General features: G+C 41.5%; 2 protein-coding genes and 1 long non-coding RNA gene across 5 annotated transcripts; 1 reads left to right on the top strand and 2 right to left on the bottom strand.

Moving 5' to 3' along the window:
• Positions 1-3,249: 3,249 nt before the first annotated feature.
• efna1b (ephrin-A1b) lies at positions 3,250-13,416 on the bottom strand. Its single transcript, XM_003450973.5, has 4 exons — positions 13,118-13,416; positions 4,496-4,791; positions 4,237-4,398; positions 3,250-4,094 (listed from the first exon to the last, which is right to left on the bottom strand). Exons 1-4 carry the CDS (start codon positions 13,213-13,215, stop codon positions 3,973-3,975), a joined length of 678 nt encoding a protein of 225 aa, XP_003451021.1. The 5' UTR covers positions 13,216-13,416; the 3' UTR covers positions 3,250-3,972.
• Positions 13,417-24,008: 10,592 nt separating this feature from the next.
• LOC102077064 (uncharacterized) lies at positions 24,009-55,027 on the top strand. Of its 2 annotated transcripts, XR_001224930.3 has the most exons (3): positions 24,009-24,130; positions 52,755-52,980; positions 53,833-55,027. It is a non-coding gene; the product is annotated as an uncharacterized LOC102077064 (long non-coding RNA). The 2 variants fall into 2 exon arrangements; XR_003222252.1 differs by lacking the exon at positions 24,009-24,130 and having other exon boundaries at positions 52,193-52,980.
• efna3b (ephrin-A3b) lies at positions 50,401-134,567 on the bottom strand. Of its 2 annotated transcripts, XM_005472658.4 has the most exons (7): positions 118,676-119,089; positions 118,458-118,576; positions 117,955-118,167; positions 63,695-63,987; positions 62,827-62,892; positions 61,790-61,867; positions 50,401-54,008 (listed from the first exon to the last, which is right to left on the bottom strand). In XM_005472658.4, exons 3-7 carry the CDS (start codon positions 118,062-118,064, stop codon positions 53,890-53,892), a joined length of 666 nt encoding a protein of 221 aa, XP_005472715.1. In that variant the 5' UTR covers positions 118,065-118,167; positions 118,458-118,576; positions 118,676-119,089; the 3' UTR covers positions 50,401-53,889. The 2 variants fall into 2 exon arrangements, with proteins under 2 accessions (XP_005472715.1, XP_025767451.1); XM_025911666.1 differs by lacking the exons at positions 118,458-118,576; positions 118,676-119,089 and adding an exon at positions 134,416-134,567.
• Positions 134,568-136,545: the final 1,978 nt, after the last annotated feature.

Raw genomic sequence — 136,545 nt, 5'->3', positions numbered from 1 at the left:
TTGTAGCTGGATATCACACAGAACAGTCAGTGTCTGGATCCAGGCAAATACGCTGGATTTTATACTTTCAAAATTAGATGATTTCACTGTTTAAACTGAAAAATTAATTATGCACTCCACTGGGGTGCACCAGTGTTATTTGATTAATTTTATCTCATATGCATCATTTTTCAACTAGTCAGCGTGCTGGGTGTCATTTCATGGATATTACATCCAAGAATTAAGATTCATATTTAAAAGTTGTGCATTAAAACTTATACTTATTGTTCGTCTCTCGGGGTAAATTTAATACGAATCATCTAAAGTTTGCTCATTAACTTTTCTTTGACCCTTCTTGCCCAACCACCCCGCTTCGCCCACTCCCCCATCGTCACCTGACTGCTCCCTCCTGTGTACAGCTGTCAGAGCCAAGCTGCTTTGTCACTCTAGACATTTCAAAACTTGACCTTTCTCAGCAGTCTCTGATGTATAATTTTCACCCTTCTTCTTTAGTTTTTAGCTTTTAGTTTTTAGCTTTGCATCTGTTTGACATTTAGTCTTTTCACACGTTTTTCTTTACTTGAAGGTCATTGCTATATTGATTTAGAACAATTTATTTTTCTGATTTATGGTTGATCTTTTTGTTATTAAATTGCAGTCCCTTTTCTTTTTGTGACAGCGTTTTTTATCTGAGCTGCTCAGACTCCTTCAAGTGTTGTGCCAGTGAAGCTGTTTACGTGTCTGCCTTTATTAAGTGAAAGTTGATTACCTTTTGCATTAATTAAAGCATAAAATAAGAGCTAAAGTTTTAGATAAGAAAGATGGTAAAATACACTCACTGGCCACTTAGATAAAAATTGGCTCTTTTGTATTCAGAGCTGCAAAATTCTTCATGGCATAGATTCAACAAGATGCTGGAAATTTGCTCCACTTTGGCATGATAGCATCACACAATGCTGCAGATTTGTTGGCAGCACATCCATGATGTGAATGCCCCGTTCCACCACATCCCAGAGGTCGTCTATTGGATTACCTGTGGAGGCCATTTGAATGCAGTGAGCTCACTGTCATGGTCAAGAAACCAGTGTTAGATCATTTCAGCTTTCTGACATGGTGCATTGTTCTGCTGGAAGCAGCCATCAGGAGATGGGTACACTGTGCAGCAGTGAGACTCTGGTAAGATCTAGGGAGCCCAAAATGTGCCAAGAAAATACCCCTCGCATCATTACACCTCCACCAGCACCCTGAATAAGTGATACGAGGTGGGATTAATCCATGCTTCGTCTTGTTTATGTCATATTCTGACTCTACTACCCAAATGTTGTAGCAGAAATTGAGACACATCAGCCCAGGCAATATTTTTCCAGTCTGTTGTCGTCCTATTCTGGTGAGAATGTGCAAAGTTTAGCCTCAGTTTCCTGTTCTTAGCTGACATGAGTGGCACCCTGTGCGGTCTTCTGCTGCTGTAGCCCATCTGCTTCAAGACGTGATGTGTTGTGCAATTAGAGATGCTCTTCTGCATATATTGGGTGTAACAAGTGATTATTTGTGTTACTGTTGCCTTCCTGTCTGTCCATTCTTCTCTGACCTCTTGTGCTGCTGTTCAATGTTTTTTTGTTTTTTTTTGTTTTTTTAATTTTTGGGCCTTTTGTTTGTTAACCTTATGTGGGAAAATCCCAGTAGATCAGCAGTTTGTGAAATACTCAGACCAGCCTGTTTGGCACCAGCAACAATGTCACATTCAAAGTGACTTAAATGATGTTTCTTCCTTATTCTGATGCTCAGTTTGAACTTTAGCATGTCACCTTGCCTAAATGTGTTAATGAGTAGTTGTACATGTAAATGTAATTAAGTGCCCAAACAATTTATATTTCAAATAGATATTGTCATGTGTAGTAAATCCCAATTTTAAACTTCAAGTATTGTATTTTAGTAGAATTTTCATTGACTTCATTGTGATACTGAGATTTACTTCACAGGAAAAAAAAAACCTTAAAATGATGTTTCTGCAGTTTTATGCCGTGTTTGTAAAAGCTTGTCCTCAAACTAATCTGAAAACTCACTTTTGGTTTATGGTATTTGCACAGCTAAAGGAACATTTTTTGTATTATAAAGCATACATTTACTTTTTCACATAATGCCTGACATAATGTTGAACCGAGACATCAAAGCGGTGGAGACTACCATATTTAATCCATCCCATCAGGCACAGTTGAATGATGTCCTGCTTTATCCTACTGTACACATGTGTGGGTGCAGCATTGCACAAGATACCTGAGACTCTGTGATCATCTGCATTGAATTTAAGCTATGACGTTATCACGGAAAAGCAAACAGCTCAGTTCTAATGTTCTGATTTTGAGTGTGTATGTTGTGTGGTTTTACAAGGAACGGTGAGTTTTGACAGTTTTCAGTCAGCTCTGAGGTTTGTTTTGTCCTCATTCCAACATACAGCTGTGTGAACGGATGTTCAGCTTTTCCTCAAAAGGCGATGTTCAGAGAAGAAAAAGAAAGGGCAGAAAGGGGGCAAAAAAAAAAAGAGCGAAAGAGTATGAGCAAGGAGGTGAGAGTGACACTTTCACACCCAGCTGTCAGTTCGCTTGTGGGCCTCCCTCTCTCTGGGTTCTTGGGTGGTTTTTTTGTCCCTCTCTTAGTCCTTGTTTGGTCTGAAATCTAAGCCCGGGTATGTTGTATCACAGGAGATGAAAGCAGGAGAGGGCAGAGACGAGAGGTTGGGAAAGACATGGGGGTGGAAATGTGGAGACGGACAGAGGATAGATGGCTCTGCCAAAATATTGTGTCATCCATCCAAATCTCGATGATCTCAGCGGGTTATCAAGATCCAAAATAAGTTATGATAAAAAACAGACAGATTTGGGGGTTTTTTTTGGATTACATCACATTTTTATTTCACTAAAGATTTTTCACATCTTAAAACAGTTTCATATAGTTTTCTCTATGTACAAATGTACATATAAACATTTACAAAATGACACAAGCAAAAAAAAAGACAAAAAAATGTATTCTGGGAGATACCTTCAGTTTGAGGTTTCAGGAAGTGCAAGTGGGACGACATCTGCAAACATCAGCCAGTGTACCATGATACAGTCGAAACAGTAGAAATGAGTGAATAAGTGCCGAAGATGCTGAGTTTGTAATCTTTGCTTTGTTCAGTGGCTCACAACATCGCATGAAACTGTGTAATTGACAGATGAGGACTTAACAAAAACATAAATATCACTGCATCTTTTTTTTTAATATATGCATATCTTTAAGTTCTTGGAATACATTTTTAATCGTGGTTACATGAAAAGATTTCATCAGCATGAGCACCAATAGACATCACTAAAAGCCAGAAATCGGGGCGAGAACCACTGCTGCACTGTTAGAGCATTTGTTTTCTCAGGTTGCGTTACAACTGATAACATGTCAGATAACTTTAGAAATGTGGAGCATTATAACGAGGAGTTGAGTGCAACACAACATGACAAATATCCTACATTATCCTACATATTGTGGCAGCTGCCGACAACAATACACAATATCAATAGTTTCTCTACATGTAGAGGAAGAAGAAGAGAGTTCACTAATGAAACGCACAGCTGTACCAGTGCTATGAAAATGTGATGACACGTGACAGTGAGGATAATGTAATCTTGCTGCCGTCGATTTATAACAAAGCGTTTGGACTGTTTGTCTGTTTGCGACTTTGTTAATAATGAAAAAAGAAAAATATTCAGCTTAAATGGTCATAAATGAGAATTTCAATCCTCAAAATAAAGTAAAAAAAAGTCTCTGAGGTCCTCTTTTTTATTTTGGAGCGATCCACGCTCCACATTCACACACACAAAAACCACATCAAGCGCACGCTGAACAACACACACTGTCCATGCTCGTATAAAAAAAGTCTGTATAAAAAGAATCTCTGATCGTTCACGTCCCGATGACCAGCATCGGGTTAGTATTGTCTCTGTTGTGGAGTCTTCACTGCCTTTAGTGTAGCATCAGGGCTAATAAGACTGGGGTCAGGGCAAAAAGAAGTGAACGAGAGACCAGCTGTGCTGCAGAGTTGCCGATACTCCTCTGGACATTTGGCTCCATCGCAGCAGGGTCATCTGAGAGAAGAGATGGGAGGGACCGTTAGGACAGGATTTCATCAATCAGGAATGGTAAACACACCCAGCTGAGCTGGTCTTAGTCACAGCACCGCTGTGATTATTTTCTATGTCTGGAATCTATTTTTTAAAGAATGCTCACCTGCTGGGAGATGGTTAGAGGGGTTGTGAACTCCTCCTTCCAAGATTTTTTCTGTTTCATGTGCTTTGGATTTGTCATAGTGATTCTTTCCAGAGCCTTTATGTCCAACTACATCCACTCTCAGACGCAGACAGTCCTTCCCATGGTGATGCATTGGCTTTGCTGAAAAAGTGAGACAGAGGGAAATGTTTAACACAAGGAACCTTCCTCTAACCACAGAAGACTGAGCAGAAATATCATTCTCACTAAAGATACTTACAGATATAATAATAGCTCTCTCCCTGCCGGAACTCCTTTCCCAGGGTGAAGGGGGTGAAGCGTTGAAACTTCTCCGAGAATTTTTCAGGAGCATGAGGAGCGAAGGGCCGCGAGCACTCCCAGCGGAGCTGATCGAAGGAGTGAGGCTTGCACACCTCGTAGTCCTCTCTCTCCACCATGTACAGCACGTAACGCTCAGCCGCATGCGACGGCACCTCGCCGTGGGTGTAGTGAGGGCAGATGATGTCCAGATAGTCATTGATGCGCACTTCCACCGTATACTCATCCCACTGAAAGCTGCAGGGGAGACAGAAAGAGACACGAGGTTACTGACAAATGTCGTCACCCAGTTTTCCAAAATGAGTAACAGAGGCGGATCTCATCTGTTGTTTTCGACACACACCCAGCAGAGCAGATAATGAGCTGGATGTGTTCAGGATATTGATGAGGACTAGTTAAACACAGACACGTGCGCCAACTGAAAAGAGTCTTAGAGACATGAATAACACAAATAAACAGACAGGTAAAGCTGGGTGATGCCGTGTGAGGATGTGTTTTTCTGCGTGCTTGTGCAAACCTGTCTGAGCAACAGAATTAGAAAGAGGCTGATCAGGCTGGACTTGTTCAATTTGTTTTGGGGCGAGAAAACACACCCAGAATCGTACACAGCCCATCCCGCCATCCCACACACTCGCACACCTTTCCCTTTCTCTTCCCTTTGGGTGAGATGTACTTCTCATCTGCTTGAAACTAAATTACAAATGACAGCTCAGCCCCAACAATCTTTTTGGGGGGTTTTTTTCTTCCCACTTTCTCTTTCGGTCCACTTTCCTCTTGGTACAGCTCACTGAGTCTTTCTGTCAAGTGTTTTTAAGCTCTTCTCTGGTTTCTGTCTCATTAATTTCTTCACCTGAATGTTTGTCCATCTGTGGCGGAGCTCCTGTTGTGACTTTTCTGGCTAATTTGCTGCCTCTATCTCTATCTCCTTTTTCTCTGATTTCCTCAAAGACACACAGAGACTAGGTGGAGAGCCAGACTATCTCACTCTCTTTTTCTTTCCCTTTTCATCTTTACCCTTCATTTAGTTTTATGGCTTCTTTTAAGCCTCCCCGGCTCCTTTTTGTGCTCACTTCCTATGCTTGTTTCGCCCCGGGTGTCCTAATGAAGTATGGAGAGGAGGTAGAAAAATAAGTATATTTCCTGTAAAGTCTCACTGCACATTAAGTGATGACAATGTTCAGCGAGGATATAGAAAAAAAAGCTTCACTGTAGTAAAACTCTTACGATTTGTTACAAAAATAAGCTACTAATCCATTAGGACCAGATTTATCGGCGCAAAGGGGAAAGAGATTTTAATGAAGCCCAACCTTTCAGTTTCATCATGCGTGCGAAGTGCAGCTGGCCTGTGCGCTAATCTCGCTATCAACCAGGAGGTGAAGAAAGACTGATATTTGCGCATTACTTCCATGACATCCTCAGGGATAAAAGCTCTAATCCGCAAATTCAATCTGTGCTTAAATTGAGCAACTGCTTGTGGACGCTTGTGTCTCACATGTTGCACGGAGTGAGAGTGACAAGAAAACAACCCCTGTTTATGTGCGTGTCCTGTCATCAAAGCGAGACGCCGTGCCTCTGAGACCCTCCCCCTTCTTCCCCTCCCGTTGTTGTGGCTCCCGTCAGGACACCCCTGGCCAAGTCACAGACACCCTGGCTCCAAAATGAGGGCCTCTAACCCCTTCTTCCTGCTTCTGTGTGTGCGTAGCTGTTTGTGTGCATTTTGTGCGTGTGTGTAAGGGTTAGTGCTAACCTACCTGTCAAAACATGCTTTGTTAGCTGAGCACAGCTCTATACTTGTTTTCCAGGGCTAATAAGCTGATCACTGCCCTGAGCTTTCTCTCTGAAAAGGCCCTTTGTAAGTGTGTACACTTCTGTGCAGGTGTGTACGCCTTTATTTGCGTGTTTATCTGTGACTGTGTGTGTGTCTTGGGTCTACAAGGGCAAGTGCTTTACTGAAATGAAAAGACACATCTGTAGCAGCCTAATTAGCCAAATAAGCCGTGCCTCTCATGTTGCTCCTCTCTACTGTTTTCTTCAGTCAAACCAGTAATAACAGGGTTGGGTAGAACAAGATGTTTGGAGGTCTCTAGTGGTTCCCTCTGAAGTAACGAGTAGTTTTAAATTGTATAGGATACACCTTTTTCCCACAGTGTGTCCTTGTTAGCGGTCTGGCCGACCTCCACGTGAAAACGGGTTTGTCAAAAGCCAACAAAACAGATAGATTTTGTTGCTAATTTCATTCACGGCTCATGCTTTTAAGAAAACTCTTCTTTTATTCTTCTCTTCACCTCCTCATTTCCCCTCCTCCTCGCCACCATTGGTCTGGCTAATTAAAAGCTGTTAGGGGTCTGGGGCCAATGTGTTCTCCTGAAAAGGAGGGGAGGAGGAATGAATGGGATGTAATTATACCCTTTCCCTCCCCAAAGACAGAATGCCACAAGGCTACAGGGCCCCTTCAACCCCTTCTACCTTAACCCCTATGGAGCTTTCACTACCCTGGCTGCTGTTTACGTGTCTAATGTGTGTCCCAGTGGCTGATTTTGATGGTTTAATAAAACCTTCCAACACTTCCATATTATTTTAATTTCAATTAATGTTTTTTTTTCTTTATATCTCCACCTATTCATGCCCACTGAATTCGCTCTGTCTTCAACTCCTCCATCCTCTTTACGTCTTCATTCATCAAAGCTCTGCACTCTAGCATCTCCCTGCGTCTACACTAGCCTCTGACTGGCAGTTCTCGGGAGAGTGAGAGTTGCGTTAATGTGATAACTATGTCCTCTATGAGACGGAGAGCCAGGTGTGTGAGCTGTCGCAAACCTACTTTCCACATTGCATCTTCTTCTTCTTGCGTATTGCTTTGTGTGTCTGTGTTTTCAAGGGAGAGGGATTCTCTGAAGACCCCTTATCCAGGGCGTCTCATGCCCCGGGCTTATGAGCACATCTGTTTATCAAGGTCTGTTGGAGCCTCTTGCGTGTGTGTGTGTGTGTGTGTGTGTGTGTGTGTGTGTGTGTGTTTTCTTGCATGAGACTGAGGTATGTGTAAACAGCAAAGGTTGAAGGTGGCTCTAGTCTCCCTTTTCTGGAGGTCATTCCTCAATTCAAAGCTACTCAGATTGCGGTGCATGTGTCGTGAAGGTACAAAACAGAATAGTTATTACTGCTCATTACTGCAGGTGACTTTTGCAACACTTCTACTCACTAAAGCTTTGAAGTTTTGCAATTGTCTTTGCTCTGCTGTTGGCTCTTTTTCCCCCCTCCTCGCCACCCCCCCCTTTCCTGTCTCCCTTCCACAGCCCTTCCCACCATTTGTCCCCCTGAGCTCGCTCTGGGCTCGCTCAAACTACTGACACAAGGAGTCTGTCTTTCACTGTCCGTCTGGGGAAAGTCACGAACTGGCAGCCAGGTCAAAGGGTTACAGTTCAGGGTCGCCACTTCTCACCCGCACTAGCATCCGAGTCAGCACCGAAGATATATGTTTCACACACACAAAAACAGAGTCACGGAGAGAGTCAGCACGTCTGAAACATCAAACACACGCACCACTCCCCCCTCTTCTTCCATTTGCTCCTCAGGTAATCAGTAGTAAGCATACACACACACAGGAATGTCACAGCAGAGGGGGCGAGGGGGGTGGGGGCTGCAGTTCGGATGGTTTACGGTGTTCTCACAAGGCGCGCTCATCAAATTTCCAGCCCCACTCTTACACACTTTTACTTTGAGGTGTACACTTAATACCCGATTAATTTGCTGTGGTATGACAGATTCACACCTCCTTTCACACGGGTGTGAGGAGCTGTCAGTGGTTCTAATGGGTTTAGCTGCTCACTAGTGGGCTGCTCCATTAGAGCCAATCTAATATAAAATGAAAAGTCTTCCTATATTACTGCGGCTTCCCGTGTAATCTACTCCCTTCTTTCTATATCTCGTTGTATTGCAATAAAAACAAAAAACATGGGGGATTTCTTTCTCCGCTATGTGCAAATACAACCTGATGTCCATAAAATGATTAAATTTTAAGCAGTTTCAAGAAACGTGTGTTCATATATGAAGCAATCCCTTTGCAGGATGAGAGCCTTTAAAACTGTCAACAATGGCCTTTCTCACTTATTCACTTCTAAACTTCTTCCCTCCCTTCATCCATCACTGTCCGGCCTCTCCTCCCTCCGTCTGCCTCTCTTTTATTCTTGCAAATTTAGCCCCCACACCCCACCCTCCATCGTCTATTTGTCGTGTCTCTTAATGCTGACATAATATACCAGAGCTCTTCATCCAGGCTAATTTCTCAACACAAATCCCTTTCACCCTTCTCTCACCCTGCGCCCAGGCCTCTACCCCGCCTCCTTTTTTTCTTTTCACCGGTCCCCTCCTTTTTGGTAGCCTCCTATTCTGTCTGTGATGAATAGAAAGAGGCCAAATGGTATCATGCTTGGTTTAATATGCTGGAGGTCATGTAGAGTTAATCTGTTGGCCCGTTTAGCTGAGGGAGAGAGGGCACAAGTTCACTAACTTCTAAGAATTTACATCAAACATTTAACTTTTTTTAATTTAAAAAAAAATGAAATAAGTTTTGAATTAACTGATGCAAAATAAACTATCTGCAAGAACATGAGCTGAAGTATATCTGCTGGTAAGTCAGCCTTGGGGGGGGGCGCTAGTGAGCTTCAAGTGGGCAGCACTGGTCACGGTATGCCTGAAATTCTATGAATGAGCAGTGTACACATACGCATGCTTGCTCATGCTTAGGACGATAACACCGGGCGAAAACAGGCCTCTCTAATGTTAGCAGAACGGGAGCTGATAGGTGCTTCGTTCTCCTCTGATGGAAAACTACTGGGGCAAAAACAGAGGAAGGTCTGTGAGAATGAGGGGGGACTGGTAGAGAAAGGGGAGGGGGGGAAGGAAATCTGGACTACAGATAAGGAGCAGAGAGGAAGAGCAGAGAGTAAAACAGATGAGTCTGCAGACGTGATGCAAAAAAACCCCAAAAACAAACCTAAAAAACAATATACACTGTTGTTGTAAACTATGGCAACTAAATAACCCCAGGTGCTTCAGTGCTATCATGTGTGAAGATATGCGAGAACATTTATAAGCACGTTAGGTAAGAGGACAGTTATATCAGCAGGGAATAGGCACAAAGCCTCCTGATAATGATGGGGCAAGAATCATATAAAGCTAAACTGAGATACTGCTGGAAATTGATTGTTCTGATGGATCCCATCTGGGAGATTATTGTGGGAATGATGCAATGTGACAAATAAAGGTTTTAAGTAATTTACATACATTCTAACAATTACCCAGTAATCCACACACAAACACAAACACAGAAAAACAGAGAAGAGTTACATCACAGGATCCCAGGGGCATATACATGGAATGAATATTCCAGGATGATGGTTTTGTGTCGGGTGTTTTGGGTCAGATGGTCAGATTACAAGCTGTCTGTACTCGATGTTAGTGTGTGTGCGTATGTGTGTGTTCCCATTCTGGTGAGATTACAGTCCAACAACCAGACACGATATGGGCTGTGAAGGGATGAATAATGAGTAAAAATAGAAACACAGAGAGAGAAAGAGAGGGAGGAGGGTGATGAGAGGAGGGGGGGGCGAAGTGTGTAATAGTTGGGATTTAAAAGGAGGTGGGAGTACATTGACCCCGTTCACCTAAAACTGCAGGGAACATGTACATGTACAGGCAGGCCTGGCTGCATCAATAACAGTGAAGGCAGGCTGAGCCAGACACAGGCTGAGATAAACAGAATATTACATTACACCAAACTCCTGATAAAGATATTTGCGCAGATAGCAGAGGCATGGGACGCAAACCCAGGCCACTGGAGATGGATGAAGGCAGCCAAACAACTCAGATATGAAAGATTAAAAGGATGCAGTGGAGTAGTGTGTCGGTATCATCCATATTTGGATTTAAAAACCAGGCGATCTTGAATGTGCTTGAATCAGTAAGTAGAGAGAAAAGGAGGGCTTGAGGCTAGCGGCCAGTCTGGGAGAAGACCCAACTGTTAAAAGAGAGGAGTAGGAGTGGAAAGATGGAGAAGGGGAACAGACAGGTACAAGGCAGAGAAACACACACACACACACACACACACACTCATGCACAGCTGACAGAGTTGAGTATAGTAACAGCGGGGTGGAATGCTGGCTGTGGCTAATATTAACAGCGAAGTCGTCCCCCTTATGCCCCCCAGTGTGTGGAAGTGTGAGTCACACATTCATCACGTCTCGGTGAGGCTGCTTACGGTAACCGGTAACTCCCTGTTTTGCTCTGACGCCGAGACACATGAACTCCGAAGATCCAAAAACAATCCGTGAACTCTCAGTTCACAACAAAAATATAATTGCTTCCTGTTAAAAGCCAGGAAGTTAAATCTCTCCCTCTCACACACACACACTAATAAAGCTGACACAGGTAGAGACACGTAGCGTAAAAACAAGACCAGACCAGACTGTGACAAACATGCCTCGCCACCTGTCGTGTAAGAAAACGATACACAAACAAAAACACTGGATCAAGTCCCTAAAAAGACTTGAAGTGAAGGATTAAGCAATAATCATTAAGTCACGCTTACACATGAGTACACATACAGATTGTATTAAGAGGCAAACACGCACACCTAAGCTGTTACCGGTTTCTTCGTATCTCTACAGGAGTGGGCAGGCTACTGCCATCTGGTCACTGTCCTCCACCTAAGACAGATCACTGCTGCTCACAATCCTACCAAGAATCAATTAGCATCAATTATCCACGGCCCACTTCCACCAAAGGTTGCTGATGGATCTACTTAATCCTCTGAACAGGTGACTGATAGATCACTGGGGACAGTTGTAGGCAGGTGGGCTTTTAGTCGGGCAGGAAATCACAGGACTGCGAGACGATGGAAGAGCGAAGAGAAGGAGGAGGAGTGAGAGTGAACTGGGGGATGGTGATGTAGAGTCGGGGGGGTGATGGACTGAGGGGCTAATAGAGATCAGACTGTAAAATGTGAGAAAAATAAAAATAAGTGGGATGGGAGTTTAGTTCCTCTCCCTGTGAAAATGTGTTTTAGAGACAGACAATAAGCAAGCGAAAGTGTGCCAGAGTAGAAGCAGAATATATCCACAAGTGTCTCTGATCCATTAACTGTTCTATGAAGCTTATCTCTGCCCGTTTGTCTGTCTTTGTCAGAGTCTATGTTTAGCAATGTGGCACATTTGGGATTAGTGTTATATTGTGATTTTTCTTCTAGTTATGCAACTCCCGTTCTGGAGCAAAAATAGTGCAGAGTTGGATTAAAAACAGCAGACATAAGATCTGACTTTGTATTAGACCACCCTAATCTCTCTTGCTCTCTCTCTCTCCGTGCCTCCTTTCCCCCTCCAGCCTTTCTTATTTGAAGTAAGCCTCCGAGATCCAGTTTCTGTCCTTTATGTGGAACTGACTGGAAGACTCTGGTTACAAGTTTCCTTCTGTGAAGTTACCTTTACCTCCTGTCCCACCTGAACCAGACTCCCTCCCTGGTTTGTAGTGACTCAGGTGTATAACTCAGGTGGGTCAAACCTGGTCTGTTGACTCACGCACGGACTAACTCATGACGACAGGACTTTTCCATTAGACTTCTTATCCAATTATCAGGACAATTGTTTTCCATGCTGCAGGGCTCTTTTTAGCCCCGTGTCTATTAACAATGTTAAAGGGCAATTAGAAATGTAAGCTAATCAGACTAAAAAGCCATAATGGCTTTTGCCCTTGTTTCTTCTCTGTGGTGGATTTTAATCGACCTATCTCGGCAGCAGAACCTCGCAGAGCGTCCTTCTGTTTCAGCTCGGTTTTAAAATAATACCGTCTTTCAAACGTCGGGATCACCCGCTCCACGCTAAAAGCTCAATAAATCGCGCTGCGATATGTCAGGCCCGATCGATCCCGCTGAGTGGTCGGATAGCATTACATTTCTGACCTCAAAACAAACTAATCAGCAATATGCGCCCCTCTCTGTGTGACTCACTATCTCTCCTCTCCAGTGAAAAACCTCTTTAAATTGCCTGATGCCGTATCTTTGTAAATATATTAGGGAATTAACTCGTTTTTATTGCTTAATAGAGTCATCTTTCCATGACACGCACAGTGCACACAGGTGCAAACCCCGCAGACAGCACTGGCCAAGTTCATACTTGTCGGTCTATTTTTTACTATTAGAGTATGTCTGTGTCTATGTGTTGCGGTTAAATATAGTGACGAATCTGTCCAGGCACTTGCTCACAATCTTCTGCTTTTACATCCATCTGCTGCTGGGTGATATAGCACTCTAAAGACACTGCTATAAAGTCACAGAGATCTTTAATTGGCATATGAAGAAAGCAAGAAGCTTGAGCAGTCCGCGGATGCGCGTATGTAGGATAAGACTTTACATGTGTCAAACTTAAGAAAGTAGGATGTTACCGTTATTCCCCTCTGGACAAACTGGGAAACACCAGACAGTATGATTGACCCAGTACACCACTCACTCGGCTTGTCATGCTGCACTGAACATCCCCTATAACACCACACCAAAGCACAGATCAGCACTTACTTTGCGTTCGAGCTGTTCCAGTAGACGCTGTGTCTTTCGGCGGAGGCAAACCAAGAACCGATGGTCAGCACCAAACACAGCAGACACACCACATCCATAGCTTCTCTTCTCCGAAAGGAACAATGAACACCTTTAAAGCGGTAACTGACGTTTACAGGGCTTCACTTATGGAAGATGTTAATGCGCGTAAATGCGCGCACGGAAACCAATTGAGGATTTTACGCGCTGTGTGTAGTAAGTAGTGCAAAGTAACGCTTCTCACTACACGCTGTTGTAAGTCTTGACTGTATCACAGGAGCGCAACTTGTCTGTTTTGTATTGCAGAAGCTCCACCCCATCTAGATGTCACCAGTGAAGTCCCCGCCCCACTGGAGACGTGCCCTCCAGCTGCTCACAAAACAACAGCCCGGCTCTACTCGTAGTAAACTGATAACTTTATAGAAACGAAAGTAAATATAAAAATTGTTTTTGCTTTGTTTAAGAAAATATGGTAGATGTTTGAAGTGTTGGCAGATCATAATTACCTCTACATTATCATGTAAGCAATATTTTATCTTAGCACTCGTTTTAATTTGTTTTAAGTAATTTGTTTTAAAAAACACATGGATTTGGATTAACGCATAATCATGCCTAAACTTAACATTTGTCCTGTATATGAAACAGTAATCTGAGAAATAACTAGTAACCAGCTCTACGGAAACTTTAGTGGTAAAAGTGGACAGAATTTCCTTCTTACAAGTAGTTGTAGAAATAATCAATAAGTACCACTAGATCACAAGTACTATACTTTTTTTTTATTTCCTATCACTTAAAATTAATCTAAGACTTGAAGGAGATTCATACAGATTTCAGCAACTGTTGTTTTGTTTTTTTTAAGTTGTTGTTCTTTTGTAACACTGCTATGTGTCACTCTTCGGCAGTGTTGCTTCACTTTGTGACGTCTGTAGTTGCTGGTTTGTTATTATGCACTGTAAACCAGCTTGTTCACTGAGCTGTAAGCATGCAGATGCACAAAGGTTGCTTCAACACAAAAGAACTAAATATTGTGTATTAAACATCATTTGGATCTGATTGTTTTACTACTTGTCCTTTGATCGCTCGAGAATGTTCTGCAGAAAGATGCACGGGGTCTTTAAGGGTATTGCTGTCTAGGCACGTTTTGTCAGATAGTAAAGAATTACTACAATCTTATCAGTAAGTCTAATCTTGTGGTGTCTGCTTATAGCTGTGGTCCTAGACAGGTAACTTTAGAAAACAAGCTCACAGATGGAATGGATAAAGTCCAGATCGTGGGGTGTCGACGGGATTGGGGCCTCAGCAGGAGAGGGCTTCCCTCGAGCAGGCATGGAGCGCAGCCTGGGTTAGCTGCTTCAGAGGCCCAAGACTTCAGGGAAAAGGCAGGAGGCAGTGTGTGTGTGTGTGTGTGTGTGTGTGTGTGTGTGTGTTTTATATGCCTGACTGTCCCTAGGCTTAGCTGGGCAGGCATACACACGTCCTGGATCACAAACACAGACACACACTGTATATCCTGCAGGCGGTGGGGGTTAATCATAGCTCACGGTGCTTTTCCATAATGCCTCCCCCCAAAATAAGGGTAAAGAGAGTAAGCGATGAAGAATTAAAAAAAAACTGGGTCAGTTTTAACAAAAATCAAACTTTTTGGTAATTTGTTCTAATGCAAACAGAGACATTTCTGCAGTCTTTTGTGTATATTTTTCTTCTGTGGGATGATAAATATTGCTCCAGCTCCATAAATGTCTATGGTCTATCAGACTACCAACAACACTCTCCAGTTCTCTCTCATGCACAGCACCAGGAGTGACTGTTGAACTGTCCTTCACTTCCAGCACACTTCCGGCGCTCATGCTCGGGATCTCCCGATGATCTGTTCATCTAACACACAACCAACCTCGCAATAAAACGGAAACCCACATTCAGAATTTCACAACCCCCACATACACCTCCTCTGTGCTGCTGCAGCCAACAGTCAGATGGCTGGGATCTCCCATCGTGCCTGTGCACGTGCATCATATATACAGGTGTACAAGCACACACAAAGATGTGAGCATTCTCTACGGCCGGTTTGACAGCGTTGTTACCACTAGAAACGATACAGGATTCTCAGAGTGAGACTTAATCCTCCCATAGTGCACACTCACACACACAGACACACACACACACACACACACACACACACACACACACACACACACACACACACACACACACACACAGAAAGGGAATACCGGGGTTCCTGTGAATGACAGAAAGGCAGAGAATAAGAAGATGTCTGAAAAGGAGAGAAAAAAGCAGCTCACTGAAAAAGTGTTTCAGAAGATGGAAAATTTGACAGTTCTAAAAGTGGATTAAAGGAAGTTGGGGAAGACCTGACAGCCATACAAGCCTTTCAGGGAGCATAAACCAGCTTGTTTATATTCCAAGGACTTGTCTCCAGGCCTCAAAGTATCTGTCACATGTTGTTCAGCACGCTGTGGAAATCCTACAATTGCATAACCTGTTTAATTAAGACAGGAAGCTAGTGGCGCTACCTGTACCTGGCAATGCCTGTTTTTTCAGTTTTGCTCTCTTTCAACCACATCAAAAATATGATCATCATTTTTACAGAAGATAAACACACAGCAGAGTGCTGTGTAAGGGAACAAATCTATAAAACAAAAACATATGCTGTCAGAGCTACAAGAGAAGTTTCGGTCCAGACAGAATAAATGTTTTGATTGGAGGGGTGAAGAATATGTGGAAGACAGCTATTTTTAAAAAAGGAAAAAAATCTGATTCCTATCAGTCTATTAAATTTTCAGTCTTGCTTCTTTCTTCTACCTCTTCCTCTCTGCTCTCATCCTGTCAGCCCCCAGGTGGGGATCAGAGCTGGCCAGGGATCTGTGTTTAAAGATTTGGAGAGGTTTCTTTAGAGACACATACACACATATACACACAAATGTGAAGAAGGAGTGTTTAACAAGGAGGCAAGGATAAATTGGAATGAGGTGGAGTGAAACTTTGAAAGAACAACAAAGAGGTGTTACAGTTTAAAAGAGGCATGGAAACACTGGGCGTGAGCCGCAGTGGAATACAACAAAAACCAAAACAGGGATGGTGGAGACCAATCGTAGCAGCTGTTGTTTAATAGAGTATCAACACATCTGTCCAAACACAATCGCACAGGTTTTTATTGTGGAGTTTAAAGATGTGTAGGAGTTCTCTGATCCCTGGTTTTATCTCTCTTGTTGGTTCATTAGGAGAAGCGAGATGTTATCCTTTTGATCACATGTCCTTCGTCTTTTTTGTCCCGATGTTATCACACCATCGCTCGTCGCGCCCTCGAGCCTCTGCTGCTAGTGTACCATTAGTGTTGCTTAACCTTCCTCACAAAATAGAGCCTTAGCTAGCACTGGAAAAAAGGTCACATGGAAGATTAAGATTATGCTATAATGAAAGGGGTATAAAGGGGCTTAAAGGAGCCAAATCAGTGTAATTTGTGTATTGACTCTAGCTGATCACAGATTGTATTTCAAAGAGCTGCCTTTTGTTCACCCAACCTCTGTCATTACCGTTAGCTTAGGCTTGTTAACACTTGGCATTGTTTCATCTACACATGGACAGCTCGTCACCCTGCTGCCCTCTGTCCCTTTATCCCCGGCCTCCTGCGGACCCTTGGCCCTCTGGCTCATAGCGGCACACTTCGACAAGCTGCTCCTTCTCTGGCACCACAAAGGCACGTCTCCTGGCGCTCATTCAAACCCATTCATCTGCATACAGGTGGTCCTCTATTCACCCACTGAGAAGCACGCTTCTGCTTCGCAGATCTCCATGTGTCTAGATTTAGCCCGGGAGCGGGGAAGGGGGGGGGAACTAATTCTTGTGGTATCACACACCGAGACATTAGCAGCAGAAACAACTCGGATTTGCAACACGTTTTTGCTCGGACCACTCTGGAAAACAGCCACGGAGGCTGAGCTGTTTCAAACGTGCTGCACATAAGCTGACAGGGTATCAAAACAAGCCATGGACACACACACACTGAAACAATGTTATATGTGTGTTTCTGTGTGTCAGTAGGGGGTAAATGAGCCTCCTCCCTCCCTCCTGGACTAACACTGTCTCACTATTCAGACCACAGGAATCATTAACTCGCCCAGTCAACAGGCACACTTCCCTCGTTCGCTCTCTCACTGCCTCTCTGTCCTCCTTTCTGTCTCCCAGGGACTCTCACACACATGCCCACGCACACACAAACACAGCAGCACACAAAAGCACAAACAAGCCCCAGTGAAATATTTAACCACGCTACTCAGCTCACATTGCCTCTGCCATCATTTGTTATACTGTATCTCCTTGTCTGTCTCGCTGCCTGTTCTCTCGGCTCATCTGTTGTCTCTGCTGTCTTTCCTTCCTTTCCTTTCTTCTGTTCATCTGTTCGGTTATTTCCACGGAGCCCTCATCAGCCCTTGGCCACAACGTACCCAACTCTGCTTGATACTTTGCCTTGTCTTGTCTTTCACACTGCGTGGCTTTTAAACATCACCCTTTTCCCTTCCCATCTTTTATGCACTTTTCTCCCTTTTTCAGTTCTTTCTCCCTGCCTGTCTTGATGTTGTCCAGTTTTCTTCATGCTCGTTGCCTCCTTGAATAATTTTCTTTTCCTATCTCCTTGTGTGTGTGTGTGCTTTTTTTTCCAATTTCAACTACCTCAAGCAGTGCATTGGTTTGGAGCGAATCTATTATCCTCATTCATCCTCCCACCCTCTGTCCTCTTTATCTCTCTGTGTCTCTTTCTGTCTGTTTCTGTATCTTTTCCTCTCTCCTCTCCTCACTTGCTTCTGGCCCCAGCCCTATATTCATTAACATAGTGTTAATGATCCCAGATGGACTGACATGTACTCTATGGGGGCGAAGTGTGAATGGCTTCTTCCAAGGGTGTGTGTGGGTGGTTGTGTGCCGGTGTGTGCATGTTTGTGTGGGCATGTACGGCTGTTGGGTACACATGTGCATAATTGTGTGTACATACGTGCATGCCCGTGTCTACGTACATGTGTGCATGTGTGTGGGCACATGTGCTCGTATCAGGATTTTTTTCTTCTGGCAGTAGATTGCTCTGTTGTTGATGATAAGCATCTTTCATGACCTGCTTTTAGAAAGACAACAATGGAGCTGATCACACCACAGCCAAGCGCGTTCACGGGGAATTTTTTCTGCATTTCAGTATCAAGTGAGTGCAAACGGTTGGGGATAGTAACAGTTCTGTACTTCACCGAGGTATTAAAGTCCTTTTTTAAAAAATTTTTGACAAACTTGAATAGGCTTTGAAAAAAATGTCTCAATGCTAAACTGCTTTGATAGATGTCAGTGGCTCTGCATGCAAGTCGCACATTTAAGTTTCACATTTGTGGAAACGAAACTAGACTTTACCAGTGCTTCTACAATGCTACACACCCAGCAGCTTATTGTTTCTTAGACTGCCCCATTAACTTGTCTGCAAATTCTATACAAGATTTCAAAAACCTATGTCCAACAGATTTTTGTGATTTTGTATACAATCCAATTCACAAAAAGTCGCCTAAAGGCACTTTGCATTGTAAGGTAAAGACCATAAAATATTAGAAAGAAAGAAGCCAATCACACGGCAGTGAAAACAGCTGAGTGAAGAAGAAACACTCAGTGCATCATGGGAAACCCCCCAGCAGCTTAAGCCTATTGCAGCAGAACTAAGGGTTGGTTCAGGGTTGCCCGATCAAACCATAATTATAATCAATCAATCAATTACCAAAATCAAAGTTTCAAGCCCAATCTTAAAAGTAGGAGTGTCTGTCTCCTAAATGCACTGGGAACTGGGAACTGCTTTCTCAGAAGAGACTTTGGAAAACTATAGGTACCAAAAGTAGGTCTCCAGTCTGAAAGCACGGAGCTCTGTTATAATAATGAGGTATTATGAAGTAATTAAGATAAGGCCTGACTATTCAAGATTTTGTATATGAGAAGAAGGGTTTCAAATTTAATTCTAGATTTAACAGGGAGCTAATGAAGAGAAACCAACATTGGAGAAACATGCTCTGTCCTTAGTCCCTGTCAGCACTCTCATTCTGGATCTGGTTTCAGAGACACCTAATAATAATGAGGTTGGAATATTGTCCAGAGCTGCCTTTTTCTTGCATGGAACACACAGCTTCAGACATGTTCTCAGTACTGGAAATATTAGTTTGGACAGGGGTGCTATTTGGACAGAGTGTGCTGTAGGAGGGGCACCGGACACTCATTCGCCCACTGCAGTATTTGCGCAATCAAACTTCACACTGACTTTGTACTTGGAAGCTGGACAGCTAAAGACTACAAGCTCTAGTAAAATACTGAGCTATTGCTGAAATGGTTTCAGGTCATCCAGTGTCGCTCCTATTAACAAAACTCTAAATCCTGTAGAATGCAATTACATTTTAGATGAGAAAGTTTTTGAATTTATGAGTATTTTGCAAAAGGCACCACACGTGTCAATGTTCTTATGCACAATGCAAAGTGAGAAAGATCAAGGTCCATCAAGAAGTGTTTTAATAAATTTGGTGTATAAAAACTTGACCTGTTTGCACAGAGCCTTGAGCTTGAGCTCAGCCAACACCAGTGTGATGGATTGAATGCTGACTGTGAGCCAGGCCTTATCAGCACCAGTGCAGGATTTCACTAATGTCCATGTGGCATAACCTGAGCAAATTCCTGCAAGCTAAGTTTCCAAAATCTTTTAGATATCTATAATTCCAAAAGACCCCGTTTTACTTTGCTCCTGCATCAACATTGCTTTCGACCATGCGAGTTGTTCATAAAGTAGTATCGCTGCTTAATGATTAAACAATATATTATTTTTTGGGGAGCACAGACATGCATGCTATGTTAAATGCGTCTATGGATAGGTCCAAAGGATCATCAAGTTAGTGAAGGCAATAAGTTAAAACCCTGCTCAAGTTTAGATCCAACTGGTGCACATGCACACACACAAACACACGTGTGCACACAGTCTGCTAAGGTTACAATGTTACAGATGCAAGGGCAGAGTGCATGTATATGTGTGTCACAGATACCTTAGCATTCCTAAAATATATACACACACTTTGCCTGACCCACCCGCCAAATATAGTTTATTGCACTAGTAGGATAAATCTCAGTATGCATGCACCATAAACACCCACTGCCATCCAACTTCAGCCAAACAACAAAACGTACCAACCGACAACTTAACTTTATCTTTTAATACTTCTGAGCGGCGCATCTATTTTTTTTCTATCTCTCTGCGGTGCTTCTTTCCTTTTCTCAGTAAGTTGTTCAGCCCTGTCACGCTGTTCCCTCTGCCTCCTGTTCTGTCTCTCTGTTCTTTCTTTGTCTATCACTGGCATGGTCACGCTCGTTGCATAATTGCACAGTTGCTTAACTATCGAGAACACGCAGTCTAGCACTTGCCATGTCAGGGGCCGGTCCCTTTTCCCTTCTAAATGTAAGCACACTCGACACAGACTCTGGTGCACACAGATGCACGAAATCGATTGCTGTCGCTACCTAAACCATTATCTCTGCATCTTTTGTTTTTTTTGTTCCTATTCAGAAGAAGCACGGCATAAAGCTAATGTGCTACTACAAAGACACCTGTGGATGCAATTACAGAAAGCAACTTCCACCCACACTCATCCGTTCAGCCACACACCTAGAATTATTACGCTCTTCTTTTTGTATGCATTTTCTTCTGCACTTTCTGTAATTGTATAGCTTATAAATCCCCACAATCATATTTTACAAATACACATAATTACAGAGAGTTCAAAGAGGAAACGCTCAGAATTAGAGCGCAGATGTGATTCTTGAAGAGATTGTCTAATGAGGGACTGAAAATCAATTTAGTGAGCACAGTTCATTAATAATTGATGTTCTCTAGTCAAACAGGAGATGTGCCTTTTTGTGTGTGCGTGTATTTGTGTGTGCAGCTGTGGGCAAAGAGTGGTCACCATGGTGATCTCCTTAACCAGGGTCTTCTAAATGACACAAGTGGGCGGCAGAAAAGTCACACAAATACACACACTGGCTTTACTATTTTAGTGAGGACTTGGTATTGCCAGTGTATTACTGCAGTAATCCGCTGCAAACCTACAGCTGCAGCAGGGCCACAAGTGATCAAACGGGGACAGCTTGTATAGCCTCTTAACTTTTAGATGGGGTGAACTGTGACAGGGTGAAGCAGGGTCGACAGTTACCCTCGCACAAGGCTTATTCTGATTGCGTGTCAGAAGAAGGAGGATTTATCAAATTGTCCTTATAAAGAAAAATGCCCTCATTAGATCAGTGAACAGTCCCCACAACTGTGCAGGAACTTAACCAGAGCACATGCAAACACACACAGACAGATATGCTTGGAGGTTTTGATGGTTTATCCTTGGCAGATGGATACATGCACAACATGTTCCTGAGGGATTTTCTATATTGCTGCCAAACCTGATCAGTACAGGGTCATCCATACACACAGATAGGCATGTTGGCGATTTATGGATTTGCAGGGACTGAAATGATCCAAATTACATAAGCATGGACAGGTTGTGCATCCAATTTTCTGATCAGAGTGCGTGATGGGCTGAGGGAAGATCGGGTCATATCTTGGAGGTTACAGACAGAGTTAAAAACAGACACAGAGGAAGGATCAGTAGTGGTGGTGGTCTCCTCCCAAGCTCCTAACTGCTAACAGATGGTCTCCTCTACCAAGATGGACTAATAGAATAAAATACCATGATGCAGTTAGACACACGCACAGACACATTGATCCTGCAGGGGAAGAGGCTCATGGGGATCGTAGGGATGTTTTTGAGATTATTCATTTTAAGCAAAAAGGAGGTTCTTTTGGAGGAGTCTTTTCAACAGGGACTTTACTCAACCAACTAAAATGTTCCTCTGATGTGGGCTTTTAGAGGACTGCCGGGAAGGAATAAGCTCAGAACCGAGACATCTTAGTCACTGGATGGTGCGCAGTCGGTACAGCCTCAAAAATTAATGAGAAGCATAGCTATACAGTTTGCAGAAAACATATCATTTGCTCATATGATTCTGAAAAAGACTTTCGAAGCTGAAACTCAACAACAAACAAATTCAAAATTTAGATTTTTTTGTTAAAGCAAGAAGAATACATTGAGATCATATCTGGTTTTGATCTCTGCCGTCTGGATCAGCTGGCTTGCTGAACCTTTCGAAATGCTGCAGTGGATTCAACACATTTGACTCAGAGACTCCTACATTTGGGTGTAGATTTAGCCCCATATTTAAGATATTGAGGATTATTAGAAATGATTTAGAGGGACACTTTGAACACACACCTTTCATATTTAGATCTTAAAAGTTTAGGTTTTGAAAGAATGAAACACTTGAAATCTGCTTTCTCCTCCTTAACTAATGATCAACAGTGGAGGCTTTTTCAATTACTCATCAGCCAGAAGTCACATTAGCTGGGATGCACTCAAAGGGCAGGTGAGGGAGTTATCCAAAGGACAGTCAAAGAACAGTACCGGATGGGATTACTTGGATGTGAGACTGTATTGTTACTCTTACACGATTAAAACCAATCACATTACTGCGCCCACGTCTGAAGGGAGGATAATGTATACTAAGGAGGCACACTAAGTCTGGTTATAACAGGCTTAAGAGTTATTAAAGGCTATGAACTCAGAAGCACTATGGATCAATGCTCTGACCTCCCATTAGTTATCCTGCAAACTGTGTAGTGCCTCACTAAAATCTTACATGTTGTGGGTTTGACTTCAACTGGAGACAGAACTGATGGAAAACTGGAGGATGATTCCTGAAAACTGATTTTAAGGTCATCTGAGTACAAATGCGACCCCACCTTTCTCTGCTCCTCTGCTCTCCCTTACTAGAATAAATCTCTAATCCCATTATTGGATATTATATGTAAGTGGGTTAACATCAGTGGCTATGCCTATTACAGGGATGTGTGTATGCCTGTGTGTGTATTTGTGCATTATGAATGTGACTGCAGCTAACTCTTCAGTGTGTTTTAATAGGAAAACATTGTGGAAGATGTCAGTGCATTGTCCCAAATCAGTCAAAGAAACATGTCAGATTTGGAAATGATTATGGTTGAGAAAAAATGTAGCTTATCACTTATCAACATCAATGCAGAGTGGATGTCTGGAGGCTTGTGCCTGCTAGTATGCTGTCATTTAGATCATGTGTATTTCATTAGAGCAGTTATCCCCATTTACTGTTTCATTTACTGTTTTTAATTCTTTTAGCTATTGTACAAAGATGGAACCTAAAAAGTAAGAACTGTGCTGTCCTGCACTGGTGCTTTACTCACGCATGTTAAAGTTATGTTACTTTCTATATCTGCATTACATGAGGAAATACACTCAGTGGTCGCTTCATTAGGTACATCTTCCTAGTTTCAGGGGTGGACTTTTTTCCTTCAGGATCATCTATTTCGTGGCATAGATTCAACAAAGTGCTGGAAGAAAGAGTGACTGCAGATTTGTCAGCTCCACATCCATGATGTGACTCTCTTGTTCCACCACATCTCAAAGCTGCTTTATTGAATTGATATCTGATGCCTGTGGAGGGCATGTGAGTATGGTGAGCTCATTGACACGTCAAGAAACACATTTGAGAAGATTTAAGCTTTGTGACAAGGTGCTTTATACTGCTGGAAACAGCCATGAGAAGATGAGGACTCTGAGCACATAGCCCATAAAGGAGGGGCCTCCAAGTCTAGTCTTCGAGAGCTACTGTCCTGCAGCTTTTAGATGCATCCTTGTTCCGACACACCTGAATCAAATGAATGGCTTGTTTCCAGGTCTTTACCAAACTTGATGAAATGCTGAAGAGGTAATCCAACCATTTGATTCAGCTGTGTTGGAGTAGGGAAGCATCTAAAAGCTACAGGACAGTAGCTCTCGAGGACTGGAGTTGGAGACCCCTGCCATAAAGGATACCCATCCCCTGATGGTCAGCAACAATGCTCAGGTAGGATCTGGCATTTAAACAATGCCTAGTTGGTACAACTGGACAACTCTTTGCTAAGAGAAAAGAGAATTTCCCTCCAACCATTAGCAGCAGTCTGAGCCACTGACAGATGGCAGGATGATCCACGCTTTCATGGTGTTGATGCCAAATTCTGACCCCACCATCAGAATGTCACAGCAGAAATAGAGAGGCAACATTTTGGTGGCCCAGTGTGAACCATATCCTCAGTTTCCTGTTCTGAACTGACAAGAGTTGCACCCGGTGTGGTCTCCTGCTGTTGTAATCCATCTGCTTCAAGATTTGAGATGTTACGTGTTCACAGATCCTCTTCTACATACCTTGGTTGTAAAAAGTGGTTATTTGAGTTACTCTTGCCTTCCTATTGGCTCAAAATATCTGGCCATTGTCCTCTGACCTATGACATCATGTCGGTCTTTGTAAACCCTACAGATGGTTGTGCAAGAAAACTAGATCTAGATCAGCAGTTTCTGAAATACTCAGAGTAGTCCATCTGGCACCAACAACCATGGCTTGTTCAAAGTCGTGTAAATCCCTTTTCTTCATCATTCTAATGCTCGGTTTGAAGATGTAGACAGGCTGTTTCAGCCATGTCTACATCCTTAAATGCATTGAGTTGATGCCGTGTGAAAGGCTGATTTATAGGTGAATAGGTGCACCTAATGTAAAATTATTAGTTTGAATGCACAAACTTTTCCTATATTCTCATGTGATGAAATAGTCGTGATCTGAAAGACAATGCTGCCAGATATTTCAATGAAATGTCAACTTTCTCAATCGATTTGTGCTGCTGGCTTCAGCCCTGCACCTTGTATTATAGAGGCTTGAAAACAGACAGAAGTAAAATATAGCAAACTTTAAATTTTAATAAAATAAGTTTGCTGAATGATATAATTTTCCAATTAATCAGCATACCCCTCTGGCTCAAAAAAAGCTTTCAAGTCAGTTTCTCTCAGGGTTGTCATCTTCTGCAAGGTGTGTCTGTTAGCTGATAAGCAAGCAAATGGCAAATTGCCTTTGGAATTTTAGATGTTTGATGTTTGATGACGTTTTTTTATTATATTTCAAAACAGAGAACTGGAGTATTTAGCAAGTCCATCACACAATGATGGCTTTTTACAAGCTATATGGTCAGTATAGGTGATGACTGTTTACTTTGCTGTTTTTCTCACTGTTCTCAGTAAAAAAATTTAATTGCAGTCCTCCATTGTGGTTTGCTCAGTGTGGTTCAGGGCTGCACTCATGTGCTCGCACAACTCTCACAAACACACGGTCATGCAACCAATCCCTGTAGTTTTGCACCACCTTTTTGCTGGCCTCCACTCCATCATGAATGCCCTGGAAATAATTCCCTGACTACAAATGGCTGCCAGCAGGGTTGCCAGTTCAATTCCCACCAGCTGTTTGTCTTGTATGTCTCAGCAGAAGCATGACAGAGAAATGGGGAAGATATACAATAGGCCAGCTCTGGCACTTCTAATTACAGAGCAGGACGCAGCAGAGAGAGGGCTGTTAATGTTCAGACTGACTGCTATAATTACAATCAGCCTGGATTCAGCCTGGTACAGCCAGGCCCCATCTATAGGGCCGAGGTGTTAAACCACCCATGGCTCTCATTAGAGGACATGGGCTAATGAGTGCTCTCCACACACATACGCCAGCAACACACAAAACACATACACAGTGTCCAGAGTTCACTGCGCTTTTACTGCATTCTGGCAAGCTTAATTTCACACTTTTGCCTCCAGTGACACACACACACACACACACACACACACACACACACACACAGTCGCCCGCACCCTGTGAAGGGACTGATTTTAAATAGAGGTATTATGACTAGAGCTGGGAAAAAGCCAATTAAGAGTGTGTGATTTTAATTATTCCATCAATTTTACTATGCACCACTCAACGAGGGACCCAGAGAGCACAGGAAATGAGCATGAGGGAGACATTTAAAGAAGAAATAAAACGGTTGAACTAGGTAAGAGGGGAAGTGTTTTCAGAGATACAAGGAAACTGGGATATTAAAAAGAGACACGCAAAGCGAGACGAGGAAGGAGGGAAAAAAACACGGAGCAGGAAAGTGGGAAAGGGCGAGGGAGGTAACCTGATCCCTGTCCTGATAAAGCCAAATTTATTTTGGAGTGCAACAGAAACAGCTCCGTGTCACTACGCAGATCTGCACACCATGGAAGAAGAGGAATAACCAAGTCCGCTACGAAGTTAGAGACATGTCGACTGGGCTCAAGAGAAACAGCAAAACAGAAATGACAGATTAGACATGGGCAATGACAAGCGCAGACAATTTCAGCAGTAAATAGAGCCCGAAAGAAAGAAGCGAGAGAACTGAAAGAATGGACTAAAAAGCTTTCTCAGCTGTCTGAAGGGGCCAGATAAAGCCAATTACTTCACAGCATTTATGTCTCTGCTGCACGAACCAGAGTGTCAGACCCAGGGTTGACAGTGAGAGCAATGAAAGTGCACATGGGCAGAGCGAACATATATCGCACAAGTGCTAATCAGAAATGACAGAAACAGAAGAAACTTCATGATGTCACTTTGAAATGTACATAACGTCAATGAAATCACAGTTTCTTAAGGGATACACCCAGTGCAACCTCACTGGAGTTACTGGTCTCTGAGGCCTGGGTGGTGTTTTTCAAACTGTTTGGGTGGGGCGCAAGTGTTTTGGGATTGAGCCACAGGGTGTTTCTTGATCACGTCAGTGTGCTTGTTGGCACTGTCAGGGCTGTTGACTTTTCTGTGGTGAATGACTAAATGCGTGGACATAAAGCAGTCTAAATAAGACCAGCATCACTCAGGTTGTCTGTCTGACTCAATTAGGAACAGACGGAGGAAAAACAAACAAACAAACAACACATGCACGTGTATACACATGCAATTTGTCTCCAACTTGTCAGTGTTCATGCAGAATGCTTGGCCTGACCTACATCTTATCGCCCATAGCTTCAGACAGCAAACAGTAGGCTAAGCCTTACTTATGAACAACATTACGGACACCTACTGCAGCTTAAAGGCTCCTGGTCCCGTGCCATCAGTGCCGTGTTAATACAGCTGTCGGAGAAAATGACGGCTGTGCATTTGCAAGCTGTCGGAGAATTAAGCAGAAAGACAATCAGTGGACAATCTGTATTTAGGGCAGTTTTTTTTTTTTTTAAACATTCAGCCCTGATCCTTGTCCTTAATGCATTGTCCAGTCTACTAGAGTCTCCACAAATTAAGGACGAGTCATTACAGTGAAACCCGGACCGGACTGCATCAGGAGGATCAGACAGATTCAGACAGGCTAGATTTAATTGACAGAATCCCGGGAGACAGACAGTAAGCTCTGTCTCACACATTTCCTTGTTTTTGTCAAGCTGAGTTGCGAAGAAATGAAAGGATTGGAGAAGTTTATCGGACATAGACGGGCAAAGGAATGGAAACGAGGGCAAGTGAAGGGCCACAGATTGTAATTTGGACCTGCTTCCTACTGGTCAATCAGTCTAGGTTACCTTGGCAACAGCAGACACAGCTGGGTTTTATTATGGGGTATATAGGATATGCCAACGCAAACTGCCAACACAACCCACAAGTCTGGGTTATTAATAGAAAGGAGCATGTACGTGAAGAAACACGCGTTGGATGCTAACGCTAACCTGCTATATCTACCTTTGCCCTGCTGAGTCACATGTTTTGAGCGTACGTGCTTTGGGTCACAGCAAGCCTAATATTATACAGGTACTATTATCCAGTTGTGCGTGCACCTTGTTCAAGAGCAGATAAGAAAGTCATATAAAGAAGAGAGAGTGAGCCTGTGCACCTGTACAATTGTTATCACGACTCAGTAAAACTTTTATCTTACAACTGTATGCGCAAAGTTCACCTGTGTTTCTCAAGAACTGACTTTGAAAGTTTTACTGTTTTGGCCTGAACAATGTAAAGTGTAATCCCAGCTCTGGAAGCTTTCTTGTTGTGTGTCTGCAAACTCCCACAGAGACAGGCACGGCAATGCTCTCAAGGTTTACACAGACACTATTGTCCCTTCATCAGACTACCATTGTCTCTGTTTGTGCATCGGGTTGCACTTTTGCAGCAGTGTGTGGAGGCATCCATTAGTACATAAAAAAAGGGGCATGTACGAGCATGATGGCAAGCAAGAAAAGAAAAAAAGGAAAGAAACACCCATTGGACCCTTGTCTTATCAAACCTTATAAAAGGTGACATCATGCCTGCTGGTAAGGCCGGCCACTGATACTATACTATTTACATCACCAGAAACACTTCTCTTGTTTACCTCACCACATGCTCTGTGCTTTCTCATCCGAGTCAACCATTAATGCGATACAGTGTCCACTTCTCTGTGATGCCGTGGTGCGGTCAGCATTATTCCAGGCATTGAAATTTGAAGCCTCCTGCTAAGTGTTACAGTCTATGTTACTAGTTTAGTATTCCCACTCAAGTATACCTGATAATTGTAGCTTTTGTGTTCCTGTTTGCATAGCCTTTGTAAATGGAGGTTTGATGTGGTTTCAGGAGACAGCAGACTGAGCAGAATAAACAGTGGAGTGCAGTAAATCTATGAAGCAACAGCTGCTGAGAGTCCTGCAGAGAAGTGTGAATTTCCCTTACTTTATTGTACCTTTCTTTTATAATGCCCAAGGCCAAAGTGAATGATGTGGTGTTTCGCAGAAATGCTCTTCTTTATCATATAAAAAATAATGACTGTGATTTAAGGAGAAAGTCAAGGTTTTGTAATTTTCACATGCAGTTCTCAGTTCTGTGCTTGGCACGTCAAAACCAGCAATTAAGTCATCATCTAAACCATTGAAGAAATGAAAATATTTGTTTCTTACAGACATGTCCTGCTCCCATTTTCAGTCCATGTAATGTCTATTTGAGCACATGTGAGAATAGAGCAGGCCTATAATGTATAATTCTCTAACCAGACGCCACCCTGACCTAAACCAATGTAATATTTCCAGTAGTGAACACATGTTATGTGGACAACCTCCTTCTGTGTGCTACATGGGACGCTGTCCTGGCAATGTCCTGACCTGATTCTCCCGACAGTGTCCGGACTTGATTTGTAGAAACAGCTTAAGTCTGCCATTGCAGGACCTAGTGTAGCCCAGCTTTGCATTCTAGGTCAAGGGAGCTCAAAGGCTATGCTCTTCCCTTTATCCCAATCGTTTTATGCGCCCAACAATAACTGGGTCTCTGTTTGGTGCTGCTGTATTTTGCTCGTATCACAGAGCCCACTGTGGCTGTCAAAAATGTGTTTGTTTCAAAAGCGATGGATTTGAGCAGAATTCTGCTTTTGTCCGAAGACAAACAATTAGATTAGTGTGTGCAGGGGATGTGGGTGTGGGTAACAGAGTGAGGAGAGCCGGCATTCAAGGCTGTAACTGAACAAACTCATTTACTGGCCGTTTGTTAGGCCTGAGACAGGACCAAACAAGATACAGAGAGAAGCAGGATAACAGATTTGAGAAAGAGAGCAGGCTTCAAAATAGTTTTTTTTTTTATTTGACCTTAACTCAATTCATGGTCAGGTTACAAATCTGCAGTCACAGTAGATGCTAGCAAACACATATACAGGGAGGCCTAATTTTACTGAAGATACGTACACTAACTAGACACTTTGCTGGGTGACGCTGTGACATCTGATGAACATTTTTCATTCTCCTTTTATGTGATAATTCTCTCAGGTGTTTGTTTTTGAGGCTACAGTGGGTGCTGCTGGTGTAACACACTCCATAAAATTCAAACATGTTCCTAAAATTTTGTCCACACATTAAGATACATGCATTAGGCAGGCATACCTAATAAAGTGGTCTGTGAATGTGTACGTATTGTTACACACGAATAAGTCTGTCATCCAAACAGTATTACACATTCTTGTCAAATAAACTTCAACACTCTGACAACAGCCACTTATGCTTCATGTGATTTCTAATTCATACGGGAAAAAAAGAAAAACATAAATTGTATAGTATAGGTTTAATTTTTTATAGGTTGTATGTCCTAAAATGATAGAGTAGAATTAGGTGTGGAGTTATTTCAACATCACTTTTAAAAATGATCTTGTGTTAGCACAGAAATTGTCCTCTTTATCATTATAAAACTAAGGACTGTGTTATGAAGAAAATGGAAATGGGGGCACTTTCATGAGTACAGCTAATATGCGTCAAGTCTTTTAAAACTTATATATATGTTTTCTATTTCGTTTCCATATGGGAAACACAATTCAGCTTGACATTAACGATGAAAGTTAAGTGGCGAGAAAAAGCAATAAAGAAAAACTGAAGTTTGTCGTTCAGCTTCTGCGCCATATATTTTAAATAATGCATGGATGGCACATTTTAATAATACTGTCCTCTTGCATTTGGAAAACCATGAAAAACGGGCTCTACTTGATGCAGCTAAACTGCAAAACCAGTCAATCAGTCATATGTTTCTATCTATTTTTGACCCTGTCTCATCAACAGGTTTGTTTGCTAATTCAACTAGCCTACTGAAGTGGACACGATCTGCACATCATTGTAGGACGCATGAGTGACTGTGAATCAGTTCCACCTGCTTTGGTGCAAATAAAAGTGACAACAGGTGCACTGGAGAGGCAACAAGACCACCAACAACATGGGAATGGTTTTGCAAGCGGTGCCGACAGACCATTCCTCTCTCCTTATCTCTGCAGACAGCACGGTGTTTGCTATCGTGTCTCCAGACGCGTCTGTCACATGTTCAGCGCAAACCTGCTCTCATGTGTGAAGAGAACTGGGCGTCAGTGGTGGCCCGCCAGTTCTGTTGTTCTTGGTAAATTGCCTGAAAACAATCACATGGTGCTGGGGTGTGAGCACAGGTTCCTCTAAAGACCCTTATGCCAAACCCATGGAGTCTGATACGTTAGTCAGTAACATGCACATGATCACTGGAGGTCATCTGTAGGGATCTGGCAGCGATCCTCCTGTTCCTCCTTGCACAAAGATGGAGATACTACTGCTGTGTTCAGTTGGTTTTTCACAGTTTTGAGACTGTGCAGGAGGCACATATCCAAATGGCGTAATGATACATGTGAAGACATTTATGGATTTAATATCCTGCAGGAGCTGGATACCCTGTGCAACCTGAATGAGCTGCAGGTACCACCTCAAACTACCAGCACTGATGAGGAAACTTTGTATTCTAGGCCAAGGGAGATCAGAGGCTATACTCTTCCCTTTATTCCAATAATTGTATGCTCCCAACAATCAGTGAGTCTCTGTTTGGTTTTGCTGTAGTTTCTTTGGAAAAGCAAAACTGGAGAAAAATCAGCCAGGCGGGATAAGGAGAGGGCAATGATCTGTGGCAACCACCTGCAAACCATTGCTTTCTGGGAGGTTGTCTTGTAGCTGCCTCTCCGCTGCACCTGTTGTCACTTTCATTTGGACCAAAGTGGATGAAACTGACTCACATTTGTTTCTACTTGCAAAGTGGACAGATTGATGTCCCTGAAGTTTTACTGACTTTGTGCAGTGTAGTTATTTAAGATGACACAGTTTGTCATTCAAAATTCCTTTTTGTGTTTGGACATTTGTTATACTTTGAGTTTAAAAGCACAACTACAAAGCACAACTGCTAATAGTAATTTCAATAGGAGATTTTTCATATTATATCTATTTCAACAGAAAAAGGAAAATCAAATTAATGATGGCCCTGTTTCATTGAGTCATAGTTCCTTTTCAGGGTGCTCCTATTTATGCATGCTGGCTCCCTGAATGGACTGAATAGAAGTTGTATTTGTTGGTTTTTGCATTAACAGCTGTGCTTCTCTTACAAAGCTGCAAAAAAGGATAAGAGAAACAACACAGATCCCACAGTTAACAGCTGTATCCGTAGGTCAGTAACTTTGTTATTCCAACAAAAACACCAAAATGAGAGAGGCAAATTACAAGTATAATAATAATAATAATAATAATAATAATAATGATACGTAAAGCTGCAATGCAGATTTGCGTAGAAAAAAACAAGACACAGTAACATAAGGCAGCTTTATTACTAATTTACGTCAGATCTGAAGATCAAGGCCACTCACCATCTTGCACTGACTTTCAACGCTGCCAAAAGGGAGAAATCCTCTGTAGAGCTGGAAAGGCAAAATATCAAATTCTTCACTGACAGTGGCCTCAGCAGAGCGCGTGCAACACAGCCAAAAGGCATGTCGTGTTCTGAGTAATGGACACAAAAACTCTGGCTTTCACCCACCGGGGACCTCCTGCTGCGACTACCATTAACACCTTAACTATCACTGCTGAGGTCTGCACCAGGATATAAACAATGGCAGGATATGTCCAGGCATGTTTGGTGAAAGTGGTTCTGGGAAATGTAGTAAAACACTTAGCGCAGTGAAATAGTGAGGTAGGTTGTCTAAGGAGCTTGGAAAGAAAAGCGTCTGGACTTCTTTGAGTTGCTTGAAGACGTTTCACCTCTAAGCTTCTCGGATGAGAGGTGAAACGTCTTTTCTTTCCAAGCTCCTTAGACTACGATGACCTGGATGACTGAGAACCTTCACAGACGTGAGGTAGGTTGTGAGGCAAATCATACAGAAGGAAAAACGTTCTACATAAAGCAGCAGGCAAATAGACGGTCGTCTTGGACGGAGAAGGGAGGCCAACCAAAAACAGATCTCTTCTTTGGGTCATGTAGTAGAAATTATTTATTATCTCTATGTTGTGCATATGAGCGAGCATTTGTCAGTATAAGACATCACCCCCGAGACAGCATGTCCAGATGTTCCCAGATTATTTTTCATCATCCTCTATCATCCTTCCCCTTCTGTCCTGCCCCACTGACTTACTGCTGTTGATATGTGTAATCCCACCTTTTATCCCCCCCTCTCCCATGGCTGTGTCTTCATTATGTATTTTTCTGTCCATCACTCTTCCCCATTTAATCTCTTCTCCGCTACAAGAGGTATTTTTGGACTTGTTTTGTATAACACGTCTTTAGAGGGCGTGGGTGTATTTATAGCTTCTAAACTATGGTACGACCCTTCAGTAGACACGTGTTAATATGCTGATGATGCCGAAAAGATGCAAGGACAGCCCGCAGAATTGGTGTTAATGAGGTGTTTGGATTCATTGTAATGTAGTATACTATATGTGTGTGTGTGTGTGTGTGTGTGTGTGTGTGTGTGTGTGTGTGTGTTTTCTACCAGTTTCATGGGAGTTGCACAAACATGCTCAGCCTTAGCGAAAACAGGAAGCGCGCAGGCTCAAATCCCCCTCGTTCTTAAAACCAGAGCAAGATTTTCTATATTAATAACTTGTTTTTTTTTATGTAATAGTCCAAAATAGATGTTATCAAACGGTCATGTAGGATGACATTTTGATTGCAAAATAGTAAGCTGAAGTGAGGAGAAGGGTTAGGCCGCAAATAGTTTTAAAATCTTTATTTTTGAAGATACCAGATAGCCCTTCCTGATGTACAACAAAAAAGGGAGATTTTTTTTTAATCAATTCATAAATATCTCACCTTAAAAATTAATTAAATGGTTGTAACAAAAACATTTTATACAGTAAAATACAGACGATTTTGAGCCATGGATATGCACTGATACATTAACTGTACCTCAAATAATTTAATACAATAAACGTAATATAAATGAAAGTTTAGGTGCTATTTTTCATTAACCAATGGATGAGGAGATAACGCAATGCCCCTTCCTCTTGTGTTAGTTTACTTTTTACATTTTCTGAAATAAATGACTAAAGTTTGTGATGCTAGTTTTAATCAGAATAAAGAGGAAATTGATGCCTCTGAGTTTGTATAAACTAGTATCTCTTCAAAGGCAATGCAGTCTTTCTCAAGTAGCAATGTATAATCCATGTTAAACTAGTTAGAGACCAATGCAAATATCAGAGAAACCTGAGAACTTACACTGCCTAAGAGGTGTCAATTCAACTTCTAATTAGTGTGTACCATTTGTGTAGGCCTCCATTCTTTGTCCACAACATCGATACACACAAGTGCAAAAGTATTATGATATATTATAGTATTATGATACAACCACTGGATGCTGGAGTATTTCTCCAGTTAGCACTGGTTCCTGGTAGTTTCTGGCAGTAACTCCATCAAAAAAGTTGCAAGGAAGGTGCTCCACCAAAAACCTTCTAGTGATTAGTGGTTGCTAGCACATTGTAACAGTTCCCTGTAGTTCTGTCTGGAAATAATGCTTAGTTAGCAAGTTCAATAAGAAAGGTTTGTGTTTGGCTGCCAGTCTGTTCTTTCGCATCACTTCCACTTTCCCACGCTCTAAAACTCAATGTCAACATCATTGCTGTAGTCCAGACATCTTTCTGCCCACCTTGTTTAAGTCAATCAGCCTACACGCTTGCACTTTAAATTGCACTGCTCATCTTTCATCCTCCCTTGCAGACTCCTTAATGCAACCCACCTCCTCCACATCTCCACCTCACACAAGTCCCTCCATACAAGCCTCAATCTTATCTTTGTCACCACCAACATTTATACTCTGAGAGGTCCTGTCCTATTTCCCATCTCTGTGTTAATTCCATTCAAATTGTCAAATAGCATGGCTGATTTTGTATATCAATAAATCCTATTCAGTTTCTTCCAATGATCTCTCCTAATTGAATTACTTGTTCACTAAATTGCTTGTTTGCCTTACACTTTTCACCATGTTGCTACAGCTCAGAGAGCAGAAGGCGAGTATTTGAAGAGAAATCTGTCACTTCCATTAAAACTACAACTGCAGCAATGTATTAGTAACCAGATCATTCACAACTGGTTGGACAATACACATTTTTACCTAGTGACAGGTTGTTGCCAGGTGGGTCACTGACCTGCCTGTAGGATAGTGTGAATGGAGCTTTAGCAGAGATTTTCCTGGCAACTGTCATCAGCTTCCAGCAACCTACAACTTGTTGGGGAATATGCATTTTTCCCTCAAGACCAGTGTTTGCTAGATCTTTGCAGACTGATCTCTAGGCCATGTGTCTGGGTCCATAATCTCTTTATCCTACATGGTCGTCATGTCAAACAGACCATTTCTCTCTCTTTATGTCATTGTCAAATGGCCAAAATGAACATAACATGGTTAGAAGTCACATGTTTGTAAAACCTAATGTTATAGGATCCTTTACAGAATAAAGTATACATAGTATATAGTAAAGAGGTTTTTGGTTACTATATTCATATAGTGTCTTTTTATGCTTTAATGATTCATAGGTCAGTGGATGGATTGAAAAAGCAATAAAAGATCAAAGAAATGAGTGGTGCCTCAAGACTTTTACAAACTACTGTAGCTTATAAAAACAATACTAGTCTCGGTGCAGTGCTTTAGAGCAAGTCAAGAGATCGTGAAAATCTGTACAACTGTATAAAAAAAAAAAAAAAAAAAAGTGAGACAATCCATCCTATTGGAGGGGAAATATTACACTCCAGACTAAAGTGGTGTATACATTAACAGAGAAACATTTCTCCTGCTAGAGTTGCACAGCTTGAATGGCTAAAAATAACAATAGAGCTGAATCAACACCACTCTGACACCACATCAACAAAAGATGCTTCATCAACACATGATCTGCTACATTCGATTGTATAAAGTAGTCCTGCAGTGGCTAAACGAACAACAGTGGATACAGAACAAAAAAACAGAACTATACACCCTCGCTCAGATCCAATCCCAGGGGGGGCTGGAAACACGGAAAATATATCACCGGGTTTTTGGGTGCGTAATGTCAGAAATAATCAGGCTTTTAGTTTCAGCTTTGGTTGATGACTGACATATTACCCTGATACATTCAGTTAATGCATTTGTGTTTACATGAATGTGCGGAGTAATGACTGCTAATTAAAGGTAAGGTTAAAAACAGGTAAATTAGCAATGCTGCAGAGTAACTTTCTTTCAGTGAATTTTCTGTGTATACATTGACTATCTGCAGAGGCTCAATCACATTAATTATGGTTGGGTCTTCACTTTGGGTGATTTGCTATTAAATTTGGTCTCGACAGTGTTTAAGATTTAAATGATTTCTCATTTCTGGACTTTTCTTCTAGACAACCAAAGATCTTACCATCCAAAGCTTGTACTTTCTGAAAGTGAAATAAAAACTTTGTGCAACTAGAGAAGGCTGGGATGAACAAAAACAGGAACTTTTTGTGTATTTTGTACAGTTTACAAGGCTGCACTGTATGAGGCAAGTATAACTGTACATTACAAATCAGAAGTAACATAAAAAGTGAATACCTGCCTTCCAGCTGTTACCTTCTGGAAAGATATGGAAGCGATTTTCCTCAGATATCTTGTCCACAGTTGTAAATATTGGTAAGAATTACCTCATACTTTAGTGCAGTCCACATCATCAGATGGTGAAAGAATTTCTATGGGAGCAGAGGTTAAGATGCATTGGACTTTCTTTTTCAACTCATTTGTGCCGTCCATACATTCATATTGTTCATTTAACCATCATTCTAAGTTCTCTCTTCAAATGGATGAATAATATATTACAGGCAAACCATATCATTTTATATTAAGAGTTATTGTACCTTGTATTTTATATTTCATAGTGTTCTCTATGTTAAAGCACGACGTCTTGTTTTTATTTGTAGGCTGTGTACACTGTGGATCCCTCTCTGTACTAATACGAGATGACAATAAAGTTCACTTTGACTTTGACGTAGGCGTTTAAGCTGCCATTCTTCTCTGTGGCATATCTGGACCAAATCTGAGGAAGAGAAATAGGCATTATTTAGGATTTGTCATGGTGAAAGTGCAGTCAGTGAGCACTGATTCTATGGTGTGTGCGCAAGCAGGAAAAATATTGGCTTTTGCCTCACAGATTTCCCTACTTGGATGCTGTAAAAGAAACAAAAAAAAACAACCCAGTAGCATTTAATAAAGAGGACTGCGCTCTTTATTCTAATCCTAGCAGGAAAAATGACAATTGCACTTACAGATGGAAAGCTGAATGTATGTGTTTAATACTGGCGAAAGCAAACAGCATTACAGTGAGGCTGAGTAGTTAGATTTAATGGGAAACCATTGTGGTGAAATGAAATAGACACAAATGGCTGTGCATCAAGGGACGACCTTTTTCAGATTCAAAAAAACAAAATGGGGGTTAAGGTTAGAAGACTACATTAGATAACAGCCATGCATTAGATAATGCATGAATGTCATATGAAGTTTGTTTTGTGCAAACATTTGTTAATAATAATGTCTCTAATGCGTTTCACCACAGTAGCACACATTTGAAATAAGGCTAACAATATAGGACCTGGCTCAGTCTATATTATGAAATGCTGTGACCTGAACACACCCGTTATGTCAGTCGCATATAAGATTTATCACAGTAATAACAATAACTGTGTTATACAATTGTCATCATAATATCCCGATTCTCATAGTCATTATCAAAACAGTTGGTGTATTTCTGGCATCTGATTTATGTAAAGGTCAGAGGGGATCAGGACAGCAAAAAAGCCCACAGTTATGAAATCCCATCACGAAAAACTACTCGCACAAACATCGCCAGATTTATGGAGATCATTAAAGAAAGTGTATTTCAATGTCTGTGAATCTTTTAAAAACAATCAAAAAGATTAAACCGTCATTTTGTAAATTCTTGCTTTTTCATCTGGCATTTATCCTCAAAAATCTTGACCCCGATCACACAAAGGGCACAGAGTATGAGTGATGCAGTTCAAGATGAATCCCAATCAAAAGGACGTTCTATAATTAGAATCAGAGGGGTTCATCTGCGTCTAACATACCCCCATATAATGAAAGGGCATTCTGGGACACAAGAAGAACAGCTTTTAGAAACTCGACATGAAGCTCCTGCAACATTAAGCCAATGTTGATTTGTAATTACATGAGATAAGAAGATGAGTGGAGGTTTAGTGCATGTCTTGACTAAACGAGAGAGGTTATTTGTGTTCCAGGGGGCCACGGGATGATACACTCATTTTACAAGCTTAGGCCACTGCACTGCCTGCTCAGAGCATCAAGGCCACGAGAGGATCTTTGCCTCGTTCTCTTTTGTGCTTCCATGTGCTAACAAATCCACGTGTAATTAAACGCAGAAGCAGAAGCGCACGTGTTCGTGTGTAATGACAGTCTGGAAGATTGTTATTCCCGCTCTTTATTTCCCGCTTGTTACTAAATGAACATAACCTACATTGCCAGGATGGAGGTTACAGCCTCGGAGATGTTTACTAATCAGCATCTGTGAGTGTGTATTTGTTTTTTCGCCGTCAGCTAGAAGAGTCAGTTTAGAATTGGATTATGAGTATTAATGCAGCTAGGACATTTGGTGATGTCAAGGATGTCCCCCTCAAGAAAGAAAAGAAACATAAGCATCTCCATTATGCTCTTTGTTTGGAATTAGAATGAGTGGAAAGCGGTGATGGTGTCGTCAGTGTGCAGGTAAAAACAGAGCACAGCTTCTGCACTGGCTTTTTAATCAACACCTACTGTATGGCCTTGGGTTTGTTTAAAGACAAGAATTATTCTGCCATGTCACTTTGTTCCAGCAAATCAGAGCCAAAATTCACATCGAAAGCTGAACGCAGTAAAAACAAACCAAAAAAGTTCTTATACGCTGCATGTAGCGAGGCTACACAGCCATTTGAGATCTGATTGTTTTATACACACATGCACACACATGTGCACACTGTCAGTGTCCCACTAGTTGTTATTTTTCCCCCCATTAATTCCTCTATTTGGGCCAAGCATTACTTTGCAAGTTGCAGCATGCTCACAGCTTCAGTCGTGCTCATCAGCGTGTGTGTGTGTGTGTGTGTGTGTGTGTGTGTGCGCCATGACGGCTCAGCTGTTTGCTTCAAAGTTGTTGGGCATTTGAGGGACTTGTGGATAATAGTGGCGATGGCAGTCTTAAAAAAAAGAAAAAAAGAATGTCTGCTTTTTATGCAGGACAACAAAAAAAAAGCAGCTAGAGTCAAAATGAGGCACGCAAGAGATTAAGTGGAAATCTAGGGACAAAACAGCAGCTAGACGACACACCATATGCCTCATGGTCCATTAAGCAGCACTTCAGTCTAGCTGAATGCCATGAATTTTCAAAGACCAACTTAGCCAACCAACAAATAATAGCAGAGCTTTCCATTTTGTTCCTCATTTCCACATAAATTACTTGCACACAAGAGAATCCTTTTTTCTGTTCATTCATAAATTAAAGAAATAATTTAACTCCCAATTGAGCGTTTGAGTATTAAACAGTAACCCACACACTCAAAAAGACATAGTGGAAAATGCACTAGAGTTGGCTCTTAGCTTAACTTAGCATGAAGACTGACAGTGAATAACTACAGTCACGTGAGACACCCAAGTTACAAGTAGTCCTGTAAAAAACTTCATCCTTACTGCTTCTGAAGGAATTTAAGAGGGTAAGAATGATCCGTTATATTATACTTGGTTAATTGATCATCAGAAATTTCAGCCTCATGTTATATGTTTAAATTTAAAATTCACGACAGTACAATTAGGAAAAGGTTTGAACTAAAAGACTGAAGTATGTTTATTGGAAAGGGCCGTTGGGAGAAAGCCACTCCTCTCTAAAAATAACAACATAGGTTTGCAAGGTTGCATCTGAACAAACCTCAAGATTTCTGAAACAAGGTCCTTCAAACAGAAGAGACCAAAGTGGAGATGTCTGGCCATAATGCACAAGACCATGTCTGTTCAAAACCAAATACAACTACTATACAACTATTAACACGAACACCTCATAGCAGTGCCGAGCACGGTGGTGGAGGTGTGATGATTTGTGCTTGTCTGAGCTTTGCATAAATGAATGCAACAAACTGAAGCAAAGGTGTAAAGAAGAGCGGTCCAAAATTCCTCCACGACAATGTGAGGCTGATAAAGTTATGCAGAAACTGATTACTTCAAGTTATTGCTGCTGAAGGTATGTGTATGGAGTTCGACTCAGGGCAACATATAAAAACAAATCTCCCAGGATCTCTACAGCTCGGTGTTAACATGCTCACAGCTTCATACCAAAAGGTTTAATTCACCTGCTGTATTTCTGTTTGTGAAGTTTTAATTTATTTTGTATGTTTAGGTTGATTTTTAAATTATGAATTATTGTTTTTCAACAGTGTCGGTCTTTAAACTAAACCATCAGACTACATATAACATTCACACTGAGTAACTGACACATGGAGCCTTTATATTGGATTATATATAATTTTGTGGCTTTACATTACTGGCTGAATAATTTAAGAAAGTCTGAACATGCAGAACCTAAACAATCGATATGAATCCTCTTAAATGTATTCCATTAAACCCGAATGACCCCAAGCTGAACACAGGCGTTCTTTTTGAAGGGGGAAATTAAAACTTTTTAAAAAACACATTTCTATGTATCTGTGACTCTACAGAAGTAGAGGGTGTGACATTTAAAAGGTGCATTTAAGGTTTATGGCAACGTTTAATCTGTGACACTGCATGAGATGAGAAAGTATAATTGAGCAATATTTTTTAATTTAATGCAATTTAAGAAAAATCTAAATGGAAATTGCCACATTTAACCAAACAGCTTCGTGTTTGTTATAGTCCTATTCTGATGAGCATCAGAGAATCATTTTCACCATCCCGATCTGACGTTTGGGCTGTGAAGTAAACATATTTCTCTTTTCACATGACATTGATAAATGGATGAATAATGGAACGGCAACCGTACCCTCTTCTACAGGTGGTATGATGCCACGTGTGTCACCATGTGTGATAAATCCATTTCGGTCTGAAGACCTCACATGACAACACAATATGTCCAACATGATGGCAGCCTCAGGTTTGTGTTTATGTGTTGTACGTATGCACAGTATTAGGTTATAGTACGCTCCGTACATTATATGCTCTCTAGACTTTGGCTAAAAATCAATCAAATGGCAGAAAAGAGACAAGATATGTATCATTTCAGAGATATTGACCAGGGGTACAACAGTTTGTTCATGTTCACTCATGTGTGACATTTTGACATGAATCAGACAATGACAATGATTCGTCCTGGCTTGCCACATATGTCACAGACCACACGTCTCTATGTCACGTGTTCTTTGTTATACATGTGTATTGTTAGTGTCTCATAGTTGAATTCTGTATAGTGTTTCTTCTATTTTGAAAAGCTGGAGGTGTGTGTTCATGAGTGACATGCTTTTTGAAACCATAGTAGCATGTTTCTGTTAAAAAGTAACTGTTACTACTACACAAGCAGTCCCCGCGGAAGGAGATACATGAAGAGGATGTGGGACCTATGGACTATTCAACACGCAGTATCTACACTGACGAGGAAACAGAAGATGTGGAGGGTAAAGGCAGCAGTGGTTCCTGTGATAAATGGAGCAATTAGGACAGTGACCACCAAACTGGGCGAGTGGCTCCAGCGTCCGGCAGATTCCAGGAACGACATCCGAGAAGAGTGCAGTCCTTGGAAGATCCTTCGCAGGACCCTCAAGCTCCAAGGTCTCTGGTAGAGGACAAGTGCTTTCTAATTAGCACACACCCACTCACATGCTGATGAATGCATCTGGGGTAATTTGGGATTCGGTATCTTGCCCAGGAATGCTTTGACACGAGGACTGAAGGAGCCAAGAGTCAAATCACTCACCTTCTACTACCTCAGCTACTGTTATTGGTGTGGCTTTTTAGTTGGTGCCTTTTTCTCTCATCAAAAATGTTGCTGTATATCTACCAGGGTAAATCCTTAGAGTATAAGCAAATTTGGTGAAGGAGTGACAGTACTTGCACTGGATCACTGGCTTCAAAATAATAAAATTTAAAAAAAAAAAAAAACAACAGAAGAAAAAACAATGCATAGGTAACACGTCTACAGTAAGCCACTATTATGTGACTTCCTGCCTGCACACGTCATATAAACAGGTAGAACAATTGGTTGTCGTCATTAGCATTTCACACACTCCAAAATAAAGACTAAAGACTATCACTCCGGAAATCCTGGGTCAGATAATCTGGTGCTTACAGGATAAGAAAAGAGGACTTGGCGATTAAAGCGCACAACTCCATTTCTCTGATTAATCAATTAGACCTAACTCCATTAAGTCTATCTGAGACACGGGCTCACAGTAAAACCTGTTCTAAGATGTGAAACGTAGAAGTTCAAACACTACGTTGCACCGTTGCTATCTCTCATAATGGTGCACTGACCTTGGAAACATTTCAAATACTTCATATACGCAATATGCTTTTCCAGTATCTTGATCTGACAAATCACAGCAGGATGTTTTCACTCTCCGGTCTCAGTGAGTCTTTCATCTCAAGTGTGCATTTAAATGTTTGCACAGTGTTAAAGTACATGTGTACTGATGTGTGTGCCAGACAGAGAGACAGAGTAAATATAACCATCCCATCTGTCGGGGCTGTGCAGGTGCTGTCTTAGAAGCGGAAGATTAGTGCTAAACTTGGAGAAGAGGGGGACTTGTGAGGAGGGGACGAGGGGCAAGCTAGGCGGTGACTAACGCCAAAGGCATAAATCTGGGGGAGACTGACAGCATCAGAGCAGCCGCTCGGAGGGAGGATGAGTAAAACGGAGAGACAGCAGAGCAGGCAGTGCGATGTGACGGGAGGGCCGCGCATGTTGCGCCCACACGAAGGATGAGGAACCGGGAGAAAGGAAAATGTACAGATAAGGAAGACAGGATGATAAAGAGAACTCGCACAATTCCTTATCTCATTAAGTCATTAAGTATGGTTGGCCACATATATCTATACCCTAGTCAGGGTGATTAAGCAGTTGAAGCAAGAAAAAGCATATCTCTTTGAGCATGAAAGCAAAATTACTTTTAGTGTATGTGAGTGTGTGAGTTTGTCTCCAGAGACTGGATTACTCCATGATTCACATCAAAACTGCTAGGTATTTCAGAGAAAAAAAGATTTTTGCTTCATGAGAAATCCATGGAAACGTCCACAGCGATGAACAAAGTAAGGTCGTCTTTTCACCTCTGAGCTAAAATTCTGGGTATGCTGCTGAGTTTTCTAAGAAAAACTTAATGTTGCATTCATCTAAATGTCCCTATTTTAGAACAGAACTTAGAAGGAAAATCCACAAATCATGTCCTCTGGTTATTCCTTTTGCGTCATGTTTTGTGAGATCAGATGATTATCTTAGTGCAGAACAGAGAATTGGGCAGCTTTTGTTGCAAGAGATTCAAAGAGACACAAAAGTTAACATGAAAAGTTTTACAGTTTTTACAGAAACATGCTGTTCACCAAATCTTCACAACAGACAGAAAGAAAAGAGTTTTTCTATAAGGTTGGCAAAAAATAAGCTGTTTACAGAGGTGCTAATGAGCTGCTCCAAGTTGGCCTTTCCAGTGTTTGTACAGCAGGGGTTACACTCATTATAATATGAGTTTTTCTTCTGTTTACTCAGAACTCATTGTTGTTTCTCCAATGAGCAAATAGCACTTGGCTACCTGTTAACGAGTGTCATGTTCCCACGTCTGTTTGTGGTTTCTGCTTCTTTTTTTTAGGTTGTTTGGGATTCATAGTTTTATTTATTGGTCTGTGTATATAGATATATTTGAATCTTCAGTCTTACAAGCCTTTAGTGGAATCTTTAGTTCTTGTGTCAGCTGCCCAGTTAACTTTATTCATGTGTCTTTTTCCCCATTTAATCATGGTTCTCACTTCCTGTTTTATTTTGATAGTTTTGTCTCTGGTGCCTTGTGTCTAATTTTACTTCCTCCCTCCTGTCTCATTGTCTGTGAGTATTGTCACTTGCGTGTCCTGCTCTGTTCACTTCTCCTAACTGGCCTCATGTGTATAAATGGTGCTATCTCCATCTCAGTCTTGGTCTCAGCATCTGTTAATGTCTTCTGCATGTCTCACTCAGTTTTGATTTTTTTATTCTTTCAGTGGACTTTATATCTTAGACCTTTCATCATCTGAAATAAAGGCTCGTCTTTTGTTCATTTAGGTTTGGCAGGTTAAATGATCAGCATCAGTAATCAGGGATAAAACTGCATCTCTCAGATGGGTCTAAGAGTTGCTTTACATTAGAATCAAAACTATAACATTCAGAATGGAAACTGTGTAAGAAGGTTTGAGACCTTAAATACATGTCATTATCCTGAAATTTAAAACAAACAACAACAAAAAACCGAGAACAAACTTTTTGAATTTTTGTTAATATGTAGGAGAATTTACCTGAGGTGCGTCGCTTGATCAACCACACCCAAGTTTAAACACCATGTAGGCGTTATGATTAAAAAGGTGGGTGAGACGGCTTTGTGAATTTGGCTGCAGGTTCCACCGCATTCGGTGACTCAGCTAGCTTTCACCTTCTGGGCTGGTTCTGGAAAGATGCTGCATCACTAAGCGCGCGCACACACACACACACACACACACACACACACACACACACACACACACACACACACACAGACACATCACATCCAACAGCACCAAACAACATGTAATCCAGTACATCTTGACGCAATCACCCTTATGTTCAGTCAGAGCCCTGACAGAAACACATTAAATACTGAATTAACATGCAGGCAGAAAGGCCTGTTCATGTGGCGAGGGTCAGGTTATTCAAACAGGAACCATAAGGCAGAGTAGGAGGGCTTCCCTTGTGGCTGCATCAGTCACAGGACTCATCAGCACACAGACGTGCCTTAGGGGACATGGAAAGTTGGTGTGTCTCAACGGGGGGATCGTCTGTTTCATATATGCTCTAGTCATTTCTGTGGGTTGAAGGAAGGTCTGGCTAAAACCACGTCTTAAAGTAAAAGTACAAATTCCAGCACCTTGGCCAACAGTTCTGATAACAGTGTAATGACCAAAGTTATTTTTAAGCTCAGAAAGTCACAAAGAATAAACTGAGTGAGTAAACATGACTGGACCGTGAATTTTCTGATTGACTACTCGACGTCCTGTTCCAACACTGGTTCAAACACTGCACTGCTCAATGTAATTGTGAAGCTTTAATACTCGATTGGCATTTTTCCATTTTTAGCTTGAAATACTGTCTGGTCAATTCATTAGGTACACTTTGCCAGTACCACTATGGACCCATTCTTGCCTTCAGAACTCCCTTAAGTCTTAATGGCACTGATTCAACAAGGTGCTGGAAACATTGTTCTGAGATTTTGATCCATATTAACATGAAAGCATCACACAGTTGCTGCACATTTGTCAGCTGCACATTCATGATATGAATTTGCTGTTCCAGTGCATCTAAAGGTGCTCTATGGGACTGACTTCTAGTGACTGTGAAGATCATTTGAATACAGTGAACTTACTGTTATGTTCAAGAGACACGTCTGAGATGCTTCTGGAAGTATTCATCAGAAGATTGGCACACTCTGTCCATAAAGGGATGGGCATGGTAAGTAGCAGTAGCAATACACAGTTAGGCTGAGTGTCATCCACTCTATTAGACTATTAGACCACCAGCATCTGCCCAAACGGTTGATATAGGGCAGGATGGATCCAATAATAAAAAGAATATTACAATAAAACAGTTTTTTAAAAGCATCATGGAAGCATCTAAATTTTTGGCAAACTAAAAAATACTAAAATTAATTATTTCCTCTTTATTTTTGTTATTTTTTTTTTATTTTAGTAACTAAATTGTTGTGAGATGGTTATGTGGGAAAATCCCAGTAGATCACCAGTTTCTGAAAAACAGACCAGCTCATCAGGCGCGAACAACCATGCCACGTTCAAAGTCACTTAAATCACTTTTCTTCCTCATCCTGAACTTCAGCAGGTCTTCTCGGTCTTGTCTACATGCCTAAATGCACTTAGTTGCTGCCATGAGACTGGCTGATTAGATATTTGCGTTAATGAGCAGATGAACAGGTTTAACTAATGAGGCGAGTGTGTAGTGGTTGCTTACCCCCTCATAGCTTTTGGTGTTGTGCTTGTTAAGAATACATTAGCTAAGATAAGGATAAGAGTTTTAAAAACAGGAGCCCGTGTTTTGTATTTGCATTAAAATTCAAAACAGCTTTAATGTAAGACAAGACCTAAGGTTAGCCATGCAGCGCAGACTTTTCAGCTTAATTGTAATGTCAGAGGTTTTCACTGCAGAGCAAAAAAACATGGGTAGAACAAGCCTATCGTAAACAGCTTCATATTTACAAGCCTGGCCATGCATAACGTTGGTTTCTCTATAAAACAAACCCAATCAGAGAAAGTCGGGATTATTTTCTCTCGCTCTCTTCAGCCTGACTCATTGTGATAAATGAATGCAGAAAGAAAAGCTGCTTTCAAGTCTGTGGCTGGAAGACCTTGAGTTTACACAGTCATTTGCTGAATCCTTGGATGAGCAGTCCTTGAATAATTTTTCACTGCTCAGTATGTTATAGTACGAGTACTAAGACGCAGTCACATTGATTTCAACCTTTACAAAGCCACAGCAAAGCCTTCTCCATGAACTCACCTATTGCGACGTGTGCAAAACTAAACGGTTATATCATAACAGTGACATAAATTTGTGCGATTAATCCCGCAGCTCTAGTTACACAATGTCAGTTGTGGTTGTAATAGATTTATGTATTGAGATAAAGGATTACAAGTCAGCAGCGCCTGTGCTCGCCAAAGCTGTGACTGAACAGCATCATCAAGTGGTCAGTACTCGGTGCTGCAGCATGGATGTGTAAGCGCTCCCTTTGTTATGACAAGCATGAAGTACGAGAAGAGAGACAGTTGTGTTTGTGTGAGGAGTGGCTGTTTAATTCAATATATTTTTCTGTTTTTAATACTTGGAAGTTTGGAGCATTTGCTTTTTTGTGCAAAACTGAGATATGGCTGTGTCAGCTTTAAAATGAAGATATGTGAACAGAAAGACTTGACATCCGTGAGCATGATGAAGAACAATAGCCTGATGTGAATAAGGACTGGGGTTAAAGGACCATCACATACTCTGAACTGTGTGCTCCTTGAAAAAGCAGACTTCATTCTGGCAGAAAATGATTTTTTGAATGGTGTCAGTCATAGTAGTCATCCCTCAAGCCTACTTCTCAAATGCTACTGGAAGTCTGAATCATTGACTGCATCCTTTCCCAGAAGGCTGATGATGTGTCTGCTTCCAGATGGAAATGATGAGCACATTAGATCAGGAGGATGGACAGCTGCTCGTTTTCTTGTGATTTCAATCATAATAAAGAAAGCAATCAAACCGCTTCTTCTTATCGTGGTTACAGATCTGCCGGAGGTAGTATAGGAGTTTCTGATTGTAATTCCTTTCAGATAATTATTTTTATACTAAGCATTGTTGAGCCCCTCTGCAGCTCCTACTGATCTTGCAGTGGAAGTGCAGAAGTCTTTGAGTGCCGCCTGAGCTATATTACCTAAATGTCCACACATGTGAAGGTGTGGGTAAAGTGCCTGTGGTGGCCTGGAATATCCAACACGCTACATCATCATACTAGCCTGTTTTTCTTTTTAAAATGCATTTTTTTGTTTGTTTGTTTTGGGATTTTTAAAACTTTTTGTTGACTGGAATTATGTGAGAGAAAGCAGGCAGACTGGATTACATATAACCGTAGAGTATTCACAGCACCTGAAGTATTTGAAATAAAACCCTGTTCTTGTAGACACAGTTGCTCTCTATTTTGTGTTGCACAGTGGATCTTGGCCAGCAATAGTGGCCAAGCTAAAAGGTATCTGGTACCAAGATGTTAACACAGATCTTTTAAGTCCTGTAAGTTGTGAGGTAGGACCCCCATGGGACATTTGGAGGCCAAGTCAACACCTTAAACTTGTTGTTGTGCTCCTCAAATCATTCCTGAACTATTTTTGCTTTGTGGCAGGCCTGCTGAAAGAGGCCACATCCATCAGGCAATACTGTTTCCAAGAATGAGTGTACGTGGTCTGCAACAATGTAGGTGATATGTGTCAAAGTAACATCCACATGGATGGCAGAAACCAAGGTTTCCTAGATCACTGGGCAAAGCATCACACTGCCTCCCCTGCCTTGCCTTTTTCCCATATTACATTGTGGTGCCAGGTGTTCCCCAGGTAAGCGATGCACACGTACCCATATAAAAGACAATGTGATTCATCAGACCAGCCCACCTTCTTCCATTGCTCCATGGTCCAGTCGTGATGCTCACATGTCCATTGTTGGTGCTTTCAGAGGTGGACGGGGGTTAGCATGGCTGCCCTCACTGCTCTGCAGCTATGCAGCCCCATAAGCAACAAACTGTGATGCACTGTATATTCTAACACCTTTCTATGAGAACCAGCATGAACATTTCTGGCAGTTTTAACTACAGTAGCTCACCTGTTGGATCAGACCGCATAGGCTGGCCTTTACCCCCTTGCTTCAATGAGTCGGACGCCCATGACACTGTCGCTGTTTCACCATTGTTCACTTATGATAGATACTGACCGCAGCAGGCCAGGAACAGCTAACAAGAGCTGCAGTTTTTGAGATGCTTTGACTCAGTTGTCTAGCCATTAAATTTTGGCGCTTGTCAAACTCAAATCTTTACAATTTTTCCTGCTTCAAACACATCAACTTTAAGGACAAAATATTCACTTGCTCCATGATGTATCCCACCCACCAACACGTGCCATGATGAAAAGATAATTAGTGTTGTTTACTTTACCTGTCAGTGGTCACAATGTCATACCGGATTGGTGTACAGTCATTAGAAAATTTCCACAGGTTTCTGAAGTCCTGTGGAAAACTAAGAACACCCTATGATTCAATAGCTTGTAGAACCACCTTTACCAGCAGTGACTTGAAGTACTTGTTTTCTGTATGAGTTTATCGCTCTCTCACATGGCGTAGGAATTTTGTCCATCTTTTCTTTACATTGTTGCTTCAGTTATTTGCACGCACGCCGCACACCTCTCTTTGAGTCCTGCCACAGCATTTCAATCAGGTTGAAGTCTGGACTTTGACTAGGCCATTGCACCACCTTGATTCTTTTCTTTTTCAGCCATTCTGTTGTGAATTTGCTGCTGTGCTTGGAGTCATTGTCCTAATGAATTTCAGCCAAGCCCTAGCTGTTGGACAGATGGCCTCACATTTGACTCTAGAATACTTTGGCATACAGTAGGGTTCATGGTCGACTTAATGACTGTAAGTTGCACAGGTCCTGTGGCTACAAGACAAGCCCTCCACCACCAATCCCGTGCTTAACAGTTAGTATGATGTGTTTGTGCTGATATGTGTTTGGATTTCTCTAAACAGTGCTAGTCATTATGGCGAAACATCTTAGAAGGCCTGTGGTTTGTTCAGATACGGCTTTCAAAACCTAAGCCGTGCTGACATCTTCTTTTAGAAAGAAGAGGCTTTCTCACAGCAAAACTTCCAAATAAGCCACACCTGTTCGGTTCTTTTCTAGCTGTACTGTCATGAACTTCATCAGGTAACATGCTGTCTGAGCCTTGTTGTGTCTGAGATGTAGCTCTTGAATTTAAACAAAAAATCTCTGAACATTGCACAGTCTGACCTTGTGGTACATTTGATAGGACATCCACTGTTGGGAAGATGGTGGCATTATGTTAAGAACCACCTGAATGCTGCAGCCCAGCAAATTGCCAAAACTTGCTAATCATCACTTAAGTGCATTTGATTGTACTTAGTGTTAGGACTGCATATAGTTCTTTGAGCAGTGTCCTTTTCACATGACTGTAAACTTTGACTTCCTGTATAATCTCCTCTTTCTAAATGTCTAACTCTACACTTCACATCTCCATCTCCTTCTATACCCCAACTCTATCTGTTTATCTCCATCCTTGTGCTGTCCTGTCACTCAGTGGTGAATATGTTAACTCTACCTATATGACAGAAACCTGTTGCATAACATCACAGCCTTTAAGCTTGGCTGCACTCTGACATCAGCAGCAGCATTATCCCTCCATCAGCCAGTCCAGACGTACAGGTACACACTGCTGCCCTGTCCCATTGTCATTCAAATGTTGGGTTGGTGATTGAAGTGCTTATCTCTCCTAATCGGAGTGTGTAAAGGTATTACTGCCGAGGGAGAGCCTTGCCACACCAACTTTGATATGGAAAATCACATCTGTGAGCTCCCAAACAACATTATCTACAGAGAACTGAGTATACCAGGTAAAACCTTTTTTCTGCAACCCCTCCATCTGTTGTCTTGGATTAGCTCCATGCTTATTTTGTTTTTTTGTTTTTTTTAGATCCTCAAAGCCTTAGAGAGCAGGGAGGGTGAGGGAGGAGATTAACAGGGGGAAGCAAATAAAGAGGCGAACACACGTCTTGTTAAAAGTAACATTTGTAAGCTTATTATTTTGTTATCATGATCATTGTTATAACCTCTGTTATGGTTCGTTCAGTTTACAGTTTATTTTCAAGTTCATTTAAAGTCATTCCAGTCGAAGGTAAACATGATTGTAATTGTTGTTTCCAACACTAGTAAATGCTTTTATTGTTTTGCCAGACAACAATCGGTCACATTTTCTCATTCATACGCACACATGGAAAGATCAGAAACAAAGAGTCTGTCGCTCACTCACTCGCTCTCAATAATTTGCACACACGAACGCACCCATAAACACACATACATGTTTTCTCGCCCGCGTGTCTGAGTTCTTAAGTGCAACTTCTTGAAGAGTGATTTAACCTTTCAAACTCTTCAATCCTCCCACTCGACACCCGAACCCAAACCTTTCCTCCTTCACCCTCCCACCATGAGCTATATGTACACCTGGGGCTGGATCACACATGGTCTTTTAATTGGTTGTTTATTTCCACAGGCACAATCTCTTGTCAGGGTGACATTTCATTAGACTTTCTTGCATTCTTTTCAGTTTTTCTTACTAGACATGTTGATCATTTTAGCCTATTTAGGTCTCCAAAAAGGCCAAAATAGGTAAAAATTAGACCTTTAAAAAGGTTCAAAATATATCTCTGCCTCAGTGAAACATATGCTATCTATATACAATTAATAGCAAACAGACATAGTTTATTTTAAAAGGTTATCACTTTAGTACTTCCCTTCTATAAATCTGGGAATTCTTTAAGATAAAAGCACGTGGCCAAAATGAAAACGAGAACAGATAAAACAGATAACAAATACCAACTTTCTGTCCACACTATAAAATCCTCAACTCAAAAATACTTGATCTTACAATTCCCATGATGCAACTCTGTAACTCCTCTCAGAAGTCATGTCTTGTACAAGCCTATATTTTTCAAATGCCATGGCCCTTACTGATTAAACAAGACATCTATTTAAAATTTCAAGGCTAAAGTTCAGCATAGTTTACTTATCCGTTTAACTTTTCTAAAGGTTAAAGTTATCATAATTAGGCATGTGGACTGACAGGAAGCTGTAGCCAGTAGTTTTCTGTTAGGCCACTGAACTGTACCTCTTTCCTGTGCTTGCAGTGTTGGCAAAAGGCTAAAATAATGGCTTCAAAACTGGACTTCACAAACCAATATGTGATGTCACTGTGGCTGTGCCCATCTTTTATTTACAGTCTATACCCCAGAGCCAGAGATTACATTAAAAAAAAAGTTCTCACGAGCTCACTAATGCTCCTAATTATCTCCTAACTCATGTATATAGTCACCGGAGCGTCTTTTAAAGGAAATAAAGCGACGCACCAGTGTTGTTGTTAAAAACATAGTATGCAGCATAACTTTACCTTAAAGTTGAACGAGTTGAAGAGAATCACAGAGTGCAGCCCAGGTTTACATAAAGCTTAACCCAACCCAATTTTCAAACTTTTAAAACCCGTCTTCCCATCTCAACATAAGCAGTTATGTACCACAGCAAACTCAACAAAACTGAAAAGAAAAGAAAAGAAAGGAAAACAACCGCAAAGAAAACTGAGCTTCAAGTTTGTAAAAATGCTTACATCACATTTCACCTCGTCAGATTTCAATACATTAGAATTCCATTCTGTTCTGTTGTGACATTTACACGAGTACTTGAACGCCTCACGTACCAGTGGGCGAGCCGCGTGGCGTCAGTCCTGATCGACTAACGGCCAGCTCACAGTCCATCGTCATCATCCTCTTTATTATCATTATAATCAACATCACCTTCATCATTGTTATCAGCTACTATGGTAAGCCATGCCCTACTAGAGTCCATCCATTGGCAGGGTAGGGTAACCATGGTGAATAAGGTGCTAGTTGCTATGGAAACGCTATTCTGAAGCAACCAACTGGTACATTTGTTTGAGTTTTGGATTGCTGTACCTCCCCACCAAAGCACTTGGTTTGTATGTATAACTTGCTGCTTTAGTCATGTTTTGATTTTTTTTTATTTTGCATTTTCATACTTATAAGATGTACAGTATGTGGATGTATGTATTTTTTCAGGCTGTTAGTACCTTTTAAAATAGTCTCTCTCTCACTCTCAAACACAGACAAACAGCACACTCGGGATGGTTTTGTTTTTTCCCACTCGGGCACGCATAAAACACACTCAAACAGAAACGCAAAAATGTGGCAACTGACATATGGGCGTACAGAGAACAGGGTTGGTAGAGCAGGCCGCTGAACCAACATGGCTTGGACAGGACCTATTTATTGATGCTCGTGTGAGTGACTGCTCCTCCTCTCTCGTCCCCTCCTCCGGGCTCCTCTTTCTCTCCTCTAAACAGCTTGCAGTCGTTTGTGAGGAGGGTAGTATTGCTGAGTGTATCCATGGCTGCTCGATGGCCATCGTGTGCTTCATTAACCTCGGAGCTGGCAGAGGACGAACTGAGTACTTCAAGGAAAAGACAGAAAAGTACCACAGCAACTTCTAACGTCCACACACCTTTGCACTGTCTGTCAATGCCACATGTTCGGGTTCCTTTCCCCCTCTTCTATCTTTTCCTAGAAATGGTGAGTCGACATTTAAATGCTTTGTATTTTCCCATGACCCCTTTCTGTCCTTTTGCCTTCTGAGCGCTGATGGTGAACACAGAATGACACAGCATAGTGGAAATGGCAACTGAAACACTGGTGGTCTGGAGTCCCAGGGTGTGTCTGTGTATGAACTACCGACTACTTTGACTACACGGGGCCAACATAGTTCATCAGCTGGCTCCATTTTTTTTTTCCTCTGTGTACTGGGAAAAGCTCCCAGCATCAAGATAAACAACAACAAGAACAACAAAAAGGCAATTTCAGTTCAGTACCGCTGAAATCTATATGAATCAGTTCATTTCAGTTCTCTTTGTTGCAAGAAACTATGGCAACTAGACTTAAGGATTCTTACAGCCAATCAGATCCAAGGGAAAGTCTTCAAATAGGTTTCAGTTTGGTGGTTGGATTTCATCTTTTTATTAGGATTTTAGCTCCACCTCACCTGTGGAATAAATGCTTTGTGTGGTGTGCAGGATTCAACAAGCTCAACATTTGGCCTGCTCATACACACACACACATTCACGCACACAGAAACAGAAAAACACACACAGTCTACCCTCACCTGCACCTGTGGGCACAGGCTGACTTTAATGCCAGATATGGTTCAGTCTGTGTCACCAAGTGCCTGAAGGTGCCTGTACTCTGCCAAAACCACACTCCCTCAAACACACAGCTGTACACACACAGACACACACATGCACGCACGCACACAAAGACACACGCACTCCCCCCCACACACACATTGTGATTCTTCCAAACTCTAATTTCAAAGTCTTGCTCCTCTTGCTTTCTGCTCTATTTGCCTCTCCTCTCCTATCCTCTCCTCAGATATTGTACACCTTCCCAAGGCTAGTTGGCATGGTGACGCTGATGGGATGGCCGTTGCTAGGAGATGCACAGAGCGGCCAAAAAGAGCATCGTCACGGTGAGAAGAAGGCGATCCCTGGATGGGCTGCTTCCACTGACGCTCTTCTCCAGCTTGGGAATAACAGGATTAAATTCAGCTGGAAAAATAAAAGAGAATGAGAAACTATTAGAATGTAACAACAACAGGAGAGATACAGAGAGAGATCTCATTTATAATCATGTCAGATGAGAATTTTTCTGTACTTTTAATCCCAGATTTTATTATTTGGTCATTCAGACGCCGTCTTTAACATCGGCAGCGCTCCTTACATTAGCTGCAAAATTTCTATGTCTGATCTTAGTCCAACCCAGTACTACCAAGTGCCTGGAGTACACAGTAATACACTAAAATTATAGATAATATAAAATATCAGCAAGAGCCTCTACTAAATGAGACTTCAGCTAAACCTCAGGGTACAAAATTTAGGCACTTTTTTTTTTCTCAGTCGACGTGGCTGGGATGTGTTATTCTGTATGGCAAAGTATCACAGGGTACAGTACCCAAACACACTGAGCCTTACAGGACTTGTTAGTGTGTTTTTAGTTTTAAACAAGCACATTTTTTTCAGCTAACTTCTATCTCTTGTTACCTGCCCTCTGTACCAGGACTACAGTTGGCTTCAAATGGAGCGCTTTGTTTTGCAGTACACTCCACTGACATAAAACAGTCACATTTCCTAAAGAAATATCTTGGTTTTTGAAACAAGAATAGCATGTTTACGCAATCCACAAAGCTAAGCATAAGTCTGCATCATGTTTGAATTCAGTTGTTCAAAGTCTGGCTCTTTGTCTCAGACGGCATGTTGCCCATCCCTGACTTAGATCATCTGACCAGATGCTCCAGGTGGTTTTAAGTCCAAGTTACAAACAAAGAGGTATTGTACTTTTTCAGCTGGCACCTCTAAGCTTCGGAACAGACTGCCCGTTCATATCAGACCTGTCCTACATTTTTCCCCTCTAAATCCTCACTTAAGACCTACCTGTCTGATGGAATTGAGACCCGTATGTATTTGGGTAGGCAATGTAATAAAGCGATCACTGTTTAGATTATCTATTGCCCAGTTGTCTTTTTTCCCTGTGTTTTGCTGGCATAGTTGTACAACACTTTTTTGCTGCTTTGAAGTCTTCTCTATAAATAAAACTCAGCTCAGCCCTCAGTGGAACATTTAAAAGCGTTTATCTGGCTTCCTAAATGTGCTATAATCTGGTTTCACAGCACAACTTTTTCTAAAATGTGACCAAAAAAAAATGATGACAGCCTGAGAGAACAAAAGGCAGCTTTCAGTCTTACTCCCACTGAAATATGGTCAGTCGGCACTAAAAACAACACAAAGACTGCAGCTGTTACCAGACAGCATTCATTGTTCTAATAAGGTGACACATTGCCCATCATACCTGAGATGTAAATCTACTGTATGTACTGTAATCGCCCCAATACCTCTGCACTTACTTACACCTGGAAACAGGCTAAAAATAGGTTTCTTGAGGGCTACACACCAAACTTTGATGTCTAGTCAAAGTGAGAAACGCATGACCCAGCAGACAGTTTGCTACAAGCCTGCACCTATGAGACACACGCAGGGGCAGACACTCCCTCTGTAGTCATTTGATTAATAAGACTGGAGACCAGACAGAAGCACAATTTTCTGTCTGTACCGAAGGTCCCTGATGCTGATTAGCAACTATTGTGTTTACGGTCTGATGGCATTGAAATAAAGCAGGGCTGCTCTCAGTGTTTCCACTCGTCGCTGTATCTATCTCCAGAATATTTCCAGCTGCTCCGTGGGTCAGACAGGAGAGTAATGACTCTCTGACACCTGGTTTTAGAGATGGGCTCGTCTGGTATGCTTTGCCAGCCAGTCTAATGAGGTCCATGCAGCAGCGGAGCTCAGGTTAAATGCTTTGACCGTGCTGTAACTGAGTATGCAGCTGAGGGGTCAGGACACTGCGCGGCTTCACGCTGTTGTTTTGGTGCTGACTGACAGAGGAATGTGGTTTTGTAGACACCAACAGCAGACGGCAGAGCATCTCGTACGACTGGTTCCAAAGTGTGGCTCTGCTAATCGCCCCATTACACAGAGACACACAGACACTCATCGTCTGCCACTGCTGTTAATAAACGTATAATTATTGGCGTACAACTTGTTTGTACAGAGGTCATGTAAGGTGCATTGTGACCTTCTGACACGCTGGGCTGAGCTAAACATACAAACGTCTGCATGTACATATTACAGTGAAAAAAAGCAAGTAGCATCTACCTAATAATTAAGAAGCTCAGACAGCTGTAAGTGTCTATGAATCTGGAAGTCACGAAATACAGTGTTGTGCAAAAGTCTTGAGCCACCCATCATATTTCCTGGGAAACTTACCAAGAAATTTTTGAAACATGTGTAAACGTAAATGGAAATATAGTATATAAGGCAAAAACAAAGTTTTTACAGTTCTAATGAGCTTGAAAATCACCACCTTTATACTTCTACACAGCCTGAATTCTCTAGACAAGCTTTCCTGTCATTTCTTCAGGAATAGTTTTCCAGGCTTCTTGAAGGACATTCAAAACTCTTCCTTGGATGTTGGCTGCCCTTTCTTCTGTTCTGTCAAGATGATCCCACACTGCTTCAATAATGTTGAGGGCCGGGCTCTGGTGAGGCCGATCCATGATTGATGGTGTTCCACTGTGTGTTTTTCTATTTAGGTGTGTGTTTGCAGCACAGGCAGTGTGTTTGGGATCATTCTCATGCCAATCAGATGCTTTGCAGATGGCATTTAAATTAAATCAAATCAGAATCAGAAATTTCTCATTTGGATTCATCACACCATCAGACCTGTTGCTACTGATTTTCAGTCCCATTCTTGTGTAATTTGGCCTTTTCTCCCTGTGTCCCTTCCATAAGCTTCTTTAAGAGTGGCTTCATTACAGCCACTCTTCCACTGAGACCATTTCTGATGAAGCTTCAGTACAGTAGATGGAACAGTTGAATATCTAGATGCATCTTTCCTGTGTCAGGTCTTTGCATGAAAGCACTACACACCAGGAAGAGAGAATTTATTCTGTCAAACTATATTATCTTTGACATTTTCATAGACTCAGATAAAGAAATGAAAGGACATAGTGTGTTTTTGTTACAGGCTGCTAATAATAAAGTGCCTAAAGATGTGGCAACACACAACACTGGTTCATCCCTTGAGTTAAATAAATAGAGTTTTATGCTTGAATGAATAATAGCTCAGTGATAAAGGACTTAACAAAAAAAATCATCTGACATTTCCCTCAGACAGAAAGACTGGACTTAAAATTAGTGAAAAATCAGCCAATGCCCAAAGAAAACTTTGAAAGACTTTCAGGAAGCCTGGAGAACAATCGCTCACGACCACTTTTTAAAAACTGCAAGAAAGTCTCCTTGGAAGCCAAATATAGAGTTGATCGTCAGCTTTAGGAGACATGAAGAGGAACCTGCTCTGCTTTACATATTGGAAACATTGTGGAGAGAGTGCCCAGCTTTAAATTCCTCGGCACACTCATCTCACACGGACTCTAAACACAACCTCTCGCGTGAAGAAGACACAGAAGCCACTTGACTTCTTAGAAACACTGCAAAGAGCAAACCTGCCCAAACAGCTGCTTGTGTCCTTCTACCGTAGCTCGGTGGAGTATACTTAGCCTGGCATCTTGGCGTGGTATGCCAGCTGCACTGAGGCTGACAAGAAAGCTGTTCAGAGAGTCATTAAATCAACATAGAGGACAAGCAGCTACCTTCACTCGAGCAGGTCTACAGACAATCAAGGTCCACCCGGCAATCTATCTGTAGCACTCAGAGACATGCTTCAAATTTCATTGTACTCCCATATAATCAAAAATAAAGGCATTCTATTCTAAAATATAAGAAAATAAGAGTAGCTCAAGACTTTTGCACAGTACTGTATCTTAGACTGGATTACGTCTGGCTAATCTGTGTTTGTGCAGGAGTGTGTGCGCTAAATCCCCTTTGATACACATTTTACACTACATTATGTTACTGTGGGAGTATAAATCTGACCTTATTCTGTATTTTATGAATACTGAGTAATTTAAAAAGAACTTTTACAGCATTATGCAATTCAGTAGAAACGTCCTGGCATAAATAATTTAAGAGTGACTTTGTTGACACTGAGATGCGTTGATGTCTTCTCAGAGCTTATAATTTGTGGCGCTCTTGCATCAGAAAGCCCTCATTAAAGGGGCACTGCAGTGATTTACTACTGCATTTTTACATAGTACTGAGGCTTCGGAGACGCAGGTTAGAAAAAAACAAACAAACAAAAAACGGTGACCGAGACTGTTACAAGAGCGCCTTTCATCAGATCCCGCCTGACTGGTTCATACACACGTCTTTCAACATAGTCTTTATGTCAACATAGCCTCGCAGAGCCTCCGGAGACAATAGTCAACTGTCTGTAAAAGCCGCGCAGCTCTCGCCGCGACTAGTAAATAGTTTGACATGCTAAATCACAGGCAGGTCACTGACAAATAAAGAGCGAACATTAGCTAAGCAAACACTGGCTGTCCAAACAAACACCACCAACAAACAGGTGTTAGATTGCTGAGGAAATTCAAAAGAAACTGACAGCAGACCGCATGCATGTATGCAAATAATTACGCTTTCCAGGAGTTTAACTGCAAGTAAACAGAATCATTAGCTGTGACATTTGGAAGGGATAAACGGCAAGCTCGAGTTAATCGTGTTATTAGGCAAATAATAAATAAAACGCATTTTAAATATTTACTTATTTGTTACACATTGCTCCAGAAACCAAACCAAATATTTAAGGCGTGTTTAGAGGTTACAATTGTATTATTCAGCTCTCTCATACACCACAAAAATGCCCAAATCGGTTTGCACGTTACACCAGACGTGTAAGTTTGCCAAGTAGAGATCGTTTAAACTGGTTGAGTTCAAACTGTCTCACAACTCTTTCTACAAATTGACCTAAAACAGCTGTTTTTCACTTTTGGGGCAGTTCGATTGGAGAGGTGTGATCACTCACGTACAGATAGCCGCCGCCCCCCCCCCCTTTTTTTTTTTTTTTTTTAGAAAAAAGATTCTCATATAATCCGAAATAAGTTTATTTGTGATGAGAACGGGCTCTTGACCTCGATGCAACTACCGAGTGACTTGGAGTTTGAGCTCCTGTAGCCAGGTGTGCTGTAATGCGGCAGAGTTACAAACTGCAGTCCTGAACACCTGACTTTCCTCTCACCTCTGTTCTGCCAGCTACATCTTAACACCCAGTGGGCTGAACTTTCACACATCCCTTGCAGTGGCACATCATGATTACCTGGATTTTTTTCCTCAAAAAGAAACCAAAGCATAGGGAAAATTTACAAAATTTACAAACTGCAGGTATGAAAATGTTGATCTGTAATTGTTTGTGCCGTCTTCTGCTGCCAACATCCAGCCTTATTCTGCTGGCAAGTACCTTAAACACACTGTGCTCATAGGAATAGTAATTGCTACAACGAGCCCCATTAACAAGAACACGCTACAGATTTTTCTACTAATGGCCAGAGCTGATCATCGGATGCAGTAATCTGAGCCAACAGGGTGGGAAAATGAGTGTCCTCCCACTGAAAGCCTTCAGTAATCGCACGGTTGCACGGGGAGCAGCTAGCGCCATTCCATCTGCGTTGTAAATGAGATCTAAATGAAATCTAATGCTAGTGGCCGTATTCAGGAGGGAACCACATTGATTGAAAGGGGAAGGTGCCCAGGAAATAAACTGTGAGGAGAGAAGGGGGGAGAAAGACACGGGTGGGTTCCAATACGCAACATTTGAGCTATTTCAACATTTTTACCCACAATAATCAGGCAGATTTGAACTGCGCAGTCTGTGTGAAACTTCAGTAAGAGTAATTAAAACTACAATGTGAGGAGTCTAATCGGCAGCCAGGATGACTGAGAGTGAAGGAGGCGAACAGGAAACTGTACCACTTCTTTGTGTTCAGCTCGTTTCGCAGCTCCCTGCTGATCTTCTCACTTCCTCTCACACCACTTGGGTTATCGTATTAATTTAATTGGCAACACAGCACTACAGGTGAAAAAGACCCATAGGAGCTGGGGTAATTTCTTTTCAGCTATCAACAGTACAGCTAGAGTACCATGTCCTCGAGCTGTCTCTATCAGTTTAGCACATTAAATGTAGATATTCTTATGTTGAAATGATCTTTAATGTCCTTTATGTTCTCATAAAAACTCTGCACATGTGTAGCGAACAGATTTTCTTTTGCAGTGATCGTGTTTTGCATTTACTGTATTAGAAAAGAAAGCAAGGAAGGAACAAGTACTGAGGAAATGTGATTAGAATATATCGTACATATTGTAACATATTGTTGCTCAGTAGCAAATGGGAATTTTTAGCTCTAAAAATTATTTTGGCATAAAAATATTTCAAACTTTTTTTTAAAATCACTGTGATAGTGTTAATGAATACCATAAAACCTAAGATAAATATCGCTTCGGGGGGGAAAAAAGTATTAAATGAGGGAAAAACTCAATTTCACACATCAAAAGGTGAATAAACTGAGTTTAGGTGGCTTTCCCCTCGACTGCATTGCTACTTGTGCTCTCGGAGGAAAAACGGAAGATGGGAATTAAAAGGCAGAGGCATGAGGAGGGCATGGAAAAAGGAGATGGAGTGAGAGTGAAATAAGATGAAAGAATGATGGGAGGAAAAAGAAGCGAGGGAGCGGTATCTCACAGAAACTCGCATGACCTGCAGCTATTTGCTGCAGCCAGTCATGAGTTTTCTTACGACAATTATTAGAACAAACTGATTTACACGCGTGTGCGCATGCGAGCGTGCGCACACACAAGCACTCAGGCACACGGGGAGATTAACAACAACACAACGCCATATTTTACAAGATACCTCGGAGGAGAGCGTGTGATAGCTAGACAGGATTATGATTGATACCAGCATGCCTGGTTGTGTAACGGCTGCTGGATAGGTAGGCCAAGCTACCTGCATGTTGTTACCGTGTTGCTATGCTGTTGCCACAACACTGAAAATCAACAATATGAACAGGTGATCCCAAAGTCTGTCATTTTTTGATTTACTCCTCAGCTTCTCCCTTAAATCGCTGCCAACAGATTTCACATTATACACACGATCCCTTTTTAATCATATAACTCCAAATCGGAGCAACACAAAGACAAACAGGAAGCACTTCCAAACAGGCAGGGGTTAACTGAATACGGGAGATCTAAACAGGCCCCGCTTTTCTGAATGAATTTTTATACTTTTTATTGTAAATTTTCAAGAAACTCTGTGTTCTCTGCTCATCTGGGTGAAAACGGCATGAAATGTGTGAAATGAATATTCATGTCGTTGTTTAGCAGGATCAGCAGCTTGCCAAGCCAGCTGGCGCTGTGAAGTTAACTGCGCTGAATATCATTTCACTTGGTTAGCCACTTTTGATGCTGCACAGTCGCACTGCCATCTATATCAATATCATTGGTCAGCCAGCTGACGCGCTCAAAGAATAATGCTGCTGATCTTCTACCGTATGCGTTTTTTTAATTGCAAGCAAATCCAATGCAAGCGTGTCGTATCCATGTTTGCAATAATCCGCTACTGAAAATACAGCGAGCAGCAGTAATAGGACGTTGCTATTCCATATTTTCAGCTACTTAATATTTCAGAGTAATACATTGTTGGTTGTTTATGAATTTACGAACTCTGCTTTAACTTCAATGAGACACTTTGTAAAAGGCAAATAATCTGATTTCCTTGATTTGGTACTAAAGTGATCAAAATCAGAGTCTAACGCTGTTTTTGTCAATCGAGCTGCAACAGACAGATGTGTCTTACACTTACTGAACTTCCTGTGTGTATTACTCACCAAGCTCATCAATTTTTAGGCCTGGTCTAAGCGTGTAGACTCCATCTGTAGGCCCTGGCTCATCGTCCACATCAGAAGCTGTGTGTGAGAGAGAGAGAGTGAAAAGTAATTGAGCTGGGTAGAGAGAGAGAAAGGGAGCAGGGGTTAAACTATTGCTCCAACCAAGAGGACTTTAATTACTTCCAACATGACATCCAATAGAGTGGCATGACAAGGGTGCAGGGTTGAAAAACCCCACAGCACGCCGACTGACAAGCCACGATATCACAAGAAGCCCTGACAAAAAGATAGAGAGAGACGGGGAAAAGAGGGAATGTGAGGAGAGGCAGATCAAACTGAAGAGAGTCAGTGTGTGAAAAGGGATGGAGAGTGATGGAGTTGTGGGGGTGAAAGGGGGAGGAGAGGTTAATACTACAAAGGACCGGACAGGCCAGGGATCAAAGTCTGTGTGTGTATGTGTGAGCGTGTGTGTGTGTGTGTGTGTGTGTGTGTGTGAGTGTGTGTGAGTGAGTGAGAGTGGGTCGAGAGATTGAAGGGTGGCAGGAGAGCGAGAGAGGATAACACTACATATACATAGCCACCCACTGACCGCACACGGCAATAAATGGATTCTGACAGGGAGCGAGGGAGGAGGGGTGGAAGAGAGAGGGAGAGGAGTGGAGAGGAAGCAGGAGGGGGTTGAGGGCCTTCAAAGCTGAAGCTGCTCCTTTTTTTTGCTGCTGTAAAGAGAGGGAGAGAGAGAAAGTGAAAGAAGAGTGAGACGGGGAAGAAGAGAAAAAAGAGGAGCTGGGACGTGGGGGGCTATGCTGTGAGTGAAAATGCTGCAGGAGACTCAGCAGCAGTATTAATAGCTCTGCCTGTTTTAGGCTGTATTTAGATTGTGTGTGCATCTGTATGCAGGGAGTGTGTGAGTTCGTTGGGAGCCTGGTGCTTTCCAGATGGGCAGAGTGGCCAGATGGGTCCAGGTAAAGCCTGCGAACAAGTCCAAGCATTATAGGTCAAACATCACCCACCCAAACACAAAGCAGGAGACTTACCCGTGGAGCAGCAGACGTACACTCGTAGTCTCAGACAGGCGCGTCCGTGGTGATGAGTGGGCGTGGCTGCACAACAAAATAATACACGATAAATTAAATACAATGCTGTGTGCACTTTTGTTACAGAGCTTGTACTTAAATATAGCCAGAATTAACCCTTTGGATCACTATTAGCATGCATTTGTTAAACAGAAAAACAATCAGCCAGATGTTATGTTACTACTACTTGACTAATCAATCAGCTGGCAATCAGCTACACAAAACAATGACACAAGAAGGTGGGTTGAATGGTTTATTGCAAGCGACTCACTGGGGTGCATAGTTTAGCGTTAGACTGTGAAGCAGTGAGAGCAGTGGTCTGAAAATGTTAGGATGGCACGTGATTCTTGTAGAATTTGCTCACTTACCTACCAGAGTCCTACATTAATATTACCAAACCCACAAATACACACAAATACGTGCAGGAGTAAATACACAGATTATACAGTCATTGCCTCGTAATATCTGTTTTTGCACAGTTTTATGACAGGCTAAAAGTTCATTATTTATACAGTGGCTTGTTGGCACAAGGTGCTGCAAGTTAATTTGATTAGCAATCAACAAAATGGATGAGCCTGCACGGCTGCAGGGCGATATGATTAAATGTGAGGCTGCAATTTGTCATCCCCAAATTACTCGAGGACATGACTTGGATAATCGAGCCGAATATTCAAAGATAAAAGTAATATGTGTAATATTATAACGAGCAGGTTTTTTTAGCCTGCTGCTCTGACCTCATTAACATAGTTCTTTAATACTTATATTTAGACATTTACGACATTAGTGAAATTTATCTTATAAGATATACAGCAGGTTTGATTCCACTCACAGATGTAGTAATACTCCTGGCCGACGTGGAACTCGTAGCCCAGCGAGAAGGCGCTGTAGCGCTGGAACTTCTCGGAGAACTTGATGGGCGCGTGGGGGGCGTGAGGCCGGTTACACTCCCACCGCTTGAAGCCCATCTGGGGATCACAGCTCCTGTAACCGCGATAGCTGACCATGTAGAGGACGTACTGCTCTCCGGTGCCCACCATGCGCTGGCTGTCGTTGTAATGAGGGCAGTAGATGTCCAGGTAGTCGTTGACGTTCACCTGCATTGTGTAGCCCTCCCTACGCAGACTGGACAAGCAGAGAAGCAGCAGATATTAGAATAGAAAACACTCAAAACAGCTATATATAAGTATTACTTGATTATTTTTAATGCAAGCGGTATTTAGCATTTAAAAAGTGTTTTCTTTTTCTTTTTTAATACAGCGTTTGATATACATACAGCATTTATCACAGATCACACAGTAAAGGCTGCATCAGGCCAATTTGAGGTTTATTGTCTTGCCAAAACCACTTGGAAAGGTGCACGCATAAAAAGTTGTATTATGTGTCCAACTTCTGGCACTTTCTGTCATCATTTACATCATTTTTTTGAAATCAGTGCCATCGCAAAGCTGAACAGAGGTGTGGATAAACACACATTTTACACTCTTTATATTATGAGCGCTAATTTTTGAGTATGTTCGTACACAGATGACACACACAAACATAAACATGCTTTGGGCATTTCCTCAACACTCAGTGTCACATACATCACTGCACAGCAGCAGCAGCGACGTAACATCTCAGATCACTGCACGGGATTTTGTCTTTCGGATGCTTTCTGCTTGAACAATCACCGGGCGTCACACAAATCGTTGTTTCAGAGGTATCGAGTTATTAATAACAGTAAGCGGGTGTGTGCTTAAGGGGGCGAGGGTGTGTATTCGTGGCTGCGGGGCTGCTGCATGCAAAGAATGCGGAGCTGGCTCTTCAGAATGGACTCAAGGCCCCAGGGCCACAGCTCCTTCTCCTGGTGTCAGCGCAGCGTTGTCCCCTAACCCCACTGCTCGTACATCAACCTGAGCGCAACGTTGCACTCACGTCAGCCGTCAACGTCCCGGCAACGTTTCTTCCCCCCCAAAGCTCATATATCAGCGTCAACCCTAAAAAAGATTCGGCTTGACAGGAAGATAAGGTCTGATTCTGTGTCTGGGAGCTTGTGTGCGCGCGTATGTGTGTGCGTAGTTTCTGTGACAAAGTGAAATAGGTTCTTTCCTGACATCCAAAAGCCCCTTTTTTTCTCCCCCTCACAGACACGGGCCCATATCTGTGAGACTGAGACAGGCTGCAGTTGTAAATCATGCACACGCCGATGAGCATGTGCGTACACGCATCCGCTCTCGTTCACTCAGACGGTCTAGTGGTGACACCATAAAATCACAAGGGGGCAGCAGTGTGTCATCCTCAGCCCGACTCTGCCTCGCTCCCTCTTTGCCAGTTCTAGGTCATGTCTCCAGGGAGATTATTATTCAATTATTAAATGAAGATCGAAACACTGTTCTCAATGTCTCCTTCTCTCCATCACTTCTTACTGCTCTCTTTAAATCAATCCTGAATTTCTTTTCTTCATTTTTCTCTCATCTCTTTCTTTCTGAGTAACCTAAGACTAATTGTTCGACATTCATCCTTTACTCCCTTCGCCTCGTCTCCTATCTACCCTTCTCACTTTCACTCATTACATCACTTAATAGCCTGCAGAGGAGATTTACTTTTTGTGGTATTAGTGGTAGAAAAATGCAGAAAATGCTTTAAGGGAACTATATTTATAGTGAATGCAAAAGAGAGAGACATGGAAAGCAAGCGAGAAAAGACTCGAGTGAGCGATGAGTTTGGTTCCACTAGGGAGGTGTGAATGCAAATTGAGTAGAAGAGGAGTGAAAGCCAGAATAGAGCAGACAAAAAGCGAAAAAAGAAGCAATTGGCGAGTTTTATGATACCAAAGAAAAGCAAGTTTTGAAAGATGAAGGGATAATGGCAGAAAAGAAAGTGAGAGAAAATGAGGGGGAGGGCATCTCAGGGCATCTTGAATAATCTGAAAGCAAATCACTCCTCCAAGATAAAAGATGCCACAGGATTCCCACTGTGTATGTCCTGGTTTGGTTTGTAGTAGGTGTGAATGAGCATTTCTCCGAGCGTACAGCGCTGCGATTTGCCAGCCATTTATTTGATATCTTGACATCTTTAGGAGCCCTGTCTCTGACACGCACACATGTACGCACATAAAATCCAACATAAGTGACTTAACGGCAAAACCAATCTTATATAAAAGTGGCATCAGCTCATATAATACGCCTTTGTTTCACGCCGTGGTTAATCAGAAAATCAGACCAATTTCAGAGTGAGATTAAAGAGCAGATAGAGCGTTGAGGGGGCTTGCATGATATATCATGTCTGCAGCCTTATTCATATATCACAATAATTATACCGCTCTTGCATAAGCAGAAAGACTGATTGCATTAAACAAAAATGATCGCAAAACTATACACATGGAATCTTTTTTTTATTATTACTCAATTAATGACCAACTACGTGACACAGAAGACACGAAAAGCTGGGAAAAAAATACAAAAACCATGCACAATAAATACAATGTGGCACTTTGAACAATTTTAACAACACAATGTAAACTTCAAGAACGATCAGATTTCATTATATGTTGCTCATATAATAAAAATACAGCGTTTTTGTGAACTGAGACTCTCACATTAGAAGAATGACCCCAATCAATTTGACAAGTTGAGATAAATTTTAATCAGAAAAATATGCAGGTGATGAAATTTAGCTAATAAAGCATGTTTTGGTTTTACTCGAGTGCGTTATGCAGTAAGGCATTTTTACATTTTAGTCGATGCATATCTCAGTAAATATAGAAAAGAAAGCAGTTCAGTTTAACTACGGCTCAAAAGATGTGCAATAATGTGGCCAACAAATAAACAAAAAGCTTTTAAGGTATAATTTACTGCATGGGTGCGACACTGCATTAGAATCCTGGGTCAGCATTTCCAGTATATGCAAGACGCTGTTAACATGTTTTGCTCACTATATTTTTAACTATAATGGTACACACTAATGTACTCATGTTTTTAGAGAAATGTGTTAATTCTTCTATAAAACACTTTTTTTATCCATTTTTATTTACCAACAAAAAGTCAACTCACAGTTACTGAAATATTGACGACTATCATTGACGTACAGAAACATCCTTTTGAGCAAAGAAGCTGCGACAGTCACGTACCAGCCTTATCGTTCCTGCCGTCTGTTTCAAGTCCAAAGAAAATGCAATAAATATTTTAATTTTAAAAACGGATTTCCCTGAGAGTCGTGAGCGAAAGTCGCTCTGGCTGAGAAGACTATCACAAAATGTTCAGCCTCATTTTGGAATTTTCTTTTATTCCCCTCTATGTTACTGGAGTTTATTAGATCGTAACACTTCCTGAAATTCCAAACAAAGAGAGACGCAGCGATACAGCCCAGCAGGTTATTAAAAGTCAGAACGAGCTGCTTGCAGATGCTGCCTCCTGATGCCTCAGTTTCCTTTTGTGTTGAGGCACCATTAATTTCCTCTCTTACAAGTGATACCTGGCTAGGTGACGCTGATAACAGCCAGAGACCTGATGGGACATTTCATCGGCCCGAGCAAAGGTTTCCAAGAGCAAAAGATCACTTGTATACAGATCCGCCAGAGAGATGGAGCGATGGAAAGATGGAGAGAAAGATGAGAGGATTTATAGGATGAGACGAGGGGTAGTTGGGGTTAAAAACAGCAGACTCTAGCAACCAGAGAGCCAAGGGTGATAGCTGGAGGGAGTGAGAGCGAGCAACAGCTAAGAGCAAGATCAAAGTGGGCCTGGATCAATGTCACTACTGTAAAATCACATCAGAGAGTGTGAGGGAGATACAGAGAGAGAGAGAGAGAGTATGTTGCCTATATAAATCAGTCATAGGCAACATAATGCCACAGAGTTACCCTCTATCTACTTATTATCTGTGTGGCCTGTTGGCGCATCATATATCAATAAAGCACTTGACAGTAAGCGCCATCATTCCTTTTTGTAACAAGAGCTAGTGGGACTGGCTTACTCTGCTCTTCTGTTGGTTACATGGAAGATTTTGTGGACAGCGGGAGACAATAAGGATAGGTAGAAGCTCAAATATTTAAGTAAGTGAGAGGATCTCCCCCTTAGGACCAGGTTTTTTGTGAGAACAGCACATTGGTCAATATGCTGCATAGTGTAGGCACATCTCTGTGATTCCCATAACGTAGGAAATTTGTCCAGGTATAGTTCCACTATTTCACCGCACCAGCAGTCTGTGATTAACTGCTGAAAATGCTCTCATTTTTAACAATTATTCTAATGCAGGGTATTTTAAACAAGGGATGGCGTGAAAGCTCGCTGATGCCTCGGCTAAGGTGGAAAATGTTACTTATTAAAGCATATTTTTCTTATGGCTTATTAAACCTTGCCATGACAGGTCAGCAAATGTGGGAGAACATTACTTTGTAGCAAATTTTAAAATAGCAGCTCAATTTCAGCAGCGGGCTTGAAAATCGCCATGGAAACAAAAGGAAAGACATTAAAAGACACAATGTAACAGTTAGCAAACATTGTTTCTGGGAATAAACGGTCCTTTTTACTGCAGACACTTTGCCACATTACAATTAGTTGTACATAGATGTATAAAAACAAAGAATAAAAAAATAATAAATCAAAAATATAAAAGTAATGCTGCTTTAGTTTAGTGTTCTTAGGCTGTGGATCGCCTGGTTTACCATCACGCTATTACAGAAGTTTGTGGCGCTGTCATTATAGTTCTTCTATTAGTCACACCAGTGTTTTTTCCTACATGATTTTATACACCAAGTCAAAATGTTTGCTGCGAGAAAGGCCATCTGATTGATTTTTCCTTATTAGGGGAATCAGATTTATTTTTAGAGATATTTCTGAAAATGCAACCATGACAGACGCACAGTAATTTGGAGAAGTTACATTCTGCCCCTATCAAAACTATGATAGTGTCAAGATAGTTAAAGAAAGGCAGAGTGTGGCTGTGACACTCTTTCCCTCAGTAACTCTGACTCACTTAGTTTCTGAACTGAGCATTTAAACTTTAATACAAGATGCTCATTTTGTTTGCTATAAATGACACAAGATTTAACATTGTGGGTTCGTGTCAAATACATCACACTCGTTTGAATATCCGTCGATGTCTACTCACGGTAGAAAAATGTTCCGAATAAAAGTTGAGCCAACTTCGCGGATATTACCTCAACTTTGTGAATGTTGTCTGAATGTCCTTGTTAAACTTCCTGGAAAGAAAGAGTTTGTTTTCTACTACTCTATATCGATTAGATCAAATTTCACTGGGGTGGGGGGATAACCTCATGGCTTGCTTGGATTCAACAAACTTGATAATACATGCTGGGGATTAGCTGAAGCCACAGTAAATGCTTCAAATATAGCTTTACAGTTTTTTAAATTGTTTGGCAACTCTTACTCTTACAATTTACTCTGGGCTCCACTGGCTAAGCTCTCATTTGTTAACCTTGGGTGGACAATATCTTTATCTAATATTTAATTGATAATATATTAATAAGCGTGGGTGAAGGAGGACAGGCGGGTGGATGACAGATGTAAATGGGGGAAGATAACTTAACACATATACTATATGTATTAATAGGGTTACAGTTAACCCTAACTCTAACTCGTGGTTCGCGAGCCCCTGGTTACCATCATCTGTCCCAGAACATCGGGAGTTCAGCACCGAAACTTGGCAAAGATGTACATCTTAAGTTTCCTGATGGTTATCAATGTAAAACATTTTAATGTCATCATGTTGCCAACAACCACCTAGCAATGGATGAGTTAAATGACCTGTCTTTTTAAGCTTTTATGCACCTTTTATGCACCTATAATGCCTCGAACAAAAGAATTATATAACTTAAATAATAATAATATGTAAGTTAAATTATACCTTATATATTATGCCATAAAGCTCCCTTGCAACCACCTAGTAGCAGATGAAAATGACCAGTGTTTACCTTTTAAGTACCTGCGACACTATTGGTTTATTTCATCACAATAACATCTCATTTATATCCACAAAACCTGAATAATACATGCCAGCAACCACCTAGCAATGAGCTAAAATGACCCATTTTTAAGCAACATGTACCATTGCTATTTTGTTGCCAGCAGCACATAAGTCAAACAATATTGTCACACAGTTCCATTTTTAATAATATAACTACTCCATAAAATATAGTATTACCTAAGTGGGTGTTTATACCTTTGGAAAATACAACATGAAGTGAGGAGACAGACAAAAATTTCTCATTTGTCCCTGATTGATGGAAATTAACGTGTTGCAACTCTCTCCAAGTTGTAACCATGCACAGCTGCCTACTCTCCCACTCTCCAGTTGTTTAAAATATTATTTTGAACTAAAAAAATTTTTAACTTCAGGTGCATCAGAAAGCATCACAGCTGTACCGTCCCATGATAAAGACAACACCATCTCCCCCGCACCCTGGAGAGGTGGTGTTATTTTATTACTTATTAAAGTATGTTTATGTTTTTAAATGCTGACAACAAGGCAAAAATAAATCATTTATGCTTTTTTCCCCTTTGTAGTAATACATTTTTTTAAAAGGATGTCAGACGCTGTATTTTATTAAGCTTTTTAACAACTTTTTTCTTTTTCCATCAACCTTCTCTGAAGACTAACCATTATGAAGCCTATAAGTTAGGCTTCAGCAACACAGCTTTCTATAGTAACTCAGCACAGTGAATGCTAACTTAATTTTGGATTTAAGGATGAAGCATTTAATTTAATTTTTCTAATCATTTGCTGATCAAAAGTGGAAAACCACAGGTGGCTGATTGGGTTGTAAGACTTTAAGTGTGCGTTACTGTTTGGGGGGGAAAAAAGCAACCTGTATGCCAAGATAAATCAAGGTTAAAGAAATCAAAAGAGACACCGCTGATGGGCACAAGGTAGGGCTGGATTAAAACTTGTCCAGCAGTGTTACAAATGATTGCCAATCAGGACTTAAAAGCCACTTTGCCTCCAGAGGCCAGACTTCTTAATCCCATCTCGGCTCGCTACAGAGATGCTAACATTGTTGCGGGAGGACTCCAATCAGCCAGCGGAGTGGTCGGTGTAATTGAACGGCTCCCCCGGTGAATGGAGACTCCCAGAGATCTGTAGCATCAATGAGGCCCTCATCAAAGGCAGACACGAGTCTTTCCCACTGTATCCTCCTCTACCTCGTCATTCTACTCTGCCTTTCCTTCTTTTCTCATCACCTTCATCTTCAATCTGTTTCTGTCTACGTTTAACACCGCAAGAGAAGAAGCGCGCAGACAAATTTTGATTAAAAACTTTAATCAAAATGATGTTGTCTCATTAAATACTGGTTGACAATGAATTTGTCCCTTAATTTAAGTCCAGCTGGATTAGTTGAAGAACATGTACAGTATGTGTGTGTGTGTGCCTGAATGTGTGTGTAAAGCGGTGTTTGATAGGGTGTAAGGGTTGAAATGGTTCTAAATTCTCCCCGTTAAAATCAATAGCTGTCTTGAGTGTGTCCAACAGCCTGGAATATGCTCCCTTTTCTCAAGGCCACTGCACACACTTCCTCTCTCACACACATACAGCCCAGGCCTGCTGAGCGATGTTTCATCATTGGTAATTGATCAAAATATTACAGGTAACAGGATTTATTCCCAGGTGGCCTCACACACACACACACACACACAGCACTGATATGATCACACAAGTAGCATTGTCCAAATCTCTTTCACTCCCTCTTTTGCTTAATTTCTCAGCTGTCATTTGACTTTTTCGCTGTCCTGTCCTCTCTCCTCTCGGTGTTTGTGGACATTGACTGTACGGTGAGAGAGAGAGAGACTGTCCCAGCAGCACAAAACCTAATGGCAGGCGTTATTAGCCCTTTGAACCGAGCCGTCTCGCTCTCACACAGAGCCACATTCGGCGAACACACTCCCACACCATTATGTATAATAATAAGCATGTTCTCTTCCACACGTGTGTTTCTGCAATCAATCATACATGCGCTTTTTGTGGCTTTTGTTCAAACACTCGTGACACAGATGGATGAATGTGAGGAAATTAAAATGAACAAACGCACATGGAACACCAGATGGCAAAAGCCGAGGCCGGAAAAAAAAACAAAAAGAAAAAGAAAAAAAAACACATGCTGAATAAGAGAAAAGGCAAAAAAACCAAAAAAACAGAGGAGATCAGAGACGAAGGCGGATAAAAGCATGAACGACAAGACCAGGAAGGAGGAAAGACAGAATACTTCAATTAAGAAAAATGTTGTTTAACCTGTGAGTAAGACCGGGACTTGTGGTCTTTACCTTAATTTGCGTGTTTATTGATTTTGTTTTCAGCTTTAATTTATTGTCCATTTCACCACCATCCCACCCACACAGCCTATTTTACGCTCCAAAGACTTTCTTCACTTTAAGGCTTCTTTTATCTCCCAAACCCCAAGTGTCACCCTCCATGTGTCTGCCAATACAAACCCATCTTTCCTTCTTATTCTGTCACTTTGTTGCCATCAATCCACCCTGCGTTGCTCTATCCCTCTGTTTCCCCACATCTCCCTCTGTCTCTGTTCCTAAAGCCCTTACATGAGCAATAGTGATCCCATCAGACACTGGGCCAGCAGAGGCAAAGAGACGCACTGAGAGCAGAGAGTGTATGTTCCCTAAGCTCTCCCATGATTGATAGTGATCCTGTCTGATGGCTGTGTATAGACTCAGCACTCAGTGAGACATTACCCTCTGACCCAGCTATTGATTCTTGCGTTCACCGCCCCAAACACACAACTCTAGCCTTGACCCCCAAACACTCACGCTGTGTGTACAGTCCTACAGATTGATAGTTTCGCGGTGTCCTGTGAAACCTGATCAATCTGCTGCATAACAATCGCTCTCCCTGCCTGCCTCAGCCCACTTCCTGGCCGAGTCACACGGCACCAATGTCCTGTTGACTGATGTGTTTGGGTCAGGGAGGCTTGAATATCAGGGCTGTGGGGAAAAGAGCTCCAGCGCTGGGATAAACGGTTCTCAACAACAACAAAAACATTACTCAGATCCCTCTCTTGAGCCACTTTAATAAGGGATCCAGGGCAAGAAACGCTGCTTGCCAGGCGTAGGGACAATGTAGAATGAGAAGAAACGCCATCCATCAAGCAGAGCAGGGTCAGGCAGATAATTCTTTATCTGCTTGAACTTGTTTTAACCTACTCGAACTGCAAGGTGGGTGGGGTCTACCATATAGAAGCTGGAGCTACTTAACCAAACTGTTTAAAACTCAGTGAGTTGATTTTCTGTGCCATACCCAGCTGTGCCGCTCTGTGAGACCAACTTGGGTGATGTAAGAAAAAGTATCCCTCAACGAGCACTTCAAACAAGGTGAAACAAAAGCTCAGAAGAATTTAAAACCCTTATATGACCCTCAGCCAATATCGCAAACTTAAGTTAAATCCAGAGAGACTATATTTCACCATTGTAAGTCAAAGGAGGCAAAGCCACAAAGAAAAAAAACGAAACAGAGAGAAGTGCCAACCGAGCTCCAGCCTAATGGGCTGCCAAGACAAAACCACAGCTGGCTTTCAACATTAGTCTCCATGACGACTGAAGAAGCCCTTGCTATGGTGCTATTGTAGCAAAAAAAAAGAAGAAGAAAAAAATAGGAGAGGGGGCGGACTACAGGGGTTCATTGCTTTGTGCAAAAAACCCATCCCCTCTTTATCCACCATCTCCCCTCTGTGTCTCTAATGGCTAATTAAGTACCACTTATTACTCTTTGCCATTATCACAAATCATCAGCTATTACTGTGGCAAATTTGGTTTCACACTGTTTTTAGGTGGAGAGTTTCTTTTGTTACGTCTCAGTCCGGCTGCAAAATGAACATAAAAATAAAGGCTAAAAGCAGTGGGAGGGAGCAGGGGGGGTGTTTTTAACGGCTACAGGCAAAACTCGAGTCGGTCACGTCCTTTACGACCAGTCAGACATACAGTGCTTCACTTGTACATAACGGGGGGAGGGGATTGCCCCAAAGAGAAGCACTTTTTCCCAAAAATGTACAATTAACTTACCAAGACATGGCAATATATTTTAATTTTTTACGGACAAACCGGATTAAATATTGATACTTTTATTAAACACAAAGTCGAGCTAAATGGATTCAGCTGACGGGGTTGACTTACCAGATTTACTCCTTTATGACTCATCATGGTGGGCGCTTATAAAAAATATATGAGGGAAAAGTTGAGAAAAGTTTACCAACACGAGATGGAAAAGAAACTGATTGGGGGGGGAGGGACAGGCAGAGCAGACAGCGAGAGAGAGCTAATTATGTGAAATGGCACAAGAATGATGATGATATACCCACACAATGATAACACGATACAGTAAATAAACACATAACTCATCCTATTTGCCTTTTAGGGGTATTTTTCCACTTCTATTCCACAGATATTGTCATATGCTCATGATTGCTGCCTTGAATTGTGCTGGGCATCGCTGTGCTGTGATACGAGGTTTAGATGGCACTATTGCAGTTAGTATATAATGTGTTTCTCTGGGATTTCCCACGTCTTCTGAGTACTATGTCATTATAACAAAAAGCCCCCTGTGACCTTTCAATGTTCTCAGTAAAAGAGAAAATAACAACAGAACAAGCACATTTTAAAGGCAATTATAAGCTTTGTTACACTCAGGGTAAGATACATCAAAGTGGCAAGACACATAGTGGACTTGGTTGGACAAGCAGGCGCCAGCATGAAGTATTTAAGTGTTTAAAAGCGTCTGGGTATTCTTGTCAGATAGGAGATGACATTGAGCTCTAACATTTCTATTAATGCATTGTGACGGGGCGAATTAATTACATATATTCGTATATACTAGCTCAAAAAGGCCTGAAATTAAAGAATGCAGACTGAAGCGCGGCGCTAATCGAAACAGCAAGCGTTCAATTAGCCGTTTAGGAAAGATGGAATCAATGGAGTAAAACAATGAAAGGAGAGGGAAAAAAACCTGCACTCGGAAAAAAACAATGTTCTGCCTCACTTGATCTTGAGAGTTTTCTATTTTTATTCTTTATCAAAGCTGAACATAAAAGACAAGCGGAGCACAGATGTTTCAGCGTTAAGACCTTCTCCAGTGTGCGGGCCAAAGTGATAACAGAAACAAAAGGATTTTGTTGGGTGATAAATGAGCTAAAAATCTCTCAATGCCAGTTTTTTAACTCAACTCGGTGACTGGTGCGGAAACAGAAACTTTGACTTTGGGGAGTATACTTAATCACTCAGCGACTGTGTGTGCAAGGAAGTGGGGGTGGTCTCTGTTACTCATCGCAACTGTATATGCTTTGCTTCACTATATGCTCAATCATTCCCCCTAATCAGGCCTGAGAAATGCTAACATTGAAAGCCAATGGTCAGCTCTGAATGGGACCTGCTGCACAAAACCTCCTCACACTCGGGTATAGTGCTTTTCAGAGGAACGCCATTTTAATTTGGAGGACAATAAACCAGTAAAGTGGACTATTTGCACAGTATCACTGCAGTGTTTAGATAATCAAAGGGACACGGGCTAGCCTCGTTTGCATTGTAATGTAAATGCACTGAAGTACAGTGAGTGAAACTGATAGTGTAGGATTATGAGCTCGAAGCCTTAGATCATGTGGATTTTATAAGCTTATCATGCATCTCTGTGCGCACGTTTGCGGGTGTCGTTGTCGTTGTCTGATGATGTGGCTGACTCTCTCCGCTGAACATGAGCAGACTCTGTCAGACTCGACAGTCTATCAGTGCAACATCCGTCTCACATCCCCTCCTACATCCCCCCAAAAGCACACACACACTATCACTCGTTCTGCCCTACTCTCCCTCCTCTGTCTGTCCATCCTTATCAGCGTCCTTCCATCCGTCTCCTGTTCAATTTTTCATTTCAGGTTCAATCTTTCTGACGTCTGCTTACTCCTCCTCTGACGACACCTCTTCCTCCCCTTCTGTCTTCTTCTGTCAATCTGACGCCCCCCCCCCCCCCAACACACACACACACACACACACACACACACACACACGCTCTCTCATGAAGTCGATACACCTCTCGATGTGGCAGCGACCTGCCAATCATCATGTGACAGTCTGTAAAATGTGCTTTCATCTGGACTCTGTGTTTGTGTGCCTCCCAGGGGTTTACTGAATGCACACATAAAAATCACAAAGTGCTTCACAACAAAACACAAGAAATAAAAGTGTAACATATAACAACATAAAGCAATAGACTTCAACATAAAACAACAAGTTAATTAAGGGCTTGTCTGTATAAAAATGTCTTCAACTGCTTTTTAAAAGAGTCGGCGGCGTCTATACAGTGTAATAACAGTGGAAGACAACCTTGGTGCCACTGCCTGAAAAGCCTGATCACCACAGGTTGTGTGGGGCCAGCAGCAACCTCTGGAGCCAACACTGGAGTGATATGCGATCTTCTGTTGGTGCCAGTTAAAAGTCTTGCCGGAGCATTCTGCACAGTCTGAAGGCGATCCAAAGCTGATTTGCTGAAACGACTACAAAGCGCACACTTGGACACAAATGTACAAGTGGTTCACAAATGCAGAACACCTGCATGCGAAAGGAGTATAAGACTTCTAAAAAATAAAATAGTATCATAAACATGGGAAAAATATCAAGGTTCTTTCTATGTTCTTGTGCGCGTACTTCATGTGACTTCACATCTTTCGCAGAGACTGATGAGAAAAAAACCCAACAATACATCATGGTGATATAGTTTTCTTTGATGAGCTTTTCTGGGTTTCAGTCTTTTCTTTCATTCTAACTACTGAACTCTTCATCTTTTTATTCCAAAAACAAACTGCAGCTGCTGCTGGAGGCATAAAAAGCATCACATTGCGTGTGCCCAGAGGTATTTCTCAAGAGAGAAGAGAAAATGAAAACGGAATCAGTTCAATCACTATTGTGTTTTTTTGTGCGTTTTTTTTATGAGGGAAAGGAAAGAAGCAAAGTTAGCTTTTTTTATGTAAAGACACTGCAGGTTATTACTTCAAGTCAAGTGATGTCCTTTGCATTAAATGACATGCAAACGTACACCTGGTAAACCAATGGTGAATCATGCAACCGATGGCCACATGGGTCCATTTGAGATCTCGTGCCTTTGCCCAACTTTAAGGTTTAGGGACATCTTTCTGCAATGTGTTGTATTTATTCGTACTCGGGCATTTATTCAAAGGGGACAAAGCTGTGGGATGGGTATATGAGCTCTCATAAAGTCAGCCCACGTCCCAGTGCAACATCCTGGCCATATAAGCAATGCCTGCTCTGCTCTGCTTTGCTGCTGGAATATGAAATATGCATGGGCCATAAAGAGCATATGGACCATCCGTCTCAATACGCGCCACAGAAAACCATCAAAAAGATCATTAAACCTAACACACACTGGTGTGTACGCACACACGTATGTACACACCAAATGGCACACAAACATGCACTCCCACGTTGTGCATAATGGTTTATCAGTTTCAACACCAACTTTCTGCTGACAGTGCACACGCAATAACAGTCAAAAGCACGTACACACAGCCGAGCAAACTCTTTTTAGGAGAGGGAAGAGATTTGACACTGATTCGTGTACATTTTTCACTTGAAGTTCCTCGTGTTGATGTAAAGACATTACAAAGAGCAGCAACATAACAACTAGCGAAAAGAGTCCTCACACAGAGAAACACGAGCAAATGTCTCGACTGTCTCAAAGACATAAACAAACACACATCCACATGCATGTGCCACCCCACTAAGCTGTCACACCGTCTTTATTTTCTTTGCCACACTTCTGTCAGGCTCTGTCACTGTCAGGCTCTCCGGCCCTCCACTGCAGGGAATTAAAATTTAATATAAGCCACGCAGGAAGGGGAAAAAAGTGAGACATGTGGACAGACAGACAGGCAAACAGATAGAAAGATATACATGTTAGCATACCGGAAGAAGAAGAGGAGAAAGGCGTAAAAGAAATGAGGGCGAAGAAGAAAATGAAAATGATTTGGGCAGAAAGTCCATTTTCATTTATTCAAATTTTACAGCGGTGACAACTAAAAACACAGCCTACCACTGGGAAAGTACTACTGTATCCAAATCTATCCATCTCTCTACTTTCATCTCATCCCTTTTTTCGTGCACATCTCTCTAATCTTTAACTACACTATGTGTCAGCGAGGAGTCTGACACTAAGTCAGCGTCAAATTCTATCATCCATGCAGACAGAGACGGGAGCACACACAAACAGGACAGCTACAAGACGGGCTTCGTTTCCATCTAATCTCTTTACTCTTTCAGTCAGCCTTCCTTCATCCAGCCTCCCCTAAAAGTTGTCAGCTCAGGTGAGCATAACATCAATCTGCTAATGGGCACTGCTCTCTAGTTACTGCACTCTGCAGGCTAACGAGAGCATTCCAGTCAGCGGACAGCTCTCGCTTTATTTTATTTGGAAGAACGAGGCGGGAATACACGGCCGACAAGATGCGAGTGTTTGTTGTCAAACTTTAGGTGTATGTGTGGAGGTTCAAAGTTGGAGGAACTCCTGGTTGGAATTCACACTCGCTACAATCGGGAACGTGGGAAAACACACACACAGGAGGGTCTCGGTTAATATACATGGCAGCTTTTATGATCCAAAGAACAGTTTTTAATATTTATTGTCCAATTCTGAAAAAAAAATGTTGCCACTTTGGTATTGCATTTAACTTTAAATACTGTACTGTACTGTGCTTTTTTGTGTAGTTTATTTTTATTGCATTATTTCCAATTAAATTTGTTTAATTGTTTTTTTTTAAAGGTGTGTTCACAAGAGCTGAAAAAAACAACAAACAATCCCAACTTATGAATATTTATTAAAATAAGACAAGTAATGAGATGCACCATCACAGCATATTTCATAATACTGACAGAGACTAAAACTAAAAACAAGTCAAATTTGCCTTACATCCACCAAGGTCTTTAAGGTCAACTTAATGACTGATCAAAAACTTAGAATTAACTTAGAATCATACACTTATATGATTCTTACAAGTGTGGTGTGTATTGTCAACATATAGAAAGTACTGTATAAAGACTTAAATATAATGCTATACATGTAATATATGTAGTATAAAGAATAATACAAAATAATTTTATTCAAAATTATGTCATATATGTCTAAATGGATTTCGAAGTAACTTTGCACTTGTTTTTACTCCCCTACAAGTGCATTTAAAAGGAACAAAAAACTCATAATGAATATATACAAAATACAATACTATTTCCTTAAAATTAAATACTGCTCTAAAGTAAATACTGTAACATTTTCACTGCAATTAAAGTGAACTTACTGAACCTGAACAAACTAAACAAACCTGATGAAAAACACTTATTGAAAAGAAAAACATGTCAGAGGGACTTGGTGGGATTATTTATTCCAGGGAAGCAAGACAACATTAAGACGAGCAGGGACAGCCAGTGTGATTGTTTCTGACCAAATATCCAGTGTCCCCAAAATCCTATTCCCATTAGTGCACATTATTTGCACAGAGTATATGTGGATCTTCATGCAGCCAGGAGAACATGGCCTGGTTGATCATTCTCACAGGAGCTAACTGAACTCAGTCTGCTCATTCTTCTTTAAATTCAGGTCCAACTGTACTTTTACGCCGATTTTGTAGTCAGCTGTGTTATTCATCGAGTCAAATACCTTCTTTACATTCAGTCGAACATACACAAAAAGCATAGTTTTAACCCTGATACCGCCAGACGCTGATGACACTGATTTCCTTCTTGCCATTTGACTTTAAAAAAGCTCTGACTCATAGTAAACTGACTGTTTATTCATATTTCCCAGACTTTACTACCTATCCAGGGATGCACTACACCTCCACTTTCACTACACTATCCCCCACATAATGCCAAATGCAAATTTTACATGTGAATGCAACAATAGTAGAGGAAAGTCATTGGTATACTGCTCCTTTCTGGGTTTAAAAATATCTCTTTTGAAACCAGATGTGCCACCTGCTCACCTCAGCTGCTGTGGAGCTCTCTTGACACAAACCGACTCGCTTTCTTGTAAAAAGCACTTTGATTTAGCCAATTTCAGGATTATGAAAAGACGCTGGTATGTCTTGGGAGACCGTTGTTGTGCCGTTACCGAAGGTGCTGTGTATGCGCGCACCTGGCTAAGGTTTGATGCCGTAGGAGTAGGCGTGTGTAGTCCTTCGAAGATGTGTGTAAGAACACAAACAGCCACAACTGACATCCAGGGGGGAAAAAAGGAGAGAAAAAAAACACACACACAAGAGAAATGAATCAACAGTGTTTGCTATTTGACGTTTTTGTCCCCTCTGGCAAGGACTTTCTCCCTCACTCTTTGTCCTTACTCCCCTTCAAACGCGCTCTTTTTCCAGTCTTTTCTGTCTGACATCACCTGCTCCTCTCGTCTTCTGTGCCACTGTCCTCCCCCCGTCTCTCTCTGTCTCTGTGTGTGCCACTACCAATCTAGCCACCGTAGTGTAAAGTTATAATCCCTTTCCTTTTCATTCCTGTCGTTTACATCCTTCTCTATCTTTGTAATTATCTCTCCACCCTGTCCCCTTGTCGCACCTCCTGTCAACCATCTATCTGCCTCTATGTAAAATATCTCCATCTGTTTTCGCTTTCATACTCCATTTCGCATTCCCTGCCCTTCCTTATCTCACAGGACTGACCCCTTCATCCTTCCCCTCGTTCCCTCTATCCTTCTATCCCTCCTCCCCTCATCAGCGCCCTCCTTCTGCTTCCCTGCCTCCGTCTTTCCGTCCCTCCCTCCCCCCGCTCACGGCACGACTGAAATTCAAACCCGAGCTTTATTGACGGCCCGTGCGGTCAGTGATTTGCTTAGCGCACATTCCTGTCCGGGGCCATGGAGGTTGTGAGCAATCTGGTGTTAGGTGTTAAGAAAGAAGATAAAGCGGCATCAGAGGCCGCGGTGACCGACTCGCCCATCCATTAGTTTGCTGTAATGTTTATCATTACCGCTGAGCTGAGACTACCAGCAGCCGGCCGGCTCTGGCTCTTCTGTCTGAACTCTGAACCTGGTTCATCTCTCAGAGGCAGACTTAACTCGCTCATCGGCTCATGTGCAGCAAACGCCACGTGGCACCCTCTGTGTTTTTTCCACTCTCTACCACCTCCATTTTTCTGCCTTTCCTACACCGATGTCTTCATCCCATCTTTTCTTCATTATTTTTCAGAGTCATTATAATAGCAAACAAAGGAGCGGCAGTGAGACGGTAAAAGACGTGATGAAGGTCAACTTTTGAGTGGACATTTGGGGAAGTGCAATAAATATTAGAAAATGTAATCTATTACATTAGATTAGTTTAGTCCTTTATTTTAAAATATGTTAACACTTGACTTGATTTTCATTTATAAAGAACTTAAATGTAATTTCAGGATAATGTAAGAGTGGCAACATGAATTTGCACTGTTTAGCAGTAACAGCAGCGAGGCTCCTGATTCGGACCTCCTGGTTGGCTGTGGCCTTTCTCAGTTTGTAGTTTCCCCCAGTTTTTCTCTGATAGTCCAGAGACAAGTGTGTAAGGTTAATCGGTTATTCTAAATCGGCTGTCGATAGGGATGTGAGTGTGAATAGTTGTCTGTGCCATTGTGTTACCCCTGTGATAGACTGGCGACCTGTCCAGGGTGTAATCTGCCTCTCATGCCACGTCAGCTGGGACAGACTACAGCTGAAAAGGTGGATAAGTAAATGGAAGGATGGATGTACAGCATGATTCACACTTTAAATTGCATATTTAAATATAGAATTATAAAAAAAACTGTATATTTTCAGAGAAAACATTTTTTTACAGGGGAGAAAATACATACAATTTAGCTCTTTAATATAAGAATCTTTATCTTTTTTACTTTAAATTGCAGGAAATTAAATATGTAGTGATTTGGGTGTGCTGGTAGGCCAGAGCGAGATATTTTTACTGTTATCTGGTGTGTTGAACAAAATCTTGTTAAAAAACTGAGAAGCATATGCTGGATGAGGCGAGAGAGAGGGATGTTTGTTTGCTTCTACATACATTATAGGTGCCACAACTGTTCCTGTCAGCTGACCTATTGTCGCATGAGTAAACCATCCTGTATGCATGTGCGTTAGTGTCTTCACGTGGATTTGTTTGCCATGTGCGTATCATCTGTGAGACCATCTTGCAGACGAGGACAGCTGCTTCAAAGATAGCAGTGTGAGCTTTTGTTCTGTCTCTTCAATCAAAGTGCTTCCCCACAGCTCGGCCTGCCAGACAAAACCAAAGTCAGCCAACACTCGCCTCAAAGCTCGGCTCAATCGGACTGAGAGGCAAACAGCGAGGGACAGAAAGAGACAGAGAGGAGGAGAAACAGAGAGAGAGAGACCTGTGGGTGAGGAGGCCACAAGGTCTGCTTCTGTCTCTGGCGCAATGTGATGAAACCGGCAGGCAGCCAATCAGACATGACGACGAGCCAACCCGGGAAATAACCTGCGGGTCAGCCAGCACGGCGACATGCACACACACTGGCATGCGCACACAATCGGCAGCATGGGCTCGTTTGAATCGCGGCATTGTTCACAGAGGCCTGAGCACACTTTTCTTGATATCAAGTGTTGCATGTAGACAGTAATTGGATTGGTTGTAATTGGTTGTGGTCGGCTGGTTTGAATAGCAAACGCTGGCTTTGCATAAACACACAAATTAAATCCTTGTTTATGATGTGTGCACATATTTTTGTGCTGATATATGTTTGTGTTGGGGGGAAAAAAGCAGTCCTTAAGCTAATTTTCTATTGGAGACAGAAGATGCTAGTGGTGAAAATTGGTGAAAGAAGAAGAGTGAAGAAGAAGAGTGAGTGATGTGTGAATCACATGAGCAAGAGATGGAAGGAGCATGTGAGGGTGGTCGGGGAAGGAGACAGCAAGAGGCCAGAGAGGTCAGCAAGAAAATGAAGGGGAGGGCGGAGGCTGTACTGATGTTTCTTGCGGCATGAAGCTTCATGCGTGGCTAATGTGCTGCGTGTCTGTGTGACCTCTTGTCTGAGGGACTGCTCCGTTTCAGTGGGTCATGCTAGCTATACCAAGTAACAGACTACAGTTCATTAATATGTAGCGTATGTGTGTGAGTGTGTGTGTGAGCCACGCTGGTGGCTCTGACAGTCGCTGAACGCAGCAGCAGACAGCCAGGACATGTCTCTCCCTCCCTCTCATGCACAAACACATGGGCGAACACAGCCATCAGCAGTGCATTTGGAAACACTAAATGAGACAAAGAAACTCCAAAGATGCGCGAAGTACACAACACTTTGGACCTCCCACTGAGTGTGGATCTGCAATGTCAGCTTTTATGTCTCCGCCTGTCCTTTATTACCCTCTTGTCTCTCTCTTCTCTTCTTCTCAACTTGTTAAAACCTATTCGCTACCTCACTCTCTCCTCCCTTCCTCCCACACTCGCTGCAAGGTTCCCTCTCTGTGAAGAGAGCGAGCAGCGATCATCAGCGCGTCTCACGCCGCTGTACTTGCGCCTATATTAGGTTGTTAATACGTCTCACTGCTCCCCATCGCCATCCATTACAGAGGGTTAAATGCGCCGCTTAACAGTGACATAACACTGTTACTCGATGTATGGTATTTTGCATTGTGGTGGCGCAGCGATAACACATTAGTCCCATTTTTACATAACCACTGAGAAAGGAGCAAAGTGGGGCAGGCAGAGAGGCAGCAAAACATTCGAGTGTGTGTTTTGTCTCATGCATACTTTTTTGTGTGTGTATTGGTCTGCGTACGCGCGTACGTGTCAAGGGTCAGCGAGACAGGGAGAAAGAAATGGAAGGAGACAGACAGGCAGGCAGGCGGTCTGGATTGCGAGAGGAGATGAGGAAAGAAGAGCCTCATCTCTGCCACACACCATTCTCTAGCTCTGTTTACAGAAAATAGAAGGATCTACTGTCATCTACAATATTTCCGCTTGTTCTCAAAAGAGTTAAGCTTTCCAGGATGCAGACGTCTTTAATTGGAACGTGTGACACAGACAAAGATGCTTAACTAAGCAAAGACCTCCCACTTAACGAAACCTGTGTGTGTTCCACAGACTTGTTTGCAGCATTACATCTTTTGGAATAATCTTTCTGGCTATATGAGCAGGCAGAAGGTGCAAGGACGGGATGCAACAACTACGGTTTAGAAAGAAACCATTAAGACAAACCAGGAGGGACTGGACAGTATTGCTATATGTAGTGTTTATAAAGCAATTTGTTAGTTAGTGATGCACAATTCGATGTAAATATGTACTTTTAAAAGGAAAAGGGAAAAGAATCCATTTGTTGACTATTATTTGTATTTCTTTTGCTGATTATTCAAAAGGTCACCTAACTTTCATTGAGAAACATGGAGCCATTAGTGTAGCACAACTATTTGCTAAAGTTGCATCATCTGCATCTCTAAGCTGTGTTTGCTTTTTCTGGACCAAGAGAAGTTTGACTGGGATCAGCACAGGTTTAAAAAATGATTCCATCTTTTCTTCTCACTTGTTGCAGTCTTTTCTTTTTGTCCAAAGGCTTTTAATGTTTTCCTAGTGTTTTGTAATGAAGCTGTAGGTCAGATGATTGCAGATTTTTGAACCCCATTTGCTCCCCATGTCTGTAGTTGTGAAAAAAATAGCTCCTACCAAATGAAGGAACAGTCTATAGCATAAAGACTGGGACAAAGAAGGAACTGTTTTATAAACTAAGGTTCATCAAATTTTATTTTGAAAAATGTAGGAAGACAAAAAAAAAATCACACATTTTCAGTCAAATTTGTTGTCTTTGTTTTTGCTCATCTTCCAGATGTGACTGGTGATTTTGAGTTTTCTTCAGTCAAAGTGCTTCCAACACAGCTGCCAGATAAAACCAGAGTCATTCGTTTTTACGATGAGCAGGCCTCTGAAACACTCAGTTTTTAGCTTTTCACTGACACAAACAGATTACCTTCACTAACTGAATCAGATGGCTCTGAGGCTTTCTGAGCTGTTTGTTATTTATTGACCTCAATGAGGCTGAGAGGTATTTCAAGACGTGCTTAAAATGTATGTAATCATGTGCATTAAAACAGAATTAACAATCAAGACAGAAAAACGTAAGATATAAGTAAATCAAATTCTAGCCACATTAGAATCAAGTTTTAACAGCTTTGCTGCTCAGAATGTGTCAAGTGAGAGGAACATTAGCGTGTGTTTACACAAGCATTAGCACTTCTCCTTATTCATTTCACAGTGCATAGACAAAAAGGCAGAGTAATGTGACAAAACAGATTTTTGGTTATTGTTATTTATTTCTTTTACATAACGCTCATAAAAATGAGCGTCGCTTGTTGCAAAGTGCATGGATGCATCTGTTGGTCTAAAAAGTGAAGCCAATGCAGAACCTGCATTATATGTAATGGCCAGCAGAGGGCAGCTCCTCTGGCTACAGAATAGATAAAGTTTTGTATAAGTCTATAGGAAAACGACCCTTTGGGTTTTGTTTTTGACCTCACTAAAACACTTACCTGATATTTATAGTCCCATTGACCAGTTTCGAGACCTTTTTATTACAGCTGTTTTGTAAATGATGGTCTCCATTAGAGTAAAAGGAAGAGAACGCAGACTATGTTTTCAGGAGGTATACTCTGTGACTGAATAGTACTGTACAAGCACACAGTGTCCCTCATTTTCTCAGTCAGATCCACTCTTCAGTTGTCACTGCCAATTTCAAAATGATCAAAATACTTGGCTCCAGAATTCACACTGGAATTTTACTAACCACCGTTGATGTCAAGGGTTCTACCAGAAACACAGATATTGCAGATATCTGGACATGGTGTTGAGTTGGACTCCTGACAAAAGGCAGAGAGCCACAAGAGCAGAGGGGAAAAAAGTATAAAAAGCATTATAGCAGGTGCTCTTAGTACCAAAGACATTAGTGGGTACTATCCACAATAAAAAACCATAAAAAGAACAAGTACAATCATACCACATCGAGCTGTACCATGCAGGGGGAAGGAAGATGATGTTTTCAGGTTTTCCATTCATCCATCTGTCTTCTTGTTTCGAATCAATCTCTTTAACATCTTTAGAGACTTTTCACGAAATTTGGTACAAATGCCCTTAAGCTATGAAGCTATGACGCTATTATGAAAAACTCCCACACAAATATCTAATAGGATAAAAAAAGACAATTTATACCCTAAAGGTCAAAGTCCACAGCTGGACAGAAATGGATTTAGGAGTGTTTTTCATATCTGCGATGTTTATGTCGGTTTAAACTGAACTCTGGGTTGTGCACTCTCCCGTTGTGCAATTCGTTGTGCAGACACGAACATGGTCATTGGACTCGCGTGGAGACCAAAAGAAACCCACAGAGGCCCTTTGGAGGAGGTGGTCTCCATATGGTTCCAAACAAACTCTATAATGGTTTATTTATAGTGAGAATGTGATCTGACCTCAAACTAACCCATGTAGCTTGTGTGCACGGCAAGATTGAGCACCTTCCCATAGCCAGGTGTGTTTTGCATTGCGGGATGTGGCAGAATACCATAGACATGTACAATACACAGACTACAGCTAGCTGTAAAATGAATGTAAACTCTCCATGTTATCCACTAGACCAGAACGTAGCACCTTCTTCCTGTATTTACTTTTGTTGCTCTTGTCCCACATCTGGGCAATAAAGCAGACTGAAGGCTCTCTTGTGCGGTTTGATTTGCTTGGACATCGGTTGGAGTTTTTGTGTGTGAAAAGAAACCAAACCTCAAGGAAAAGCTCTAAGTTTACAAACTCATCAGCTGATTCTGACTCAAATGAACTACAGGTGTGAGCATGCCCCGAAACTGCAGTGTTGACTGGTTGGTGGAGGCGTACAACTGCAAATGTTTAAAGTGAGCTACATCCTGCTAACCTAGCTTGACACAAAGACAAAACAGGGGGAAACCGGGAGCCTAGCTTGGTCTAGAGATGCAGACGCCTCCTAACGTCTGCATCTTTTATATTACACAGTTTTCTGCTGACTGTAGCTTCAACCAGCAGACACGGCAGTGGTGTCAGCGCTCTTATCAACAACCTGAACAAGCGCATCTCACCACATGCCACACGTGATACTGTTTTCATTAACAGTAATTGTTACTCAATCCCCTCCTACACGTTCTCATAAATCTAAAGTTTCAACCAAGCAGACGCCCTTTAAACCCACAGCCGCACTGCTTCCAGGATACTGCAGCAGTGTCATTATAAAATATCACACAGGAGGTCACTCTGCTCTCCATATTTAAAGAATTTATTAGGATCATTATTCAGGAAGTAAAAGTTAAAACTGATGAACAAGGATTACGATTTCTGTCACTGTGTGACAGGGAGTGGCAGTCATTAGCAGGAGATATTAATAGACAGGCTATTAGCTTAGGTCAGAGCTTTGTGTCAGACTCTGTTACAGTTACACTGACTTTCTCTCTCCCTTCTCCATCTTCCTCTCCCCTTACTTCCTTTCTGTCTTTCCCAAAACATCTCCTTACTCCTTCTTTAGCCAGCTCTTGGTTATCCTGATTTCCTACCTTGACTCGTTTATGGCTCCACTCTGTTCCCCCTCTACGTCTCCCACCAACACACAAACACTCTCTCTCTCGCTTCCATACACTGGCTCTCTCTGTCACTTTACTCGCACAGTTCTCCTCGCTACGGGCCCAAACCACTTCCCCGCGGCGTTGTCTATCTAATCCTGTTTTCCATCATTCTGCGCTCCCCTCTCTTTTCTCACACTCACACCATGCCATTTCTCACCATAAATCCTCAAACCACCTTCCCCTCAAACCAGCACGCATCATTAAATAACACACTCTCGCCACTCAAACCCATCTTTTTCTATCTTTCACATTCACTTTAGCCATGACCGCACTATTGCAGAAATATGTGAACTCACCGGTTTTTTGCTTTGTTTTGGGGGGGGGTTTCTGTACGTACACGCATTTATTGTTGCTTGCAAAAATTTTACCAGCTTAGTCTCGTCGTCTTTGTCTTTTTCTTGGCCATGATGTAATTATGCTCCACCGTCGCTGTTGGTACAGAGTGTCAAACATTTAAACAAACTTGCCTTTTCAAGGATACACTTTGTTCTCGTGCCTTGTGACCTTCTATTTAATCACATTATGTTTCACTATTGACTGCAAATAAAAACACTAAAACCCTGACACGAGTCATGACTGAATAAAGTCCCGTATAACTATTTATTGAAATAATTCGCACTTTACTTGGTGGTTTAAAGTTGGAACAAATCTCTGTAAGATCAACACACTGTCCCCTCTTCCTTAACCACTCACGACCCCCCACCAGGTACAAATAAATGTTAATATAGCATTTGTCCTATCACACTATGGAAATCAGCCTCTGTGCTGATAGAGCGGTTGATTTCCATACTGCGATTGGTCAGATGCGTCCAACGCCACCTCTTTCATGTGAGCACACAGAGGGGAAACCCTGTGTGAACTTGTCAAGCTGATAACAACCTTTGTGTGACTGATCATCCTGATATCCTGGGTTTGTTTAACTCGGTTCGTGGCACAGGGCTCAGGTCTAAGGTCTCCTCATTATTATTTTAGACATAAAATGAAACATTTTGGATACTTTAGCCCCCTGCTACTGTTTTTACAAAAGTTTTTAAAAAGTAACAAAAAACTAATCATTTAAAAGGATTAATACCTGTCATTTACATTCACTTTCAACTTTTCTGATGGAAATTTTAAAATGTGTGCAGCTCAAGAGGCTCAGAAAGCTGCCATTAGTGCAGCTTTTCACCACAAATATCATTTTTTTACAGTCAAATGCCAGGTTCTTTTTACAATTTGATCAGATAATCAAATTTATAAATGTTCAGTGCTAGTGTTACAGTGAAAGTACAATTTTATCACTCTGTTATCTCACTATTTTAATCCAAATAGCTGTATTTACTTAAACTATCTCCTGGGATTTTTCTAAAAACGCCCCATCTCACGCTCTCAACACTCTAACTCATCTTCTTCCTTTCTCTCATCCTTTCACATTCACTTTAGCCTTGACCACACTATTGCAGATATATATGGAATCACAGTTTGTGTGTCCGTGTGCATCTGCATTTATTCTTTTGTTAGTTTTCCTGCCTTGTGACCATCTTTTAAATCACTGTTTGTTTCATTGTTAACAGAAACTAGACACATTAAAACTTCACACATGTGTCATGACTGAATGAAGTCACGTGTAACTATGCAGAAACAATTTATATTTGTTGGCTCTTGAAGAAATCTCTGCAAGCCTAAAGTACACTGTCTGCTCTCACCACAACCCCCCTGACCCACCTCAGGTACACTTAAATGTTAATACAGGACTCAGCTGGAGGTGTGGAAGGAGATAGATTCCAGGAACAAGACCTAAGCTGACCCCTCACCAGGCTTAAGTACAGAGATTTCTACTTGAAGCTCTGTGTTGGTATAGCTATATTTATTTAAAAGGAGAATTGTTCAGAATTCAGACTGTTGGGTTGGATTTTAAACTCCAAATATATGGCTATTTTTCAAGTAATCACTATCAAGTAATTTCATTGTGACTCATTTAAAGATTTTGTGGTTCCTGTGAGTTTTACATTCAGGGTTTCAAGCCCGGAGACCCGCCTTAGGCCTGTAGAACCAAGCAGGATTTCCTCTTATCCAGTAAAAAGGTAACTTTAGGGTCAACCCTGGGTTTTCTGTACTACAAAAGTGGCTCACTTCTTACAAGGCTATAACAGTAACTTGTAACTTGAGAGAAAAGGTTACACTCAAGGTAAGAGATCAACAGGTATGAATTCACTGCCAGATCAACCAATGCTCCAGGAAATGATGCCACCACTCCTGGAAGATCCCTCAGACATCAGAGTTCAGGAAGTAAAAGGGTCTAAGCTTTCCCTGATGTGCATCAGTTATAAGAAGAAGCAGCTTCATTCATTTTTCTCCTGTTTGATATATATATGATGTTAAAACAGGGCACCTCATTGTACTTATAAGCCTTTTATCAAATTTGTATATAGACTATACTGAATTTCATTTTTATATTGAAATGTGTTCAGATTATTAAACACCACCAAGGCTGCAGTAGAAAGAATAAAAACCAACTCTGTCTCTTAACGCTCATTTATTGATATACTCTGTTAGAATCCATCAGAGCTGTAATACTGACTTGGCTCTGGCAGCTGTGTTGTTTCAGTCTGTATTATGTGTGTAACGTCTTCATATTTTTCCCAAAGTATAGTTTCATCTTTCTTTGTAAAATCGGCCGCTCTGCAGATAAACCAGCTGATTTCCACGCTGTGACTGGTCAGATGCTGCCCACATTACCTCTTTCATGTGAACACACAGGGGCTACCCAGGGTGAACTTATCAAGTTGATAACAACTTTAGTGTGACCATTTATCCTGATTGCCAGGTAGGTAAAGCCAGATAACCAAAAGACATCGTGGGTATGTTGAACTCGCTTTGTATTACAGGGCCAGGTCTAAGCATCAGACAAGTTATTATTTTTATAATTTCTTTAGACGTTATTTATTTGCTTATAATATGTGCACCTCAGGAGGCTCAGAAAGCTGGCATCAGTGCTGCTTTTCCCTGCAAATATCACGTTTTTACAGTGAATGCCAAGTTATTCTTACAATTTGATCATATAATCAAATTTATAAATATTTTGTGACAGTATTACATTGTTTCTAAAATATAATTTTATCCCTCTGTGCACTATTTTACTCCAAATAGTTGTATTTACTTAAACTACCTCCTGGGTTTAATCTAACAACTCCCCATCTGACACCCTCATCAATCAACCCATCTTTTCATGTCTTTCTTTTTCACATTTACTTTAGCCACGACCACACTATTGCAGGTATATATGAAAGCACAGTTTTCATATCCACGTGTGTTTGCATTTATTGTTCCTTTGAAAAATTTGACCACCAGAGTCTCATCATCTTTGTTGTCTTTTTGCTGACCATGACATAACTGTGTTTCACTGTCACTGTTGGTACAGAGTGTGAAACATTAAACAAACATGGCTTCAGGGTAAAGCTTTTTTCTCCTGCCGTATGACCTTCGATTTAATCACATTTGGTTTCATTAACAGAAACTAGATACATTAAAACCTTGACATATGTGATGTAACTGTAACTGTAAAGTCATGTGTGACTATATACCGAAACATTTTACATTTGTTGACCCTGGGAAGAATCTCTGCAAGCTTAAAATTCACTGTCTCTCTGCTCTCTTTCACCACAAACCCCCCCGACCCACCTGAGGTACAGCTAAATGTTAATACAGGATGTAGCTTGAGGTGTGGAAGAAGTTACATTCCAGAAACAAGACCCAAGATGACCCCCTCACCAAGCTTTCTTTTTTTAAAATTGCTGGTAAAGAGCGTACCTTCACCCTCGTGCTGGGTGAAATCCACCAGGGTCACAAACATTTGTGTTGGAAAGCCTGTATAGGTACATTTATTTAAAAAGGGCAGTAACTCAGAGTTCAAATTGCTGGCTTGGATTGTGAACTCTCGCCACTGTTCACATTGTTCACATTGCTATTGTTCAGCCACTAAATTTCAAGGAATTTTATTTTGGATCAATTAAAGTTACATTTTGTGGTTCCAGGCTAAGCACTAGGGCAGTAGTAGATAAAATCCAGTGTTAACCTTAGGGTTTCTATACCACAAAGGTGGTTTATTTCTTACTGCATTACTATATGATCCTAAAATTTGTACCTGTGGACTTTTCTCTTATCAAATTTGCATGTAACTTAAATAGATCTCTGACATTTACACCTACACTGACCGTAAATAGGCAACATATTGTTGACCACAAAATCTCTCCCCACACCAGTATGCAGAGGGACATTTGTGACATTAGCATCAGTCCCAGCAGCACTTGGCTCTACCAACTTTTCTGATGGAAGCTTTATGACCTGTGCAGGGACGCTCAGAAAGCTGCAATTGTTGCTGCTTTTCCCTGAAAATAAATGTGAATTTCCGCAATATTTCAATCAAATCCCAAAAAGTTGATTCTGTTCATCTGGACGTAGCGACATCAGTGGGAAAAACGTTTCTTTACTCATTTAAGTGACTTCTTCAGTCCCTCAGGTCACTTCCTGAGACTGAGGAAGTCACTTAAATGAGTGAAGAATCAACTTTTCGGGAATCAGTGACTCTGCTACAATGTCCCAAAGTACAATTTTATCAGTCAACCTAAATAACTGTTTTTATTTAAACTACATATCAGTCTAAAAACACCCAATTGTGCCGTTATCAGTCACTCAGATGTGTGAAACATGACAGTATATGTATGTTTCACACACAGAAGCTCAAATAAAAGGGATTACAGCAAATATTAATCACTAATTATGAAACCTGGACAATTATCCGATATAGATCTAAAATTCTCAATAATGCCTTACAATGATAAAAATGGTAAAAAGAACTTGCCACTATGTTGAACTACATATTTATATTACACATTTTTAAAAAAAATTGACTTCACTTGTTCAGCGAGGATAAAAAAGCTTTCATCTCGTGCCACAATTGGCTTCACCCTAACACTCTGTCTCCATTTTATTCCCCAACAACGACCTTTCTGTCCATCCCTATATCTTTAAGAAATTCCCTCATTTCTTCCCAATCACCTTATCTCTTCTCTTATCACTTCTCCATTGTGGAGCTGTGACCCCCCCCCCCTCTGCACAAGAGAGAGAGGTTGAGAGAAAGACAGCTTCAAAGGGTGGGAAAAGAGAAAGGAAGAGAGAGGCAAAGGGTAAAGTTTCGATTTCACAGGAGACAAATAGGCTGACTTTACGTAGGTAACCTCTGTAAATGGGTTTTCGATTTCTAATTTTCAACAGATCCCAATAAACAAGTACATAAAGACACACGTGAGCGCGAGAGAGAGGGGAAAAAAAAGAGAGATAAACGAAGACGAAAAAGATTAAAGAATAAGAGGGAGAGACTTTTAAACTAACACCTACATAAAAACTGGCAAATCACCACAGAATTTCCCGGTGGTTTCTTAGTCTGGTCAGTGACTCAACGTTTACAGTCAATCTGACTCCTACACTTAACATCACATAAACATATCACCAATTTAAACACAGATATACACATACGGCTGTTGCCCACACTAAATATGGTTTGAGGTCTGATCTTAATTAGTCTCCCACCGTTTGGCGGTTTGCAGAATCTCTTGGAAGAAGATCTCGTAGCCTGTTTGTGATATTTTTCATTCAGCAACCACTGACCTATGCTCAGAACGACCTCAGAAATTATGCATCCTATGATTCAGATTTGCTCAGCATGGAACAGTTTGTAATTGAAAGGATGCAATGGAAGTGCTTATCTCATCTCAGTACTCACTTCTAAACTAACCTAACCAAGTTAGTAAGTAACAATTTTTTTTTAATTTTATTTCTGTACAAAGGGTAACAAGTAACATACCACGACTGAGATGGACACTAGCATGTATGCTGGCTTCAGAGAGAGCAATGCTACCACACTGAGCAAAATTACTGTACAGAAAAACCATTTTCAGCCAGAAAATGAACAAAGAGCGCTGCAACAGATGCCGCGGCCCCCACAGATCTCCGATCTCAACGTCATCGAGTCAGGCTGAAATTACATGAAAAGACAGAAGCGGTCGAGACAGCCTGTAGAAGAATTCTGGGAAATTCTCCAGAAAACAGATACAAGCTACCTGAAAAGTAGCGCTGCACACAAACCTACATGAAAGAACTGCTGCTACTTTAAATGCAAAGCAGAGCATCAGTTTGTTTTCTGTTTTAATGCACTTTCATTAAGAAAAATGAAAGTGTCCCCGTGTTACTTTTTCAGCGGTATATTAGGGTTGTAAAAGAAAACAATACTCAGAAACTAATCACTACTACAAATTACTATCTGATCAGATACTCATTTGTGGCCACATGTATAACAACAATGCTGCCTTCGCCTCCTCCAACTGACACATCTTTGCACAATATGACCGCACAAAGGTGTGAACACAGCCCTTCCTCTCACTCTTGGCTGAAGCAGCTGGACAACCCTTTGTCAGGAATTTCGAGAGGTCAGTTAAGCTTCCGTTCGAACTACAGTGGAGTACTGCATGAGTATAATTGTAAACCTGCCCACACATGCTATGGTTAGCTAATTAACTATTAGCGATTAGCTGATAGCTACATAAGCTATTACTAAGGAAGCGGCTAATGGCTATGGCTAATTATTTATATCTAAAAAGTTTATGTTTCTCTTAAATTCCCACACCAAAGCTGAGAAAACTACACCAGCAAATACATATAAACAGTGGCAGCCTACCTTCATTGGAAAGCAATAAAATATGGAGCCAAGTCAGCAGAAGCACAACCTAAAAGTTTTAAACCACTCGTCTCACACACCTTACAGTTATGATACTTTTTTGATACCAATGATTTTTTGCCCCACATAAACACAAAACTAATGTTGTAAATAGATATTTTATTTGTTTTTGTAATCTTTATTTAAAATAAACCCTTTTCTTTCACCATATCAAAAATAGTACAGAGCATTGAGCGCACCGGGGTGTTCAGTAATGACTTTGAAATTCTAGTACTGTGACAACCCTGCAGTATATAAACGACGTGGCCCTTGAGTGTGAAGAAAATCTTTCAGGGAGTAATTTTTGTGAAAACGGCTAGTTTTCAGTTCTAAAATGAGAAACAAGCTGTTTGATTTAGAAATAAGCAATCACTCACTGGTCGGCTTTATAAGCTGAAAATATTGGGAAAAACAAAACGAAATAAATATCAATCTATCCATCTGTGATTTGAGAGGTAAATAGAAGACAGGACACTCAGCAGGACTGTTAAAGTGCTGGTTTATATAAAATACTTGATTTTGTACTGCTGGAGCAAACCAGAGTACCCAAAGGAAACCCATGCAGAAAACAGCCAAAGTTGCAAGCTTCAAAGTGAACGACAATAACAGCTTTCTTATGTGTACGTCTCACAATATTATGCAGCAGCTGGGGAAGTGTTGCAATTAAATTTTACCACTGAAAATATTTGGCTTGCACTGAATGGCAAAAAAACTGCTGGCAATTTACATATCAAGTCATTATTTATGTCATTTCTCAAGCGAACATTTGCAAAACATTTGCTGCTTCCAGCTTCTTAAATTAGCTTTCTTTTATTTTCCATCACCATAAATTGAACATCTTCAAATTCTGGACCTTTTATTAGAAAAAAAATACATAAACAAGAAAGGGAATTTGGCTCTGCATAATTGTAAATGGGGTTTTTTTTTCTAAACAATGTTGCTAAAAAGAGTCTGATTGATAACAGCAATTGCTCTAATAGGACCATAATTACTCAGAAATCACCTCCCTCTAAAGGGGATTTCTCTTTGATTCATCCATCTATGAATCAGCCGATTTACAGTCATATTGACCTTTTTTAGTCAATGAAGAAGAAAAGAAGAGCCAGAGCTCATCCTCCCCTCCTAATAAGCCTGATCTGTACTTTTTTGTTTATTTCGTCTCGCTCAAAATTGCTTCTAGGTGTGGCTTGTTCAAAAAGTAATTCTCCTCCACCATATTTAATTGTTTTATTGTATCATTACTTCATGTTGCCGCAGCATTAATGCACTGCACATTCTACTATGCCTATTAAACTGTAATGGCTCTACAAAGCAATATACGTCGTGATCAGGCGCACGCACACATACACAAACACTATCCTAACGTACACAGACTATTAAGCGCCAATGGTGCCAGAGAGTGATATGAGGCAATATTGCAGATGAACAATCTGATGAAGTGTGCAGAAACAGTCATTAGCTGAGTCGTCATCCTCATTCAGTTTACCACACACTTAACATCTTAACGAAGGAGCTGCGTTGCTTTCACACCGCAACGACTTATAATCACTTGCAGCAACACTACCAAAATACAACGCGCACATGCGCGCCCACGCCGTCTGTCACCGCGAGAGCACGCAGTCATTTTTTAGTCATTTCTATCAACTTCTGTCAGCAAACTGGAGAAAGACTGAGAATATGTGCATACATTACGCTGCATGTAAGTGCAAGCTAGCGAGAGAAAGTCTTAAATGTTTCTGAGAGTGTGAGAGGAAGTAATAAGATGAGGGGAGTGCGTTTGTCTGCTGAGAGAGGGATGATGGATTGTTGAGGAGAGGCAGGTGAACCTGTATATCTCCCTACAGCGCCGGTCATAAAGCATGGGAGCAGCCTCCTCTCCAACAACACAATGAGATCAAATAACCTCCAGTGCCTCTGAGCACAGGCTCACACATACACGCTCGCGCGCACGAGGTGAACGCAGCATCAGTGGCTGGCACTGATATTCAAGTTTCGCTCTGTTTTGAAACATCCATCATATTTCTGAGTAGAAAGGAAGGCAATGAAAGCATAAAGTCGAACACCCTTTGACGCACCCCTCTGCCTATCTCTAGCAAAAACACATATATGCTTACACATATATGCACGGGGGCGTGTGCACAGCAGCCCATGAAGTAGCAGGTGAGCAGAGGTGAAGTAAGATGAACAAGCATGAGAGGAGGTTGAAGTAGAAGAACAAATCAGAGCAGGAAAGGGGAGAAAAACAAGGCAAAGGGCTCAAATGGAAGAAGGGTCGCTTGATGGGAGAGGCTCGATGAGGAGGGAGGGGAGGAGTGTTAGGACCCAGGCAGTGCGTGAGTGTGCATGTGTGAAAAAGTGAGAAAAAAGAAAGGAATGGCATCAATCTTGCTGAATCTGAATAGTCACTTTCTTTCATAAAAATAAACCTGTGAGCAAGGCATTTAACAACCAGCATCTATCACAAAGCCCTGACACCGCCACAGTCCTACTCCCTTTCTGTCCCTGACAGTCATTAACAGGCCTCTCTGACTTCTCGCTTTGCTTTCTTATTGTGCGTGTGCTCCCATTTGTGTGTGTCTGTCCACATGTAAAACTCCCCACTGCTATACAATGCGTGTGGAATTTCACGCCGTAATCAGCCACAGACCGGAACACATGGCAAACAAAGCAATCGGCACAAAAACACGCCGCAACACACACACGCAAGCGTCGTGTTGCATACGCGCACTTCCAGCAACGGCTGGCAGGATCTGGTGGGCTTTGAGATTTTTGCACTTTGCCCTCTTCTGCAGATGGCTAGTTACATGATCAGCTATGGTCCGCTGCACTGCAGCCACTCACCGAACTGTGCAAACACAGATCATGAAAACATCCACCAGCACTGGACCTGGGGCTAATTTGGGATTAGGGTGTGTGATGCCTAAAACAGCCTAAAACATGCTCACATTGATATGGAAATGCGACCAATCTACCACAGACACAAATACCCCGAAAAACAGTTACTTTAATGGTGAAAAAAAAACTGTTTGTACATGCGCACACATATACGCGCACACACAGATATACATATGAATGGCATGCGAGGGATCTGTCCCAGAGCTTGGTTGCGCCTATCAAAGGCTCGTCTCTCCCAGAGACCAGTCGAGGCCCAGCATTGCACACTTAGCATTAGAATACATCAATGGCACAGGATTGGAGGCACGCAGGCTTTCATACTCAGAAAAACCCACCTTCAGCCTCTATCTTCCCCTTTTTTACTCCCTCTTTGGTTCATCCCACCCCCACTGTTAGCCCTCTCCTATTATCTCCCACTCCTCTTACTCCCTCCTCCACCCCACATCCTACCCCGTCTTAAGACTGCACTCCCCCCTCCTCTCCAGAAGGAAGCCTTTTTAACCGTGACCAGAACTCAGAGCTGCATGGACCGTGACCACATAGCCATACAACACCAGATAGGCTGTGTGTGACTGTGTGTGTGTGTGTGTGTGTGTGTGTGTGTGTGTGTATGTGACTGACATAAAATAGTCATAGTTAGGGCTGCCACTGCTCAGTCACCCTCAGTGTTGTGAGCGTCTGAACAGGCTGCTTCAGATCCTGTTTATCTGTGTGGGATTCACTGTCGGGCCATCAGCATTCACCCCCAAAACTTCACTGACTAACTGACAAACTCCACTTAATGGAATCAAACTTGGCCCATCAAATGTGTGTCAGTGCATGTATTTGTGTGTGCGTGTTTGTCCCATCACTTCTGTCTGTCGATACCAAGAGACAGCCTTCAGCCAGAGAACAGAGGAGAGAGAGGGGAGAAAAAAAACAAGCCAACTCTCCTTTTCTCTCTAATTACAAATGACAAACCTGCTACCAAGAGTCAGTCTGGCACCTGACGACGCATGATAACCTCTCAGCTCTCTGCCAATATTCAGTAACAGACTGGAGGCTATCTGTGTGTGTGTGTGTGTGTGTGTGTGTGTGTGTGTGTGTGTGTGTCTGTGAACATGTTGACTGACAGATTAAACAAGAACACCAAATCAAACAGTGTCCTGCCCCGTGGCTCTGATTTCCAATGACAAAGCAAGAAGTCTACGGCCAATATCTCACCTGTCTTCCTCCTCTTTCCCTCTTTATTGCCCTTTTAGTTTCTCATCCTCCACTTTACTTTCATCGATTTCCTCCTTGCTTACTTCCTTCCTTGCCCTCTCCCTCTCATACTCCGTACCTTCTGCGCGGAGTTTAAAAAGTAACCCTTCTTCTCGAGATCATCCATTTCCTCCCCGTTGCGTAATAATCAGGTTATCACTACATTGTGGCTTGTACTCTTACTGACTACTATCTCTAATTCCATTATAATGATCTAAAAGGCCATATGCTGCGAGTGCCATGTGATATAATATGTTTATAACACGGGGAGGCTGTAACTTGCTCTCACATCATGTGCTCTCATTTTTCACACCCTGCTCGACTGTGTTGTTTCGGTCGTCTTCTATCTGAAGCAAACTACACAAAGTTGGTAAGAGCAGAGATGATGTACCAAAACCTTCAAGTAGAATTTGTTCTCTTGCGTTCAAGCATAACTTTTTATTTGCGAGAGCCACATACACTAAGTTTAAACTCGGGCAACAGAGATTGGTTGTTACTAAACTGAGTCAATCCACAGCAGTGACATTATGTCCTGTTACACAATGTTAAGCTAAAGTAACTTGTTCTTTTAGTTTTAAGTGCATTTGATTTTACTTCTAATGATTCCTAGAAATGTGGTATCAGATGTTACAGCACTGCTTTAATCTGACCAGTGCCACCCAATTTAGCAGTTTCCCAGTTTGAAACGACTGAATATGAAAAGATTTGTTGCAGCACAAGAAGTTTCACTCTTTTTGTCCGTATTCCCAAAACAAATTAGTTTATTCCTGACACTGACTCAACAGCTGGGGGCATAATTTTTATTAGAACAACTAGGGCTGTTCGATATAACGATATATATCGGATGACGATATAAAAACGTCTATCGTTTCATTTTACGCTATCGTTTGTTTCGTGGTGTCGCAAAATAAACTGTTTACGGCAATATTTTTTCACTGTTTTGATGGGTCACTGTAGTGACTATATTAATTTCTTAAAGTTCTCTCTTTCTCTTATATTTAATATAACCACACTACAGACGGACAAGCGCCTGTTTTTATGCGTTGTGGTTAGCAACAACGACGGTAACACCACCTCGTGTCCGCTTGTTTATGTTCCACATAATCCTTTCATAATAAAGCTCAAGATCCTGTTGAGACTTTTCAAAATAAACTGAATCACGTGAAAGAGCAGATTATTTACGGATGAGAAGTAAAAAAGAGCCGCCAGGTGCTAAAAAATAAACCTTAGACTCAAACGTTAGAACAGGCTTTTCCCCGCAGCACGCTGTGTAATAAATACTCACAAAGAAAACGGCGGCCGTTACAACCTATGTCTAAAAATCTATCGTTTCATGCATCTGTTAAAACACTGGACTTCAGCTACATGACGCGCAGCTGGAAACACTTCCAGCAAGTCGAGCTGCCCGAGATTCACAGAATTTACAGAAAATGTTAAATTTTTGTGATTTATATCGTTATCGGGACGATAGAATTCTTATATCGGGATATGAGATTTTGGTCATATCGCACAGCCCTAAGAACAGCTATTTGTTGTTCAGAAATACTGGAGTAAAAATAGGAGAGCTACTAAGAAAACTTTAAGGTGATTACATTTGTTTGTTGCTGTCAGAGAACGACTGCAAATATCTTCAGCAGCCAACTGACTGTCCAGAGGTTCAGCATGTAACTGGACGACCTCTTTACTCTGACTGCAGTAACTCGTTTTGGAGAGGAATTTCTGAATTTCTCTTTCAGGTTTGTGAGGTTCTGTCTGGACTCTGGATGTAAATAGTTATTGTGTATTTGTCTGTATGTAGACAGGAAGAGATTTGTAGCACATCTCAACACATTTCTGATTTTCACCAATTTATCACAGTTAATTACAACATGTAGCTGCCAACTCGACCCTGTTCAGTCACAAGCTAATAGCAGACTGACGTTTCAGTCTGAAGCCCACATTTTCGACTTTGAAATTCAAAGCATCTGCACCAACTCCAGGTTAATCCAAGATGGCCGTGGTGAATCTAAACATTAGTAAAACTTTTCATCTGTACCAGCATTGTTGTGTATTTGAGACTTGCTAAGTCAGGTATGCACAGACCACTGATCAGGCAAACAAACAAGTACTGCACTGTACTGGTAGTGATACATGAATGCCTCTCCGTGGCTAAAAAGAAATTTGATTTTTCTTACTTTTGCAACTTTTTTACTGGAATGTTTTTAACTCGAGAATAACGTCACTTCTTCTCCACCATGTGTCTTATTGCTATTTTATTACTATCTTGATCATTTCAAGATGGCAACTGAATTCAAGCGATCCCAGACCTGGCCGCTGTCTTCAAAGCAAGAATTTCGAAGGCAATGAGTTTGCAAGATTTTTGCATATGGTCACAATCATTTTAGCCGTGCAATCTCCAACCGCTGTGCTCTGTAGTGTGGCTGTAGTGTTAGTTGCTGTGGAGCTTTGAGTCACATAAGTGCACACACCCTGTTGTCTCTTAATGTGGATGTTCAGATTTGTTCATGTAGTTTTTAAGAAACGTTTTGTGTTTTTCCACTTTTAAACAAACTTAAATATTGGATGAGAACTTTCTATTACGATATTTTTGTGCAAAACTGGCAGAAATATGATTAGAATCAGAAACTGTGGTCTGAATTGAGCGAGAACTGGATGCCAGCCTTTAGACTTTTCAAGTATTCAAATCTCTGCAAGCGGACACATATCAGTTGGCACTTAAAAAGTTCAATATTCAGCCCCGGAATATAAGAGGAACTTGAAATATGAAAAGAAAGAGTCAGGCAGAGACAAGGAAAAGGGCTGTTTTCACACATTCCAACTCCAGACAACATCAAGAGAGTCCGAGTATTGTCTGAAGTTGCCCTTTCTCACATGTAGCACACAGCATGAAGTCCGCATCAGACGCGTTCTCACTACTGAAATATTAAATTTAATTTAGGCGAGGGGTGGCACCTGGGTAGCGTGTGCAGGAGGCACACATGACGCCCCCTCGCTTGCTATGAATTCAGCAAACAATTACCTGCACTGCTCCCACATGAGCGTTATTGTACACAGACTTTGTACCACGGAGCTGGCAAGCTGAAGTCTGTTTAAAGTCAGATCTAAGACACATACAGATCCACCCGGCAATGCCTAGGAAAGCCCAGGGCTGCGGTGCATGTGTGAAAGCTGCATCATATACACGCCAACGCTGGTCTGAATGCACAGCAGACATGGGTTCGCGCTACAGGGGTGAGCTTACACTTCTTCCCATTCACACTTAGTATTGAGTTAGCATTGACACCCTGCTGAATAGTCTTGTGAAGGCACAGGACGATGCTAACCGGCAGGCACTATCACTAGCCGCCCTGGTCCTTGGCGGAATAGCCGGGGAAGCATTGATATGGTAATGCTGGGGACATTTCAGGGCCAAAGCTTGGGACCGTGGGCGCTCTGTGATCCTCCAAGCCCAAAAAGGACAGATCTCCAGGGTATTGTGATTTCCCCAGTCAAGGCCCTGAGTGATCAGGATAAGCCCGTCCATGCCGCTTTAGTGCTGTCACTCAGCCGCTATTGTGGTCATGTGAACGGCCATTTTCATCACAATTGACCTCGGTTTTGGCAGTACTGTTCGGCAGGGCCCTCCTTTCTCTATTCTTTGGTGCCCTCCCTTTCCTTCTCCTTCACCCTCCATCAATGATTTTTTTTCCTCTCTGTCTGGTTCTTCTTGTTGTATGCACTCCCTGTCTTTTTTTAAGCAACAACAATTGCCAGCAGATATGCCTTATGCAGAGTTAAACTGCTCTCCCGCTCCCTGCCTATCCTCATCCATCTCCAAAGCCACATCCAGCCTAAGAGGAGAATAGCTTGGAGACTCTGATTATCTCATCTGATACTATAGCGATGCGTGATGCAATACATATGTTGGGATTTACTGTTCACCTCTAGGGGAAAACACTCGAGTGTGTGCAGTGTGAGTGACATTTTACACACAGCGAGTGGGTGGTTGGGTGGCACCGTTCTTTTTTCTTTAGTCAAAATTTTGCAAACAGGACTGTATGTGTGTTTCTATAAATTTGTGTGTGGCGGAGTGTGTTCTCTTTGTTCCATTTTATTTGATCAGGGCTGGTAGCAAATAACAATGTACCCCCTTGAGGAATCTATGGGGAGCAATGACAGAGATTGCCCCCGTGTAACCAGTTTTTTCTTCGGCATATGTGCATGTGTTGGTGAAAGATAGTGTGTGTGTGTTTGTGCATGGATGGAGGTGAGAAAGCAGAGGGGAAAAATGGAAAGAACAGCAGAGGAGGAGAAAAGGGAGAAGTATGCATATGTATGGGTCTGATACATGTGGGTAAAATGTGTGGGTGGTATGCTCGTAGGCTGTGGGGCATTCACATGCCTTCTTTCTTGATTTCGTTCTGCACCCCAGTGCAACACATATACGCATATTCACACACGCACACACATATACACAAATGCACGCAAACACTAGAATGGGAGGAGAGTTCGTCTGGCTGCGAAGAACTCAGCTCCATCAACACAACACATCCTATTTCCCAACATCTCCTCCCACATCTCCCTCTCCCCCGCCACCACCTTTATTTCCCTCTCTCCCGGGAAGTGACACAGAATTCTTTTTAACTGCAGTACATTCATTACAACAACCCTGCAACCCCCACATCCTCCACGCGCCCCTCCACCCCCCCCAATCCACTACTCTCCTTCTCCTTCTCCATCGCACATGTGAAATAAAGAAAGTGGATGTAGCCACCTCCAGCAGCCGTCCTGGACTTAAAGCTTTCATTAAAAACAAGACAGGCGTGCAGGACAGAGAACTTGGCTGAGAGAGAGTACACACTCATTCATATGCAGTCTTACTACGGCGGCGCTACCACATTGCTGTACCTCAAAGCGTAGGAGAAGGGAGTAGAGCCTACAGACAGCGTGGGTGTTAGCGCAGAGGCCAGGCAGCATTGCTAGCTCTCAGCCATCCTCCTCTCCCTCCACTGACAACCATCAACTCTTTCCAGTGTACTCATGTATGCACCTCATTAAAATATATAACATACATACATACATACATTTAGAAAAAACACAACTGAAGTCCAACCTAAAGGTCAAAAACTCAAACGTATTCAGAAAATCACACGTGAACACGCTTAAAAACAGAGCAAGCATAGATAATACATACTCCGAATCAACAGACGTTTATTAATATCCATTTCATGTAAATCAATCACTGCAGCTGCTTTATAGAAGCACTAGATTTGTATAGCTGTTATGGTGCACCACAGATGTATAAATCCACAAAACCACTATTATTAGTGGATTCCAGCAAGAACTAAATAAATAAATCAAGTATTTTATAAATTGATTATATATATCGGTTTTCACCCAGAGAATTAGGAGACCAAATATCATTAAAGCTGTGTATTGCATTGCTTTCTCTTCCAATACGTCAATGACACACTGGCGTCAAACATTATCTGATTGATTAAAACATGCTCGAAAATGGATTCCCCAGAAAATTCGTAACAGAGTCACAACTTCACGACTCCTCATCATCGAGCTTATTAAATGAATAAGTGTAAAATGAGCAAGTTAACTAACTCACAGTGAAGAAAAAGCAATTCACAGGAGGAAAATGATGAACAAATGAGAAAGCAAATCAGAGAGGTAATTAACTGACAAATTATTAAAACTGAATAATAATATAACGCGCACACACACACACCCATCTTCACAATAGATTGCAGTGAAGACTTAATACCTGCTTTTTGCCTTTTTGAGGGCATATTTTCCTTCATTTACAAAGGTGCTGTTACATATTACAGATTGTCTTCTATAGCGATGGCGTCACAATGTATCGAGATAATATTTGTCATCATCAGTTTCTCTGTGATTCTCACCCCTACAGGACGTTCGTAGACATCAGGGATTAAACGATATTGAAAATTACAACTGGATTAGACACTAATATCCAGCAGTGTCGACACCAACAGTCCTATCTTTGCCTCCTCCAGCTGACTTATACCTTCACGCAGCTGAGGTTAGTAAAGCCTGGCTATCTTAAACGTTAAGAGACAGTGTTAATTTAAAAGGATAACACAATTATTTGTGTCTAAAAAGTGTCATGTTTCTCCTAAAATCCCAGATTGGAGCAGAGAAAAGTCTACCAGCAACTAGACAGAACCAGTGGCAGGCTAACTTAGCAACTGATCAGCAACGAAAAAATGTAGCCAAATCAGATTTCTGTCCCTAGCCTTTACAGAAATACTACACTTGAAAAACACCTTTTTATTTCTGTTAAAAATAACATAAGAACAAAATATCTTATTTAAACAATTAAACCTTCTGGAGGCATTAATTTGATATATAGGCGCAAGTAACAGACAAGGGTTTCTCCCTGGACAAACACACTTTTGAGGTTAAAAAATGTTTTTAAATACAAAAATATAAATATACCTATCAATTTTTTTTAGATAAATGTGATATATATATGAAGAACGCAATTGTCCCGTGGAGCTATGTCACATGTGTTTCCGTTTAAGAAAATGTATCATTTTGAAATAAAATCATCACAGTGATGACATCACTTGACTTCCTGAGACATATTTCCAGACGGTCTATAGAATGTATTGTAATTTTTCTCTTCTATCTCATAATTTCATAAGACACTTTAAGTCACTGGTTTGACCCAAATTTTTTGTAAAAAACAAAAACAGCAAAAAACAGAATACAGAAATTATTATTGCTATTAATAACAATAATAATAATATGTTTTTATGTAGAGTAAGTCTCACAGGTTTGATGCCTTTTAGCAGCCATTTTATTAAAAGCATTTTTCCTGAAAATTTGTCACTGCTGTTACATACTTAATGGTAACATCACTGACGCCCATCTATAGAAAAACTTTATCAAAAGCTGTTCACGGAATATCGTAACATAATCCTCCTTTTGTCAGGAACGTTCAAACAAAGTCCGATATGTGTCTCCAAACGGTTCACCGTCTCCTCGATGTTACTGTGTGTGTGTTTTTTCCTGTCTCAAATAAAATGTGTCACAGACATTGACATGATAATAAAGTTAAATCAATGAAATTATGTTAAAATTAAGGAATGAATCATTACTTATTTTGAAGTATTTTCATTGTTATAGCAAACAGATGGCTGCAGAAACCTGACTGGAAATGGTAACATATAATTTCCTGATTTGTTGTATTATTTTTAATATTCAGTGACTCTGGCTACATGTGCTAAAGGTTTAAAGTAACACCAGTGACAAAAAAGTAGAACATGGTGTCTGTAAATAAATAAGATTTAAATCTGTCATTTTTGTAAATACATAAAATCAACGAGTTATGTAATAATGCGGTCAAAGTTAATGCCAAAAAAATAAATCAATTCTAAGTAATTTTGGTGTCGCAAAAGCAGATATTCTGCAGAATGACGCAAAAGCAGAGCGCTACCTCAGACGACCTAAAAATACTCTTAGCTTTTTTTGCTTTTTTGCACTAGGAGAATGTTATAGTTTGTCATACACACACCTTACAGTTAGATGTTTTTTGCACTTAAAGACAGTTTTGTCATTGATGTTACGATTTGTTCAATCTTTACAAAAAACAATGCCTCTTAATTTTCTGTTCATTTTTTCTCCTCTAGTACTGAAAACTTCACCAAGTTCTGAGGATTTTTCAGCTTATCATTACTGAGTTTGAAATTTTAGTATCTGAAATTTAACAATACAGCAACAACTAATATAAAATTACAATTTAAGGCTGCAGATTATGATTCGAATCATCAGCTAATCTCTCAATAATTCATGTGTTTCCAACACAATTTCCATCAGCCTAAGGTAATGCTTTGAGGTAAGGTTTTTTTTCAGTCTTCTCATCAGAGATACACATAATGGAATATATAAATAGATCACATTTGAAACTCTAAGCAAATTTTTGCTAAAAATTAATAAACTCCTTTTTTAGCCTACAACATATTAACTGTATTCTTATTGCCAACTTCTGCTCATCCCAAAAGTAGTTAAAATAATTATTTTTAATATTAATGATTTACTTTTTAAAAAAAATAAATCTGAAATACCTTGTTTTTATCCAAAACCAGACACATTTCACACAAGTCCTTAAATGAAAGACAATGAACTGATGAATCATTGTGGATTAATTTCTGTAGAACGAACTGTTTTGGTACAAAGCCACATACACACAAACGCATACCAGTTAAAACTAGTACAGAACCGCTGCATCACATTGGCATTCACCACACAAGTACAACCTGGACAAGATGTGAATACAACAAGAGGAATCCCTCATAAAGAAGCTCTAATAAATGCATACACTTAATACACACACACACGCACTGAGAGCTCATTGTCTGATGTGAAGAGAGACTTGAGAGTAGTAGGATGATGCAGAGGAGGACAATGAGGAGGAGAAGAGGAAGTGATGCCAAGAGGCCGAGCCAACAAGTGAGATGAAGAGGTGGAGGGAGGGCCGAGCAGCAGATACACGGCGAGAGAGAAGAGGAACAGGCTGAAACATCCAAGAGAAGAGTGCAGAGTCTGTAGGACACCATCGATCCAGCTTTGGCAGAAATAGACAACCAGACCAAGAGCAGCACAGGCTCTCTGAGGCACACTGACTGACAGCAGCATGGCTGGCCCTACACACATCAGAACAGCAGGAGCTTTTCATGCTGTACATGAACACTTAACACCCACACACAAGCATCCATGTGTACGCACAAACACATTAACAATGAAGGCACAGATAAAACCACCAGGAAATCACAGGCAAAGAAACTGAGATTGAGACCAACATCAACAGCACGCGCATGCTTGGCAGAACTACTACATATTTTCAGATTTAAAAAAAAAAAAATCATACAGCTTGTTTTGTGCAACACCACCTGGAACCAGTTAGCATTACGGCACAACAATCTTTTCAGGCTCATTCCAAAATTAATCCCAAACTTGTAGTCGCGATTTATGCACACAAACAAAAACAGCAAGCTATAGCTACAAATACAAAGCCCAGCTTTTCCTCCCTCATTTCCCAAACCGAGTTTCCACTTTAGAACACAACAAAATCTGAGGGCAAATATGTCGTATATCAGATTAAACCTTTTCATTGAAATTTGCCTGATATCATTCGTTTGGATTGTAGGGCCTTGTAAAACGATTAACAGGACACTATCAAAAGCTACAATAATCTGACATGAAATCAATCAGATATAAGTAAGTCGGTTAAGCTTTTCATGCTGAACATTTTTGGGGATTTTGAGCTAGCGGTCAGAAAACAAGCAATCTGGTGATGTCACATGTGACTTTGGCCTCTATTAAAATGTGACAAGCAAATTTCACTTGTCCTGTTATATCACACAAATTATCTAAGAATATTACACAGTCGATTAGACTTCAGATAATATATTAATTGGTAATGGAAATGTCGATTTAAGTGATTTAAATAACAATGATCTTATTGATATAATTGCATTTCGAAATCTTTTTTAATTAGTGCCAAGGCTGTATAAAAATGAAAAAAAGAGGCTCTGTGTTTTCAGTATACCTGTCACATCACTGATAATGAAAATAAATCACCAGCCCACCTAACCAACAGTACCCTTCAGTAGCCACTTGGGGACGGCTTAAACTGGGAGTCAAACCAATTAGATCAACAGGTTTAAATGCTCAAGCTTAGAGATGATATTAGCATGTTTACAACATGGTTTAACTCACTATTTTTTTATATTCAGGCTTAAAGTTGGGGGTCACACAGTCACACAGTGAGCGGCAGCCGATCCTCGTCTCAGTGAAGCGGCTCTCCCAGCAGTGTTTGTGGTTTTAGTGACTTCTGCAGTATTATTAATTATATCAAAAGTAATATGGCCTGTTGGCAGGTGTTCAAGAAGTTTTTGCTTCAGTTTCGAAGAATGAAATTGCTGCTGTTGTTGCTCTGATGTTTAGCGCTGTACATTGCACCCATTAGCTTGCTATCCAAGCTTGCTATTATTAGCCAATAGCATAGCCCTTCTTTTTCTCTGAATGTGGCTGCTGCTAGCTCCAGAATAACAATATGGTGATGACTCCGGCACTAGGCTGGAAGTTTCAGTGGCTGCATCTTTTATATACAGTCTATGCTCTGCACAGAGATACAGAATGAAGAAAAATGAACCAAAGTGTCATGAATGCAACAACCCTCATTTCAGCCTTATCATCGTGCATACATTTTCTGCAGGTGGTTTTGGGACCAAAGCAGTTTGAGTGACTGCTTTGCACTGACCCATCAGACCGGCTGATTGTCAGCTTTACTGACTGGCTGCTGTGGCCATCAGGAGCAGAGTGCTTGTGCAGCGAACATTTCTGCCTCCCTCCCTGGCCTGGCTGGGACTGATTAAAGCCTTCTGCTGAAACAAGGTCATAATTCACTTAGCCATTTCCCAATTTCCGCATAATTACCCTCCTGCTTCACAAACGCTAACACGCATGAACACACCCGCACCCGCACACATTCGCACTGAAGCTCAGACACAAACACATTTCCTCTCTGATTTGTGTCATTACTGAGAAGAGAGTGGTTAAAAGGTTTCAGAGTTGGCCTCTTAGTGACAGCTTAAATGGATAAAACCTCAATTAAAGACTCTCTCCCTCTCTACATGCTGTCTCTCTGTGGATGGAATAAGCATAATTCTGTGTCCTGTGCATTTTGCTGAAGTGAGGACCTTTTTTCCCTACTACCAGGTGCTAAAACAAACCTTCACAGTCAAGACTTTCACACCGTAATTCCTCCTGTCTTACGAAAACCTGTTACAGAGAAGCTAACTTCCCAATAAAAGCTCCCATCATTCCCTCACAATTCAGATCTGATGATGTTTACGTCTTGACGAGCCGATAACAATATTCATAACTGAAGCTCAACAATAAACATCAACATTTCTACCCAGCGAGCAGTGACAAAAGACACATTTCTCCTTCCCTGCTGCTCCTCTGTATTGTCCTGGCTGGCATCAGCTGATCCCTGGTTTGTGCAGAGTTGGATGAAAACAGCTGCATTTTTCACGTGCAACTGTATTGTCTTTATGCAGAGGAATACTAATTGTCACGTCAGTAGAGTTTATTAACGCTAGACCACTCCGCTCTGTTGTGATCAGGCTCAGCATATGGCCTCAGACTGCCGCTCTGCTGCTATCATTAGCCGCGTCACAAACACACCATTTGAGCATCTGGTGTGTGCGTGCGCGTCCGTGTGTGTCTGTGCAGGAGCTGACAGTCATTATTAGTACCCCCAAAGCCCCTAGAGCGCTGGTGGGGAATAGAATATAGAGAATGCTCACATATACTTCACACATACACACACCAAAACAGCTTGTAAACATCGCAGCCTTGTTATTAGCACCTGATTACACTGCTGGAGCTTAGACATCAGCTCAGAGTATTATGTACGTATCAACAACATCAGGTGCGTGCATCTGTGTTTATGTCTGTGTGTGTTTTGTGTGCTCTGACTCCAGCTCGTCGCTACGGGACTTGTTCTCTGCGGACAATTTGCTCAAATTTAACACATGGGTGGGAAAGATAAATTCTTGTTGCACCCCATAGTTTGCCTAAAATCTACAGATAACAAGGGAAGACGGTCATTCAATAATTTGGCTGTCAAGGAAAAAGGCAATTCATCCGCTTCAAACGGCACCGTTTTAAGTTAAAGCGCTGCGTGACTCGGTGACTCTGATGTGGCCCCTCTTGTTCTTGCAACGTGATTTCTGAGGATACACCTCTTTGCAGTCACCATTTGATTTGTGCTCACACTGCTTCTGTCCTGAGATAAACTGCAGGTTATGCTGAACAGAGCTCGACTTTAAGAGCATAAACAGAAAAGATGATAATGTGTTTGACTGTGTGAACTCGTGTGTGTCATTGTGCAAGTATATCATTTAAATTATAAGGTACGTGCTATGTGATTTGCATCTGTTTAAGCTTAGAAAGTGGTCAAGTTTGAGTCAGTGGTACAGCGGTAAGAAGAACGCAGAGCATTTTTTGTTTTTTTAATTAAAGTATAACAATGCATATAAGGTTAAATATTTTTGGATTACACTTAGGTGAGAGGCTAGAGTACAAGACCTGTGCCATACCATAGAGTTCACAGTAACTATGCAATATAAAAGTGTCATATTGCAACGTCATGTGTTTATGTTCAACAACAAGAAACACTCACTGATACAGAAAACAATATGACAAGCCCAGGCATGTCTGAGAGGAAGAGCGCCTAATACGAGAGCTACTTCAGAAACCTCCAATAAAACATGCAAGTAAACTGTTCTTGATAAAGGTCGAAACAACACACCTGTCTTAGTGTATATACACCTTTAGAGCTACAACGTAAAGTTACTTTGGCTGTTGTTAAACTTACTTAAAATACTTAAAATTCCGAGGGGTACTTTTGTGCTTTCATTTGAGTGACGCTGTGTCACTGTGTTTAATGCTGTGTCACTACTATTGTAATATAATGCTGCTGCCAGCACCTTGTTTCAATAGATTCCCACTTCAAAGTAGAAACGGTGACATCAGTGACAGCATCTTATTGGAAATGAAGGATGAAAAATGCCCTTCATTTACTTATAAATTCTGCTGCCTGCAAGCATCAATGAATCATTGTTCATTATGTGTTTCTGTATCATCAGAAATATCATTATTGCAATTTTCTTTTTAGGTATCATGATGTAAATTTGAGACTATATTGGGGCTATGTTGCCCACCTCTCCAGACAACACAGAAATGGAAATTGTGAACAACAGATTTCGATTTTCTTGTAGTAAGACTATTTCTCTGTTGAGGACCACAGAAGAGTTACTGTAATTCAAAAACACTGAGAGTAAGTAACGGGTGAGCTGACTCATATTTGTCCCTGGCTGTATTTCAGATCCTATTTTGGCTGCAATCTCTTGTGCTTTGCTACAAAAGCAATCCCACTGTTACTATAACACAGTGCAGTTTAGCAGTGAGTGTTGGACAGTGAGTAGAGTGAGACGAGTGAGATGGAGGAAAGAATTTGCACCGCATTTTGAGATCACCCAATTTTCACACCTGGCCAGAGCTCAGGTGTGGCTGTCAGATTGTTGCTTTAGGAAAGTTGCATTAATTGGACAACACTCGCCCACCGTGTCTGAACACCTGAGCGGTGCTTTTAATCACTTTAAGACTGTCCAGACAGCACTTCTGTGAGAGTTTACAGTGGCCTTAACACAGAACACAGCAAGAAAAGCAATCGCTCACACTCTCAGTCCCATCTTTGGTTAGACTGCAGTGGCTGGCATGTGGCTGGAAGCACCAATAAGGAAACGCATGCACGTTCCAAATGCCACACGAGCCCCAGCCTAGAATATTTTTTTAAATAACAGCTTCTAAAGAAATTAATCTCAGGTTGATGCATGATTTGAGCCACACCACTGGCTCTGTTGCATGATCAAGCTTTTCTACTCTGTTATTTAAATCAGCTTTTCTTAGTCAAACTGATTTTTTTAAATGATATTTTAAACATTAGTGTGGCTATTAGCATAGAATTTCCAAAAAAAATATGGGCTTCCTTCATAAATGTACATGCACATTCCAGTAGATGTAGAAATATACTGAAGCAATTAAAACCAACTTTAAGTTACAGACTGGATGGAACACTACTATACTAGTGTGATTAAATCTTCTACTAAAGGCAAATAAATCTGGAAATTATGTGGGATGCGTTATTGATTATACCCACTGACCTACAAAGCTTCAATACCAATCACTGTTTGTAACACTGGATACAATGAAAGAGGTTTCTGTGTCCCAAATATGTGTTTTATTTGTCAGTCATTAATCACATAGGTCACTCATCCAAGAATCAGCACTGACAATTTCCAAGTAGATCGATATCACATTATCAATACATACTGGTCGTATGTGGATTAGCCTTGATGTTTTGGCCAAATGATGCACATTAGGATGCAACAGAAGTTCTTATATATACCAAAAGTCAGTTGACTTACTGTCTATAATAAATACTGATTTATTCAGTATTTCTTCACGACAACGTTTGTGTAAAAACGCAGATGAAATTTAAAACTGACTCGGTTTGCAACAATACAGCATTTATGTGCAGCTCACTGCAGCCCACCAAGCTACACCTCCACCTCCCATGAGGTTGACAACCAAAAATAAATTCTCAACCAGTTAGAAACACTGGTAGTAATGTGGTTTCCTGTATTTATAATCCTTGTTTTCTGGCCACTGTTCCAAATAAATATCAAACACATGCACCAGTTTTTAATTTTTCCTGGTCATAAAAATAGGCATATTCTTTCTGGATCGATAGTTTACTTTTCTTACCGAGATTGTGTAGGAAGATTAATTTAGCAAAGACTGCTTAACTCAGCTCTGAGGTGAAAGCATTTCTACTCCCCAACAACACTGTGTTGGTAATTCTAACAGGGAATCTAAAAGGCTGTGCTAACCACTGAGCCACCAGAACAAGATCAGCAGTCACATAAATCAATACCAATCCTGGGTCAGACATTTGTACCTGTGAGACCTTTACTTTTTGCCAGGCTTGATCACAATTGCCGGACTCACAGTGACTCTCAGATGTGTGTTAGTAGAATTAAAGCTGTAAAATTCCCCCACACATCGCCCCCCCAAAAAGCTCTTTTTGAATCCAACCATTACAGTGACCAGTTAGTGCTAAACCCAAGGCCGAGCAAGCACGAACGCTTAACATCAGTACTTCATTTTCACAGCAATGCTTCCGATTAGTCGATGGTGTAAGCAAGACAACACTTGAGGAAATGAAAGGGCCAATCGAGATGCAGAAAAAAAGAAAAAAAAAACATGGTGGGCTCGATTTTTCAGGATTTTTGAGTGTTTCATGTGTGAGCTTTGAGAAAGATGCACGGCAAATGGCTTTGGTCAACATTTCAAAGCGTAAAAGAAGAGAGGAGAGAAGAAACAGGAAGAAAGTGTAGGTGGGGTAAGCTGAAGAAGAACTCAAAACAATGCAACATACTTTCTAGCACATGCAGTTCAAGTTCATTTGAAATGTGGCATAAAATCGACGTTAAACCAAAATACCACCACCTTATGAGTGCTTTCAGGAGAATAAGAGAAAGACACACAGGTGGACACACACCCTTTATATCTGGCTCATCTGCAAAGTTAAAAAAAAAAAAATGAGAGGAAAACCATTCATTTATTTTCCTCCTTTGCATCTCTTATTGCTCCTCTCACCTACCAAGCAATAACTGTCCAATCAGAAAAAATGACTGCAGCATGCACACGCATATATAAAGAGTGAGGAGCAGCGCAGGACAGAGAAGACCACTGAATCTTATTACGCAAACAGGAGTCATCCATCACACAGGTGTTCCCTATTGCTTTTAATTAATGACATCTCTGTGTGAACGTCTGACACCACGCATGGACACACACTCACACCTGTACACCGTGTGGCCTCATGATTCGTTACTAATGAACAGTCTGATCAATGTGTCTATAGCACAGTTAGAACCCTGTGTGAGGCTTTTGCTGCAAGGGTGCATTAACACACATCACAGCTGTGGCACCTCAAACATCACGGATAGATGGGTGTGCACACACATGCACGCCACGGGTCTGGTGATTGTGAGTAATACTCTTCTTTGTGCAGCTACTTATAAATGTAAATGCTGTTGTCCCGAGTAGGGCTCAGAGACCGATAGTTTTGTGTTGCTGTCGAGGAGAGTGTTGATTGGCCTGCTCAACCCTCCCGTCTGTCTTAGAGTCTCCCTCTTTCTTTCTCAGGCACAGCTGCGTGTACGAACTCGCCGTGTGGACCAGGGCACCGGCCGGGCATTATTATCATCATTATTATGAAGGCCGCCCTGTCCGTGCCCTATTACAATTCAACACAGCATCCACCTGAATTCGTCCTCCCTTCTCCAACCAGTCTCGCAGTGTTTCTCTCTCTCGCTGCCTCAGTCTTATATTCCTGGCATTATTTCTCTCCTGCCTTGCGTGACGTGTCTCTGTGCACTCCGACAAGCCGGATGAATATAAAACAAGTTCCACCTTGGCATCGATTACCACACATGCACATGTGCATTGGTATGAGGAGTAAAATCTCTATGCAACAGCTGGCTTTATTCCAGAGGTATGCGTAGAGGTGACAGTATCATGAACAAACACACACACAAGCACGCACAGAAACGCACACACATAACGCACACGTAATGCCTACAGTTTCTTATGCGTTTGTTTACCCGCAGCCTAATCGCTCGAAAAATATACAACTGATAAATTAAGAGATATCAGCAGATATCTATTATGCAAATCAGTTAACTGCTGTGTTATTAAATTACACGCATACACATGTATAGCCACGGACACGCTCGCGTACGCACGCGCTCACACTCGCAGCAGTGGTTAATTGCCAGGTGGTGGAAGATAATGTGTGATTTAACGGACTGATGGATTTGTTTTTGTTTCGGTCACCCATCGATGAACACAGACATCTGTAACAGGGCAAACACACATGCATACACTCATTCTCACACACACACGCAAAAAAATATGCACACCGTTACACACACATTCGTGCCCAGGGATATCAGTGACAAGTGACTGATAGGCAGTGGCACCAGCCTTTGTGTGAGGCGCAAACGCGGGAAATGATCCATCTTATAGAAGTTAAAAAAGTACACAGCAGCGATGTGTGTGTTTTTACGTGCACACACAAAGCTGCATGTAAGTGGGCGAGCTAGCATGCGCACAAATGTAGGCCTGCAGACCCACGTTTCTGCAAGCGTGTGTGTGTGTGTGTGTGTGTGAAATAGTTAATGCTTGGTAACAGTCTCAGCCTGTCTCTTGTGGTTGATGAGTGGCTTGGGGTCAGAAGCTGGTTGAGAAACTGCTGGGTCCTGAGGCTTTACAATGTGTTTACCACTCAATCTGACAGCAATACTACAGCTTATTATTGGCCTTCTAAACCTCCACACTACACTGCAAGTTAGAGAAACTCCAGGGAGGCGGATCGCCAACGGCTAAAGACACGCCAGCCAACCTTACAAATGTCGGATGTTGTGCTGTTGAGTGCAGAGATTAAAATAAATGCTGGAAATAGGATCTGCGCTGCAGAAAAATGGTTCAGTAGTGAATGAAAGAGTAGATTAGACAGGCTCTCCTGCCGTTTATCTGTCTTTTATGTCCCACTGTCCATGGCCCCTTTGTCTCCTAACTCACTAAGTAGGCTGAATTGAAAAAGTTAGCCCCACTCACTGCTCATGCATTGTCATTGTGCATGTGTGCAGTGAGAACGAGAAAGAGAGAAAAAGACGGGGAAGATCAGGGATGAGGCAGGTCCACTGAGATGCGGCTTGTTCTTTAATTAAACACAGTCTTTTATAAAAGACTCACACTGCAGGGGCTAAGAATATTCTGCCACTGGGATGAAAACAGTAAAGGCAGGGAACCTGCCGAGAAAGAGAAGACTGACTGCTGGGCTCTGCAGTGCTCCAGTCCTGGACAGTAGGGTTAAAGGTTAGGCTGCTCCAGACTGCTTGAGTTCTTGCCCTGCTTTTTCTAAAAAAAAAAAAAGAACAAAAAAAAAGAAAAAAATGACAGCACACTGAATTTACAACAAAAAAAAATCAGCTGAAATTGCTTAATTGAGTTTGCACTTCACCAAGGTTAACGCAGCTCACGTTACATCGAGCTGATTGAGCCGAGGTCTGGGGTTCACGTCTCGCCTTTCCTTTATGCCTTTAAGCGCGTTTCTTTTCCCTGCGTTTTACCTAAATCAACTTCTGTCTCTTATATGAAAAGCGAAGGTGGAATTTCATTAGCATTTATTATCAAATTTTTATAGAGGGTGGAAAAAAATATAGAAATTGAATATGAGCACCTTCCACGCGGGAGGTGCTTGGAGAATAAATATCGGCTAAAATGCATTAGCAGCAACTGTGCGTGCAATATTACTCTCTCTAAAATGTGCAGAGATTATTTTCTTACTTTCAGGAAAACTAATATTGTTTCCACTCACGTCACAACGAATATCCTCATACCTTCTGCGTCTATTACTTCACGCAGCATTTTGTGTGTAGTAATTCTGCTGCGAGGTATAAATACACCTGCCTCTCTTTGTTTTATTCCACGTTGTAAACTAAAATCACTGGCCTTGAGTAACCGTTGGCGGGCAGACTCATTCATCCTCCTTAAAATAAAACAACGGCGTATTTTCCCGACCTTTCACTTTGTTTATGCTTTTAATAAGCACAGTCATAAAAGAACCGCTATTTATCCGACTGCTCATTCGAGGAGGTCTGTAAATTCTGTGGAAGAGGTAAATATCACATGCTGAGCTGCTCTGAGGGACACCTGGTATCCGAAACACTTTGTGCACAAAGACAGGATTCACTGCAAGATGGAGCGCGAAAAGGTAGGTGTGTTCTCCTCTGTACTTCTGACACATAAAGCTGTGATTTTCTGACATTACTGAGACCAGCCGACTATATTAAATCTAACAACTTACTACAAATATGGCTTCCACGTTTCATCTGTGTTAATTCAAACACAGGACAAAGTGCCTGTAGGCCATGTTGAAACATGGCTGTTAAAACATGCAACATTTTACTATAAATTCTACCAGAAACATAAAACCAGAGTGTGGTGCAGCAGACTGACACTTCATTCTCAAGAATCCAGTGGCAGAGCCCTGGACTCAAGAGGACAGTATTAGAAAGGCAGCTTTCCAAAAAAAAGGGAAAAAAAAGAAGAAAGACGAGAGAGAGAAAAAGCTTTTTCACTTGATTCGAGATAGGGGCGAGGAGCGAGGGATTAGGAGGATAACAAAAAGGCCAACGGACTGAGTGTAAACAAGAAAGGGGGTTAGGAAGGGATAGAAGGAGAGAGCAAGTTGGAGAGGGAGCGGGAAGGAGAGATTGAATAGTGACACTGCTACAACACAATGGGGTCAGGATGAAGAAGTGCTCCTAATTGAACCAGATAGAGGAGAAGACAGAGAGAAAAAGCCCTGAAAGACTGAGAGAGGAGAGCAAGGCAAGAGAATCACATGTGATTTTCTTCCTTTTCTTCTCTCTGTTCTCATCCACCATAGGTGTAGCAGAGACGGGGAGAAAAGGAGGGGGTAAAATGTTACAAGCAGAGATTGGTGGCGGAGTGGGGAACAGAAACCAAATATGTCTGACCAGTTGTGCAACAGAAGGTGTTGAAAAGATGGTTTGGAGCCACCTTGACTTCACAGCAGGGGTCTGACAGAGCTGTTTGGGGCTCAAAAATAGCTTAGGAGAAACGTGAGAGGCCTGCTTAAACAGTGCCTGTGGATCTACATCATTTCTTCCATTAAGTTAAAAAAAAAGACAGACAGAGAAGGTGACTGCTGCAAGGCTGATAGAGGCTTTAGATCCATGTAAGCAAGGCTCACAAGAGAAATAAACAACTGATGAAGTTCAAGTGTGATGGTACAAATACGTCAGCTCGGGCCAGACAGAGCACATCATTTTCTTCCCTTTAGAGGGGGCAGATTAAGAGAAACAGTAGACACACACAAACACACACTGGTAAACATAGGAAGAATGGGGTCTTACTGTATGTTAGAGCTGTTCCAGTAAACGGTATGCCTGTTGGCTGACACCTGGAGCAGGTTCGCCCAGGTGAGACTCGTTAGCACCCAGAGAGACAGCGCTACCAGAGCCATGCTCTCGGCTCCTCTCTCGGCCTCCGATCCTTTGGTCTCTCCGGCCACACTCTCGGTCCCTTCACCCCACCAACCAACGCGACTCAAACATCCCAGCAAATGCCTAACAGACGGGAGAGGGGGAAAACAGATGCTTCATGCATTCATACAAAACGTTCAAAGTCCATACCTGATGTAGTAAATAAGTGTTGGAAAAACTCAAAAGTCTATAGCGCTGTAAAGTGACTGAGAACCCTCCCCTCCTCCGTAAACCAGACCTCCTTCCCTCCCTCCCCAACAAATCCTGGGGGCTTCAAGTGAAAAAAAAAAAAAAAAAAAAACGGGGGAGGGGGGTATTGTCCGTATGTGCGGTCCCCCCTGCTTTTTCTGACTGAGCTGATCCTCTCTTCTCACCGGGAACTGCTGCTTGTGAGCCCGCCAGAGGAGTGTGGGAGGACGGTACTGGGTCCAAACAGGAGGTCGGTCTTTCGTTGAGCACCAAACAGCCCGGTGCGCCGGGAAAGAGTTACGTGCTGCAGATGTGGAAGGAAAAAAACAAGGCTCAGGCTACTGAAGAAAAAAATGAAGGATGAAAAAACGATGCAAAAATAAAAGACACTGAGCAAGTCCACCTCTTTTTGTCCCTAACTGTTCTTTTTCTTCTTTGTCAGGATGCTACTGCAGTTCTTTTCCGTCCAAGGATCCGAGAAACGCAAAGCACGCCACTGAGCTCTATTATCGCTGCAAACAATTCAAGCAGCCAGTTTCATTAGGTCTTCAAGACTCTTTCCGACAACCATCCTTTACGGTGAGCACCCTGCCCACCCGTCTCTCTCCCTTCTCTCTCTCTCCTCCTTCTCCGCCTCTCTCTGTTTGGTAGGCAGCACTCGTTCACTTTTTAACTCCACCCCCCGCGAGCGACAAAAGCGCATTCCTCCAATATTGTGGCCGAGCTGCAGTCCATCAGGCATCACTGCAACTTTAAGTTTTTTCTTCTTCTTTTTTTGGTCAACTATTCGACCTCCACCGATGGCGTGAAAGTAAAAAGCTCCGAATCCCCCTCGGTGCCAGAGAAGTCTGCAGCGACCATCTGTATTTATACCCCCTCACCGCACTCAAACACACACACCGAAGGACGTGTGTGCGTGTGTGTGTGTGTGTGTATCCGTGAGTTGTCGGATGTTTCCGTTTATTACAAAAGCCAAAAACACGCATACACTGGCGCACTTGCAGGCCTATTCTCCGCAACTGCCCGTCTTTGATCCCCAGACACTGTAAGTCAGTTTAATACAGCGCTGTTGGACCATCATCTGCTATTCTGTTATTGGTGCAGCGCACGCAGGCTCGTCCGTGCGCTGCAGGCACTAATACACAGAAAATATACAAACTGTACCCTTGCAGATAAGTCATGTGCCTCCGTAACATGAAGTTTCAGCCTTTTTTTAAATGCATAAATAGATCACATCCAGACAGTGTCTGATAGATGCTGAGTTCTTTGCATGTCCTGCAGGGACAAGGTATAATCCCCTCCCCACCACGACCACCACTTTCACCTCCACTGACACATCCATGTGTTTAAGGTGTGTGTGATACAGAGAGAGAGGGAGACCAGACAGGAAAGGAGACACGTGGAGAGAGGGAGAGAAAGAGAGAAATTGCAGGTAGGAGAAAGATTGTTACAGTTTTCTAGCTGCCTGCTGGGAATGAGTTGGTTAAGGATAAGTCAGAATGATTTATTGGGAGAAAAAAGGAGGGAAATGGGAAGAAGGGGCCCAAGAAAGAGAGAGAGAGGGATGAAATGCCATTGGGGAATCCCTCTGTCTTCTCCGGTACTTCCACCCTTTTCACAAGCTGTCCATTTTATCCCCCTCTGTCTCTGTCCATCCTTGCTTCCTCTTCTCCTCACCTTTTCCCCCCCCAGATTTCAGATGAAAATTCTCTGCTCTGTGTGCAACCTTCTACCTGGTAGTTTGCTTCTGTCTTTTGTTAGCTCTGTTTCTGGTGGTGTCCAGCTTCTCTCTCCATCTCTGTTACATCAAGGAGGCTGTTTTTTTTTTAATAAGCACTCCTCCTTTTCCTTTTCTCCTTGCCCCTCTGTCTATCATTCTTCCTCAGCCTGTCCAGTTCATAGATCTTGTTAGACAGTGTAGTATCACAGCAGCACAGGCAAACATCTGGTGCAGTTAATTAGTGAATATTTGGTCTCGTATTCAATCTTTCTGCCTTAATTTTAAAAGACTGGTGCTTGAACTTTGAGAAAATGATATTCTTTCAGCGAGTCAGGTTAGTCTGTGTGCTAAATATGAAAAAGGTTATTTTCAGCTCAGCATAAATTGTGCTTTCTTCTGAAGCCCCCCTCCTTTGTTTTGTTTTTTTCTCTACCTGCCCACTTTTAATTGCATGCAGCCACCATGATAGAAAACAATAAAAAAAAAGTTTTAAAAATTTTCAGATTTTGTGCTAAGCTAACTGCTGACTAGCATCGTAATCAGCAGTCAGATATATTTCATTTTTCACAAAATAAGTACATTTCCCAAGTTATTATCGCACAGCCTTTATGATGTTGAACAGATGCAATATTAAAAACTCGAGGGACACTTATTAGCTTTTTCTGGGGGTTTAACTTCCATCTCATTGCTTCTTTATTGCAAATGAAATTTGTTCAGGTGTTATTGTGTAACCTCACAGTGGGGGAAATAATCTTTTGATCCCCTGCTTAATTTGTAAGTTTGCTCACTTACAAAGAAATGAACAGTGTCTAATTTTAATGCTGGGTTCGGTTTAATGGAAAAAGACAGAATAGCAGCCGAATCGCCCTCGGTCTAAAGCTCCTTGCAAGATCTTACCTCATGGGGCGAGGGTGATCGTGATGAAATGAGAAAGATGGTGGATCAGCTCAAAACTACACAGGAGGAGCTTATTTGTGATCTGAAGGCAGTTAAGACTAAAGTCACCTAGAACACCAATGGTAGCACACTATGTCGTATAGATCGAAACCTTCACTGCCTGCAAGATCCTCCTGGTCTAGAAACCCACATACGTGCCCGTCTTTGCCACTGAACATCTGAATGATTCACAGGAAGCTTGGGAGAAAGTGCCGTAGTGAGGTGAAACTAAAAAGCATGCTCTTTGGCATCAACAAGACACCTTGTGTTTGGAGCAAGAGAAATGCTGAATATGGCCCAGAGAACGCCATCCCCACAGTCAAGCACAGAGGTGGAAACATTATGCTTTGGGTCTGTTTTTCTGATAAGGGTACAGGATGACTTCACTACTAATGGACGGGGCCATGTGCCGTATGAACCTCATTCCCTCAACCAGAACACTGAAGATGGGTCATGGGTGGGTATTCCAGCATGAAAATTATCCAAAACATACCACCAAAGTGAGAAGAGCAATGGCTAAAGAAGAACAATAAGGTCATTTAATGGCCTAGTCAGCCTCCAGACCTCAGTCCTAGACAAACTCTGTGGAGGGAGCTGAAGCTGTGAGTTGCCGCCAAGAAACCGAAAAGATTTAGTTTATGTAAAGAGGAGTGGGCCAATATCCCTCCTGAGATGTGTACAAACCTAGTGACCAACTACAAGAAATGTCCTACAGCTGTGCTCGCCGACAAGGTTTCTTCCATCAAGTACAAAGTCATGATTTGCTTGGGGATCAAATACTTACTTCACTCAATGATATGCAAATCAATTTATAACTTTTATGTAATGTGGGGGTTTTTTCTAGATTTTTAGATGATTTTCTGTCATAAAAATAGAGACTGTTCATTTCTTTAGAGCAGAAGTGATCAAATAATTATTTCTCCCAGTCATTAAAAAAGTAAACAGTTCAAGATGTTTCCCCCTATAAGGTAGGATGTGTAACACAATGAAAAGACTAGAATATTTGTGAAGCGTGCATCTTTAACAGCAGCGTGTGGTTTATCCAATCTGCATTTCTTCAGTAACAAAAACACTGAATATTTTAAATTGGTTTATTGAGAACGAAAAAAAGGTTACTATAGAAGTAAGTGAGGAAATCTAAATCATCAGTTAGGTAAAAATATCTCATCCTATAGCACATGGGCGACTGAGTGTACACAGGCTACAAGATACTGGCAGTAAATATCTTATATGACTGTGTTTTAAAGGAAACTATAAATCAAGAAGACAAAGTTGTCCCTCACAGAGGCACGCTTTTGGTCCTTTTTTGAATAATAAAAATTTGGTTTCTCGCTTTTCCATTTGGTTTCCCTTAAACAGACGCTGACATGCTCGGTTTCAGCAAACGCCCCTGTCAATTCTAATCATCCAGGTTGGATTTTTCAGGCGTGGGTTGCAGTGCTATTGGATTACTTTTGTATTGGGGTTATTATGAGAAACGACCTCGGGGCTGACTGCATGCGGTGACACAGAGGCTCTTATGACATTTCCAACCCATAGCCGGCCAACAACACATCTGTCAAGGGCTTCTTTCTGAAACCTCGAAATCTAATCGGAGCTTTCTCATAGCACTGATAATTGGATATTAGGCCCCTATAGGGCTCACATCCCTCTCCTGGGGCACCAGGAAGTAAGCACTGCAGAGATGAATTCAGCAGGGTTCTTGTATGTGCATGAACATCATGTGAATATACAGCAAAGCCTTTTTTTTGTTGAATACTTTTGTTCTGATGGCATTCTTGAACTGGGAGTCTCTTTCTCACTCTGCCTCCTGCTCGCTCTGTTTCTTGGCCTGCTTCGCTGTTCACTGTTGTGTTAGTAAATTGTACTGACACTCCTCCCGCCTCCTCCCGCTCCCTCACCACCTCTGCTGCTCTCCCTCCCTCCCTGTCCCTCTCTCACCCGACTGACTGACACGAATTTTCAATTTCTCTGTTTACCTTTCACCGCTGTGCCTAAAACAACACTGGTACAGCCTAAGAGCAAGGAGGAGAAGACCGGGGGAGTGTGTGTGAGGGGTGGAGATGGAGATGACTACGGAAGAGTGTCGTAGGAGGGAAAAAAAAGTGGGGGAGAGAAGGAAAGGTGCCACTAAGATTGGATGAGGAAGAGGGGGTGGATGCCAAAAAAAATGAAAGAGGTGCAAAAAGAGAGAACGGGGCTTTCTATGTGTTTTGGTTGGAGGGGAATCCAAGGGGGAAAGAGGAAGAAAAAGGAGTGAGGGGTTAAGGGAAGGAGAAGGGGAGCTGATACTTTCGAGCAGTCACGCAAACTGATCCCGAGGAGGACGCAGGAGATGAGAGAGAAGAGGAGTAAAGAGAGGGAGAGGGACTGAGAGAGTGGAAGCCAGGGTTGGGAGAAAAAGTTAGATGGGGCACAGAACATTAGGAGTGCAATGAGATATAGAGAGTGGGGGTGGCGGGTGGGGGGGTGTAGAGATTTATAGAGGTACAGAAAGAGGGAGAGGACAGCAAGAGTGATGTGTGGAGAGAGGGTTTTTTAAGACGACGGAGAGATGGAGGAAGAGGGGGTAGAGAGGGCGTATATAGAAAGAGAGAAAGAAAGAGAGAGCTCAGAATAGATACGCTCTCAACGGCATGAAATATTGAACGAAGGAGACGAACACAAGGAGGGGCGAAGAAAATGGAGGGCCTGATAAAGACAAATACAATCGTTTTGTGTGTGTGTTTATGTGTGTGTGTGTGCGCGCGTGTTGTTTTGGAGACAGAGGAAGATGAGAGGGAAGAAGAGTAGGTGACAAGAATATGAAGAATAGTCGCTTGTGGCTGGAGACCATCACACACGCGTGTACACACACACACACACACACACGAGTGCACGCACCGATGTTGCTTTGAGTTTAGATTACTCCCATGTGTGGTGGAGCTGGAGTGGAATTTGGTGGTGTTGAAAATATCACACTGCAGAATACGTTTCATCACTACTTGCACCATCCCAACACACACTCAAGCGCCCATACGCACTGGCACACGTGCACCCCCACCCCACTCGCACATACCCACACACACATGCGCGCGCACCCCACTCCCACATCCTTTGATCTCACTTCTCACTGATCTTCTCCCCTTCCATGTCAAATATTTAGGCTGCGTTTGGCAGGTTTGACGAAAATTACCATGGAGAAATGATTTTATTTATTTAACTTCCACATCATCAGAAGTCAGTGTCAGTAGCTGAGAGAGGGATGATCCCAAATTTCAATGAGAAGAGACTGGCGCTAATCCAAAAAAAACCTGGAATGTTGAGGTTCCTGTTTCACGTGCTATTTTAATGCAGGGAATCACTCTTGATAGATTTCTTAGAGGAGGAAAAAAGAAAAAGAACGCGAGAGATCCGATTAGAAAAGTAGGAAGAAGTTTAGTTGGCTTCAGAAGATGCTACACCCTGGCATCCAGACGCACATGCAAACACACGCCAATCCACACTCCAGTGATGAGTAAACACTCACGCTGTTTCTTTCATTTAGAGTCGAGTGTTGAGATTATGTCTCACTTTGGATAAATAATTGTCATTTTTAATTGATGCAGCGCCTTCAGGGAATCTTGATTTTCAGCCGAGGCTAAGAGGTGTATCATTTTAACGACAGCCTTCATGCAAATATCTAACCAGCATCTCACACGTAGAGCGAACGAGCACAATGGCAGTTCTCTCTCCCCCCCCTCCCTGTCTCTCTCACTATCACACTCACACATTCGTGCAGTCACTTACTCTGCATTTTTTTTTAAAGCAAGGATCTTGACATAAATCAGATAGGGTGCGTCACTGAAGAGAACGATGGGCTCACTGTAGATAAAGAATCAAGAAAAGGAGGAAGGAGAGATGCAGCAATTACTGCAGATGTACTGAGATTACCTTTTCTATAGCATAACCATTTTAAAACTGTACAAACGCCTTTGCTGTCTGCATGCAACATGTTAGTCAAATACACGTAACTTGCCAGGATTTTATAAAAGAATCGAATGCCAAATGAAATAAGTAAAACAGATATTCACTCATATAATTACTTCCCTAAAAAGAGAAGCTGATATAATTTCATAGTTCACAGTATATACTTTTTAATTTAACAGTTCAAAACAAGTTGAAATATTTGTTTTAGTAAAAGAATGAACTTACAATCATACAGCAGCAAAACCGTGATAGACCACACCACAGCGAAGTAATGGCGCTCATTGGATTAGACTTTCATGGTCTTTGAGCACCATCCATTCAAATGAAAGGAATCAGTGTAGTCATTGTGGTGCAACATCTGTGTGTGATGAACCGAGCAGAAAGGACGCAAGATGATCAAAGTTTCAAGAGTTCAAAATAAAAGTTAACAGAAATAAAGGAAAGTAGTCTAAATGCCACAGAGCATTTGTTAACTTTGGATTAAGGTTTGTCTTTGGGTTAATTGCCCAAATTAACTCAATTAAGTCAATGTATTTACATCTTCTTTTGCTATAGGTGTCCCAAAGTAATAGCATCAGCAATTTGATATTAATCCTCGCAGCCCTGTGAAAAAGAGCATCATTACTGCTTCCATGGTAGTGAATAGGGTAAGTAGCAGTGCTAATCAAATGCACTGGGTTGACTTATCATTAGAAGTTGTGATCACCTCTACAAAAGCAGAAGTTTGGGGAGTTTTCTGATCTCGAGCATTCAGGTGTTAAGACAACCCTACAATTTTCCCAGGAGTGGACATCTCAGCAAATTCCCCCCAATCTCCCAGATTGTGCAATGCTCACAGAAACTGCAAAAAAACCCCAAGAGCTACATTTAAACTTTTCAACCTCCACAGGCCTCAGTCGGCATGACAAATGTTAAAGTTCATGACAGTACAATTAGAGAAAGACTGAATGAGTATGGCTTGTTCAGAAGGGTTGCCAGTAGGAAGCCTAGTTTCTGTAAAATTAATCATGGCTCAATGGCTTCAGTTTGAAAATTTGCATCTGAGCAAAACTCAAGAATTTGGGAACGAGTTGAGAGCAAAATGGAGATGTTTGGCTATGATTCACATTGCCTCATTTGGGAAAATAAATAAATAATTACAGCACAGTGGTGGAGGGGTGATGATTTGGGCTTGTTTTGCTGACCTTGCAGTCATTCACGCAACTGTAAACTCCTCTGTTTATTAAAGTATTTTACAGTCAAACATGAGGCCGTCCGTCCAACAGCTAAAGCTTGGAAAAACTGTTTCATGTAGCAGGACAATGATCCCAAGTACAGCAGCAAATTTACAACAGAATGGCTGAAAAAGAGATGACTCAAGGTGCTTCAGTGGTTCAGTGGCAGGACCTTAGGAGAACTGTGAATAAGTAAATGCCCACAAAGCGTTTTAAAGAAGAGTAGATAAAATTTACTCCACAACGATGTGAGATAAAGTCACACAGAAAATGATTACTCTAAGTTATCACTGCTAAAGATGGTTCTACAAGCTAGTGAGTCATGGACTGCAAAGAGTCCCGTGAAATCTTTCTTTTCCACAAACGTTCTTTTTTAAAATGCAGATAAATTCATGAATTTGTCATTCAGCACAAGGTTCTGTTAGGTTCCAGTTAAAGCGAATGTCCAGTACTGCAGGGTAAGTGTAAGGGCACCTCAGCTTTGGGGCTATTTAGACAAACGTTCCTGACGCCTCATATATCAGAAGTCTCAGTGCTGCATCATCCCTGAATGTGTACTTCTGCAGACAACACAGAAACACTGAAGACAACAGGCACGTACAGAAAGACATAGACAACAAAACCCCTTCCCCTAGACAGACACACATGCCCCCACACACACATACACACGCACAGAAAATGAACAGGTGCAGGTTGAAAAAGCCAGCTGCCACCCGTTCTTTGTAACATCTACATTTCATCAGCCACAGCAGCAGCACAGGTGATGCCGAGCTCAGTGGGCACCCAGATTAGGTGAGTGGGAAGAGCTTTAACATACACTGTCATCTAAGGTCAGATTTGCATTTTCCTTTTATTGTTAAAGGTTAAGTATTCCAGTGGCTAAGCTTATCTAAGATCAATGCCGAAAGGCACCTTCCACCCTGAAGGACAGTTTCCTGGTGCATCTGATGGTGGCATCACAAATGTGCAGGAAGTTGAAAGAACTGTGGGGAGATGTTTTTTTTTCTATCCAGACCATCATGATGGACACTCTGTGTCATCCGGGCCTGTATCTCTGTTGCTTTCTGTCTCTTTCCTTTCTTCCTCTGTATCTCCATTTTTTTTCTCTTGCCTGTAGCTTCCTCTTTGTTATTCTATCTCAATCCCCTTATTTCAGCTATCTCTGTTGCCTCATTGCTCTTGGCTTCCTCTTTCCTCTGTCTCCCTTTATTTCCCCAACGCTCTCTTCCTTTCCATCCCTTTCCTCTGCTCGACTGCTGCGAAAAAGCACAGATTAACCTCTGACCCTCAGCAGGAGGTGGGACCTATTAGCTTGTAATGGCTATCAATGCGGCATGTGTGTGGGGTATCCATTTGTGTTTGTGTGTGTGTGTCTTGTCTGGATTTAGAAAGTGTGATGCCTATATGGCTGCCAGCAAATTTAAAGGGTGAAATACATTCTGGGTTGTGATGGTGCATTATGGATGTAAGTGGGTTTTGGGGTATGGAGGACCACAAGAGCCACGCGCATCGAAATAAAAAATTCTGTGCTTAATTTTAATAAACTGCATTTCAAAATCCTTTTTCGAATTCCACTTTAATAAAAACATTTTCGAATTGCACTTTAATAAACTGCATTTCAAAAAACATTTTCGAATTCCACTTTAATAAACTGCATTTCAAAAACCTTTTTCGAATTCCACTTTAATAAAATCATTTTCGAATTGCACTTTAGTAAACTGCATTTCAAAAAACATTTTCGAATTCCACTTTAATAAACTGCATTTCAAAAAACATTTTCGAATTCCACTTTAATAAACTGCATTTCAAAAAACATTTTCGAATTCCACTTTAATAAACTGCATTTCAAAAACCTTTTTCGAATTCCACTTTAATAAAAACATTTTCGAATTGCACTTTAATAAACTGCATTTCAAAAAACATTTTCGAATTCCACTTTAATAAACTGCATTTCAAAAACCTTTTTCGAATTCCACTTTAATAAACTGCATTTCAAAAACCTTTTTCGAATTGCACTTTAATAAACTGCATTTCAAAATCCATTTCCCTTTCCTGTTCGCTCAGGGATTAACATGTGGATTAGCAGTTGGATTAGCAGTTGGATTAACAACTTCATTTTAAAAATCCTGCTGCTATTCAAATTAGCCACACCGTGGGATGTAAGGAGCTCTCTGATTGGTTGGTCAGACACAGGCTGTCTGCCAGCCTGGATTTTTCTAGCTCATAGCTTCGCCCTGCTACGAAGCGTGTGTGCTTGTACAAAGGCCGTTCAGCCTCGGTATTTACACTCGGCTCGACACGGATATGTGAAGAATGAAGGGAGCCTGCAGCGAAACGGAGAGCTAACCTCTGACTGAGTGCCCGTTTACTCAGTCTGACCACCTGTTGAAGGTAACGTGCTAACATGGCTAACGCTAGCATCACCCCACGTAGCCCGTTATTTTAAGGTCATTTTAGCTTATGAAAATTTTACGTCGCAGCTGTACGAGCTAGCTACGTGTTTTGTAAGCTGCTGTGCTCTTCACAAATAAAGCTGGAAGCAGCTCAGACTGTTAGAACCAGCACTGAGGCCTGTTACATTTATACAGTGTTAGAGCAATGGCTGCAACCTACAGCCTTTAAACTAGCGATTAAAATGCTGACAGTAAACTCGTCAGTCCAGATGTTACCACATTACTTTGTGATACTTAGAGTTAAAACAACTGAGACAGGCTGATTAAAATAACAGCTGTCAGTTCTCTCATTCCTTATGTCAAGACTGGAGATCACACTACTGATTTCAGTTCATTTAATATGTGAGTGCACAGATTCATTCTCAGCTAGACATAAATGATGATCAAAGGTTGTATATATGATGAATTCATCAAATCCCAGCCTCTAACACAGTGCGCTGAATCTTAGCTTTGGATGTCCAGTATATTCTAATCAGTGCAATTTAAGCATTCACTGAACCTACAATATCTACACCTGTGTGGCAAGTATGTGGTAAAGATACAGATAATGAAGTTTAATTATTAATACAATATACATCATGAGAAACGAAAGCTGAAATTGATTCAGTTTAGTACTTTTCTCTGTATGTTCTGTGATTATAAAGGCCTTAAATTCTGTGATATATACTGTAAATGATTTTCACAGAGGTCTTAAAGTACTTAAATCACTGCTGATAGTCTGGTTGTTTATATTTTCACGTTTTTGTGTCTGTAGGGCTGTTTGATGACGATTTGGACTCCTCTGGGAGATGAGGACACACCCACATCTGTTCCATACTGCAGCCATGGATGGTGTTACAGCTCTGAGTCAGCTTTGGGCCATCAGATGCACACACTGGAAAACCAGCGCCTGTACTTCATGCAGGAGAGATGACCTCAGTGATGATGGACTCTGCATCCTCTACTTTACCTCCTAATCTCTTTCTCTTTAACACACAATTAAAATCACTCCAAAAGAGTGTAAACTTACTGAGGAAGTCTCTAACTTGTACACATTTGTACTTTTACTTGTTTTATGAGTTATTTTTAAGAAGAGTAAAGTTATTCACATAAAGTTTTTATTCTTCTGTATTTATTCTTTTGTATCATGTACCACAGTCATACTGAACTTTACAGACCTGGTAAATTGGGGGGAAAAAAAGTCATATATATACATGAATGAATCATTCAGCTTCAGCAGTATTTCTATTCATCTTATGAATTCCAGTCTAATGTCAATTCACTGTTTGAGTTCAGTTTTGGTCTTAAACTCCAGAGAATACCACCTAGTTCAACAATCTTTTTATCTGATTATTTGCAAAACGGTTTTCTTCTGAGAGATGCTGCTAGAGCTGAAATTGAGCCCAAAGAAACAACAACAAAGTTTAGTTCCTCTGGATTTTCCATGGAAAATTGCTTTATCACTCACTCAGGTGACTTCTCCAGTGTCACGGATGAGTGATGAATGTATCTCCCACTGGAAACCATTGTGTCCAGTTAAAGTCAATCGACTTTTTTAAGGAGAGTTGTTAGATGCTGTGCTCATGAGGACAATGAGTTTTAACTTGGAGCACAATAAAAAGCTGCCATATTGGATCAACGAACAAAACACTTAATTGAGCAGAATTAAGTTAAAATGTAATATCCTCATATAATGACACATCACACATGACCCAGCATTGTTCTAAGAATGCAAACTTTCTTATTGGAAGTTTCCACAGCTGCCAGAAAGGGACAGATTTCTGTCTGGTCTTAATGTGTGGTCGTTGCTCTCTCGTTTTCTCTGGAATTGCTGCGCAGAGGATGTAACACCCATGATAAGCGCTGAGGTGTGTGTCCTTGTCAGGAATTAGCCATCCTCAGCTTCCAGGTTAAGAAAAGTGGAACCAGAAGATATTCAAATACATCTCTTCACAGCTGCTGATGAATTCTACAAAAAACAAAGTTTGTTAAAAACATTTGCAGGTGAATCACCACTGATTTATCAGTGACATCCATTTACTCAAAAATTACTGACAAGTGGATAACTAGAATATATAGTTTATAATTTCAACAATGTACTGTACAAAATGGAACTGTATATGACAAATGTGGTGTGGTGCTTGTGGAATTTTTAACAAGGGCCCTACAAAACTTTACAGTACTCATGCTGCCAAACTTCTGATGGCTAGGTGTGCAGTTCCTGCTTTAAATGCATTCACTTTTAAGATTAAGAAATCTAAGTGATAAGAGGCCAGAAATGTTTGAACTTGCTTATGAACCTACATCACTGAGGTCATCTCTCCTGCATGAAGTACAGGCGCTGGTTTTCCAGTGTGTGCATCTGATGGCCCAAAGCGGACTCAGAGCTGTAACACCATCCATGGCTGCAGTATGGAACAGATGTGGGTGTGTCCTCATCACCCAGAGGAGTCCAAATCGTCATCAAACAGCCCTACAGACACAAAAACGTGAAAATATAAACAACCAGACTATCAGCAGTGATTTAAGTACTTTAAGACCTCTGTGAAAATCATTTACAGTATATATCACAGAATTTAAGGCCTTTATAATCACAGAACATACAGAGAAAAGTACTAAACTGAATCAATTTCAGCTTTCGTTTCTCATGATGTATATTGTATTAATAATTAAACTTCATTATCTGTATCTTTACCACATATTTGCCACACAGGTGTAGATATTGTAGGTTCAGTGAATGCTTAAATTGCACTGATTAGAATATACTGGACATCCAAAGCTAAGATTCAGCGCACTGTGTTAGAGGCTGGGATTTGATGAATTCATCATATATACAACCTTTGATCATCATTTATGTCTAGCTGAGAATGAATCTGTGCACTCACATATTAAATGAACTGAAATCAGTAGTGTGATCTCCAGTCTTGACATAAGGAATGAGAGAACTGACAGCTGTTATTTTAATCAGCCTGTCTCAGTTGTTTTAACTCTAAGTATCACAAAGTAATGTGGTAACATCTGGACTGACGAGTTTACTGTCAGCATTTTAATCGCTAGTTTAAAGGCTGTAGGTTGCAGCCATTGCTCTAACACTGTATAAATGTAACAGGCCTCAGTGCTGGTTCTAACAGTCTGAGCTGCTTCCAGCTTTATTTGTGAAGAGCACAGCAGCTTACAAAACACGTAGCTAGCTCGTACAGCTGCGACGTAAAATTTTCATAAGCTAAAATGACCTTAAAATAACGGGGCTACGTGGGGTGATGCTAGCGTTAGCCATGTTAGCACGTTACCTTCAACAGGTGGTCAGACTGAGTAAACGGGCACTCAGTCAGAGGTTAGCTCTCCGTTTCGCTGCAGGCTCCCTTCATTCTTCACATATCCGTGTCGAGCCGAGTGTAAATCCCGAGGCTGAACGGCCTTTGTACAAGCACACACGCTTCGTAGCAGGGCGAAGCTATGAGCTAGAAAAATCCAGGCTGGCAGACAGCCTGTCTGACCAGCCAATCAGAGAGCTCCTTACATCCCACGGTGTGGCTAATTTGAATAGCAGCAGGATTTTTAAAATGAAGTTGTTAATCCAACTGCTAATCCAACTGCTAATCCACATGTTAATCCCTGAGCGAACAGGAAAGGGAAATGGATTTTGAAATGCAGTTTATTAAAGTGCAATTCGAAAAAGGTTTTTGAAATGCAGTTTATTAAAGTGGAATTCGAAAAAGGTTTTTGAAATGCAGTTTATTAAAGTGCAATTCGAAAATGTTTTTATTAAAGTGGAATTCGAAAAAGGTTTTTGAAATGCAGTTTATTAAAGTGGAATTCAAAAAAGGTTTTTGAAATGCAGTTTATTAAAGTGGAATTCGAAAATGTTTTTTGAAATGCAGTTTATTAAAGTGCAATTCGAAAATGTTTTTTGAAATGCAGTTTATTAAAGTGCAATTCGAAAATGTTTTTATTAAAGTGGAATTCGAAAAAGGATTTTGAAATGCAGTTTATTAAAATTAAGCACAGAATTTTTTATTTCGATGCGCGTGGCTCTTGTGGTCCTCCATATTGGGGTGTCTCCACCAAAGAGGATAATAAAACAATTTCTGCTGCTCTCAGCAAACATGCTGCATCCACAACATCCATATACACAAACATATGCAAACACACACATGCACAGTACAGAAAACATAAATACACTTTTTTCTCTCTCTTGCAGTGACTTTGAATGACACCTGATTTGTGCAACAGCGAGTGCTAAGGTCCCTGTACAGCAGATTGTCTGACTGGGTTTGTGCAAAAGGTGTGGGCAGAATATTCACCACTCTGTATGCAAGTGTGCCAGGGCACTGGTGTGTTCATTTGTGTTCATGCGTATGCACAGAGATGAGATTGGATTTTGTGAAATGCAGGCTCTGACTCCCAGCAGTCCTTTGTCACACTGACTGACTGCTGAAAGGCTGAAAGCGGGAAAGCCATTTCAGACTGTGGAGCTAAATGATGGCAGGTACTCCGATCCGTCCGCTGCTCGCTACAATAACACAATACAGACCAGTCATCAACAGCCCTGTCATCTCCATCTGTAAATGCACTTCACACAGCCCCTTCTGTCTCTGCCTCTCCTCTGACTGCCATTGCAAGTTCTGTAACTGTCCCCTAAACTCAAATGGTCCTCACGCCGGTGAAGCAGAGCTGGAGCCACTGAAATCATTTATGTGACTCCTTTTAGCTTGTTTCCTTGCTTTGGTTCCCTCGTGTCATCCCCAATTTGTTTTACAGTTGCTGCTGAATTTGGCTTGTTGTTTTGGTCAGGGAGATGTCAGTCGACTTTAATGTATGAGTCACTTAGAGTAGCCATGTACCTCTGGTTGTGTCGCTGCTACTTCTTGAGCCTATTGATGAAATTAATGACCAGGGGGACTAAATGGGCCGTCACAATACATGGCTCTGGAGACTCACAGGGGTGGGCAGGCTTTTACACTAGCCAAGCACTAACAGAGTCAGCCACAAGAGAGACAGAGCATTAAAAAAAAGAAAAGAGGACTACAGAGTATTTTCAAGGTGAGGTGGGCAGAAAGACATCAGACAGAAGAAGAACACATGCAGCAAAAGAAAAGGATGGAAAGAAAGGGGGAATAAAAGCGGGTGGCAGAAAGGGAAGGGAGGGGAGGGGAAGAGAGATAGTGAGTAAGTAAAAGCAGGTCTGGTCCAGGTGGGGTTCAGACAGTCAGTATGTTATTTTAGGAGGGCAGAGGGAGGGAGGACGAGAGAAAGGGATGGATGGAGGGAGGGGAAGATGAATGTAGTTAATTAAGATGAGCAGGCGGAGGAGACAGTGTGGAATTACACAAACACTAATTAGAGTCTTCGTTAGGGGGCACAAAACGAGAGCAGCACATCCATCATCTCAACCCTCCATCCCTCTTTTCTCCCTCCTTTACCTCTGTTCTCCATTGCTTTTGCATGGCAACCATATTTCCTCTCACAGTCCTCCCTGCTGCCCCCACCGTCTCCAATCCTCCTCTGCCACTTTCCCTCCCTCCATCTTCCCTACCCTTCTCAATTTTTCCCTATCGATCCTGTCAGCAGTTAACTAAATAAGTGCCATTTAACATCTGGAATCATAATCGAAGCAACCTGCGCTATCCTCTTTCTTCAGTCGGACTTCTATTCTTTGTTTTCACGTCATTCCTTCTTTTCTTTTTCTGTTTTTTTAAATCACTGCTCCGGGAAGGATTTCATTTCTACTCTCCCACTTCCCTGTTACATGCTGACAAACACACACACATTAACTGTACCATGTCAGCACTATTTTTATTGTCTTGCCAAGCCAGTCAATGCCTCTTCTAGTCTTCCTACTCCTGCTGCACTCCTCCTACACACAGTATACACACCACTGTAAACTACTTACCTCTTCTTATCTTGTTTTCTTTCCTCTTCCCTCTGTCTCTCTTGTTTTTACGCACAGCCTGTGAACACCACTCTTGTCCTCTTCATCGTTTCAGTGTCCTCCTCTGACTCATCCTTCATTCTCTCTTCTAACTGAGGAGCAAATCAGCTCCTCAGTGTTGTCGTCTGCACCACCGTCCCCTCATGAGACCACAGGGATGGATGGAATAATGAGGGATAAGTGCGAATTGAGCTGAGGGTGGTCCACGCCAGTTCTGGTTTCTGGCACTCTTTTGCATGTCGCAAAATTATATTATATGCAGAGTGCAGTCACAGTGGACACATTTGCAGCAGTACTTAAATAAGCCAAGTATTCAGTGTCTTCACATATTTGACCAGTTATCTACACAGTTACTCAGAGCTGTGACTTCCAGGATTTACTCACTGACTCCAGCATGGCAGAAGAAAAGAGATGACTTGCCAGCCGTCAATAATCTATCACAGAGAGCATTTAGTTACCTCATTTCAAGGTTTTCATAATACATTTTGTGTCTCATATATCATCTCTTTTTGTTGCCATGTGTGTCTCCAACATCTGACATTATAAACCTTTCAGCACATCTGAAAACCTTTTTAATTCCATGATTCCTATAATGGGAATACCATAGCCTAATATCTTTATTTAACTCAGTCATTTTTGGGTGACCATTTTTTCAGCACATAGATAAAATCATCGTCATTCTGTTTCTTTATTCTAACTATTTTGTTTTAATACACTACTGAATGAAACTAACAGTTTCAGATAAATGCTGTTAATCTAATAACTGGAATCTTTGGAATGATTGGTTTGGGAGTTAACAATGAATTTTCTATTATAAATGTATAAGTAAGCTCTGACAAATGACTGAAAACTTGACCTTGGGCTTGTGGTAAGATTAAAAAAGTAATGTTTATGTTTTTATGTTTTCACTGAAAAAACATACATTCGTCAATTTATTAGGCACACCTTGCTGATATTGGCCTGGACCCCATTTATGTCCTTAATGCCTTAATGCTTTCAAAAAGGTGCTGGAAACAATCCTCTGAGATTTTGGTCCATATTGAAACAACAGTATCACCACAGTAGCTGCAGATTTGTTGACTTCGCATCTATGATGAGAGCTTTTCATTTCACCAAATCCCAAAAGTGCTCTGCTGGATGAGATCTGGTGACTGTGGAATACATTTGAGTACAGCGAACTGCCATGTTCAAGGAACCAGAGCCTTCTGGAAGCAGCCATCCAATTATTACCACACTGTGATCATAAAGATGGACATGGTCAGCAACAATATTCAGGGAGATTATGGCATTTGAACAATGCTCACTTTGTATTAAAGGCCCCCAAGTGTGGCAACAAAATCCCCCACATCATTACATCAGCACAGCAGCATGAACCGCTGATACAAGGAAGGATGTTGGTTTCATGTTGTTTACGCCAAATTCTGACGGTAACAACAAATGTCGTAGCAGAAAGACTCATCAGGCAACAGTTTCCCCAATCTTCTGTTGTACAATTTTGGTTTTCAAAATGTTGCTGTTCTTAGGTGACAGGAGTGGCACTGCTGTAACCCACGGGCTTCAAGTTTTGACGAGATGTGGGTTCAGAGATGCTCTTCTGCATATCTTGGTTGTAACAAGTGGTTATTGCATTCCTGTGACCATTCTCATCTGACCTCTTGCATCAGCAAGGAGTTTTCTCTTCTTTGGGTCTTTCTCTTTAAACCTTAGTGATGGTTTGCAAAAAAATCCCAGTACATCAGCAGCTCATGAAATACTGAGGCCAGTCTGTCTGACGCCACATTCAAATTCCCTTAAATCACCTTTCTTTCTCATTCTCATGCTCAGTTTGAACTCCAGTGGGTCGTTTTGAACATGTCTACATGCTTAAATCCATTCAATTGCTGCTTTCTGAGTGGCTGATTAAATATTTGCTTTAATAAGTAGTTGATCAGTGCCTAATAAATTGGCCAATGAGTGTATATTTCCTTTACGTAGCTCCTACCACCTCATAGTTTGTCTGCATTTAACAATTTGCAATGTTTCAATCTATATAAAGGACATTATAGTGAAATAAAAATATAAAAAGAATTTACATCATCTTTTGTTTTATCC

This window comes from Oreochromis niloticus, linkage group LG11 (genome assembly GCF_001858045.2).
Source record: "Oreochromis niloticus isolate F11D_XX linkage group LG11, O_niloticus_UMD_NMBU, whole genome shotgun sequence".
NCBI lineage: Eukaryota > Metazoa > Chordata > Actinopteri > Cichliformes > Cichlidae > Oreochromis > Oreochromis niloticus.
This window is presented reverse-complemented; position numbering and strand designations above follow the sequence as displayed.

Bases quoted from the DNA above. Each gene is read 5' to 3' on its own strand.
- efna1b (XM_003450973.5), bottom strand. From the start codon at position 13,215: ATGGATGTGGTGTGTCTGCTGTGTTTGGTGCTGACCATCGGTTCTTGG. The intron at 4,792-13,117 runs GTAAGTGCTGAT...TCTCCCCTGCAG, and splicing joins TGGAACAGCTCGAACGCAAA to CTTTCAGTGGGATGAGTATA. The intron at 4,399-4,495 runs GTAAGTATCTTT...TCACTTTTTCAG, and splicing joins AGAGAGCTATTATTATATCT to CAAAGCCAATGCATCACCAT.
- efna3b (XM_025911666.1), bottom strand. From the start codon at position 118,064: ATGGCTCTGGTAGCGCTGTCTCTCTGGGTGCTAACGAGTCTCACCTGG. The intron at 62,893-63,694 runs GTGAGTGGAATC...TTTGTTGTGCAG, and splicing joins CCAGGAGTATTACTACATCT to CCACGCCCACTCATCACCAC. The intron at 61,868-62,826 runs GTAAGTCTCCTG...TCTCACACACAG, and splicing joins GTACGTCTGCTGCTCCACGG to CTTCTGATGTGGACGATGAG.